Genomic DNA, 120,408 nt, shown 5'->3' with positions numbered 1-120,408 from the left:
AAAGAATAACTCCATGTTGTTGGACATGTACAATGTTTTTCTATATGTGTTGAAGTATGTAGATTCATTATTTATAAATGTGAATGAATTTTTCCATATTCTCAATATGCTCAAGTCAAAGCTATCAATTTACAATACCAACTCAAGAAACTTCTTGGTCCTTGAGATTGCGATTAATATATGTATCTTGGCATTGTCTGTAATAATTTTGTTTAGTGCTCTAATATGACATATAATTAATGTTGGACACGGAGGATTCATAATTAATTTGGAATATAGATAAGTTTGACATTTTTACTTAATGAATAATCAAACCTATTATTTATTTTTTGGATTAATAAACTTTGATTGACGTTGAGGTTTACATGCACTCAAAGCTTTAAAGAAAACACACCAATCCCATCTATGGCTGAATGTAGAGCTTCCAATTTTTTTCATTTAATCATTTTAGTTCCTTTGGTGTATACACAAATGCATCATTGTGAAGACAAATACCTTAAATAGAAAAGACCCAGAGGTTTGTAATCCTAAATAGAAAACCAAGCCTAGAAGTATGATTTGAAGAGGTGACTAGATGTTCAAAGAAACAACACACTATGATTAAATGCAGACATGCATCCAAAATGTCGGAGCACATGACAAACGCAAGAAATTATCTTAACATTGCAACTTGTGTGAAGATGCTCAATTCTCCTAAATGCTTGCATATTTAAAATAAATGTTTTAATACTCTTCTCACAATTAGGTTTTATCATCACACAATTACCATATTGCTAGGATCGGAGGTAGAAAAAATAATTTTTAGTGAGAATGAATTAATTTTTTAAAAAAATTAGCTTTGAAATTCCTCGTATCTCTTCTTTAATGACATAATTACACTCAATGCATTGTATTCTTAAAGATTTTGGTTTTTTTTCACTTGGATTAGTGTTTGGATTATTCCTTAGGAACCCTCTACAAAGAGATATTAATTATTTTGGTATAGTTCAAATCTTGATCTAATGTGTCTTCTCTTGCTCTCTCATCCTGATGATGGATCACATAGTGTGATTCGAAATGTTGATGGCAAAAATCTTTACACAATCATCATAACTATTTTACAATTATACAATAATTGTGTCATAGTACAATAAATTGTGTCCTAATTGTTCAGAAAATAGAAATATTTAGAATTTAATAATTCCCACACAAGTACAAAAATAAACTGAATATAGCTTAACTCAAACAATAAATGGTTCTCTCCACAAGGCTCTAAGGCTTTGGCTGTAGTTCTCTTGTTCTCTTAGTCAAAATTTTAATAAAAATTGTCATTTGGAAGATGACCTATTATGGCATGGAGGGTTACATTTAAATCAATGGCAACCTCAAACTTTCATGCACCATTGTAATTCTCACCATTTAATTTTATTTTTTCATATATAGTCAATCTCAAGCTTTTAAGAAACATTATAATTCTGACCATTTTTATTTTTTATCTGGTTTATCTTACTTCTAACCATTTATCTTTTATTGATTTCTCTTATTTGAAATAATTTTGGACATGGTGGATGTGATAATATTTCAAGGCATGACAGTCTTTATGCCAGTTCTTTTGTTTTTTATAATTACATTATAAATTTATTAAAACAAGAGAATTTTATTAGGAAATTATTATAAAAAAAAATATTAATGAAACATTGAATAACAATGAAGTGCTTTGATCATTTTTTTTGAATTGTTCACTATTCTACCTACGTAAAAGTTCATATCATTTTAATTTTTATTTATCAACTGCTCATGCTTTCAGACTCTCCCTTAGATAAAATCAAATATACATTATATCCTTATTTTACAATAGGCAGGACTCTGGTTGGAAGATCATAGCTCTTATTTTTATCATAAAGACGTGTGTGATTCATGCATCATTTGTAAAAAGAAAATTTTAACTTCATCAAATAAAAGGTTATACCAACCACTTCTTATATCAAATAGACCTTGAAATTGCTAAGCATGGACTATGTAGTTTTGTTGGCTAAGATGAAACATAGACTCGATAGTGTATATGTGATAGTTGACAGATTTAGCAAAAGGGCTCACTTTGTGACATGAAAAAACCAAGGAAGTTTTACATTCCCTTAATTCACAAGAAAAAATAAGTACACCTCTTATGACATAGATTTATATGCATTAGTCCAATCCTTATGAAAATGGACCATTTTCATAAGGAATTTGTGTTATATCCTAACAAGGAAGCTTTACATTTCCTTAATTCACAAGACAAACTAAGTCACAAGCACATGAAATGGATTGAATACATACAAACCTATACTTTTATTATAAAACAAAACAAGGGGTAGAATAATAAAGTAGCAGATGCCTTAATTAGAAGGTTTCTAACATTATAGAAAATTTAGTTAAGGAGCATTGAGACAGATAGCTTTAGGGATCTATATGTTAAAGATGAAGACTTTTCTACACACTACCAACTATGTTTGGAATTTCAAAATCACTTTCTTTATGAATATGCTGATTATAATTTACAAAATGGTTTACTATTTGAAGGAGGGCATTGTTTTGTTTCAAGAGACTCTATGAGAGAGAAATTGATAAAAGGAAAATACTATGGGTCATTGAGTGGTCATTTAGAAATTCATATGACACTAGATTTTTCTCATAGATTCTAATATTGGCCAATAATGAGAAGAGATATAATTTGTAAAAAGAAAAATGTAACTTCATCAAATACAAGGTTATACCAGCCACTTCTTATACAAATAGACCTTGAAATGGCTAAGCATGGACTATGTAGTTTGGTTAGCCAAGACCAAACATAAACTCGATAGTGTATATGTGATAGTTGACAGATTTAGCAGAAGGGCTCACTTTGTGACCTGAAAAAATCTCATGATGTGTTCAATATAGTAAATATTTTCTACAAGGACCTAGCGAGGATCTACTATTTTCCAATCAACACTATTTCAGATAGAAATTCAAAATTCATGAGTCATTTCTTGAAGATTATATAGAAAAAACTAGGCACCAACCTTTCCTTATGGTATGCTTATCACCTATAAATAGATGGGTTGATTGAAGTGGTTAATAGAAGCCTTGGAAACTTTCTTATATTTCTCATGAAGGAATATTTGTCAAACATGGGATCATATTCTTCCTCAAGCAAAATATGCATACAACGATACTGAAAATAGATCTAGTTGCAAGAGTCCTTTTGAAATAGTTTATGGGATATTTCCAAGCGGCATATTGGAGCTTAGAGACTTGGGAAAGACTGTAGATAAGAGTGGTTATGCTGAAGATTTTTCCATGTATACAAAGGAGATTCATGATGCAGTAAATAAACCTTGATTGATAACACCCATTAAATGAACCAAAGATTTGATGAGAAAAAAAATGACTTACAATTAATAGAATGAGACATGGTTAAGGTACATCTCAATATATAAAGACAATAATAGGGAGAACCTCATAAGATATAGATGTTGATCCCATTTTGATATTGACAAGGAAGTTACAAAACACTTAAGTCATTATTTAATAGAACTGAGTGCATGTTGAGTAAGTAGTACATGCTGAGTATAAGTTATCAATAAGTCACTCAAGTGTCAAGAAAGTTGATACATGCCAAGTGATTCAGGTGTACACCAAGTCATTTAGGAGCCAAGTTACAACATTAAGGATAAAGTGGATTCTGAGCATGAGATCTTTGAAGTCTTGAGTAAAAATTTTTTGTCATAGTTTTTTGTAATGGCACAAACTCCCACATAAACCATATTTGTGTTGACTTGAGGATTTTTTTACATTTTATGGAGATTAATTATGTGGAAAAATTGATGAATCACAATCATTGATTCCTACCTAACCCTTGTCTACCAATGTTTTTATAAGAAGAGGAAACCCTAAAATTTTTGACAACTTGGTATGTGTATGTGAGAGGAGAAGGATGGATGTTAAGATTAGAGAAAGAGCATTCATGGTGACTATGGAGGTTATGAAAAAGATATGAATTGCACAATCAATTAGAGAGAACAAAGCAAAGAAATTAGAGGATAGAGAAGACATATCTAATTAGAAGGATCAAGTGTACATAATGAAAGAGAGGATTTGTTATCTAGTAGAGTGGTTTTAATTGAAGAATCAATGCTGAATTATTCTAATAGGTGAATCAATGAAAATATCTTAATAGAGTAGTCTTAATAGGATTTTGCAAAGCCTTTCACATGGTCATTTCCTTTAAAAAAAATTGATAGAGAAACATTAGACATAGATAAGTACATATATACAAATAGATATGAAGTAAGAAAGATAAAGATATATGTCCATCTAAATGGGGGAGATATATTGGGATAGAAAGATATGGAAAGGGAACAAAATAAATATAAATAGATAGGGGGATATGGTGGGATAAAAATATATAGATGTAGAGTTTTAGAGGTATATGAAAGGGAGTGGTGGAAAGCGATAGATGGATAGAGAAGGAGATTTTTCTAGATATGGAGGAGAGCGAGGAAGATATGGATAGAGATAAAACTATCTGTGTGTGTGTGTGTGTGTGTGTGTGTGTGTGTGTGTGTGTGTGTGTGTGTGTGTGTGTGTGTGTGTGTGAGAGAGAGAGAGAGAGAGAGAGAGAGAGAGAGAGAGAGATAAATGGTGAAATATATTAGCAAAAAAAAAAAGGAGATCCAAAGAGGATGAGAGGAAGAGCCTAATAAAAGGATAAATACTTAAATTACCTTTCATACATCTATGGCATACCACTTTATATTTATAACCAAGGAATGACTACTTTATATGGTTGAAATATCTTATGATTAAAGCTAAGGGTATCACATATGCAACCAATGAAGTTTGTGACCATATAAGACACTATATTTCTTGTATCTTTATGTTATGTTGGCTCTTAATAAAATGAGATAATTTCAATTTGGGAGAATATAGTGCACTCTTTTTTTATTATCTTCAATTCAAATTGACATTAAAAATACTTTAGAAATTTATTTGGATATGTTTATTTTATATTAAATTTGTTGATATTTAAAATATCACATGTTTATATTTTGAAATTTAATTATTTAAGTTTAAATAATATTAAAATTTATTTTATGATACTATTATAAATGTGAATATAAATTATACTTGATTATTTCAAATGGGGAATCAATATGATGTTTTGGACAATTTCATTTTGAATCAAATTAAATCTACTATACTATCAAATTCTATAGGAATCTTGTAATGAGGATAAAAGAATACAACATCAATTATTTTCATAACAAAAGATAAAGTTGGATTGTATGTAGTCTTTTGAACCTCAAATTTCAAATGACCACTTTGTAAAAATGTGGATCTTGAAATATTTCTATTAGAAGCATACCATGGAGTATATATTTAAAATAGAGGATGTCCAAATGTCAAATTATTATGAATATGAGAAATCAATTTGTGAAATTCATCAAAGATATAAACAACATCGATTAGAAGCACTGGTCAACTAGCATATTATCAAACTCATCATTCTCCTACACTCATTAATTTGTGTCAATATATATAACACATATACCAAAACAATAAAATTATATTTTTTAGACATATGCTATAGTTTTAATATTTAATGGTTAAATTTTGACTATCAATAATGTTGGATGAGGCTATTATTAACTAGTTTGGGATTTCTTACAAGGGTTGGGCTTGGTCTTGTTCTGTATCAAACAAAGAACTCACAAGCTTCTAGATTCCATCTCAACTACCAATAAAACTAAAGAATAATGCAAGCCCAAAGTGAAATAAAATATTTAATTCCTCCATAAATAGGAATATTAAGTTCCATCAAATTACAATCTAACAAATATTATAGAAAAACTAAAATCCAAGTCTGGTTCCAATAGTACTGAAACTCCAATCTTGTAGAAGTTTTAAAGGCTATTATTTGAACTCATAACTATAATCAACTTAAAAAGAAAACAAAATAATATTTCATTTATGAATATTCTTCTATGGAGTGCTATTATGCTCCATGGAGTAGAATTTCTTACCTTGCACCACACAACAGTGATCCTCTCCTTGGGCACCCATCTCTTTTGATTTCTCCCCATTGCGAGGTGGTTTGAATACCAGCAGTGAGTATTTTGCATAGAAATATTCTAATCTATACTATTTAAACCAACTTTCAAGAGCAAGTTGCTCCTATCATCACAAAACTACAATAAATGATGGCAGACTAAAAACATAGACAAGGCAATAAAAAAGAAGTTATAACATAAGAGGTGATCGATGACCAACAACACACCTAAACTTTGGCATAGGTAATTTCACATATCTTTCTCATAGTTTTTCTAGAGTCCAAACATCTCCAGGGTTTTATATGAAATGCCTCGTAGAACCTCCATGTGGCTTAATTCAATGTAAAATTCACAAATGCGTAAGCAAGGTTCACACCATTTCTACACAAAAGGAAGAAAAGCACTTCAACATTCTTGAAAACTAATAAATCAAAGATGGCCTAAAACCTAATAAGTTAAAGATTCTATACATATTAAGAAGTTTGAATGGTGTCATACTTAATATTAATTGGAAGGCTGAAAGTCATAGGACGATAGTGGCTCATCAACATTTATGCTCTTTTCTTTACACTTTTTGATACACTACATCCAGTGCCTATCTTGGATTCCAAGAATCAGCTGGAAACAGTGTATAGCACAAAAGAGCATTTGAAGAAATGACCATACTAAAAATATTCTTTGAAGAAATTTTTACATTTTTATAAAATTGGAACACTTGGCCTCCAAGTTCATATAATGAGTAGTGGGAATACCTATATGCATTGGGAATATGTTTTATGATTAGAGTTGTTCTTATTAAAAAGAAGAAGTTCACACAAACAAATTCTATTGCAACCTGCTAATCAATGCATGAATCAAAATACACTTTGATATTAGAATGTATTTTGATGGTTGTGATATGGTTTCTTGCTCTGATATATGGCTATATCAGAGCATCTATGATTAATAGGTTGCAGTAGAATTTGTTTGTGTGAAGTTCTATTTTTTAATAAGAACAACCCTAATCATAAAACATATTCCAATGCATACAGGTATGCCCATTACTCATTATACAAACTTGAAGACCAACTGTTTCAATTTAATAAAAATGTAAAATGTTCTTCAAAGAATATTTTTAGTGTTGTGATTTATTCTAATGTGATTTGCTATACACCATTTCTAGTCAAGACATGTTTCTTGGAATCCTAGAGAAGCATTGGATGTAGTGTATCAAAAAGTGTAAAGAAAAGAGCATAGATGTTGATGAGCCACTATAATCCTATGACTTTTTCTACCTTCCAATTGATTTTAAGTATGACACCATCAGAACTTCTTAATATGTATAGACATCATTAACATATTAGGTTTTAAGCCATATTTGATTGATTAGGTTTCAAGAATGTGAAGTGTTTTTCTTCTTTTTGTGCATAAATAGTGTGAACCTTGCTTAGGCATTTATGCATTTTACATCAACTAAAGCTACATGGATGTTCTACAAGGCATTTCATATGAATTCATGGAGATGTTTGGACTCACGAAGAAGTATGGGAAAGATATTTGAAATTGCCTATTCCAAAGTTTAGGTATGTTATGTTGTTGGTTATCGATCACTTCATATGCTATAACTCCATTTTTTATCGCCCTCATCTATGTTTCTAGTCCACCATCATTGATTGTAGCTTTGTGATGATAGGGAGGAGTTTTTCTTGACCACCTCACAATGGGGAGAAATCAAAAAAGATGAGTGCCAAATCTAGGATTACTACGCATAAAGTCGAGCCCAAGGAGAGGATCACTACTGTGTGGCACAAGGTTAACAAAGTCTCGTCCAAGAAGAGTAACAGTGCTCTATAGCAGAATGTCCGTCAATGAAATGTTATATTTTTTCGTATTCAAATTGATTATAATTATGGCTACAGATAATAGCCTTTAAATTTCTGAAACCTTAGAATTTCATAAGCAATGGCAACAAGACTTTGAATTTTAGTTTTCATTAAAATTTGTTAGTTTGTAACTCGATGGAATTGTATATTCTTTTTTACGGAGGAATTCAATGTTTCATTTTGCTCTGGGCTTGCATTGTTCACTAGATTGATTTGTACAGAGCAAGCCCTCACCCTTGTAAAAAATCCGCACAGTCACCCCACCTATCAGCCAGATCACACAGTGAAAACATGGAAAAACCTTTCCAACAGCGCCACCAAGCTCAGAAATTTGAAATGCATCTAGAATATTTCATTGCGCTCTCAGGGTTACGTGTGCGCCACGAATCTAGTTCTGAATTATATATTTTTTGTGGGTTTTCGGCTTGCATAGAACTAGGGTTTCTGTAAACCCTCGATCAAGCGGAAGAATGAAATCAATGCTGGTTTCATTTGATGGTTATACACATTTAGAACTAGGATTTGTATAACTCACTCTACAGATTGACAGAGATACGATTTAGTGAGTAACTAAAGAGAGAAAGAAGAACGAAAACAAACATTAAACCCTACTATCTCTAAGAACCCTACAAGAATTCTGAGGAAGAAAAGGAAAAATACTAGGGTTTGTATAACTCACTCTACAATCTAATTAACGATTTGCAGAGATACGATTTATTAGTAACTAAAGAGAGAGAAAAGAACGAAAACAAACATTAAACCCTACTATTCTGAGGGAAAAAAAGGAAAAATAAATTGTCGCTGTCCCTCTTGAGCGCCGCTGGGTCTCGGTTGTTGAGGACGACGGGCGAAGTAGTAAGAGGGATAGAACTCCCTGGCATACGGATTCAGCTGTTTCATTTTCTTTAAAGTACTACTAACAAGTTAACAAGCGAAAGTGGAGCCTCAAGGAAGCCCAAGCAAATAGAAAATAATGACTTGAAACCACGATGGCGGCAGTTTTTATAGCAGCTTCCCATACAAGACACCGACCAAAACACACCTGATTTCAAATGGACTCCGTGGCTTGGCTTTTCCATATAAATTGGGGCGTTTATGTTTTTTTAATTAAAAATAGAGAGGTTCTAAACCCATGTGATACCATTATAGCAAACTATAGCATAAAAATTAATATACTTAAATAAATCATGGAAGGGGTTATGCTTTCTTAGTTGACATTCTTATAAATAATTCACATTATTAAAAGAAAACTTCAATAAAAAGTAAAATATTTTAAGCTACATTTATGTAGAATCAAATAATTTTTATTCACTTTTTTCATATGATTTTTATTTATTTTTTATTTAATTAATAGAAAAGGGACTATTTATCAAAAAAATATGGTTTATATCTCATAATCTAGTACACATTAAAAACCAATTCAAAGTGTACCAGAAGACACAAAGTTTAACAAGATCATCACATTAAAATATCTATGTAAATAAAATATTCAAACATAGTTAAATTTATCTAACAATAGACAAAAATTAAAGAAAAGGTTAAAGGTTGTAACTCGAAAATGTATAGTAACAAATATATTACATCATATTCTCCCTCTTATAATTTAAACCATGAAATTTAATAATGGTCATAGGTGTCAAGTTCTACAGTATATTTTTTTAATGTATAGAGAAAATAATATCAAATATGCCAAATACAACTTACTTAACATTTAAAAATATTTTATTAGGTTGAATAACTCAAAAACATTATTTCAAAAGAGGGATTATGTGCACCCAATGAAACATATTAAACATTTTTGAAGTAGTTGATAACAACAAAAAGAAACCACAAAATGTTGAGAGCCGAATTCTTTTTAACCACAGTCCTTAAACTTCTATGCATAAGAAACTAAATGATAAACTAGTATCATTTAAAAACATCATTGCTATTGATTGAAATAAATGACATAGTGCAAAAAACCCTATGGGTTGTAAAGTTTAGAGACATAAATATAAAAATAAAAATAAAAAATAGCATACCCCGGTCTGCTCCTCATGTGCTTCCTTAGGATGGATGATATTGTTCCTCAGTATCATTTATTTTTGACTCCATCTTTTGAGCATGTGTGACATGTTGATGATTATCATGGTAGTATATATTTAGACACATTTGTGACATTGACTACTACTTAGGTATGATATATATACACATGGTTTTATAGTTTATAAAAATGTAGTGTAAATCATGTAATTTTTAGTTTATGTACTTTGTAGTCCTTAAACTTCTATGCATAAGAAACTAAATGATAAACTAGTATCATTTAAAAACATCATTGCTATTGATTGAAATAAATGACATAGTGCAAAAAACCCTATGGGTTGTAAAGTTTAGAGACATAAATATAAAAATAAAAATAAAAAATAGCATACCCCGGTCTGCTCCTCATGTGCTTCCTTAGGATGGATGATATTGTTCCTCAGTATCATTTATTTTTGACTCCATCTTTTGAGCATGTGTGACATGTTGATGATTATCATGGTAGTATATATTTAGACACATTTGTGACATTGACTACTACTTAGGTATGATATATATACACATGGTTTTATAGTTTATAAAAATGTAGTGTAAATCATGTAATTTTTAGTTTATGTACTTTGTAATTAATGTATATATAATTTTGACTCAACATATATGTATCCACAATTTTAGGACTATGTCACCATGACTGTTGAGTATGAGACTAAGCTAGATGAATGCACCTACATCATCCTTCGAGATTATTGTTGCGATTTATGTACATACATAGTTCATTATGCTCTTTATCAAATTTTTAAAATGTATGTATTTTAAATTAGAGGACCTCATCACTACCACATTTGGTAGCTTTCAAAGTGCACCTCCTCCCATTATAGAGGGACACCCATCTCATGTGGTATTATTTTTATTATGTAGTGAATATTCAATTTATTTGCAAGCTAGATTTTGAAACCCATTTCAATTAAGCATGTACATGATGAGGCACCTCATGTTACATAGGATGATCCATCTGCCTCGCGGGGTGTCCTACATGATGATACAACTCATGTTACACAAGATGATCCATCCGAGTTCTCTTCACGTGGACTAAAGAGGACTTTAGATTAGATAGATTAGGTCTCTTTGGCACCTTTATATTGTGTTTTTATGATGTACATATTGTTTATTTTGATGCACTTTGTATTAGGACAGTTAACTTTATTATATGTTTTTTTGACTTCATAGATCATGTTGTGACATGTTAGACGATGTACTATTTTTTTACGACTTCTTGTCATGCTAGTGTATGTAGTATAGATTATTATATTACCATGTTGTAAGTATGAACTATTTTCTTTACTGTGGAATATTTTATTCATGTTATGACACATTTACTATATCAGAGTCTTCTAATGCAAAAGCAACATTCTGGCCTTCATTTACTATATCATCTTGAAAATGTGTGTCAGTAGGTGCTCATGATTTTTGTTTCGAAATTTTAACCCAATTTATATTCTCACATTCTTCCCATTCACCTACAAGAAAGAACTAACAAAAAACAAGCAAGCTCCCTAGTCCATATAGTCCAATTGTTAGAATTTGAACTCCTAAATGATTGCCATTTAGCTAAACTGCTAATTGTATCACAGTCACATCTTGAAAGGATATTCTTCACTTTAACTAGGTAGACGAAACATTCGATTGTAGAGTTCTGAATTGATCACGAGTATAAATATTTGTTACACCATTCAACAATCTCATGTCCATTTTTGAATTTGGCTTTTTCCTCAAATTCTAATTGCTCGCTAGAAAGGGCTTTCTTCATGCATGCACCAACACCGTCATGTTCTCCTTTACCATGTCCAGCCTCAAAAAAAATCCACACGTATTAGATATTAGTTTACCTATGTGTCCTACTCAACCAATAGAATATTCTAGCATTCTTGAATTGTCCTGTACAATTATATGATTATATCCAATGTTGTGTCATTTGAAATTTTCTATCTTTTAAATTATCATAAAAGACCTTGAAACAAATTTGGACAAACTCAGATGAATGAAGTTTATTATCACTCATATAGAAATGGTACTCTCTCAATATTTTTTGATCCTCATCTATACTATCAGTTCATGCTTATAAACTATATGAACATAAATTGTTACTTGCATTGATTTGTAATATTGTGATTGTACCTCATCTTGTGGTGCAAGTGTGTAGTTCTCTACAAAGGAAACAATTGAAAGTATAGTACCATTTGAAAATGTATTCTTACATATGCAAAAATTTCCACCAAGCCATCTAGCATATTGAGAGTGTTTAACATATTTTTGTATGATCCCACTCTTAAACTCGTCCATAAATGCATGACAACTAACTTTATATGTAACTAGATCACACCTTCTTCCAATCTTCCCATCCTTCAATGGATATTCAATAGTTTTGAATCTTTTTACATCAACTAATTGTTGTCCAAAAGTATTCAAAGAATTTTCATGTAAACATTCATCTAACAAAGAAAGATTGCCACACATATCACATGTAGAAGAAATACATGCATTGAAAAGAAAGTATTAATCATTAGGTGGCTTACAAAACAAACCCGATATGAAATTCTGTATAGTTTGAGATGGTACTTTTATACCACATTCCTAACACATTTCTTTACTATGCATGACACCATATATAGATCGAAATACATTATAATGGTAACAAAATTGAACATGAGTTTTACAACATCATGTGATTCTTTCCTTGTTATTCCTTACATACCATGGTTTACACTTTTCAAAAGATCTTTGACTAATGGTAATAGTTAGCACTTTACCATCTACAAATTTTCTAAACAATTAAATTTGAGTCATGTCCAAAAGGTGTTTAGGATGTGGATAGCATATTTTTGAGCCAACTCTCAATTTAAAAAAATCTCTTGAATTAGGTGTTACTCCTATATTATCATGCTAAAAAAGTTCAACCAAACTTTTGACTTCACTAGTAAGTTTCATATCACATCTCGGGAGTCTATGACTACAAGTCCACAAAATATTTTCTAAATCTCATTCAAAGTTAACCTTTCTCTTTACAACTCTTTCTAAAGTCTTACAATTCACATTAGGATATCCACTTATGTTACTAATAAATCTTTTGTTAGTTGTTGATTTGTTAACTAAAGTTGTTGCTATTGCTCATCATGTTACATTCTTATCTTTACACTGACTTCTCCTTTCGATAACATCAAAGACACTAGCAAAAATGGATACAACTTTTTAACGACTCATTTTTATTCTTGGAATTTTAGACATTTAATTAGTTGCAACATCAACTGACACTAAAAATTAGATTACTTATTATAAAAAATGTCTATATAATATATTAGCATGTGTCCTAATTTGTCTTCATGAAACCAATTCCTCAAGATTATCTAGCACATCATTAGGAAAATAAAAATTATGGTCAGACACTTTATTATCATTCTAACATATTCCTTTAGTAATTGGTGTTTCTATGTCTACATTCATACAATTGTTATTTTCAATTGGCATTTCATTTTTACTATTATTTGGAAATTGAATCTCATTTTATTTTTTTCTTGGTATTTCTATCAAGGCACACATTTCTATTGGAGTTTTTTGTGTAGGATCATTTGGCAATCTATTCTCATGAAAAAAATCTAAATCATTTAAATCATAACCTACTTCTAAAAAATCACCAATTTCATCATGAGAAAAAAACATTGAGAGTTTGCAAACACACCTATATTGAATGTTTGATTAGAATGTGCACCTGAATCTCCTTGTATTGGGTCCTTTTCTTCAACCTCTTCATCCATCATGGTATCCTCAATGTCTTTCTCCTTTGAAACATTGCTCAACTATCTAATTCTTTGGCTTCTCTCTTGTTGATGGTGTGCTTCATTTTCTTTATTTGTTGAAATCTCCTAATTTGTTAGAACTTTTATTTTTGTCTTTCTTCATTTTTTTGATCCCATGTTTGCACCAGTTTTGAATTCAAATCAATAGCTTGCAAATTGTAGAAGATAAGAAAATAAAATAATTATGACTGAAATTCACTATTGTAGTTTGATACTATCAATAAATCATTGCAATCATTAAAAATTGGTCTATGGAGAATCTTTTTAGGCCCAATGGTAGATTAAAAATAGGTACCTGATTGTTTAAATATCAGATACCTGATTATAAATCGAGCCCTTGATTTGGTTAATGATGAAATCCAAATTAGGCACCTAATTTTTGAATTACAAATCGGGTGCCTGATTGTAGTGACATGGGCAAGAATTTGACATGGGTATGAATTTGCATGGGGTTTTTACTTGGAGAAAGGCATGGCATAGGCTTGATCCACAAATCTTATGCCTTTATGAACCAATTTTTTACTAAGGCATTGAATCAACAATTTCAAGAAATGTCATAATTTTTATATGGTCATACCCATTGAATTTTTTGACAAAACAAAAATCCATTATAGGTTTTACTATTTTGATTTTAAAAATATACATTTTATAGTGTTATGAGTTCATTTGCTATTTTTCCATTATTTATTAATCAAAAGTATCTCTTAAACGTTAAATAGTGACATTTTCTAAAACTTTAATATCTTTTTAAATTTTTATTATTTTGTAAATTAATTTACATGTCATCAATCCTCACACAATTATTTTAAAGTTTAAAATAAAAAAATAGAAAAAAATAAATTTTCATTAAATTATGGTGTCCATACAAGAGAGGTTTTAGAAATTAGCCAAATTTGTTAATTAAAAATTAATAATAAAAAATATTAATTAAAAATTCAAGAAGAATATTCTCAGAAATCTTTGGTGTGTCAAGTATCTTCATTTAAAGGGATCCACAAAAAAATATTTATTGTGTCAAATTATGGTGTTTGTACATGGGTGTGGTATGATCCTGAAATAGGCATTTTAAAAAAGTGGTTTTTGAAGATCGATACCAAAAAAATTTATCATATGGGTATAAAAATAAATTACATATTCAGAAAGCAGATCCTAGGCACTACAATTTGTATTTCCAAAGTTTTTAATATTTAATCTCTAAATGGCTCAAATTTTGGTATTAATTGACAATATATTTCAAAAATAGGAAAAACACTTCCACATTTTGGCCAAAAGTGAGACTCGACTTCTTGCACTGACCAAAATATTTGGTACAAGATATCAATGATTGTATCATTTGAACTGGTAGCTATACTACTATAATTTTTGATATTTTTCCTACACATGTTCTTAGAGATTCATCTTCCATCATTTTAGCATCTTGAAATGCACAAATCAAACTTTGTAGCTTCAATTTCTTAGAATGTTCATCACCTTGTAAACTAATTTGCAGAGCTTTCCAAATCAAATGAGAAGTAACAAGTGAATTTACCTAGTTGTATTCAATTTTAGGAAGAGAAAACAATATTTCTTCTCTATCTCTCATGTTGCACATGAAAAGATCTCTTTCTTCCTTGCTATAAGTTTCCAAATTTTTTCAGTGATGATTGTCTTTAATGATTTTGTCAAAATCTAATATCCTCGACCCATACACAAAAGATGGGTCTTCATATTTTCCTTCCTTGTTATAAGATTCCAACCCTATTAGGAGTTGTGCCAACCCTATTAGGAGTTGTAGAAGATAGAAGGACCCACTATCCAAAAAACTTTTCGGTCAAGACCATTGAACTCACTGTCCAACTAATCTATCAACTATTCATTACTGAATATTTGTATGTATTATACTTTGAATTATTTTCTCTGTCCTGTCAACCAGACCAATCACTATCAAACCTTGTAGACTAGGTCATGAACCTTGAATCCAAATATCAAACTTTAGATCACACAATAAAACATCGGCAATGAAGTTTTCATCACTTTCGCTGTGCTCTACTTATCTTCACATTCTATACCTTGTACTATTGATAATCATTTATATTCATCCATACATCTATCATACATGATAACGAAAAATGTCCATGCTTTATACTAAATCCATAAAATAATTCCCTGTATTGGCTATTGCACCTTCTCAATTACTTATTATAGGATTACATTAAGAATATGTTATACTTAGCAATAACATTTATCTTCAATCTTGCAACTTGAATATGTTTCTATAAACGTATCATTAAGATGAGTGATATTACCATGTCATCACCAACATGTCATCTTCATATCTTTAACTTTGGCTACTTAGAATAACAAATCTGCTAAGAGATATAAAAAGTTTACCAGATCATGCCTCTGTAAAGTTTATCCAAATTTAATATGTTATGCTTCCATGGTTAGCTACCTATATTAGACACTTAGTAGTATCTCCCTTTAACCTTGCTTCTAAAAATACTCAATGATCATCCCGTACCAACTTGATCTTTCTGCTATTCTTTTGTAAGATACCGAAAAAAGCTACTATGTTGACATCAATGACAAACATAGTCATGAATGTAAAATATCATCATGATAATGAACTAATCATATTTATAAAATACACCCCCATAGAAATATCATCACCATTCATTCTTCCAACAAGAGGCTCTATGAGAGAGAAATTGATACAAGGAAAATACAATGAGTCATTGACTGGTCATTTTGCGATCCATAAGACATTAGATTTTGCTCATAGATTCTACTATTGGCCAATAATTATAAGAGATATAAAGATGTGTGTGGATTCATGCATCATTTTGTTAGCTTAAAGAATAAATTTGACAACTGAGTGTCAATACACTTAACCAAGATCAAGAATAGGTGTCGAGTGCAATAGATGCCGAGTAATCTTCAGGTGCTGAGTAAAGTGTAGGTGTCGAGTAAAGTTTAGATGCCGAGTAACACAGTTTTGTGTAAGTGCTGAGTGACTTAGTAGAACAACATGTTCCGAGCAACAAAAATATTTTAGGAGCTAACTAATCTAGGATATCAGCATAACATTTTGGAATCGCACAAACTATGATGAAAATAGTCTTTACAGCCGACATAAGGAAATCTCGAAGGATTTAATGATCAGATTGAATCTTTTATATTTCCTATGTAATTTGCATGCAACCAATAAGAAAAATGATAAAGGTGTCCAACCAATAAGCAAAAGATAAGTATTAAGCAAAAATGAAGATTGAATATGGATCGTAGATCCAGACCTAACCCTAAATCCTCAAATGTCTTTATAAGGAAGATGATATATCATAGAGAAGATATGATAGAGAAGGAGATGATGAAGATGATGATATAGAGGAGAAGATATAGAGTGGTTGATATACTATTTTCAGAAGTGAAAGATATCAGATCACAAAGGATCAAGATCAGGCAAATCAGAACAGAGCCAACATTCAGCAATCAAGGATTGTAAACTATTAGGTTCATTTTACCTAATACTTTCTAGCCATTGTATTAGCATGGAAATCCTATGATGATAGGTTAGCTTAACAGCTATTTCATTGATCCTAGAGATAGGTGATTAAATCCTTTAACAGGGTGACACTTCATGTTGAGTGTTTGTAAATCCTCTAACCAGGTCACTATTGACACAGTGTAAATCCTTTAATAGGGCAGGCCTTTAACAGGGCAAACCATCAGAAGTGGTTAAACAATATTGCTGCAGTAATTTTTGTGGGTATCATCCCCACCCCAATTTTACCTTCTTATTCCTGGAGGATTTTTGGGTTACCAATTTCAGGTGTTATGTGTTATTGATGCATGTGTTAGTTTCATGTTTCCTTAATGTATTTACATGCATGCAATTTATTTCCACATAAAAGTTTTATAGGATAAATTTTAGTACTTCTGATTCACCCCCCCCCCCCCCCCCCCCCTCTCATAAGTACTCTTTCCACATTTGAATATTCCAATAATTGGTATCAGAGCGTTACTAGGTTCTCATAAGGAAAAGTTTAACAGCTTGGAGGAAAAGATCTAGAGATGGAAGCTTTCAAACTTGGAAAGATCATTGAAAATCAGGTGATAGATGTGCAACTTGCTCTGCATAGGTTGGAGGAATTTAGAATCAATTTGAGAAACTCATTAAAAAAAAGGAAAGATCTGCCCATAGCTGAGAATGATATACACTACAAGGAAATTGATACCACCAACATATTTTCCAACGGAGATACCAAAGAGTTTGATGCAGCAATAGCAGAACTGATGGAGAAAAACAAAATTCAAGCAGAAGAGATTAGATCTCTCAAGATGGAACATGAATCATAGGCCATAATGATATGTGAAATTACAGAACAAAAGAAAAGAGCAGTTGATGATAAGGTCATGATGGAAAATGACAAAAGGAATCTTACAAACATACTTGAAGAAAAATGTACTGAACTGACAAGGATCTCAAACATGCAGATGGATACACTTGCTCAAATGATGAACCTTCATCATGAACTCAATGTGAAGGACATTGAGATCTCTACTCTGAAGATGCAGAATGAACAAATGTAGAATGAATTGAACAGAGAAAAAAAGGTAGCAGAAAATCTCAACAAGTCAAGTCAAGCCATCAAGTATTTTGAATAGTTGCTGAAAACTCCAAGATCTTCCCATGATACATCATGACTTGGTTACAGTAGCACTGAAGTTGGAGAATCGTCAAAAGTGCTGAACAAAGAAGTGACAAGTTAAGAATACTAAACCCACTTGTCATTATTGTAATAAGAAGGGACATACTACTAATGTGTGCAGGAGTAGAAGATTCAATCAATCAAACACACCCAAGAGTAAGAGTTTCTGTCACAAGTGCAACATGCAAGGACATATGACACAAGATTTCAGATCCAATTTCACAAGGACTCAGAGATTTGATGGACATTGTTATAATTACAATAAGTATGGACATAGGGCATTTGAATGCAGATCAAAACCTATGTGGACATCAAATCAACCAACAAAAATAGAAGGAAAAGAAAGTCATCGTCATTGGGATTACAATACTAGGTACAGTTGTCATTATTGTCACGAATATGGACATACACCACAGAACTACATAAGAACACATTTCAGAGGGAACTACAAAAGATGGTTGAACCAAACCACATGTTTCAGTTGTCTGAAAACTGGTCATATCAGCAAAAACTATCCTACAAGATCAAAGGCACCCAAGTCTGAAGAGAATAAAGGCAAAGAAAAGATTGATATTGAAAAGATAAGGGGGCAAATGAACAAGACTTGGAAAAAGAGAGATGAGTGCAATACATCAAGTGAAGGGATCACTTCACCCAATGGGTCAAGTGATCACACTTCATCAAACTAAGCATGAGAAGTGTATGGGACTGATATACAAAGTTATATCAGACATTAGTCCCAAGAAAAAGAAGCAATTCAAAGTATAAATCTACATGAAACAAGATGTCAAGACAAAAACTAAATGTTGATGTCGAGCTACCTTTGGATATCGAGTCAAAACTCAAAACAGATGCCGAGCTCCCAACAGTGACTGAGCTGATAACCGATGCTGAGTTGAAAAACTCCAATGGAAGCCGAGTAGAAAGGAAATTTAGTAGATGCCGAGTTAGGTTGAAATTTCTTCAGAAGCTGAGTTGGCAGTTGAGCATTTAATGCGATGAAATCAGGGTGTATTATTGCGATTTCAATCAATTTTTTGCATCGCGATCAAGAAGCAAAGCCGAAAAAGGAGCGGAGAAGATCAAGAAAAGTTTAGAAGCAATTCGTGAAAGATTCCAACAACGATCTCGTCAATTCAAAGTATTTCTCTTAAGTGCCGAGCTACGTAGGTCTCACAAACTTGTTTGAATTATGAAACCCTAGTTTGGAAAACAATGGCATCCGGGTCAGGAATCACCAAGGGATTAGAAAGCCATGAAGTTCAGTTGGTCAGCAATGAAGTAAAACCACCTAAATTTAAGCCCATACCTGAAGTAGCATACAAGAATGATCCTGCAGGTGCATTATCAGTTATTCCGGATAAAGTTGTTATGGTAGAAGATGTTCGTAGATGCTACAATTGTAAAATTGGTGCCATAGGAGACTTAGAAATTCATAATGCATATGATAAATTATGTGAAAACAAAGTACTGAAAAATGAGTTTTCCATTGTAGAAAGAAAAGGATTAACCAAAACCCTAGCATTTCCGACTGTCTTCAAAATAGAATGGGTACGGATAGTTTTGAGCTGAATACATAACGAAGCTTTTTGGTTAGACTCAGGGCCAGTAAAATTCACCAAGAAAATCATTCATAGGGTTACTGGTATTCCAACCCTAGATCGGCCAAAGACCCTGCGAAGTGACAAAAGGGAAGTAATTGAGAGAAATATAGGTGCAAAATGGAACAATAGAGGGATGACTATCGACACAGTCACTGATCCTCTACTAGACTTTGCTGTAAGAATTATTTCACACAAATTCTATCAATCAAGCAGATTAAATAGTGTACCTTGTATAGCAGTTGATGTTGCATAGAAGATAATAAAAAGGGATCACACTTATGATCTGCCAGAGCTCATGTTTCAACAGATTAATGAAAATCTGGGAGCTATAAGGAAGAGCAAAGGAGCTCAATGTAAATTTGGATCAGTTTTGATATGTATGTTTTTCTATCTGATGAAAGAATTTCCTTCTATAGGGAAAGTTAAATGGAATCCAGACAAAACAATTGTTGAACAAATTAATGGATACATTGAACAGATGGGTGAAAATTTTGATGCCCAAATGACTGGTTATTTTGAGGACTTCAAAAAGTCCATGAAACAAAGAATGTGAATTCTAGTTTCAATGACTGAGAAATATGAAAAAGATATTTGTTTTCTTGTAGATATAGATTATACTTATGTGCAAGTAGTTATACCTAGAATAAGATGGCTTAGGCCACTAGGATATGAACTTGATGTTGATCAAGCCTCTGCAGCAATAACAACCTTACTTGTAGAAGAAGTAGACAAAAATGCAAAAATCTTTGGAACTTATGATGTTGTCAAATCAAAGATAATAACAGAGTTGAAGACTGCTTCAACAGTAAAGAAGAAAGAGAAAATGGTAAGACAAATCAAAAGAAAGTTTGGTATAGAAGAAGAAGGGACAACAGAAGAAGAAGGAGATGACATTAAAAAGGAAGAAGAATTCATTGAAGTAGAAGACGACAAACTTCAGGATCAGACTCAAGGGTCAAAAGGAGACAAAGATGAAAGTGCTGAGGTTGAAGTAGCCAAGGAAGCACCAGTCAGGAAAAAGACCACAACTCCATCTTCTCCTAAATCCAAGGGGAGGAAAGTAGCTGCCCCAACACCAAAAAGACCATCCACAAGGGCCATAACTCAAAAAGCAAAAGAAGAGGCTAAAGGGAAGAAGAAAGACTCAAAGAAGACTGCTGCTGAGTCAAAGAAGAGGAAGTTCATTCCCCAGTCTGAAATAGATGAGGAGGAAACAAAGTCAGAAGACAACAGTCAATCTCAAGAGGTAAGACAAATACCCCAGATTGATGTTGATAAATTATGTATAGAAATTAGAAATAATGATTTGAAAGGATTAAAGAATCTGAATTTTTCTAAGCTCAACAAAAGGAGAGCAAAATAACTTAGAGGAGTCTATGTATGCTATGATGACTGAATATAAGCACACACCTCTAGAATTAGATGACTCTATGCTGAGAGAACTGTATACAATCATAGAGGATAAATGGCATTTTTGTTTACAAATGGAAAAAGAAATAAGGGAGTCAACATTGGCAAGATTGTTGCCTGATTTGACTAGAGATCAAATAATAAATGCCATAAAAAGGCATGATAACAGATTCACTCCCAAGTATAGAGCATTCAGTATTCTACAGAATAAAATTGAAGAGGTAGTTACCAAATCCACAAGATTGTGGAAATTAGTTTACAAGAAGATTGAAGATGTATATAATGAGGAATATAAGGCAGAAGCAATTGCCAAGATAAAAGAAAAGGGAGCATCAGAAATAAAAGAGAAGAAACTAGTGGAGAAGGAATGTAAAGGAGAAAAGGAAGGAGAGGCACTTAATGAGGAGAAAGAGGAAGAGAAAGATACATCTGAGCCACAAGATCAAAGTATGCAAGACATACAGGTATCTCCTCCTAGTCCTCTTCATGCCACCATCACACCTACAGATTTCATAAAAATAAAGGATGTTACAAAAATTTCAGTTCAAAACATCAATCCATTAACTGCAGAGGATTTGGAAATCCTTGACCAATAATCTTTAATAGCAAAATTAAGTTCAAATCCTATATTGGTCAGTGTTGATGAATTACAAAATCCAGAAGTCAAAGCAAAAGCAAGGGTAAAAGCACAAATGCCACCTTTGATCACACAAACTACTGGTATTCTATTCCTTCCACCACCACCTTCACCAAGTATAAGTACTGATACACTCCAAGTGCCAAGTACAGTAGCAGGGGAAACAAAAGAAAAATCTGAATAGCCACCAAGTTCAACCCCATCTAGCATTCAAAAAGGGGATACTCAAGCTAAAGAAAAAGAGACACAGAAAAAGGAGGAGACTGCAATACAAACACTGGTTGCATTACCCAAATCTGGGACTCCAACACAAACTCTTCAACAGCCGAGCACAGATGGATTACAGCTGAAAATCAGAACACCAGGCTCGAGCTCATCAAAAGCAGTCAGGAGACTTCACTATGGAGTTCCTGATCTTGATGAAGAAATTAAAATCCCATATTATGAATCTAGTACTATTACTGAAGAAAAGATTAACGAAATTCAGAGTGCACTAGACAAAAGAAGGAGACAAGAAGCACTAAGAAAGGAATACAAGCATAAGCATACATTGAATGAAATTAAGGAGATATTCACAGAAGCTTTTTTCTTACAATCTCCAGATGAGTCAAGACCAATCATGGAACAACTTTCTGATATAGTTGACTAGGTGACTAATGAAGACTAGGAAACAAATGTAAAATTACTTGAATGGTCAGAAAAGAAGTTCCAAGGAAAAGTAAACAGTAAAATATCCAGTGATATAGCACTAGAACAAGAAGAACTGGCAAAGAAAGTTACAATAGTTAAAATTGTACTAGGAAACATCTTTTCCCTGTACAACAAGTTGTGTGATTTTTCAACATTCACACAAGACACTAGCCAGAAAATACTGAGTTTGGAAAGCAATCTGAAAACTTCTAGTATGCAAGTCCCTACAGATCTAGCTCAGAGTGAGAAGCATTTTGTCCAATCGCTTCACACACAAAGAGAGCTAGCCATTTTGACAGCAGAGGAGGCGACTACAAAAGCCAAATTGATACAAATGCAATCATCAATTACTCCTCATTTGGGATTACTTCATAAGGAGAAAATAAATGCAAAGACAATCGTCAGGAAAGACCCCAATATTTCTTCATTTGATGGACTTGTACACCTAGCAGCAGAGATTGCCATCCAACATAAGACATTAGATGTCGCATTAGCAAATTGGGATGCAGCTCTGAAGATACTCCTTGAAGTAAATAGCACATTTTTGGCCAAATATGGCATTTCATTGTAAAGACCCTTGACATAAGTATCAAAAAAGGGGGAGAATAAGTAATTAAAGAAAGAAGTTGAGTACAGGAATGAAATGATAAGTATAATAAAAGGGGGAGTAAGTATAATAAAAGGGGGAGATAGCAGAGATAGCCAATTTTGAAATTTTGACAGGGAGATAGCAGAGATAAGCAAATTTTGGAACTTTGGGGGAGAAAGCAAATTTTGGGAAGCAAAGTTTGAATGAAGGATTAATTACTGAGTCACATGGGTTAAGTGTTTTTGCCACTCATGTCAAAGGGGGAGATTGTTAGCTTAAACAATAAATTTGACAACTGAGTGTCAATACACTTAACCAAGATCAAGAATAGGTGCCGAGTGGAATAGATGCCGAGTAATCTTCAGGTGCCGAGTAAAGTGTAGGTGCCGAGTAAAGTTTAGATGCCGAGTAAAGTGTAGGTGCCGAGTAAAGTGTAAATGCCGAGTGAAGATCAGGTGCCGAGTAAAGTTTAGATGCCGAGTAACACAGTTTTGTGTAAGTGCCGAGTAACTAAGTAGAACAACATGTGCCGAGCAACAAAAATATTTTAGGAGCCGACTAATCTAGCATATCAGCATAAGAGTTTGGAATCGCACAAACTATGATGAAAACAGTCTTTACAGCCGACATAAGGAAATCTCGAAGGATTTAATGATTAGATCAAATATTTTATATTTCCTATGTAATTTACATGCAGCCAATAAGAAAAATGATAAAGGCATGCAACCAATCAGCAAAAGATAAGTATTAAGCAGAAATGAAGATTGAATATGGATCGTAGATCCATACCTAACCCTAAATCCTCGAATGTCTTTATAAGGAAGACGATATCTCATAGAGAAGATATGATAGAGAAGGAGATGATGAAGATGATGATATAGAGGAGAAGATATAGAGTGGTTGATATACTATTTTCAGAAGCGAAAGATATCAGATCACAAAGGATCAAGATCAGAGGAAGCAGAACAGAGCCAGCATTCAGCAATCAAGGATTGTAAACTATCAGGTTCATTTTACCTAATACTTTCTAGCCATTGTATTAGCATGGAAATCCTATGGTGATAGGTTATCTTAACAGCTATTTCATTGATCCTAGAGATAGGTGATTAAATCCTTTAACAGGGTGACACTTCGTGTTAAGTTTTTGTAAATCCTCTAACTAGGTCACTATTGACACAGTGTAAAGCCTTTAATAGGGCAAACCATCAGAAGTGGTTAAACAATATTGCTGCAGTAATTTTTGTGGGTATCATCCCCACCCCAGTTTTACCTTCTTATTCTTGGAGGGTTTCTGGGTTACCAATTTCAGGTGTTATGTGTTATTGATGCATGTGTTAGTTTCATGTTTACTTAATGTATTTAAATGCATGCAATTTATTTCCACATAAAAGTTTTATAGGACAAATTTTAGTACTTATGATTCACCCCCCCACCCTCATAAGTAATCTTTCCACATTTGAATATTCGAACACATTTATATAAATAAAATTGTAACTTCATCAAATAGAAGGTTATAGTAGAGCTTTCTTATACCAAATGCACCTTGGAATGGCTAAGAATGGCCTATGTAGTTTGGTTTGCTAAGATCAATCATAGACTTGATAGTGTATATGTGATAGTTGATAGGTTTAGAAAAATGGCTCACATTATGCCATGAAAAAATATCATGATGTGTGCCACATAGCCAATATTTTCTTCAAGGAGCTAGTGAGGATCCATTATTTTTTAGTCAGCATTGTGTGGATTCATGCATCATTTGTCAAAAGAAAAACATAATTTCATCAAATGAAAGGTTATAGAAACCACTTCTTATACCAAATAGACCTTGAAATGGCTAAGCATGGATTATGTAGTTTGGTTGGCTAAGACAAAACATAGACTTGATAGTGTATAGGTGATAGGTGATAGGTTTATCAAAATGGCTCACTTTGTGCAATGAAAAAATCTCATGATGTGTACCACATAGCTAGTATTTTCTTGAAGGAGCTAGTGAGGATCCATTTTTTTCCAATCAACATTGTTTTAGATAGAGATTCAAAATTCATGAGTCATTTCTCGAAGACTCTTTGGAAAAGACTAGGCACTAACCTTTCTTTATGGTATACTTATCACATGCAAATAGATGGGTAGGCTAAAGTGGTTAATAGAAGCCTTCAAAAATTGCTTAGACTTTTCTTGAAGGAATATTGTCAAACATGGGATCATATTCTTTCTCAAGCTAAATATGAATACAATGATACTCAAAATATATCTAATTGCAAGAGTCCTTTTGAAATAGTTTATGGGATATGCCCAAGGGGCATATTGGAGCTTAGAGACTTGGGAAAGACTACAAATAAGAGTGGTAATGTTGAAGAGTTTTCCATATCTATGAAGGAGATTTGTGATGCAATAAACAAACCTTGACTGATAACACCCATAAAATGAAGCAAAGAGTTGATGAGAAGCCAAGTGACTTACAATTAATGGAAAGAGATGTCATTATGGTATGTACATCTCAATAAATAAAAACCACAATAGGGAGAACCTCATAAGATATAGATGTTGATCCCATTTTTATATTGACAAGGTAGTGACAAAAAACTTAGGTCACTACTTAATAGAACTTAGTTCATGTCGAGTAAGTAGTACATGTTGAGCATAATTTTTCAATAATACATGTTGAATAAGATACTTAGTGCCCAACACTAGTTTTTTCCAAGAAGATAGTTAGTGCCAAGTCATTCAATTGTCGAGAAAGTAAATATATGCTTGGTGATATAGATGCTAAGTAAAAAAATGTATGTAGAGTCATTCAGGAGTTGAGTTACAACATTAAGGATATAGTGGATGTCAAGCATCAAAGCTTTCAAGTGCTGAAAAAATAGTTTTTTCATAGTTGTCTGTAATGACACAATTTTATATGTAAACCATTTTTTGGTCAACTTAAGTATTTTTTTATAGATTTAGAAGATAAGGATGGATGTATATTTGCGAATCCTAATGCATTGCATGAAACCAATTAGAAAAAGGGATGAATTAAGTAGCGAAATTGATGAATCTCAATAATTGATTCCTACCTAACCCTAGTCTACCAATGTTTTTAATAGGATAGAAAACCCTAAAAAATTTGAGAGGCCGGTATGTGTATGTGAGAGGAGAAGGAAGAATGCTAAGAGAATTCATGGTGACTATGGAGGTTATGCTAGAGATATGAATTGTAGAATTAGTTAGAAACACAGAAAAATAATTAGACGATAGAGAAGACATATCAAATCAGAAGGATCAAGTGTACATAAGGAAAGAGAGGATTTGATATCTAGCAGAGTAGCGCTAAGTGAAGGATCAATGTTAAAACATTCTAATAGGTGAATCAATGATAATCTCTTAACAAAGTAGGCTTAACAAGCTTTTGAAAATCCTTTAACAGAGTGCATACTTTATTTTGAGTTAAAGTCCTCTAACAAGGTACACTTTTAGCATGGCATTGAAATCCTTTAATAGGGTAATATTTAAAAGTATTTTAAAGCCTTCAATAGGGTAGACTTTTCATAGGGTCATAGCCTTTAAACATAGTTCCACAGAGAGACATTAGACATAGATAAGTACATATATACAAATATATATGAAGTGAGAAAGATAAAGATATATGTCCATCTAAATGGGGAGATATATTGGGATAGAAAGATATGGACAGAGAACAAAATTGATATAAATAGCTAGGGAAATATGGTGGGACAAAAATATAGATGTAGAATTTTACAAGTATATGAAAGGGAGTGGTGGAAAGTGATAGATGGATAGAGAAGGAGATTTTTCTAGATATGGACGGGAGAGAGGAAGATATGGATAGAGATCAAACTCTGAGTGTGTGTGTGTGTTAGAGAGAGAGAGAGAGAGAGAGAGAGAGAGAGAGAGAGAGAGAGAGAGAGAGAGAGAGAGAGAGAGAGAGAGAGAGTTTGTTTGTGAGAGAGCAAGGATACAATAGAAAGAGATATAGATGGAGAAATAAATTAGTAAAAAAAAAGGAGATCCAAAGAGGATGAGAGTGAGAGCTTAAAAAATGGATAAATACTTAAATTATCTTTCATACATTTGTGGCACACTCTTTTATATTTATAACCAAGAAATGAGTACTATATATGGTTGAAATAACCTATGAGTAAATCTAAGGGTATTATATATGCAACCAATGATGTTTGTGGCCATATAAGACATTATATTGCTTGTATCTTTATGTTATGTTGCATCTTAGTACAATGAGATAAGTTTAATTTGGGAGAAATTGATACACTCTTTTTTTAGTATCTTACATTCGAATTGACATTAAAATTACTTTAGAAATTTATTTGGATAATGCTTGCCCCCAGTGTAGTGTGCAAGTGGGAGAGGAAAAGTGAATGGATGGATAAGTGGAATTGGAAGACACTAGATACATGGTAAGAAAAAAAGGGAGGACTCAAGAATCTAGATACATGGATTGATCCATTGATATTTATTTCTCTCTCTTTGTTATTTTGAAGGAATTTTTACTATTTTTGCATAGATGCTTGTATGATAATGAAAGGAAGAATGAAATGGGTTTGAAAATGGAGGTGAAGGACTTATGACAAAGATTGGTTAAAGGAGTTGGAGTGGTTGGGAGGAAGACATGGTTGATGGATGCTAGATTGAAAGACTTGTGGATGAGCAAATGATAGAGCTGTAAAGATCATCATTGGCACATACCTTGAAGGGTGATGCATAGGAAGAAATTTTGGGCGATATATAGAAAAAAGTTTGAAGTTTGGGATATAGGGACCCAAAATGGATGAAGGAGATGATGGATTTTGGGGTATACGGACACAAAATGGAGTTGGTAAATGGAATTTTTTATGATTTTTGGATGAAGGAAGCCTTTGGATTAGTGAAATTCGATGCCATTTTTAAATTTTCCTTTAGATTTATTGCTTAATTAAGTAGCTTTGGAATCCACATAATTTTTGTAGTTTTATTTTCAGCCTTTGTGCCCTTTGGACTTTTTTCTTTCTTTTTGATCACATTTTTCTTTTCTTGAACATGTGTTTTAGAGGTGACATTTTCATCCTTAGATTTCTATGCATATTTGGCTTGATTCACTTTATCTTTGGCATCCAAGTTACTTTTATTGGCCATGGTATAGGTGTATGAGGATAAATGGAATGGAGAGATTATAGATTAAATTATGGATTGTAAAATTTGGAAGAGATTCAAGGATCTGTGCCTTTGTTGTTCTTTATTAGGAGCTTGAGTAGATGAAGTGGAAGAATTAGATATGGTGGATGGATGTATGTAAGGACACAAAATGGATGGAAGGGATGAAGGGTTTGGATTTGGAAAATAGTGATCCAAAATGGATAGAAATGATAAAGGAAGTGGAGTATGGATATGAGGTCCCAAAATCAACTTGAACTATGGATCAGGGGAAGATTTAGTTTTCGATTGAGGAATTTTTGAATTGGAAGGAGTGGAAGGTATACCAACATCTTGACTCATAAGGAATTTTTTAGTGGCTAATATTCGCCAATTGGTTAATTTTAAGAAATTTTGGCTAATAATTTAGTTCTTAAAAATATTTAAAATTGCCACATTTTTATTAAATTTAGTTATAAAAATATTTAAATAGTTAAATATTTGCCAATTAATAATAGAAATTATTTTAATCTTCCAAAATAATGTAAGATTGACCAATATTTTTATATCTCATTTTCAAGGGAGGTTGCTTAAAGTTTACCTTGAGATTCTTGAGACATTATTTCTTCAATAGGATACTTATTATTTTCAATACAAGATACAAGTTCATGTATATGGGGTTCATGAGTGGAATGGATAGGTGTGACAAGATCTCATGGAGGATTAGGATCACAAGGGGGATTATTAGGGATAATAGGATTATGAAATGAAAATAAAGGGGTACTTTGATCTTGATTTTTAAGCTTGAGGGGATGAAGTGGAAGAATTAGATATGGTGGATGGATGTATGTAAGGACACAAAATGGATGGAAGGGATGAAGGGTTTGGATTTGGCACATAACGACCCAAAATGGACAGAAATGATGATGAAAGTGGAGTATGGATTTAAGGTCCCAAAATCAACTTGGAATATGGATGATGGGAACATTTAGTTTTGGATGGGGGAATTTTGGAATTGCAAGGAGTGGAAGGTATACCAACATCTTGACTCTGATTCTTGAGACATTATTTCTTCAATAGGATACATATTATTTTCAATACAAGATACAAGTTCATGTATATGGGGTTCATGAGTGGATTGGATAGGTGCAACAAGATCTCATGGAGGATTAGGATCACAAGAGGGATTATGAGGGATAATAGGATCATGAAATAAAAATAAAGGGGTACTTTGATCTTGATTTATAAGAGGATCATGTATTGGGATGGAAGGAATGATTGGATCATATAGCAGAATAGAATCATATGATGGAATAGAATAACATAATGAAGTGGATGGAATGGAACCATGAGATGGAGTGATTTGATCTTGAGATGGATGAGTATTAGTGGTTGGAGTGGAAGGAATGTCTTCATGAAGTGGAGGATTTGTGGATGCTAGCTCTTGAGATGGAATGGAATCATAAATGGGTGCCATAGAGGGAATGTCTTGATCATGATTAGGAAAGGGATCATGAAATTGATTATGAGGGATAAATGTATTTTGAGGAATAAGGGATTTATGGGATGGGGAATTTCTTGGATCTAAAGGAGAGGAAGAATCCATTATGGCATGCTTTGGAACAAGTTCTCGACATGGCATTAGGTGTATAACTTTGAGTGATTGGATCATTTTATTTTTATATTTGAGAAAAATGGGATGCAGATGATGGCAAATTTGGAGGATTAGGATTGTGTGAAGGTTGAAATATAGGTAGGGGATTGAGATGATGGCTTTGGACATTAAGATGAAAGTATGGGGAACTACATGGAGGATTCGAGTTGGATGGGACATGGGGATTATGGATTTGGAAACATGGGGGAAGAGGACATACATTTTGAAAGATAGATGTTGTCTTTTGACCACCATTTTGTAGGTTAAGGGAATAATTCTTGAGTTCTTTAATTTCTTTCGCAATGAAATTTATGTTTGAGGAATTATCAAATTGATGTCGATGGCGTATGATTTACCGATTGCTCAAAAATGTTTTTCTATTTTTGCATTTTTTGACAGTCGAGAAAAAGGTTTTGACATTGAGAACATGGAAATTCTTGTTGCCTTGACCACCTAATTTGAGATGAAATGATTAATTTCAACGAATTTTGATTATCATAATTGAATTTTCTCAAATTTGAGGTGTTTTTCCATTAAATTTCCCATTAAATATTGGAATTGCAATAGTTATTAATTGTAGTCAAAAGATTATTGGAAATTGTTTTCGCTTGGGGAGGAGCATGGAGATTGATCAAGTATTGTGCAAAATTTTCCCATAAGACTTAATTTTATATGTCCTTGTTGATATGTTGTCATTAAAAAAATTAAATGACAATGGACCAGTCATCTCTTTGGGGAATAAATATATGTGTTTCTATTATCTCAAATTTTATTAGAATTAACATTACAGGAAATCCCAGTTATTAGGGTTTTCTTTTATTCATTTTTAATTGAACTTATTGCTAATGAATTCTATATCAGCTTTTCTAGGCTGATTTCCTTGTGTTTTTAAGTCTTGTTTGCTTTACTTTGCAGTTCTTAAAGTCATTTCTTTAAGGAGATTTTGGATTTCCTTGCTTTGAAGAATGAAAGAGGTTACATTGTTTTGGATGGATTGCTTAAATTTGTGGGTGAGCGAGAAAATAGAAAATTTACATATATGATGGTAAAGATAGGCCTTTCTGTCAGCTTGTTTGTTGCAGTTTATGTATTGATTCAGCTCAGAAGCAAGAAGTAACTTCATGTTCTTCTTTTTATTGCTACCTCTTCCTTCCAACTTGTTGTTGGAATATTAATTATGGTTGTTTGTTTCTCGCTGGAGCCAAATGCCCACCTACCTCCCTGATGACTTGTAGAATGATCAAATAAAATTTTTTGAATTCAAAAATGAGGGGGAAAATATTTTTGGAAAAAGACAAAAGGAATATTCTATTCCATTTGACCAGACAGAGAGTTAGAAGAAGAGAAAATCAAAAGTTGTAGAGAAGGAAGAAGAGAGAAGTGATTAGCAGATCTAGGCATTAGAGTGCAGAGAAAAGGAAGTTCATTTCATGCCAGTAGTTGCATGTGTTTCTTCTATGATCATTCTATAAGTTTAATGTTTTATTGTTTCATTTTTCCTGTTGAAGCAATGATTGCTCCAGGTGTTACTGTATGTAGCCATTAGAGCTGCAAGTTTAAAGTTTCTAAGTATTGAAGTTGTTCAAGTTTTACCAGTTTAAGGTTTTTTGGTTGAAGTTGAATGCTCCTAGTTTTTGTAATAGTTTGAATCTAAGTTGAATAGTAAGCAAGCAGGCATACATGATTCCATTTCTTCTTGTTCATTGCATTTGTGAAATTTATTGTTGAGTATTTCAAGCTTTGGGTCTCTGGTCTTAATGGCGAAAATATTCATGTCATAAGTCTACACTCGATATTGTCTTAGGTAGAAGTCATCTGCAGTGGCTACCGAGTTCACTCAGTGCCTTCCTCTACCAAACTTCACCCTCCTATGGCTACCGAGTTCACTCAGCATCCATACTACCGAGCTCACTTGATATCCAATGTCTACCGAGTTCTTCATTTATCGAGTTTTTTCTTCATCTATTGAGTTGCTCTTCTACTGAGTTCACTCAACATCCTTTGTCTACCAAGTTGCTTGCTCTTCATTTATTGAGCTCACTTAGTAACCTCTCTTGCCACTTAGTTTCTTAACTGACGAGCAAATTTTTGGCACTCGGTAATAGTTTGTGCCATGCAAATTTTTTGGGTTGTGAGTTTTAGATTTTGTTTTAATATTTCTCACATGGTATCAGAGCTTTGAGGCCCCACATCCACAATGAGTTAGGTCATTTTTTTTCTTGGGATATTTATTATGGCAAGAGATGCAGGAAAGATATGGTAGCAGTCACCATCCTTTAATGGACAAAATTATGATACATGGGCAAAGAAGATGAAAACCATTATTTTTGCAAATGATTTGTGAGATTTTTTGTTTAATGGATTCAATGATGTGATAGACCCAGCTTAGTATGCTGCTCTCACAAATGCACAAAAGACTCATTTGAAAGAGTCAAGGATGAAGGATGCTAAGGCATTAAGTTTGATTGAAGCAGAAATGACAAAAACTATTTTTCCCAAGATTGTAGCAACAAATTATGCAAAGGAAGCTTGGGATATCCTTGAGACAAACTTCAAGTGGACTGATAAAGTTTGCACAATAAAGCTACAAAATATAAGGAGGGAGTTTGAGAACTTTCAGATGAAGGAGAATGAATCAGTTGTAGACATTGGTATGAAGCACAATTTGATGAACATTGGTCAGCTCATTCAAAATAGATACAAAGTGCTGATGGAGAATGATAGTTGTATCATTCATCAAAAGGATAGGAGCAAGAATTTACTTGCAGCAGTTCAAATGACAAAGAACAGAATGTTTCCCTTGAGGATAGAGAAATGTTTCTCATCTCAAGTTCGTGCTGCACCTCCCACACAATCAGCTATAAGGAGTGCGATTGAAGACCCCTTATGGCTATGGCACCTCAAGTATGGTCATCTTGGCTATGCTGGTTTAAATTTGTTGTCAAATAAAAGAATGGTAGAAGGTTTTCCACAAATAGAAAATTCATGTGACAAGTGTGAGGCTTGTATTTTGGGTAAGCAACATAGGCTTCCCTTTAATTCTGCAAATTCTACAAGGGCTCGATATCCATTAGAGTTAGTGCATACTGACCTAGTCAGTCCTATGCAATTTACTTCCACTGGGGGGAGTACTTATTTCATGACATTTATAGATGATTTCAGTCATAGGACATGGGTGTATTTCTTAAAGAAAAAATTTGAAGCATTTGATAAATTTGTAGAATTTAAAGCCCAGGCTGAAACAGAATGTGGACATTATATCAATGTCCTAAGATCAGATAGAGAAGGGGAGTATACCTCCAATTATTTTGTAAATTTTTGTATGAAACATGGCATAAAGAAAGAGCTCACAACTAGCTATACACCACAACATAATGGAGTGGCTGAAAGAAAGAACAGGACCATTGTTGAAATGGCAAGGAGCATGATGAAAGAGAAAGGTCTCCCAACTAAATTTTGGGAAGAGGTTGTGACAACAATACTTTACATAATTAATAGGTGTCCTACAAAGGTTGTTCATGACAGAATTCCAATGGAAGCATGGTCACAAAGAAGATGGACAGTTGAACATCTAAGGGTGTTTAGATGTGTTGCATATGCACATGTGCCTGAAGAGCAAAGGCAAAAATTGGATGATAAAGGTATGAATTGCATCTTCACAAGGTACAACCCAATATCAAAGGCATACAGATTGTATGATCCATTGAATAACAAGATGACTCTTTCAAGAGATGTGGAATTTCTTGAAAATTAGTCTTGGTATGGTCTAACTGATGAGTCACCGAGCACTTAAAGCAAAGTGCCAATTATGAATAAATAGGATGTTGATGAATAGCAAGAAGAAGGAGCAGATAGAAGAAAAGGCAACTAGCCTCAGCCATTATCGAGCTCCTCTAGGCATGATCGATTGTTAGTGCCAAGTAGTAGCAGTGAAGATTCTGATCCCACACTCTCCTCCCTACTAAGAAGAAAGACCAAGAGTCTTAGGGAGATATACCAAGATGAAAGGTATGAAGATTATGATGAGAGTGTTAATTTTGCATTATTTTTGCATAGTGATCCAATATATTTTGAAGAAGCTATTAAGGAGAAGAAATAGTGTAAGGCCATGGATGAGGAAATAGATGCTATAGAAAGAAATGAGACATGGGAGGTAACTGATTTTCCTCCCAGGAAGCGAGTGATTGGAGTGAAATGGGTCTATAAGACCAAATGCAATGCTGAAGGCAAGATTGATAGGCATAAGGCAAGGCTAGTAGTCAAGGGCTACAAATAGAAATATGGAAAAGATTATGATGAGACCTATGCCCCAGTTGCAAGAATCGAAACCATGCATGCTGTCATAGCAATTGTAGCTCAACACAAATGGAAGGTATTTCAAATGGATGTGAAGTCCACCTTCCTAAATTGTATATTGAAAGAAGAAGTATATGTGGAGTAGCCACCTAGTTATCAAGTTGCAGGTGGAGAACACAAAGTATATAGATTGAAGAGACCTCTTTATGGACTCAAGCAAGCTCCAAGAGCATGGTGCAGTAGGATTGACTCATATTTAATGAGCAATGGATTTAGCAAAAGCAATGGTGAGCCTACTGTCTACATCGAGGCAACAAATGGTAATGTGTTGATTTTTGTCTTGTATGTAGATGATTTAATTTTTACTGGAAATGACAAGGCTCTAATTGGTGAGTTTAAAGAGGCCATGAAAAATGAGTTTGAAATGACAGACCTATGTCTCTTGAAATACTTTCTAGGCATAGAAGTAAAATAAATGCATGATGGCATCTTCATCTCTCAAGAAAAGTATGTAAGGTAGATCTTGGAGAGATTGAAAATGCAGAATAGTAACGCAGCCCCAACACAAATAACAGTAGGTCTAAATTTAAGCAAGGAAGACTCTAGCAAGAGAGTGGATCCAACACTATACAAGAGTATGTTTGGAAGTTTAATGTATTTGACTGCAACTCGGCCAGACCTAATGCATGCAGTAAGTTTAATTTCTAGATTTATGGAAACACCAAAGGATTCCCATTGGCAAGGGAGAAAAAGGATCCTAAGGTATGTGAAAGGTACCAAGGGATTTGGAATTCTGTATACTGCATCAAATGATTTCAAGTTCGTGGGTTATACTGATCGTGATTGGGCTAGAAGTATAGATGATAGGAGGAGCGCTTCCAGATATATGTTTCATATGGGATCGGGTGCAATGTCATGGGCATCCAAGAAGCAACCTATTGTTGCTCAATCTATAGCAAAGGTTGAATACATAGCAGCAAATGCAATAGCATGTCAAGCTATTTGGTTAAGGAGGATCCTGACAAATTTAAATGAAAGGCAAGAGGTTGGAATTACAATTTATTATGACAACATCTCATCTATTGCATTGTCCAAGAATCCAATCTTCCATGGGAGAAGCAAGCATATAGAGATCAGATATCACTTCATCAGAGAGTTAGTGGAGAATGGGGATATCAAAATTGAATATTGGATGTATGAGCAGCAGTTAGCAGACATTTTTACCAAGCCATTAGGCATTGGGACATTTTTACACCTATGAGAGTGTCTTGGTGTAGTTGATTTGGATCAGTAGTGATCCTTGTTTGTTTGGCTCAGGATAAAGGGGGAGTGTTGGAATATTAATTGTGGTTGGTCATTTCTCCCTAGAGCCAAATGCCCACCTACCTCCTTGACGGCTTACAGAATGATCAAATGAATTTATTGCATGGTAGGTGAAAATTTTTTGAATTAAAAAATGAGGGGGAAAATTTTTTTGGCATAAGACAAAAGGAATGTTCTATTCCATTTGACCAAACATAGAGTTAGAAGAAGAGAAGATTAGAAGTTGCAGAGAAGGAAGAAGAGAGAAGTGATTAGTAGATCTAGACGTCAGAGTGCAGAGAAAAGGAAGTTCATTTTGTGCTTGTAGTTGCACGTGTTTCTTCTCTGATCATTCTATAAGTTGAATGTTTTATTGTTTCATTTGTCTTGTTGAAGCAGTGATTTCTCTAGGCATTACTGTATGCAGCCATTAGAGCTGCAAGTTTAAAGTTTATAAGTATTGAAGTTGTTCAAGTTCTACCAGTTTAGGGTTTTTTGGTTGAAGCCGAATGCTCCTAGATTTTGTAATAGTTTGAATCTAAGTTGAATAGTAAGCAAACAGGCATATGTGATTCTATTGCTTCTTGTTAATTGCATTTGTGAAATTTATTGTTGAGTATTTCAAGCTTTGGGTCTCTGGTTTTAATGGCAAAAATATTCATGTCATAAGTCTGCACTTGGTATTATCTTTAGGAGAAGTCATCTACAATGGTTATTGAGTTCACTCAGTGCCTTCCTCTACTAAACTTCACCCTCATGTGGCTACCAAGTTCACTCGACATTCACACTACCAAGCTCACTCAGTATCCATTGTCTATCGAGTTCTTCATTTATCAAGTTGTTTCTTCATCTATGAGCTCACTCAGCATCCTTTGGCTACTGAGTTGCTTACTCTTCATTTGCTAAGCTCACTCGGTAACCTCTCCCGCCACTCGATTTCTTAAGTGCCAAGAAATTTTTTGGCACTCGGTAATAGTTTGTGTCATGCAAATTTTTAGGGTTGTGAGTTTTAAATTTAAATTTATATTTCTCACACTTTTCACATAATGATTTTTAATGATTAGTAACTTCTGATCCTTTTTGGTTTTTGTACACTTTGTATAATTAGTCAATAAGAATTTCCAAGGTTTGATGTACTTCTTAACTTTTTCTTGATGTTTAAATGTAATTAGGTACAAATACCATGCATAAGTTAAAGAGAAAAGTCTTATCATTAGTACAAGATGAGTCACAAATGCCTATTTAGGATATTAGCTAGTCCTTATTAAGCCACCTAGAAGAGGCACAAATTGTAATATGATTATTGAAGCATGGTAACCTATATGATACCTTGGTGAATATGAAGGAATAGAAGTTTAAGTTTGAACCCCTTAAACAAATAAATAATCATGTTATGATTTGGTGAGATTTGTAGTAGGAGGAGGATGTTAAAAGAGTTGACTGCCATAGTCCATCATCGAGTAGCAAGAACTTGCCTGATGATGAATAGCTTCTCCTGCCAAAATTAAGAGATATTGTATTGGAGGAGTTTCGGTTTTTACCCTGAGACTTGTCTTCTAAAGCTGTACAATATGGTGATAAGGATAAATAGTCTATGGAGATAGATTATAATGTAATGCCTAAGCATGATAGGCATATGCACGAGGAGGCAATGAGAAATATGAGTGCAAAAATTGAAAGATTGAGGGTCTGAGGGAAGAAATTTATGAAAATGAATTGCTTGAGTATTATCATTGTTGAATTGCAGAGGTGACTAAAGTTTAATGTAGTTGAGATTAAAATTCTTAATATAAAAATAAATGCTTTGGAAGCCAGAAGAAGAAACTTGAAGAGGAATTAGTAGAAGCTTCTTTAGTTAACAAAGAGCTTAAATGTTCATCGAGGATCTACAAAGACAGATACAAATGGATGATAAAGAGTGAAATGAACAACTTCATATGCTTCAAGAAAGAATCACAATTCTTGAAGACAAGGAGAAAGAAAATTACATCAGTTGAAAGAATTAGAATGGAAGTAGTTGAATTAAGAAGGGCCAAAAAAAGTTGCAACATGAAAAGCAGGAGTTGATAGTGAAACTAGACTATGTAGAAGCAAAAGTCACGCCCCTTTCTAAAATTATCGAGGTAAAATTTTCCATCTATATTTCTCTAGGTCTATTCGGATTGCATCTAAGTCATAAGTTTTTTCCAATTTACAGCTGTGTGTTTGAATTGTTCTCTATGGATCTAATGTGGTTCTTCAGTTCAAAAAAAGGTTATTGATTTTTTTCTTAAAGTACAGGCAGAGGTTATTGAGAAGGAAAGAGAGGAGGTCAATTTATTGAGGCATGAGAATAAAGATTTGTCGAAGTAAATAGAAGGACTACAAAATAATCAGTTTAGTAAAGTTGAGAAATTAGTTTATTTGAGATGGGTTAATGCATGCCTACGCTATGAGTTGAGGAACAACAAAGCTCCACTAGGGAAAGTGACTGCACTATGAAATATTAAATCATAACTTTAATAATTTTGATCGGCACTAACTATTACCAATTGCTAGTTTTTCTCAGCACGTGAAGGTGTTGAGTGGCAGTTTTGCTCAGCATCAAAAGATGCCAAGTGACAGGAGATAGTGCCAAGCTAGTTTGGCACAAGAAGATACGAAGTGAACTCAGCACTCAAAGGGTAAATCAACTCAAATGGATGTCGAGTAAGCTTGACTTCAATTGAAAAATTATAATTTAGATAAAGACCAAATTTTCAACATGAATAACCAGAGAGCCAAAGCTTGGAGCTTTCAATAATGAACTTCTTAAATGCAATAAATAAGGAAGAACAATGCATTCACATATGCCTACTTGCTTTATATTCAACTTTGATTCAAACTATTTAAAAATATGGGAGCATTTGGCTTCAACCAAAAAACCCTAAAATAACCCTAAAACTTTAAACTGGTGAAACTTTAAACTTGTAGCTCTAATGGCTACATACATGAATGCCTAGAGCAATCACTACTTCAACAGGTCAAAAGAAATGAGCTATGAACTTGTAGAATGATAGGAGATCCAACATGTATTGAAGCTCTTCTGCCTTCTAGACACTTCACACTGATCTACTGATCGATTTCCTTTTTTTTCTTTCTTTTTTGCTCTCTCTAATCTATTGAACTCACTAAATGAATGAATCAAACATTCCTTTTTGTCTCTATGGAAAACATTTTTCCCCCTCTTTTTCGATTAAATATTTGAACACTCCCCCTTTTTTCGAAGCCAAAAAAACAAGGATAATTTTTTATCCAAGTCAATTACACCAAGACACTCTCTTACGTGTACAAAACTTCCAATGCCTAATGGCTTAGTAAAAATATCTCCTAGCTGCTGCTCAAACTTACAAAATTCCATCTTGATATCTCCATTCTCCACCAACTCTCTGATGAAGTGATATTTGATGTCTATATGCTTGCTTCTACCATGGAAAATTGGATTCTTGGACAATGCAATTGATGGGATGTTGCCACAATAAATTGTGGTTCCATCCTCTTGCCTTTCATTCAAATCTGTCAAGATCCTTCTTAACCAAATAGCTTGACATGTTGTTGAATTTTTTGCTATCTATTCAACCTCTACTATAGATTGAGAAACAATAGGTTACTTCTTGGATGCCCATGAAATTGCACTGGGTCCCATATGAAATACATATCTAGAAGTGCTCTTCCTCTCATCTATACTTCCAACCCAATCACTATCTATATATTCTACCAACTTGAATTCATTTTCTGTAGTATACAAAATTCCAAATCCCTTGGCACCTTTTACATACCTTAGGATCCTCTTTCCCGCTTGCCAATGGGAATCCTTTGGTGTTTCCATAAATCTGGGAATCAAACTTACTGCATGCATCAATTCTAGCCAAGTTGTAGTCAAATACATTAAACTTCCAACCATACTCTTGTATAGTGTTGGATCCACTCTCTTGCTAGAGTCTTCCTTGCTCAACTTTAGGCCTATTATTGTTGGCATGGGGGCTAGCTTACTATTCTACATTTTGAATCTCTCCAACATCTACCTTGGATATTTTTCTTGAGAGATGAATATTTCATCATGCATTTGTTTTACTTCTATGCCTAGAAAATACTTCAAGAAACCAAGTGCTATTATCTCAAATTCATTTTTTATGACCTTTTTGAACTCACCAATTAGAGCCTTTTCATTACCAACAAAAATCAAATCATCTACATACAAGACAACGATCAATACATTTTCATTTGTTGCCTTGATTTAGAGAGTAGACTCACCAGTGCTTTTGCAAAAACTATTGCTCATCAAGTATGAGGTAATCCTACTGTACCATGCCCTTGGAGCTTGCTTGAGCCCATAAAGAGCTCTCTTCAATCTATATACTTTGCATTCTTTACCTACAACTTCATAACTAGGTGGCTGCTCCACATAGAATTCTTCCTTCAATACACCATTCAAGAAAGAGGACTTCACATCCATTTGAAATACCTTTCATTTGTGATGAGTTACAATTGCTATGACAACATTCTTGCAACTGGGACATATGTGTCATTATAATCTCTATCGTACTATTCTTTGTAGCCCTTGATTACTAGCATTGCCTTATGCCAATCAAGCTTGCCTTTAGCATTGCATTTGATCTTGTAGACCCATTTCACTCCAATCACTTGCTTTTTGGGAGGCAATTCAGTTAGCTCCCATGTCTCATTCCTTTCTATAGCATCTATCTCCTCATCCATGGCCTTACACCATTTCTTCTCCTTAATAGCTTCTTCAAAATATATTGGATCACTATGAGAAAATAATGGAAAATTAACACTCTCATCATAATCTTCATACCTTTCATCTTGGTATATCTCCCTAAGACTCTTGGTCTTTTTTGGTATCAGGGAGGAGAGTGTGGGATCAAAATCTTCACTTCTGTTGCTTTGGCAACTAGCTCAGTTGCACTATTACTTGACACTAACAGTCGGCCATGCCTAGAGGAGCTCAAAAATGACTGAGGCTACTTGCCTTTTCTTCTATTTGATCATTATTATTGCTGTTCATTAGATTCCTCTTCACTCATAATTGGCACTTTACTTGAGGTGCTTGGTGATTCATCAATCGGTCCATACTATGACTAATTTTCAAGAAATTTCACATCTCTTGAGACAATCATCTTGTTGTTCAATGGGTCATACAATTTGTATCCCTTTGATTTCGAGTTGTACCCTATGAAGATGCACTTCACACCTTTTTCATCCAATTTTTTCCTTTGCTCTTTAGGCACATGTGCATATGCAACACATCCAAACACCCTTAGGTGTTCAACTATCCATCTTTCTTGTGACCATGCTTCCATTAGAATTTTATCATAGACTGCTTTTGTAGGACACCTATTAATTAGGTAAATTACGGTTTCCACAGCCTCTCCCCAAAATTTGGTTGGGAGACCTTTCTCTTTCATCATGCTCCTTGCCATTTCAACAATGGTCCTATTCTTTCTTTCAGCCATTCCATTCTACTGTGGTGTATAGCTGGCTGTGAGCTCTTTCTTTATGTCATGTTTCCTGCAAAAAAAAACAAAATAATTGGAGGTATACTCCCCTCCTCTATCTAATATTAGGACCTTGATATAGTGTCCACATTCTCTTTTATCCTAGGGTTTGAACTCAAGAAACTTATCAAATGCTTCAGATTTAGATTTCAAAAAATAAACCCATGTCCCACGACTGAAATCATCAATAAATGTCATGAAATAAGTACTCCCCCTAATGGAAGTAACATGCATAAGACCGACTAGGTTAGTATGCACTAAATCTAATGTATATCTAGCCCCCATAGAATTTCTAGAATTAAAGGGAAGCCTCTATTTCTTACACAAAATACAAGCCTCACACTCGTCACATGAATTTCTTATTTCTAGTAAACCTTCTACCATTATTTTGTTTGACAAAAAATTTAAACCAACATAGCCAAGATGACCATACCTAAGGTTCCATAGCCATGAAGGGTCTTCAATCATAGTCCTTAGAGCTGATTGTGTGGGAGGTGCAACACTAACTTGAAATGAGAAACATGTCTCTATCCTCAAGGGAAGCATTCTCTTCTTTGTCATTTGAACTATTGCAAGTAAGTTCTTGCTCCCATCCTTTTCATAAACAACACACCTTTCATTCTCCATCAACACTTTGTATCCATTTTGAATGAATTGACCAATGCTCATTGGATTATGCTCCATACCAGGGGAAAAATACACATTTTGTATTTCCTTCTTCTCATCTTGCTTGGTATGGACCATAATAGCTCCTTTGCCCAGTACCGGTAGGGTTCCATTGTTACCCATTTTAATCTTAGATTTGAAACTCTTGTTAATAAATGAAAATAAAGTTTCATTACAAATCATGTGGTTGCTACATCCACTGTTGAGGTACCAAACTTTAGGGCTTCCTTCTTCACCAACATTACATATGATGAAGGTAGTGGCATTGTTTCCACTTCCCATGTTCACATCAGCCACATTTTCTTGTCCTAACTGATGATTTTTCTTCTTCCAACACTCACTTTCATAATACCCATATTAATGATAGTAGTATCATTCTAAATTACTCCTATTTGAGTTATATTTTTTCTTATCTCCTCTTGAAGTGTTCTGAGAAGTGCTTGCTCCCTCTACTCTACCTGTGGTTTTTGCTATAGCATTTCTTTGTCCTCCATTACCTCAGCCTCTACCTTTGGAGTTTTTCCCTAAGCCATTTCTTCCTCTCCCCCTTCCTCTTGGGTTTGACTAAGCCTTGAATGCATTCTCTTGGGAAGAAGAAGATGCAGATTTGTTGATCCTATGCTCATGGGTTTGAAGGATGCCCATCAATTCATCCATTGTCAAAGTAGTGAGGTCTTTTTCCTCTTTTATGATCATGACCAAATTGTCATATTTATGAGGTAAACTCCTCAATATTTTTTCCACTATCCTCTACTCTTGATAGTCTTCTCCATTTGACTTTAGTTGGTTAATCATATTGGAAGTTCTTGAACTGAAATCTACAACTGATTCATTTTCCTTCATCTGAAGGTTCTCAAAATCCCTCCTTATATTCGGTAGCTTTATTGTAGGGACTTTATTAGTCCCCTTGAAGTTTGTCTCAAGGATATCCCATGCGTACTTTACATAATTTGCTACTGTAATTTTGGGAAAAACTATCTTTGTCATTGCTGCCTCAATCAAACTTAATGCTTTAACATCCTTTCTCCTTGACTCTTTCAACTATGTCTTTTGTCCATTTGTGAGAGTAGCATACTAAGTCAGGTCTATCACAACATCAAACCCACTAATCACAAACTTCCATAAATCATTCGCAATTATTATGGTCTTCATCTTCTTTGGCCATGTATCATAATTTTGTCCATTGAAGGGTGGTGGTTGCTGCCATATCTTTCCTGCATCTCCTGCCATGTTAAATATCCCAAATTTTTTTTCCCTAACTCACTATGGATGTGGGGCTTCAAAGCTCTGATACCATGTGAAATATTAAATCACAACTTTAATAATTTTTCTTGGCACTAACTATTGCCAAGTGCCAATTTTGCTTGGCACATGAAGGTACCAAGTTGCTTGGCACCAATAGATGCCGAGTGACAAGAGAATGTGTTGAGCTAGCTCAAGACAAGAAGATGCCAAGTGAACTCAACACTCAAAGGGTAACTTAGCTCAAATGGATGTCGAATAAGCTTCGCTTCAACTAAAAAAATATAATTTAGATAAAGACTAGATTTTTAATGTGAATAAACTAGAGAGCCAAAGCTTGGAGCTTTCAACAATGAACTTCTTAAATGTAATAAATAAGGAAGAATAATGCATTCACGTATGCTTGCTTACTTGATATTCAACTTTGATTCAAACTATTAAAAAATTTGAGAGCATTTGGCTTCAACTAGAAAACCCTAAAATAACTCTAAAACTTTAAACTTTTGAAACTTTAAACTTTAAACTTTAAACTTGCAACTCTAATGGTTGTATACATGAATGCCTGGAGAAATCACTGCTTCAACAGGTCAAAAACAATAAACTACAAACTTATAGAATGATAGGAGATCTAACACGTACTGAAACTCTTCTACCTTGTGAACACTTCATGCTAATTTGCGGATTGATTTCCTTTTTTTCTTTTCTTTTTTCTTTTCTGCTCTCTCTGATTTGTTGAACTCACTGAATGAATGAATCAAAAATTCCTTTTTGTCTCTGTGGAAAAATGTTTTCCCCCTCTTTTCAGATTTCAAAAACTCACCTACCACATTCATTATTTCTAACTATTACGGGGATGGTATGTGGCCATTTGGCTCCAGAGGAAAATGTTAAAATGCATTAAATATTTCAACATGCACATGATCTCAACAAAATCTTGAGCCCAAGATCCTAGGATAAGGACAAAAAGCTTATGTTAGAATATGTTGGCCTAGATGTTTTTACATTGCATAGTTCATAGATAATGACTTTGAGAATGCATCATCTAGGACATCCACACCTTTTGAGAATGTTGATTTTGATGATTTTTCATTGGATAGTGCATCTAGTAGACAAACTAGATTAAAAAAGTCTAGCTTGATCCACAAACTTAAAAGATGGGGAAGAAGTATGGATGACTCTCTAGCATTTCTAGGTGGATCAGTAGGGGAAAAAAGAGGAAATGGTTCTATCAACTAGGAAAAGAACCCATGACACAAGTGTTCCATTGATTTCTTTAGAAGGGAAGTTGATTCTGACACAAGGACGTAGTTGATTCTAATACATTACTTGATGCCCATGATATAGAAATGAAATTTCTTGTGGCACATGGTGTATAAATGCCATAAGTTAGTTCATCTACTTTTTTTTCAAAAAATCTTCAAAATTGAAGGATTCATCAATCAGTGTGGCAATTTCCCTTGGACCTGTGTCAAAGCCTGGCTCAAAATATAGGCACTGGTTAGCATTGCAATGAGAGAATGCTAATAAAAGAAAAACATAACAAGACCCAATGAGAAAAAATTTGGAAAAATTTAGAACTGTATCACTTAGCGAAGATGTGAGACCAAAGAATTTAATAGGAAAGAAGATACTAGAAGCTCTTGAATTTGGAGATTGTCAAACTAACTCCCCATGTGACAATCCAAGTCAAGAACCAAAAATTAGGAAAATGTAACTTGCTGAAGTACAAAAGAGGCCCACAAAGGTTGCAAAGGCACCCCCAAGCCTTCCATGGGTCTCCAACACACAATGGTATTCCATTTAAAGCTTCAAGTGACATTCACATGCCAACTCCTCCACCCATACCCCCATCTACAACTATTTTTGGTACCCCTGTTCATAGAGTGCCACAAGTAGTTGATTTTTACCTATCTTTGGCAAAAAAGAGAAGCCCAAAAGGAGGTCATTGATGTGAGATCTGCCACATCTGGTGATGCTATAGATGCTCATAATATCTTAATTGGAGAGCTTGAGATCCGATTTGAATATCAATTAGTTGTAAGTTTCACATTTGTAGTGATAGTTCAAATATTATGGATTTTAATTTTTGTGGTATAGCTACACAGTTCTAGAGATTATTTTCTCCATGAAAGAAAATGGAATGGTTTGTTCTAATGTCCTTCACAATGACAGGTCAAAGCTGATGTAGAAACTCAAGGTGACTTTGTTTAATCTCTAGCTAATGAAGTTTGTCTAGCCATCTATACAAACATTAAAGATGTTAACTTTGTACACTAGGTGGATGAAAAACTTTAATTTTTGGTATATTTTGTCTCCCCAAATGTTAACAAATAAATAACAATGTACTTACTTTGTGCACTAGTTAGATGTGGAACATTTTCATCTTTAGTTTTTTCCTATTTTAAATAAGATGTTTATTTTGTATTCCAAAATAGGAAGGACTAACAATTAATTTTACTAACCCAGCAAACAATTCTTAATCATTTCATTTCCTAGTAAAGATGTTGCCCAATAGTGATTATTTTTCCAATCAATTGAGATGTATGTGGAATTATGTATTTTCCTTGTAGAAAATATAGTATAGAGTTGCAATTACTATATTAACTCTATCATCTCATTGTTTCAATGATCAAGGGCTTGGTTTTTTTGATAGCAATATGGTTTGAACTACCAACTAATTCTCATGGCCATAATATTTATCAACCAATTTTGAAGCCATCACAATTATATCATAACATTGCATGGATACATTTTATCAAACATTTTTCTTGTGTTGAGGGATTGGACATAATAAGTACACTATTGCAAACCATCTACAATTAGCTAACCATTCCATTTTTCATTTAATAAACTTTAACTAAATGCAACTTATAATCTAGTTCTTTAATTAGTCATTTATATAATATCCAATGCGAATTCTCCTCTCTACAATATGTAAATTGATTAACAAAAAAAAATTGTATATAAGTGATCTAACAATCATTTTTCTATAACTATCCTTGAGCTTAGGAAACCTCCTATATCTATAGCTTCAAGATCTATAGCACCAAGATCACTAAGTAGGAATCTATAAAATCTAGCTATTCAAAATAAAAATTATCTAAATTTTCACAAGTAAATAAAAAAGAATTTCTCTATCCCAATATTCCTTCCATAGATAAATGTAGAAATATTTACTATAAGTTAGTATTCTCTATTACCTATGATATTCTCATACAAATGTGCTAACCTAGATTTGTCATCTTTAACTAGATTTAATCACCAAATGTTTAGAACATGTCATTTACATCAACTAGTATGCAATGGAAAACACAACATTTTATGATGCTAGCAACCAAAAAATCTATTGATGTGTGTTTTATGGCTCACCAAATAGTAGAACAAAATATCGAAATATCTTATCCTCTCTTGAATAAAGTCTTGTGTATGGTAAGATTGCTAAAAGATCATTCAATGATTTCAAGGTTCCTCTAATGCCAGGGCTTGACTGTGTATAAGATTGGTGGTTGATGTGATTTTCTGATGATCAAAAGGGGCCTTATGTGTATATTTAGATTCATTTCAAGCCATACTAGATGTGGGAGCTATACTAAGGTTTTGCAATGAAGTTCTTTTTTTGGAGTTTTCACAATATATGCAAAAATTAAATAAGATGGGGTTCAGGAATTCTATTCTAATCCTAAGGGTAGTGATAACAAAAAATAGTATTCTAGTGGAAAAATTCCTCAATTTACTGAATTTTTCTTCGCCAAGTTATACTACAACTATGCGTGAATTGGTGCAATCTTTAAGGGTTATGCCAGTGATTTTCATATCACCACATACACCATCATAAAGAACAATGTATACGAATGATAGAAGTTGAGCATATGCATGAAAGGGGTCCAGGCTAACTTTACACAATGAGTTAGAATCACTAAAACATCAAAAGTATGAACCAAGGGAACTCATCAATACACCATCATATTCTTTATTGTAATCACCACATATTGACTATGCCTAACTTAATCTAATTGAAGAAATTTAGGAGAACAAGCAAGCACTAAGACATGTCAAGTATTCACCAAGCTCCAATGAAAACTTTCTTATCTCAGCAGCTCATAGCAACAATATCCTAAAAGTCCCCTTTACAAATGAGAAATGAGGCCTTTATATAGGTCCTCAATTACAATAGGTGGCTTGGATGGTCACAGTAGCCGATGGCCAAGACTGTGCCACATCATCCCTAATTAGGGTTAGGGAAAAGGAAATGAATCTACATTAATGTAACAAGGAATGCATTACTATAGTGGGTAATAAATGCCCACTATGCATGCTTTTTTAGGAAGGATTTGGGTGCAATAAATATCCACCATGCATGTCCATTACTCAATAAATGCTTAGTCTTCCTTGAATAAATTATTCTTGATTCCATTCTCTGAATGCATAGAAGTTTGACTTGGAGACCTCAGTTCTTCATTAAAGATAATTGGATGCCATGAAATGATGATGGCGTCCATGTAAGCTCGAGTCTTTTCCAATTGCATCATTTTACCTAAGATCCAACTTTGACTAACTTTTCTAAAAATCTCTCTTTGAACATTCTCGTCTTCCATGTACTTGCTTGAAAATTTATCTCCCTAAAATGGATTGGAATCCCTTGTTGATGATAATGTTACACTAGAATTTCTTCATATTGAACTTCCTTCGCCATGTTCTTGGATTTTTGGATTTGAACTTTGATCTTTGAACCTTGAATGTTTGGGACCGGATCACTTAGTACTTTGATCTTGGTACTAGAATTTTTGATTTGAGCAGCGTTCTTGAATTTCTAGAACTAGAGCTTTCTCCTCCTTTTTCTTCAAATATTTTCAATTCACTGTTATGCATTTTCTTACATTTTGAAGAATTTCCCCTTTTTTAACCATCATCAATCATTATTTCAATCTTGGGTACACACTTGAAGAGGGTGAAATTCAAGATCTGGAGGAGAAATTTCCAGCACTTAATCCTTTTTCATTTTCCCATGAAGGAGAAAGTTTCCAACACTTAGCCATTTATTCTTCCGTGAAGGAGGAATTGCCAACAGTTAGCTAGATTTTCTTCTATGAAGGAGAAACTTCCAACACTAGCATTTTTTCTTCCATGAAGGAGGAATTTCTAATACTTCCCCATTTTTTGCTTCTACGAAGGACAAATCTCCAACACTTAGCCATTTTTGCTTCCATGAAGGAAAAATTTCCAACACGTACCCATTTTTTTCTTCCATGATTTCTAATTCTCTTGCTCATGGAAATTTTGAGTGGTCATGGATTTTGTCCATGATGGAAGAATTCTGCAACAACCATTTTTCTCCAAGGCTGGACTTTTTGAGAGATCATGGATTTTGTCCATGATGGAAGAATTCTGCAACAACCATTTTTCTCGAAGGCTAGATTTTTTGAGTGATCATGGATTTTGTCCATGATGGAAGAATTTCACAACAACCATTTTTCTCTAAGATAGGATTTTTGAGTGATCTTGGATTTTGTCCATGATGGAAGAATTCCATGAAAACCATTTTTCCTATTATTTTCATGCCTTTCTACTTTTGGATATTTCATGGGTGATTCCAGACTTAACCATTTTTTCTTTATTGACTATCATGCTTGCTCATTCTTTTGGATATAGACACATTTACCCTTTTGGCTCTTTATGAACAATAGCTCACTTGTTGCAGAAATAGACCTGCCAAAACTATACATTCTAAAAATAGTAAGTTTTCCCAAAGTCAAAATAGGGCCAATCTAAGAGGCAGTGAAATTTAATAAAAATAGACTTACTAAAAATAGACTTTCTAAAAATAGTAAGTTGTCCCAAAGTCAAAATAAGGCTAATGTGAGAGGCAGTGAAATTTACTAAAAATAGACTTACTAAAAATAGACTTTCTAAAAATAGTAAGTTGTCCCAAAGTCAAAATAAGGCCAATCTAAGAGGTAGTGAAATTTACTAAAAATAGACTTACTAAAAATAGACTTTCTAAAAATAGTAAGTGAAGACATTCAATTATCAAAAAAGAAAATAATTTCCATTCTCAGAGCCACATGGACAACACTTTCCACATCTGGCCAAGTTTACCAATTCTCATTTGAAAGATGGAACTTTAGAAGATTGAGCCCAATACTACCAAGAACTAAATCCAAAAGGATGAGACCAAGAGACAAAAGGGGGGCCCCCATTTGCAATGGGGCGATGGTGTGAAAAGCCCACAAAAAAATCCACTTCTTACCACATAACACTTTGAAGAAATCTGAAACAAACCCGCAAACATTTCACAAGGGGTAAGTCTATCAGCTTAAATGTCCACACTAAATGTCATGTCAAATTAATACAATATCAGATATCTTTGTTGTTTCTTTTTCCAATGCCTACAATATGTTTTTACTAGATCTATAATAACCACATATTTGAGTCCTCAAAACGAACATACGAGTGCTTTAAAAAATTAGTCTAATGCATGATTGTATGAAAATGGCTTTAACAACTAATTTTGAGCTGAAATTGTTGCATATATAACTTTGGCAATGGCACTGATGGAGATATAAAGTCCTCATACTTGCTTCAGCATTTTAGAAAAAGGAGAGAAATAATTTTCTGAAATAATAAGAAATGCATGTAAAGGCACAAAAACTCCATGCAAAATGACATGTGTAAAGTGTGCTGATTGAAAGGATTGTGCAATGGACAATTTTGAGTAGAGTATAGTTGTACAAGAATAACATACTAAGAGCATATTTTTTCATGAAAAATTCCATGCAAGATGAAATGAGACTAGAATGATGTACACAAAGGAATCTTGTAAAACATTAAACTAGAACAATACTAATAACCTCTATAAATATTTATGTAGGTTTATGTTTTGACCCTTCTGTTACATTATTAATAGAAAATGTACCATATAACCTCAATATTTATATCTTATCTAATGTGATGCATATCATAATAAAGATTAATCAAACCATTAAAAAAATTATAAAACATTTGAGCCAAGATTAATGAATTGGACGAGAAAGAGATAAGATGTGGTCATTTTGTCCACTACAAAGGCAGAGTATATGGAAGCTACTTATGCCTACAGTATTGAATATAGAAGATATATCTATATGATTAGGTAACTCAACTTCATAAGCATTACCACTATCAAACTTCTATCTTACAAGGTCCAAACTTCATCATCTTTAGCTTATATTATATTACAATAGGAAATCTTCCTTTTTTTAAATAAACCGTCACCTCACCACCAACTTCAAAATTATGATGTCTTCTAGACTTATCATCGTTCTCCTTATACTTTTGATTACTTTGTTCCAATCTCAACTTCACTTCATTAAGTAAAGACTCCATAAAATAAGAAAATTCTTCCCCTACAAAACTTCTCTTTTCTTCACCAGCAACATCTCTCAAATCTGATATACCTCTAGGCTACATTCCAGTAACAATCTCAAATGTGTCTTCCCTATAGTCATATTCATAGGATTATTATATACAAATTGAGCTTGTGTCAATACCATCTTCCAATTATTTGTCTTATCTCCAAATAAACATCTCAACAAATTACCCAAGCTTCTATTCACAACTTTTGTCTATCCATCTATCTATGGATGGAATGTAGAACTAAACTTTAACTCAGTACCCATATTAATGTCTTCCAAAGTAACCAACAAATTTATTGTATCTGTCAGAAATAATACTTCTTGGAAATCCATGCAATCTTACAATCTATTTAAGGAAAAGTTCAACAACATGCTCAGCATTTGATGTCTTCTTACATGGTATGAAAAGAGCCATCTTAGAAAATCTATCCACAACAACAAATATAAAATCATACCCCTTCTCTATTTTAGGCAATCTAAGAACAAAATCCATACTGATGTCACTCAAAGGTTTCCCGAGAACATTAATAGGTGTGTATAGACCAGTATTCTAACTTACTCCTTTTGCAACTTGACAAACTCCACAAGTCTTTATAAACTTTTGAACATCCTTATACATGTGTGGCAATAATACTTATCCTTCAACAAACTCAATGTTTTATCAATTCCAAAGTGTCTAGCCAACTCACCACTATGCATCTCCTTAATCAAATTAAACCTCATAGAACTTCTAAGAATACACAATTGAATACATTTGAATAACATACCTTCTTGAATAAAATACTCATCATACTTACTTATGTGATCTATTAGATTTGGTTCCCTACACTCTCTCCACGCCTCAAAAAAATCAGGGTCGGTATTATATAACTCTTTCGTGTCATCAAAGTGAAGAACTTCTTAGTCAATAAAAAAAATCTTCTGCCAAATGCATCAACAACTTTGTTTCCATCTATACTCTTATGCTTAGTGAAAAATGTGAAACTTTGCAAGTACTCAACCCACTTCATATGTCTCTGGTTCAATTTATGTTGACTTTCCAAGTCCTATATAGTTTTATGATCAGTATACAATAGAAACTCCCTAGGAATCAAATAATGTCTCAACTTCTTTAAGGCTTGAACAATAGCATAAAATTCTTGATCATACACAAAATAATTACTTTTAGCATCATTCAACTTTTCACTAAAGAAAGTAATAGGTTTTCCTTCTTGACTTGGTAAAACTCCTATTTCACTACCATTTGCATCACATTCAACTTGAAATACATTATTGAAATCAAGGAAAGCCAATATAGGTAATTTATCAACCTTTTGTTTCAAATTCTCAAAACTCTTGTAAGCTCCATGTGTCAACTTGAATTTCTTTTTATCTCCTCTCATTGTCTCAATCATATAATTATAAACATAACTAAAATTTCTTATAAACTTCTAGTAGAAACCAGCCAAACCATAAAATGATCTTACTTCACCCACATTCTTAGGTACAAGTCATTCTAAAATTATTTTAACCTTCTCAGGATCCATTCTCAAATCATCAGGTCAAATTACAAATCCCAAATACACAGTCTTCTCTTGCATAAAAGAAGACTTCTTCAAGTTAATCACCAGCTTCCCCTTCTTCAATCTCTACAATACATATCTAACATGCTCAAGATATTCTTCCTTAGTTTTATTGAGTATCAGAATATCATCCAAATAAATAATCACAAACTTACCCAAAAATCTTTTCACAACTTCATTCGTCAACCTCATCAAAGCACTAGGTGCATTAGACAAACAAAAAGGCATAACCAACCATTCATACAAACCATCTTTTTTCTTGAAAGCAGTCTTCAATTCATCACCTTCTTTAATTCTGATTTGATGATAACCACTATTCAAATCAATCTTTGTAAAATACTTTTCTCCACTCAAACAATCCATTATGCCATCCATCCTCAACATAGGAAACCTATATTTCACTGTGATCTTACTAATAGCTCCAAAATCAATACACTTTCTCCATTCACCATTCTTTTTAGGTTGTAATAAAATATGTAGAATAGATGGACCTAAGCTTTCTTTGATAATAACTTTTTGCAACAACTCATGCACTAGTCTATTAAGTTCTTCATTCTCTATTGGTGTCAATCTATATGGTGCTTTATTCAAAAAACTAGCTCCATGAATCAAATCCATACAATGACTTATACTTCTCATCATAGGTAAACCATTAGGTATATCATTTGCAACAATATCATTATACTTATTGAGAAACTCTACAATTTTAGGAGGTATAAATAGTTCAAACCAAAGTCAAAGTCAGCAGGCAAAAAGAGTTCAAGCCAAGTCATGCAAGAGGAGACTATAAGGAATTTGGTGGATTAGAGGCAAAGAGCCATAGTGGAATGCTCTATTAAAAGGAAGTGAAGATAATATCCTGGAATATAAGGGGGCTAAATGGGGCCCATAAATAGGAGGTAGTTTAGAATATGATTCGAGACCAAAGACCTAATTTTATGTTGATTCAAGAAATAAAAATGAAGAAGGAACTGCTGGGTAAGATTTCCTTTAGCAACACCATGGCAGGTGGAGCCTCTAATTCTAAGGTTGTATTAGGATACCAGCTTACTCTCTTTAACAATAAACATTTTAAAGTCACTTATATGTATAATGAAGGTAATATTCTATTGTGTAAAGTGTTCTATATAAATAACAATGATTCTTGGTTTCTTTTGAATGTCTATGCCCCTAATTCTAAGAGGGAGAGGAAGGATTATTGGACTAATCTTTGCTCTATTATTTAGAATAGTAATCTTTAAAAATGTATTATAGTGGGATATTTCAATAATCTCCTTACTGATGAGGAAAAATGAAGAGGTTTTGCCCCGAATTTGGATATCAAGTTGGATCTTTCAAATTTCATTAATAGTTTGGCTCTTCTAGATTTTGATCTTTGGGGTGGTGTTTTCACATGGTCCAACAAATGATTAGGGAGTAAGTCCATCCAAGTTCATTTGGATCAAGCTCTCATCTCTCCAAATTGGTTGAACTCTTTTTCTTGTAGGCTCTCCCTTCTCCCAAGAGTTGGGTTTGATCATTCTCCCATTTCCCTCTCAATTGCATATCTTAGTGCCAAGAAGAATTATCCATTTTAGTTTGAAAAGATGCGGATATCCCATCTAGCCCTTTTGGAAAGGATCTCCTTTTGGTGGAATATTAAGGTGGAAGGGACTACAATGTTTAGGGTTTCCAAGAAATTGAGTAATGTTAAATGTAATATTAAAGTTTGAAATAAGACAAATTTTGGACATATCTTTTAGGAAAAAGAGGAGATTTTAGATAAGCTTAGTAGTATTCAGGATATTATCTAGAAGGAAGGATATAATGATTAGAATAGGAATATAAAGATGTCAATTCTCACTGATTTGCATAATATCTAAGTAGAGAAGAAAACTTTTGGAAACAAAGATCCTGTATTAATTGGCTTAAAAAGGGAGATCAAAACACCAATTTTTCCACCTTTCCACCCTTAAGCATAGAGCTGATAATAGGATCATAGGGAGTAACAAGAGCTAGGTTCTTTTGACATAAGAAAATGATATTGCTTCTAAAGTTGTTTCTTTTTTCTCTTATCTTCTTTCTTGGGATCCCATGTTATATGTGGTGGATCAGAATGAAATTGTTTCATCTCTTCCCCAGTTAATTCAACCGCACCACAATTAGATGTTGTAGGCAATTCCTAAGGGTTAGGAAATCAAATAAGATTTGTTCTCTTCTAGTAAGTAAAGCCCTAGGGAAAAATAGTTTTCCTACATTCTTCTTTTAGGTATATTAAGAGATGGTTATGAAGTATGTTTTGAAGGTGGTGCAAGAATTTTTTGGGGCCAAGAATCTTCTTAATGAACTCAAATCTACTTTTTTGGTTCTTATTCTTAAAGTTATAAGGGAATATTTAATGGATCAATTTATGCCCATCAGTCTTTGGAATTCATTCTACAAGATCATTTCAAAGGTGTTGGTGTATAGAATCCTTAATGTTCTTCCATTGATCATATCTCAACAGCAAATGGGTTTTGTTCTTGGAAGAAAAATCTTGGATTCTATCATGATGGTTCATGAAGTCATTAATTCTCTTGAAGCAAGCAATAGAGAAGGAATTCTACTCAAGTTGGACCTCTCCAAAGCTTATGATTCTGTGGACTAGACTTTCCTTGGTGCTATTTTCTAGGCTTTTGGTTTTGATCTTGAGGTGCATAAACTCATTTCTTAAGATATTTTTTCTTCTTTGCTTGCCATACTGATCAATGGAGCTCCTTTTGATTTCTTCAAACCTTTGCGAGGCTTATGATAGAGGGATCCCCTATCGCCTATCCTATTCATTATCATGGCTGAGTATATTGGTAGGTTGATTCAGATAAAAAGATAGGATGGGATATTAGGAGGTATCAGGCCTTCTTTAGGACATGCTTCTTTTACCCATCAATAGTTTATGGATGACACTATCATAGGAGGGGAAGCTTCAATTTAGGAGGCGGGAATTAGGCCATCTCATTAATTAGGTAAAAAGCTCAGTTTTCTTTATTAATACTCCTATTGAAAGACAAAGGAAGATTGTTGGGATTCTTGGGGGTAGGGTTGGCAACCTTCCAACTAGCTATCTTGGTCTCCCATTGGGAACTAAGCTGCCAAATCATTTTTGGAATGGGATTCTTGATAGGTTGAGTAAGAAGTTGGTAGGATGGAAAGGTACCACTTTAAGCCAAGCTAGAAAATGTCTTGTGGTAAAATCCTCTCTTAAAAAATCTTCCAATCTATGCCCCAAGTCTCTTTGAGATACCAGCTAAATATGCTGAAAAAATGGAAAAGATCTAGAGATATATTCTTTGGTCTGGTCTTGAGGAATAGAAAAGATACCCTCTTGTGGCTTCGAATAATATTTTCCTCCGCAAGAGTTATGGAGGTCTTTGAATTAGGAAACTAAAACATCTTAATAAGGCTCTTCTAGATAAGAAGATCTAGCACATTTTCAATAGTTCAAGGAAATGGAGAGATGTTTTAGTGGAGAATTATATTAGAAGGCCTTCTCTACATTTCTTCTCAATGATCCTAACATCCTAAATGGTTCGTTCATTTGGAATGGTATTCTTAAGGAAAGAGACGTGGCTAATTCTAAGACCAAATGGAAAGTGGGAAATGGTGAAGATATCCTCTTCTAGCATGATAACTAGTTTATTCAAGGTCCTCTCACTAACAGTTCTATTTATGACATCTGGGAAAATATTTGTATTAGAAAATTTGGATTGAAAGTTAGAGACTATAGAATAGACCAGGGATGGAGAGACCTATCTCTCATTTCGAATGATCTCAAGCCAATAAGTGTGATGATGAATTCAATGATCTTGAAGAATAAGAGGGATGAATTAATATCTGAGGATAATCCTAATAGTTGCTACTCAGTGGCATCGGGGTATAATTCCCTATAGAGCCAAAAAGAGAAATCTCCATGGGTTAAGGCCTAGTTGCTTAGCCTTACCCCTAAGATTAATATGTTCTTCTAGATGATGTTATAAGATAAAATTCTTGCTTTGGATAATCGAGCAAAGAAATGTCAGTATATCCCAAATAGATGTATTCTTTGCAAGCATCAATTAGAGTTGGTTAATCATATTCTTATCCATTGTCCATACTTCATGTAGGTTTTGGATTTTCTCACAAAGAAATATGGGGTTACTTGGTGCAAGCCAGGTAATATTTTGAATTTCTTTTGTCAATGCGATAGTATGTATAAAGGAACAAATTTTTATGCTATAAGCTCCTAGACTTTGCCTCACTTCTGCTGGGGAGTTTAGAATGAGAGAAATAATCAAAATTTTAGAGATTGGGAGGAACCTTCTTATGTGTATGTAGAAACAATCAATATTAATATGAAGGAAAGCTTACAGATAAGAAAGGGGGAGATATTGAAGATGGAGGTAGGAATAAGGAAAAGGAAAAGGACATGAGAACTAAAAGACAAGAGGTGAAATCAAAACTCCCACTTGAGCATTGTAATAAAGCCAAATTTGATGGAGTGGTTAAAGGGAATCCTAGTCTTTCAAGATGTAAAGGAGTAATTAGAAACTATCATGGTGGAGGAGTTGCTCCTCTCTCTTACCCCTTGGGAATCCAGAAAAATTATTATCCTAAAGCCATTGTTGCTCTTTACACTATTAAATTAGCCCTGGATGTGGGAGTCAAAAAAGTATGGTTGGAGGGGGACTCAAATAATATTATTAGATGTATCAAATTGGTTCTTCATCCCACCTAGATTGAAGAAATCTATAAAACACTTGGTGAATTTGAATGCATTTCTGTAAGCCATGAGTACAAGGAGGCTAAATTGGTGACTAATTGGTTCTCCAATGAAGCAATAAAGAAAGAAATGGTGATGATATGGAATATGGGTAGGAATATTCTGGAAGACACAAAAAGCCTAATCGACCGAGAGAGGATCTAGGGAGGTACAGGTGAAATCCTAAGTTAATGATGGAAATTAAAACAATTATAGTAAATAGGGAAGGAACAGATGGGTGACATTTAGCATGTCAAATTGACATGCTTTATGGGGCATCTATTTTCCTTACCATTTTTATGATATCAAAAGGTAAAGTGGTAAAAGAAAAAGTAGTTTTAAATAGAATATATAGTAGATTGAGAAAGAGAAATAGAGGATGTAATTTATGAGAATTGTAAATATTTAGGCTATAGAGATGGTGGGTGAAAGGGGTGTGAAAGAGCTAGTAGGTGAGGGAGACAAATGGAAGCAAAGAACCAAAGTTCGGGAGAAGCTTGAAAAGGGTGGAATTGCAAATCATATCACCAAGCTTCATGGATATGACATAGTGATAACCAATATTATGGTCAATTTGTGGAAGGATTGTAGGGTTAAAGTGGATGGGGTATCATATCAAAATACTGTGGAGGTCATCACCCATGTCACTGAAATTCTAGAGGAGGGGTTAAAGTTCTATAGAGATAAAAAGATGTTTGTGAATGCAATTAAGGATTTTGCCAATAATACAAAAGAGAAAAAGGAACTAGTGAAATGCAAGACCTACTATGAGATGGAATTATTTAAGAAACTTTGGAGGTATGTGATAAGGGCCATTATTGAGTATATATCTCTAGATACTAGATTTTATAGGGTTAGAACCCATCATTTAATTTATCTTAATCATTTTTGTTATGGGGTTAAGGTTTCCTTTCCATTTTATTTGTATTCTTCCATGAACAAGAGCATTTCTTGGAAAAAGAAAAAACCTACTTCTAACCCAGCCCTACATGACGGTTTACTTCTCTTGATCTATGAGCATTTTAAGGCTCAATCTAGGAGTAAAACCATGGCTCATGAGGGGGCTACTTTAGAGAAGACAAGGTGTTCTAACTTCTCCTTAGATTTGGAAGAGGTTTAGAGTATAAGCTCAGAGGAGGAGGAAGATTATGTCTCATCTAGAAAGAAGGAAAGTGGAAAAGATAAGGAAATTCCTACTTCAACTAAAGTTTTGTGTAGGAAAAGCCTCAGGGTCCTTTGGCCCAAAATTGCTAGTCAGGTGGAAGAAGAGTAGAATGAAGAAGGTGAAGATATGGATACAGATGAGGAGAATAAGGATGAGGAAGATGAATATATAGAGGATCCAGTTGATAACCCTAGAAAGAAGCAGAGGAGGATGAAAGAGGGGGACACACTTTTAGAGGGGAAAACTATTTCTGGTCTAGAGATTTCTATGCTTCCTCCCTCTCCAAGTCCAAGCATGAAAAGGGGGAAATAAAGGAAGGAAGTGGTGAGGTGGTTATAAAAGATAGGTGTATGGCATAGAAAAAATTTCAATGTCAGAACTTCAAAGATGGGGATTATGAGAGAAGTCACTAAATCCCCAAATTCTTGAAGAAAAAAAGATGGAAAGGTCTAGATGGAGGAACTTATTGATCTGATGTTGGTGGCCATCACTGACAATGTGAGAGAAGGGGGAATGAACCTACTTAACAAGGCAATACATAGCATAATAGACAATTTTAGATCAATTAAATGGTTGTTTCATGAATTGGAGGATGTTAAAGAAATAATTGGATAGCTGGAAAGCTAGGGGAAGAAATTTGAGAAAGTGAATTTGACTAATCAGGTTGGTGAAGAAAAGGATGAGAAATTTGGAGACTTACAACCATAAAATAGGTAACCACATGATCTCTATTGTGAACTCTCTCAATGAAAACATTGTTACTCTTGCTAGAAAGCTAAAAGCTAGAGGTCTTCTAGAGGATAATGAGGGATAGGACAAAGCCAAAGATAGGATGGATGAGGAAACCATCATGGACACAACCCATAGCAAGCTAGATCGGACCTTCTTGAAGAATTAGGAACAAATGGTTGAGGAGTGTCAGAAAGCCTATGAAGCGGAAAAAACTATACAAGACCTTGAAAGGAAGGTAGAGGAGTAAGTAAAGGATTATCAATTTATGTCTTTTGGCTTTTTGGTTTGGCTTTTTGCCTGTCTTTTGATTTGGCCTCTTTTTTGGCCATAGTTTTGTTTCTAGGATTTTTTTGTTCTATTTACAACCCTCTAATATGTAACAAATTTTGGCTTTCAGGATCCCTATAAAACCTATTTTTCTTATCAAAAGCTTTGCAATTTCTAATGACTCTCATTCAATACTACCAGTTTTTGTTGTCAATCAATCACCTCTAACTAGTACTTAGTTAACACTATTTTCTAGCTCTCAACTGCTATTGGAACAACTCAGTCTTCTTGGGATTATGGTAAAATAGACTTGATTCTTCTCTATTTGCTTTTCAAATTATTTCCTATTGACCATGCAGATTCTTACAGTAGTACACTCATCGTTATCTAGATTTTCAATTAGAGGAAACAATATTTTTTTCTTTCCATTCACCTAAAGAGTATATTGATTCAATCTTCCATCATGTACAACATATCTTTCATATTGCTAAGGTCTACGCAACAAAATATGACAACAATCCATAGGCATAATATCACACAAAAATTCATCAATGTAATGTCCAATCTTGAACTTCACAAGGCATTGTTCATGTACCACTATCTTATGCTCATCTTTTATACATGAAACATGATAGGGTTTATGGTGCTTCAAGGTCTACAACTATAAATTTTTTACCAACTCTTTTGATGCCAAATTTGTAGAACTTTCACTATCAATGTTCACTTTACAACATTTTCTAGCCATCTTACATCTTGTCTAGAAAAGACTTCTCCTAAGGATAGGTTCCTCATCACTTCCCTTATTACATAAGGTTATGCTCACATTAGATTTTCTCTAGCATCAGGTCCACCTGGTGAACCCTCATCATCTCCTTGAATCACAACATCTCTATTACCATGTCTACTTTAAGAGGATCTACAATTAAAGGATCTCTATCCCTTTTTACCACATTTGAAATAGTTACCATAGAAACTATTACTAGAATAATAATTACCTCTTCCATGGTAAGAACTAGTACCTCCCTAGTAAGAATTACCAGCTCTCCATTCAATCTTTTTTTTATCATCATTCTTCCATTTAGACTTTCCCTTATCTTGCACACAACTATCAGATCTATCACCTTTTTCATAAGATCTACCTTTGCCTCTTTGGAATCTACCACCTCTACCTCTTTTTCTTTGTTCATGCCTATTTTTCAAGATATCATATGCTTTGAAGACATATTAATAAGCTTCCTCTACACTTTCCAATTTCACAAAACTTATCTCATCTCGAACTCCAAATCTTAATCTAGTTAGGTACCTTGCAATTTTATAAACATCATCATCCACATGTCCAAATCTAATGTACAATCTATAATATTCCGCAGTATACTCCTTCACACTCATCTCTCTTTGTCTCAAATTTTACACCTTTTTCAACAAGCTAACTTGATAATTTCAATGGGAAGTAATTTTTTGTTTAACTTTTTCACCATTTTCACCCATGTTCTAAACTTTTCCTTTTCTCTCCTTTGTCTATCAGTATATAAATTCTCCCACCATAGTGAGGAATGTCCTTTTAGCATGGTGACTACAATTTTCACCATCCTATTATCATGAGTGTTTTCATACTCAAATAACTTTTCCATATCAGAGATTCATTCTAACACAAAATTTGTATCCAATTTTTCATCACAAGGAACAACTTCTACAATAGGCTTTGAATATGCCCTAGTCAATAATTTTATCAATCTTTCTTCATCTTGATCATTCTTAGGTTTTGGATTTTGTTTTGGTGCTACTAATTCATCATCACCGACAGCATCAAGATGTGCTCCTCTCCTCTAGGTTGTTTCTACAATATCTAATGTAGTTTCAATTGTCTCAATGTATCTAATATTGCATTACCAACATTTCCTCTACCTTGAACCATCTTTGACAATCAAGCTCCTACAAGATTGTAACCCTCTTCATGCTATACATCATATCCATAGATTTGTAACCCTACAACCAAATTCACTTAGGGTTATACATGATTCAAACAACACAAGGATGAACCTTAGCTCAGATACCACATGACATAGGGAGATAGTAGAAAACTAGGGCCAAAGGTACACCCAACTATCCAAACCATCCACAAGAGTTAACATAGTGGAAAATAACACAAACAACAACCACCAAAGGAGGTAGGAGAACACAATGTTTTATAGATTCATCAAATAATCAATATACATGCCTAGTTGTTGGCCTTCTAGGTTGCAGCCAAATAAAAATACATCCAAGCTCCGCAATCCAATTTTGAAACTCATATTTCTAGACACATGCTTCCCTCTTCCCAGAATCATCTCTCTCTTCTTGATAACTCAATCCTAGACCTCCTTAAATACTTGTGTGGCCATAGGGTGTCCTATCACAAACCTAAACCTTCCAATAAATGCATGCATAGCCACAAGTTGTCTTACATCAAATATTAACTACCTATCACAATATTAAATGCAAAGGTTGTTCAAATAGGAAACCACACAGACAACTTCATCAAAGATGGACCAAGAAAATTTTGTCAGTCGATAATTCTTGACAACCACCCAAACTTAGAAAATACATGAACTTGGTAACAACACAAACTTGATACCCATGTCAACTTCAAAAACCACTCAAACTCAGCATCCAAATAATAACTTGGTAAACAAATAGCACTTGGCAATAAAGGATGATGTGGCAACAAAAGAACACTTGACAACAAAAGGCAGTCGATAGCCACTGCAAACTCGACATCAACTAGGAAGCTCACCATCTACTAATTGCTCAACAATAATTGAGAACTCAGTAATGTAATACATTGCAACTCAACAAAAACTAAGAAAACTAAAAAATGTGTAGGATAATAGTGCATCCCAGGATGCTCTTGCATCATTATTCAAGTAACATAAGTCCACCATGGGGGGAGGGGTAAATTGTAGAACCTGAGAATAGAAGATTAAATAATTGGGATAAATTCTTTGGGGTCCAATTGTTGACTTATGGAGGTATAAATAGGATTAAAAAGATACTAGAAGGGTGGGGTGAATTATAATCTTAAACACTTTAAACTTTTCACCAGTTCATTAACATCTATTAGTAAACATACATAGTGTAAATTTATTGTAACATGTAAGTCTGATCTATCACATGCATGAAAAGAAATACATAACACAATAGTTTTTATATAGAAACCCTCTAAGATAAAGGTAAAACTAGGGTGGGGTTGACACCCTCAAATTTTCACTATTGCAATAATAAAATTAACTTGTTATGGTTACAATGTTTGATCATAATATATCATCTACCCTATGAGGGGTCTGCCCTATTAAAAGATTAAGAGAGTTCTAGGTATCACATTGTTAGAGGATTTAACACTTACAAAAAAGTAGAATTTGTTATGATATGTACAAAGTTTTATTTAGAAAACTCTATTAAGAGATTTACCCTATTTCAAGTTGATAAGAACTGCTTCAGTACTTGACTCTTAGATTACTCTGTATGTTGGTTTCTTTTCTTCTCCTTACTAATTGATCCTCTCTTGTGATATGATAAACTTTTCTTCCCTTTTTAATTCACTTCTTTGAATAGGTCTTTTGCTAAGTGATAAGAAAACCCTTTCACTAACTTTTGATCTAATCTTGATCCATCACTCACATATTAATTCTTGTTCACATGCATACACTTATCCATTATTTTTCTTTCTCTCTTTTTCTCTATCACACATGAAGTGATCTAGGTCAAAATCTCTATTTAAAGAGTTTAACAAAAGAGTTTTCTAGATTCTTCCATAACAACCTCTTCATCTGAGCCATTGGTCACACAACATAAAGATATGTAAGCCACATCATTAAAGTGTAAAATATCTATAACAACCTTTACAAATATTAAATATTTTTTAACAACCTTTTCATTTATTAAATTTTCTTTCCAAGTTGGTTTGGAAATTTTTTTGCCTCATAATCTATTCAATTTCTAACCTTTATTTAACGCTACATTGCTTGGTCTTTATTATTTTCTATAGGCCAACATTTCTTTCACTAGATTTGTATTGTGCTTGGCACACACTATCTAACTTGACACATGTATGCTTGAAACATGCTTGGTGACTATTGAGATTAGCTCATATAGAAAATATTTACTAACAATAAACTTACTTAGCTCCTATAGAGTTTGGTACATACTTTCTTATGTAAATGACTCAACCTATAAAGAGTAGATTGGTTGTAGTGATGACTTTTTGACTCTACTTTGTAAATGAATAAGTGTTCAACACTTATAGATAGCAATGGTTAGAGATACCATCACCAATTAGTTTCAGTGGAAGAGAATCCTTTCTCCAAGTCCTCCAAAATACCCACACTTCCATAGTTGTTATCAAGGAGCTCATCCTTTTTGTTCTTGGCTTTATAAGGAGGTAGCATCCTAACCCCTAGATTAGAAGAATTCTTGGGAGTAGTAAGATTTTGGGATTGAATAAAAACTTTTTTATCTCAAGAAAATGATGAGGGGAGGAGTACAGGGGTAAATTCTAGTGGAACCCATAGATTCTAAATAAAATCCTTTTATGATTTTCAAGGGAGCCTTTTGCTTTACATTTTTGAATAGACAGAGAAAGGGAGGATTAAATCCAAAAAGAAAAATAGAACAAATCCTTCATGTGGAAATGATTCAACATAGGGAAAATATGGGAGTGAATCCTTTTGTGCCTTCTTTTGTAGACAATAAATTGGACGAGAACCTTGACCAAGGCCTTCCAACCCCTTCCATTGCCTCTTTCTTAAATACATGATGCAATTTAGGGAATTTTTCATCTAACTCCCTAAATACCTCTAGAGATTTCTTTGAAGACATTTCAGTATATGTTGGAATCTTGACCCCTTTCATGCTTATCCCACCAATGGTAGAGATGGACTTCTGAGTTATGAAAAATATAACATATCCCACCATGACCTTACCACCATCCCATGACTCCAAAATTTTTTTGAAATTTTTGGATTGTATCTCTTAATGCCCATGATATAATTTTTCAACCATTCTTCTTAAGAATCTCATAGTGCTTCATATCATTTTGGTACTCTACCCATTCATCAGGCTCAATCTAATATGAGTCTCTTCCCATCCTTCTACTATGATGAATAAAGTAAAAAAACATGGATTCATGAACTAAAAATTCCATAGATGCCAAGACTAAAAAGAAACTCAATCTTTTCTTTGTAGTGACATTAAGCAAAAAAATCAAAATGGCACTCTAGCTTATAAAAATTATGTGGCAAATGGAAGGTCTATAAATAGTAATAATGACAACATAAATAATGCACAATTTGAGTGAGATCATGAAAAATCACTTTGTACACCTTACAGGGATAGATAGAGGGTTATCCAAAATTTTGAATCTATCTATAAATTTCTCCACACTCACTAACCTATCTACAACATGATTTCCCTCTCAATATGTGTGTCTAAATGAAAAATTGTCAAAGTTTCTTAAGATGTGTTTAATTAAAAAAATTAAATCCTAACCATTCCACCTTGTCAATGCCACATCCTCTTAAAAATTAATGATTTTTAAATAATTCACTTCAATGATAAACTTTCTTATATTTTGCCTAGTCAACAATAGGACCCCATGGTTATTCTTTTGAGTAGTTTTTGACAATGACTTTCAAATTGGTTAAATTGAATTGTCATTACTAACCGCTAAATATTTCTTAAATTTTTTCCCATCTCTGTTATATTCACTCATTTTATTCACAATTAGCATTTAAAAAGTTACATTGCTAATTTGAGGAAGGGTACTCCCCTTAATACCATAAACACATAATAGAAACAAAGAAACAAAAACAATAATGAGAAAAAAATAGGGGCTTCTTATTATCATTGAAAATGTGGAATTATAGAATTCACAATTAGAATATTCTAATTCACATGGACACTTTTCATTATAGTAATCTACAACAAAGTTGTGAACTATCACCTAGAGTTGCCCTACACGATGTTTAGGCTTTTCCTAAATAGACAGATTTATGTCACCTAGAAAGGTTCCAAACACTCCAATTTAATACCTAGGGTTGATAGACCCTAAAAATACACATAGATTACACCAAATATACTTTTGACATTTATTTTTTAAATTTTGGGTAGCTCAAATTCGGAAGGCCACAACTCTCAAACCATTGCACTGATTGGCTATTATAACAACTTTTCAAAAATCTAGGCTCCTGATCTACAAGATCAAATGAATGAAAGTGCCCATGCATCAAATTTTTTGACCTCATCTAGGGCCCCTAGGGCCTTCAAAATAGAGTAATCAACCTTTGTGTAGAAAATTAGCACATTCTAAGCTCATATAAAAAACTTACTAAAAATAGTAAGTTCCAAAAAATAATAACCCCCTCATCTACTAGTCCTAGTTAAAGTAGAAAAGGCAAAAAATAAAAATATTTTAGGTTGATGGAATATTTCCTTACACCCAAGATGGTCCTACATCATACACTCAGGGTAATTTGAGAAATGAGTTTGTCATATCTCAAGTGTTTAGAGGAAAACCAAAATGGTTAACCTCCACCCTTCCTATCCATGATGAATCCTCTACCAGCCTCCCTTTCCATTTGACTAGGTTTCTTCATAAATTTTCTTCCTTGTAATTTTTCCAACATGACTATCAAGTATCTCCTCAATTTCCTTTGTAGCTAAACTGGATACTGGAATACTCCAATGTGCTTCCACCACTTTATCTCCATCACCTCCTTCATAATACTCTATCAAATCTTAAATGTTAAATACTAGTAAAATATTCAATTCAGTAGGTAACTCAACTTCATAGCCATCTCTAGAATCATGTCTTTTCACTATATTACTCGGTCAAAACTTCTTCATCTTTAGCTTATCATATATACCCAATAGAAGATTCTCTTTTCTCAAATGTTTTGTGACTTCATCCCCAATGTCAAATTCCTTATACCTCATTTTCACATCATCCTTAGCTTTATACTATGTATATATCTTTAGAATGTTCTTCCTCACATCCTCATGGATATTCTTCAAATGTTCAACAAAATCTTTTGTTTCAACACTACCTGTCTCTCCTTTACCAAACTATCTCAATTCACAACCATTTCTAGGACTGGCCCCATATACAATTTGCAATGATGATTTACTAGTATTCTTGTTGACATAATTATTATATGAAAAGTGTGCATGTGGTAAAATAATATCCCATCCTTTTGGCTTGTCTCTAACCAAACAATTTAGCAAATTTCCCAAAATCTAGTTCACAACTTCCATCTAGTCATCGATCTATGGATGATGTGATGAACTAAACTTTGAATCCATCTTCATTTTCTTCCATAATGTATGCTAGAAAAGCCCAATGAATTTGGTATCTTGATCTAAAACTACACTCTTTGGTAGATCATGTAGTCTCTATTGGAAATCTGATTGAAAAGATCACTAATGAAGAAGATTGATTGAAAGAGGGAGATTGGTGTTAAGAGAGTGTTTTCAATCATTGTTTTATCATTGATGTCAAACCTACTATTTGTAGGAATGGAAATTTCTTACAAGATCCAAGTACTATTACTTAGTTGATTGATGAAGAGGATTTAATCAACAAGATGTAACAAGAGCACCTAAGGGAAAAGTTGAGTTATGATATTGTAATGAAGTACAAGGATTAGTTAAGACAATGGTTAAATGATGTATTGATAACATACTTTAAGATGCTAAGGTTGACTACACTTAGAAACATTGGAGGAAGAAGTTGTAATGAGGTTTACTGCAAAGATTAAACCAAGTTCATTAGTGGGTGGCAAGCAAGCTAGTTAAAGCTAAGAAAATTCTCAGTTGAAGCTAAGCAAATTTTCAGTTGGAGCCAAGCAAAAGGAAAATCTAGTGTGTGCCAAGTGATCTTCAGGTGCCAAGTGAAGTTCAAGTGTCAAGAAAGGTATCAAGTGTCGAGCATCAAAAAATCTTAGTTGGTGTTAAGTGAACTTTAGGTGCCAATCATCAATAAAAATGTATTTGATGTTGAGTAACTTAGTATATGCCAAGGACCACGATTTCAATAATGCCGAGTTGCTACATTATTGAAAAAGTCTAAGGTTTGCCAAATCTAAGTTGACATAGTTGCTACCTTAAATTTTGTGAACTAGTTGGAGGATAAGATGATGATCTGGTGGCACAAAATTCTATGTAAACCATTTTTAGATAAATTCAAAAGGATTATTCAAGAAGTTTCTAGAGGAAACACAATATGGGTTAGATACAATGAATCCTACCTAATACATATGAATTAAAATCAAAGGAAGAAAGAATAGAGTGGGAAAAGGGAGTTCCAAACTACTATTTAAGGAGTCATAGACCAAGAAGCAAATGATGCTACTACTAAAGGGCCAAATTGTGAAGTGATTAGAAGGGTGTCAAGGAGAAGGCATCTAGGAGAATGAAGAGCATAGAGGGTTTTCTTCGACAAGTGGTTAGAGAAAGATGATTGTATTGGTACATTGAGCATGGAGACTCAAGGAGACTAAGGTTGAAAGGAGGGAAAGCTAACAGAGTTGTAGAGATTGAAGGCTAGGCAATCTGAAGAGCTGAAGAGTGATCTGAGATCTACAAATAAAGTTGTATGTTATAATTAGGTCAAATATTTTCTAATACTCTCTAGAAATTGTATTAGATATGAAAATCCCATGGACATAGGTTGTTTTAATAGCCATTTGTAAATGTTTTAATAGCATGGCATTCCAAATGAATTTTCTAAAGTCCTCTAACTAGGCCCCCTTCTAACATGGTGGATAAATTCTCTGATAAGGTCACATTTAATAGTGTGTTCTAAGCCTTTAACAGGGCAGGCCTTTCAATGGGCATCACTTCAGAAGAGTGATAATTGAGTAGTATTTTACTGGTATTTTTCCCCAAATTGGGTTTCCATGTAAATCACAATGTTATCTTTTGATCCTTTTATGTGTTATGCTTGCATCTTGATTTACAGTAACCTACTAAATAGGAAAGCTAAAGCGTCAATGAATGAATGGTTGAATGGGCTCACCACACTTAGTGAAAAAGTTTGAATTGGACATTTGGACCATGAATAACTAATTCACCCCCCCCTCTCTCAATTATTTTAAAGCATTTCTAACAATTGGTATTATAGCTATCTGCTGATTTAGTTTCAAGGTACTAGAGGCAAGAAGATCAAGATGTCCAAGAGAGAATTTCCCAAGCTCAACAAAGATAAATTTTTTGCATGGAAGAGTCTAATGAAATTGCACCATGGATCAATAGGTGACTATGTACAAATCTCAATTGGAACTAAACATGTAAATTCAGCTAGACCGCTTACTGCAGATGATTTGAACTAAAGGAAAGAACACAATCAAGCAATGCTAGAGATTGTCTCTATACTCAACTATGTAGAATATGATGACATCAAATATTGTGACACTGCATTCAAGATGTGGAAAGTCCTAACAAATATCTATAGAGGAGATTAGAATGTCTAGAGAGCAAAAAGAGAAAGCTTTAGAGGAAAATTTGGTGACATGAAAATGAAGGAAGGTAAAAATGTTGCTCAATATGCTGCTAGAATGAAAGAAGTGGTAAGTGCAATAAGAAGTCTAGGTGGTCAATTGGAAGAAGAAACTGTCAACAAAAAATACGTAAGAACTCTGCTCCCTATCTATGCTATTAGAGTTTTAACCATCCAAGAGCTAAGGTGTGTACAAGGAAACACACTTACCTTTGAAGGTATAGTGGGAAGACTTACTGCATTTGAATTGTCCAACTTTGAAAACTATAGACCTAAGAACCTTGAATCTAATTTCAACGCTAAGATGAAAAAAAAAGAAATTGAGGAGGAGACATCAAACAAGAAGAGAAGAAAAGGAAAACATGCATCCATTGATAGTAGCACATATGAGGAAGATGTGAAACAATTAGAAGCACTACTAGCTAGGAGATTCCATAGATGCAAAGGTAAATTCAAAGGTAAGTTCCCTATCATATGTTTCAATTGTAATGAAGTGGGTCATATTGCTATAATATGTACACAAAAGAAGAACTACAAAGAATGAAACAAGTACATGAACAAGAGAGAAGATGATAGAAAAGACTACAAGGATAAATGAAAAAGATGCTACATTGTTGAAGAAGATTATGATGAAAATGATGATGAAGTAGTCTACATGGCCATGATGGATGAATTAGATAAAGATGAAGATGAAGTCACAACATTGGTTACTTGTGTAAACAAGAATGACAAGTTGATCATAGATAGTGGATCCTCACATCACATGATAGGAGATAGAACTAAGTTTATTACCTTTACTCAATATAATGGAAATAGTGTTAGATTTGGAAATGGTGCTCCATGTTAGATCAAAGGGAAAGGTTCCATTAAAATTACTGAGAAAATTTCATGTGATAATGCATACTATGTTGAAGGATTGAAGTACAACTTGTTGAGTATATCGTAATTAGACAATGTAGGTTGCGAACTAGAATTTGGAAAAATATCTTCCAAGATCTATGATACTAATGGAAATCTAATAAGAAAAGGTGAACAAACTAGGAGTAACTTGTTTTACCTAGTTATGGAAGATGCAACTTGTCTTGTTGTTAGACTTGATGATGTGTGGTTATGGGATAAAAGATTGTGTCATGTTAACTTTGACAATCTAATTAGCATTAGAAAAAAGAAAAAGGTCAGAGGGTTGCCTAAACTAAAGAAACCTGAAAACACAATGTGCAAACAATGTCAACTAGGAAGATGACTAAGTCTAGTTTCAAAAGAAAAACATACACTTCCAAGGAAGTACTAGATCTAGTTTATAAGGACTTATGTGGTCCAATAGAAGTGCAAAGCTACCTAGGAGACAAATACATAATGCTATTTGTAGATGAATATTCAAGGGTGATAAATACTATGTTTTAGAAGCAAAAATTTGATGCATTTCAAATGTTCAAGTGGTATTTGGCCAGAGTTGAGAAGGAAATAGGAAAGAGTCTAAAGTGCCTAAGATTAGATAGAGGAGGTGAGTTTACATCAAAATAATTTGAGATGTTCTACAATGACAAAGGTATCAAAAGGAAAACATCAGCACCAAGAACTCCAGCCTAGAATGACATTGCTAAAAGAAGGAATAGATCAGTGATAGACTGTGCAAGAATTTTGATGATGGATAAAAATATTGCTCTAAAGTATTGGAGAAAAGCTATAAGCGCTATTGTTTACACCCTAAATAGAGTAGAAGTCAAGAAAGGCATGAATGCAACAAATTTTTAATTATGGTATGGTCACTCACCTAATGTAAAAAATTTCAAAGTATTTGGTTGTAAATGTTACATTCTAAATATTACTAGAAATGGCTAGTTTGATGCAAAGAGTGATGAAGGCATATTCCTTGGATACTCCACTAGAAGCAAAACATATAAGTGTTTGAATACTAACATTGATAAGATTGTGGAGAGAACGAATGTAAATTTTGATGAGCATGCAGAAGTACAAGTTGGTGAATCCAAGCAATGAGAAGATTATAGATCTTTTGTATACTCTTATCATTTTTTTTCACTCGCCAAAGATTCAAATTTCAAATGTTTGGCTCATCCAACAGCTAATTCCCAAAGATAATACAATTTTAATGCCAAGCCTTATGATATATTTTTTGGCCCACAAGTTTGTAATTGTAAAATCTGATGAAGATATACGGTTGGCGCTATCTCGCCATCGAAAGCTGCGCAAGATTTACGTTCATGACATGGCGCCCTAATGCCACATGTCCGGTGGGTCCAAACATGTTTTGACGGGTCAAAAAAGTTCCATGGTACTGTGGGTGCTATGTCGCTATCATGTGTTGGCTAGAAAATCTTCATAGCGACATAGCACCCGATGGAGAAATTTTCACAGCGGGCAGGTTACATCATCGAAAAATGTTTGCGGCAGGTCGGACAAATATGTGGTTCACAGGCCAATAGGGAGGTGCAAAGTGTATGAGTTAGAACATATGTGGTTCACAAGCCTAATGATTTTTAGAGGGAAGTATGTGTAGAGTACGAGGTGGTTCTGATTTTCAGATCAAAATTGATCTACGATGGGCGCCATCGCGCTATGGAAAAGTTGTGGGAGATTTACAACAGTGACATAACGCCTGAGCACCATGTGTCCCTCAGTAGGGTCAAAGTAGTATAGACCCTCTAGGTTGGTTCCTTGTCATACCAAGGTGGTTCTTCATTACTCCAATGGGGAACAACTACGTATGGCAGGTCAGAATACAGTCAGCGCATGGAACCAGATCTTCAACGTTGCCAGTGCAAGAAAAGGTTAACTTTTCCACTGTCAGATCTGCAGAAATCAATGGCAGGTCCCATCGCACTATGGATAAGCTGCATTTGTTTTGTGTTAGCAACATGGTGCTTGCAAGACATGTGTCCTCCTGGGTCCAGGGTCAGAGGCACAGGAAATACAGACAGCAATACGTGGCCGATTTCTATTGATCGATGCATTGAGGAGCAGTATCTATTGCTTGTTGTCAGATAAAGGAAAATTGATGGAAGGCACCATGTCACCATGATGAAGTTGCATGATCTTTACCATGGTGACATAGTTCCCTTTCGCCACATGGATTAGTGAGGCTAGGTCTCGCTAGGGTACATCAGTTACGTACTACCAGGTGTCATTCGAGTGTGGTGCAATTGCTGAGGTGGCACTAGATATGATGGGCCCAGGGTAAAGAAAGCACAAAGCATGATGAGTCTTCACGATCGTCAGATCAGGGCAGATCAACAAGAGGCATCATCTCGCTATGATAAAGTTGTGTGACCTTTACCATAGTGACATAGCATCTTGCTGACGCATGTCTCACTGGTAGACCAGGGTTGACGGTTAGCAGCTGGCAGTTAGTGTGATTGCTACAGTTAACAATAACAGTTTGAAGGATGGCACGGTTAGTTCAATAAAAGGAGGTCAACCATAGAGGACTTCCCATATGGTAGAATGAAAAGAAGCGATTGGCTCGCATGGCCCAGTTGGCTTGTGAAACTAGGTTGACCCTCTGACGCCCCGCTAATTCATGAACCAAAAAATGAAGGTGATCTATTTTGTTGTGCGATCTGATCTTCATGATCAATCCAAAACCACCAGAAATGAATACAAAATATAGGAAGAACACTCCACTATCTTAGTCGATCCATCTACCAGGTCAAAGCGCAATTATGGTACCATTTTCAGTCCTCTCAGACACTTTTTGCAACAAAGATTAGATTTTCCTTAGATTTCCATGATTGTCCTCCACAAGACTTAATGGATGGTAGTTGCAGGGTCACTTCAGCAGAAAAAGATCTCAGTTATGCCTGAACTATAAAGGCAGATTTTGTAGTTTTTGTAAAGGACTTCTCTCTCTGATTTTTCCTCAGGTTTTTCTCTGCAATTCTTGTGTGAATTCCCCTATGCCTCTGAACTGTCTGATTCTCCATTTATCTCCTTTAGCCATTGGTATTAAAGTGCAAGAATTATTTTCCTGTGCCATTGTTTTGTGGAAATCTGTAACTCACATGACTGTATCTCTACTAGCCTATGAATGATATATAAGTGAATTTCTTCCTTGTGTCATTCATCTTGGTTTTCTGATCTGTATGTGGTTATTTGATGAAAGCAAGTCTAGATGTGTATATCCTTAGTTTCATTCTGGTTTAGTAGCACATGTATGGGTAGAGAATTGATCCGAACACTCTATTTTGGTGCATCACCTCCTTAGATTAGAACTAGGTAGATTTTCTTTCGTGCTCTCTTTCTCCCTTTTCCTCTCCAAGAGTAGTTAGGTGCACCCTGATAGTAAGAGTAAGCCGGCCTTCTCCAGAGACTCAACCTCATAGTTCAAGTCCCACAGCTTGGAGGTTGTTTCCATGTTTCACTAGGTTGTCCTCACACATAGGCCTTGGACAAGGGTGCAAACCTTAGTGACAACAATTTTTGGCACGCCTGTGGGACTCATCCTTTAACAAATTTAAAGTCTACTAGTGTCAAGAAGAAAGAGTTTCAGAGATTAATGCAGAAGAGGTAGTTTTGGCTTCAGTATCCAAGCCTTCAAGAGGCTGATTCTTCAAAGTACTTGGTGACTCTGAACATCAATATCTAGTTCCAGGCCAAAGTTGCAGAAATTCATGCCTAGAGCTGAAACAAGGGCATCTTCTAGAGGTAAATTTCAATATCAAGAGCTTTCTCTTTCAAATCCTAGAAGAAGGAGGACTAGAACTTCATTATCACTGGTTAGGGGTGTATTAATAGTTAATATACCTATGAGATCTATCTCTACTCCTCTTGTTGCTCAAACTCATCCTAGATTGCCATCAACACTCATCAATAGAACACTTGTTTACATGGCACAGCCAAGAGTGCATGCTTTTTCCACCTTTAATGGTGGAAGTCCTCTATTTTTAGCTCAAAGACATGATATACCATTATCTGCACTCAAGAGTATACCTTATTTTTTTGGCAAAACTTCCATCTCCCCTTTAGAGCATATTCAAGAAGTAGCAAATGTCTATAATATTCATGGTATCACAGAGGATGATGTTGTTGTCAAAATTCTAGCCTCATTTTTAAAAGGGAAAGCATTATAGTGGTATAGAGGCTTAGCTAATGGTTCTATAACTGATTGGGATGGACTAGGAGCAGGATTCTGCAAACATTTTGAGGATAGAAGTGACCATCTGTCACTATTAGAGTAGATGACTACTATAAAAAGGCCCCCCCATGAATGTATGACTGATTTTAATTATAGATTTCAAAAGACATGGGATAGAATACCTACTTTGGTGAAACCTACCCCTAGTAATGCCTTCTTGCATTACCTTAGAGCCTTTAATAGTGATATTGCCACTACAATCCAAACTATGGGAGGAGATACCTTGCCTAATGCTTATGAGATAGCCATAAAAGCTGAGAACATCCTGATACAAGGAGGAAAGTTGGCTCCAAGGCCCCCTATGTCTTTCTTTCCTGATGTTCCCAACCACCAACTAGCAATAGCCCCTCTTCCTACAACTTCTACATCACAAGCCCTTACTCCGGTCCCTCAAGCTTCCACATCCTCAAATGGGATAGATGAACTCAAAGAAATGCTCCAAGGTCTAGTGCTAAATAAAGATAAAAGAGAGAAGACCCTTGATAAAAAATTGCAAGAGCAGGGGAGGGAGTTGAAGGACCAAGGAAAGAGATTAGTAAATAGTTTCTCCATGATACAAAAAATGAGTAACAATGTGGTGGCCTTGGAAAGGCAGCAAGCTCAAGGTGGCAGGCCTCCGCAACTGCAATATCAAACTCCAAATGGTGGTAGGCCTCCTAATCAGTGGAATAGCTCTTTTGATCAGGGTAGGCAAAATAGTCATGCTTCTTCTTCAAGCTCAAATCAGAATAGAGCTATAGTCCTTCAAAATAACTTGGCCAAAGATCAAGATTTCTATCCTTCCTGCAACTATTCTTATACCTATTACATGTGCCAAAAGGTAGAATCTTATTTGGCCTTGACTGACCAAGAACCTACAACAAAGAAGTCATACAAGGAGGATCATCCCAATGAGGCCTCATATATTCAAGGACGTGATGATTGCTCTTTCATGAATCATCAGATTGGGGAGAATTGTAATGTAAACCATGATTCTGTTGCTCATAACACAAGAAGTAAGAAGAGAGCTATGGAACATGATGCCCCTCCTTCTCCTAGGAAATCCTCAACTTCAACTGCTACACCTCATATACATGCAGCAAATGAACAAACAAGTACTTTACAACAGCAAAAACAAGATTCTAGAAAGAAAGATTCAAGTGATCCTTATGTTGCCCCATCTCAACCTCTTATAAGTGCAGCTCCCAAAGTTTCTACCAAAGTTTCCAATACACCATTCAATTTGGTAGAGAAAATGAAGAAGACAAATGTGAATATTTCTATGTGGGATGCTATTGCTACCATACCAATACAGAAGAGGATGTTGTAGCAAGAATTAGAGAAGATTGAACCCAAGGATCAATCATCTACCATGGAGAGTGCCACAAGCCTAGTACAACCAGTAGGGGATGTGGAGACAAATAAAAAGGTTAGACCTCCTCCATTCTATGTTTCTCTGATTATAGGAGGCAAATTAGTCCACAATTGCATTATAGATTCACAGGCTAACAACTCAGTAATGCCTAGGTGTGTTGCTGATGCTTTAGGAATGAAATATGAGCCCATTGTTAGCGATGTCTTACAATTACATGGTAGTACTATCAAAACTGTAGGTATCCTTAGGAATGTGGAGATGGCCCTACATGCATGCCCTAGTTGCATTGTGATTCAAGACATATGTGTTGCTGAAGTCAAGCCCTATTTTTCTATTTGTGTTTCAAGAGACCTCACTGCTCAAATTGGTGGATTCATATCTTTTGATTGGTCATATATGTCATTTAAGACCAGATATGGAGCCAATGCCTCAATTAGAGCAGAACCTCAAGCCCTTCATCATACTGAATCTTACAACCCCAACCCCATCAACATGAATTGCCCTATTCTAGAGATGGATGAAAATGACATAGTAAATGAGCTTGCCACTTCCATAGCAGAGATTTCTGATTTCTTCTTGGATGAGTGGGCAAATGCATATCAGTTTGAGCCTATGATAGAGAATCTTGAGATAGGCCTTAGTACATATTGCATAATAGAGAAAAATGCTCAAGTTCCTAATCTTATTAGGACTAATGATGATATGAATGGAACATGGAGTATGTAATTTGATGGCTCAAGGAATAGAAATGGATCAGGGGTTGGTGATATGTTGATCTCTCCTACATAAATAAGATACTACTTCTCCTTTAGCCTGCAATTCAATTGAACCAATAATGTGGCCAAGTATGAATCATTGATTCAGGGTCTCTTACTTGCCCAAAAGAGAGGAATTCAAGCCTTGAGAGTATATGGGTATAGTGAGTTGGTAGTTAACCAAGTGAGAAACCAAAATATCACCAAAAATGGCCTGCTCAAATCTTACAAACACAGAGTTTGGGATTTGCTTGAGGGCTTCAATGCATTTAATATATAGAGCATTCCTAGGAAAGAAAATAAACATGTTGATAGACTTGCAACAGTGGGTGCATCTTATGATGTACCAGGGAATCTTGAGAAGAAGAAGAAGAAGCAACAAATAAGGGTAGTAGTGAGGCTTGCCATCCCTAAAAACAACACTCATTGGCAGGTGTTTGATTGTAATGAGAAAATTGCGAGTTTCTTACAGAATGCGGCAAAATTTTCAGATAGGAACTCGTCAAGAATGCAAGATTAGTATGGTGATCAGATCATTCATCTCAGTTCTAAAAAGTTTCCCAAGGGTCTCATTACCTTGGAGAGTGTCTTTAATCTTGATGATCAAACAAGAGGCAAAGGAATGAATCTAGCTGCAGAAAAGGATGATCATGCCCCAGTTACAATTGCTAATGGAAAATCTTTGAATATGGGGAAGGTATGTTCTGAAACTGAGCAAAAAAACTTCATTCAATTATGTCAAGAATTTAATGATGTATTTTCTTGGACATATGATGATTTAAAAGGGTTTTACCCTAGTTTGTTTCAGCATACCATAGATTTAATCGATAGGGCCAAACTAGTAAGGCAAAAATAGAGGCCAGTGAATCCTAAGATTGAACCTCTAATGATAAAAGAACTATCCAAGTTGATAGAGGCTAATATAATATTTCCTATCAAACACTCATCATGGATAGCTAACCTAGTCCCTATAAGGAAGAAAAATTGAGAAATTAGAATGTGTGTGAACTTTAGAGACCTTAACTAGGCTTCCCTTAAAGATCACCATCCTCTCCCTTCCATGGAGCAGATTCTATCCAGAGTCAGTGGGTCAAGGAGATTCTCTTTTCTTGATGGCTTTTCTGGTTATAACCAAGTGTTGGTTAAAGACTCTGACAGATATAAGATAGTATTTACTACTAAATGGGGCACCTATGCTTATTGCAAGATGCCATTTGGACTAACAAATGTAGGTGCCACATTTCAAAAGGCAATGGAAACGGCCTTTAAAAATTTAATTGACAAATTTTTCTTAGTATACCTTGGTGATATAACTGTATATTCAAAAAATGTAGAAGATCATTTTGATCATCTAAGATAGGTATTTCTAAGATGTAGAGAGTTTGGGGTTTCCCTTAACCCAGCCAAGTGTGTCTTTGCTACAAACCAAGGAAAATTATTACGACACATTGTATCTAAGGATGGGTTGACCATTGATCCAGAAAGAACAAAGGAAATACTTGCCCTTCCTCTTCCTAAACACAAGAAGGGGATGCAAAGTTTCCTTGGTAGAATAAATTTTGTAAGAAGGTTTATTCCTAATCTTGCTACCATGGTGAATCCTCTTATAGCTATGTTGAAGAAAGGTATGGTCTTCTCATGGACCAGGGAAGGGAAGGAGAGTTTTGAAGAGATCAAGGCAGCCATAGCCTCAGCCCCTACTCTCATAAACCCAAATTTTGAGAAAGATTTCATCCTCTACACTTTAGGTGGTGAGCCAAGTATCTCTTCCATCTTGACTCTAACAAATGACAAGGATGAGGAGCAGCCCATAGCCTTCTTTAGTGAAGGGCTCAAGTAATATGAAGATAAGTACAACTTTATTGAGAAGCAGGCCCTTGCGGTCATCAAAGCCTTGAAGAAATTCAAGCACCTCTTATCTCACAATAGGATCCATTTGTTGGTGCCCCATGCTAGTGTAAGAGAATTCTTGTTAAGCAAAGATATTAGTGAAAAGAGAGCTGGATGGATCACTAAGGTAATGGAGTATGATGTTGACATTTAGATTACCAAGCTGGTAAGAGGGAAAGGATTGTTAAAGGAAATGCTGTCAAGCCAAGATTCTGATGAAGAGGCTGCTATGGTAATAATAGAGCAGCAAGAGGTAAGAAATGCTAATGGTCCAAGGAGCTGGATAAATGATATGAAGAGCTTCCTATCAGGGAATGGATACCCTCAAGGATTGGAAAGAGCTAAAAGAAGACAATATAGACTATAGTCCATTCCCTATGTTGTGATTGATGGTATCCTATTCAGGAGGGATTTTAATGGGACCCTATTGAGATGCATTGAAGAGGATCAGGCTGAGAGGATGATAAAGGAATTTCATGATGGCCCTGATGGTGGCCATTTCTCTGCAAGAACAACTGCTATGAAGATCGTGAGGGCTGGTTATTATTGGCCATCTCTGTTCCATGATTGTCATGGATATGTGAAAAAATGTGAGAAATGTGCTTTCTTCTCAGGAAAATAGAGGCTTGTAGCTCTCCCCCTTCGTCATATTTAGGTGGATCAACCCTTTACCCAGTGAGGATTGGATTTTATAGGCCCCATTAATCCTCCATGTAGTGTAGGTCATAAATGGATTTTGGCTACTACTGATTATTTCACTAGATGGACAGAGGTAGTTGCCTTGAAGGATGCCACAGAACCATTAGTTGTTGAATTCCTTGATGGAATTGTATCTAGATTTTGTGCTCCTTCTACTATCATCTCGGACAATGCTAAGTCTTTTGTTGGAACCTAGATTTGTGCATGGGCAATGAATCACAATATCTACCTGAGCAGCACATAAAATTACTATCCCTAGGGTAATGGTTTGGCTAAGTCTTCCAACAAGAATCTAATCAGAATCATGAAGAGGACAATAGAAGATAATTAGAGGGTTTGGCATAAGAAATTAATAACTACTCTATGAGCTGATAGGATAACACCCAAGAGATTGGTTGTGAATTCACCTTTTGTACTGGTATATGGTAGGGAGGCCAGACTCCCAATTTCATTGGAATTCCCATCATTGGAGTTGGCTCATCAGCTGGAATTGATTGAAGATAATGCCATGTTAGTAAGAATGACAAACCTGATTGAATTAGAAGAAAAGAGAAATAAGGCTATGCAAACCCTGGAGACACATCAACAGTAGATGAAGAGGAATTTTGACAAGAGATCTAGGGTCAGAACCTTCAAAGAAGGAGATTTATTTCTAAAGTGGGATGCAGATATGGAAAAATGAGGAAGACATTCCAAATTTGAGCCACTATGGGGTGGTCCCTACCTGATTGCCAGTTTCAAACAGGCTAATGCATTCCAGCTAAGCCAGCCCAATGGAGAGATTTTGCCCATTCCAGTCAATGAGATCTATCTGAAGCCCTGTTTCTAAAAATTTGTGGATCCATGTACATAAGTAGTTTAGTTTTTTTTCTGTTGTTTCTTGCCTTTAAGAAGTGTACAAGCACAGTCGCATCCCTGTGAGGTAGTGGATTTTGAGGTGTCTCAAGTTGCAGAGGAAGTTTTGTTTCCAGTTATAGTTGCAGAGCTAAGGTTTTCAACATTTGATCTCCTCATAGAGGGGTTAGTATTTTGCAGTTCTCAGATTCATACTTTTTTGACTCCATGGCTGAATGGATTGTTTACAGGCACTGGTCATGCATCGAGTAGGCTCATGCCCCCTGTGAGTCGCCAAAAATGTTATCATTTTTTTTCACTCGCCAAAGATTCAAATTTCAAATGTTCGGCTCATCCAACGACTAATTCAGAAAGATAATACTATTTTAATGCCAAGCCTTATGATATATTTTGTGGCCTGCAAGTTCATAATTGTTAGATTTGATGAAGATCTACGGTTGGCGCTATCTCGCCATCGGAAGCTACGTGAGATTTACGTTTGTGACATGGCACCCTGATGCCACATGTCTAGTGGTTCCAAACATGTTTCGGCTGGTCAAAAAAGTTCCATAGTATCGTGGGTGCTATGTCACTATCGTGTGTTGGCTAGAAAATCTTCATAGTGACATAGTACCCGACGGAGACAGTTTCATGGCAGGAAGGTTATGTCACCAGAAAATATTTGTGGCAGGCTGGGCGAATATGTGGTTCATAGGCCAATAGGGAGGTGCCAAGTGTATGAGTTGGAACATATGTGGTTCATGGGCCCAGCAATTTTTAGAGGGAAGGATTTGTAGAGTACGAGGTGATTCTGATCATCAAATCAAAATTGATCTATGATGGGCGCCATCGCGCTATGGAAAAGCTACGTGAGATTTACAATAGCGACATAGCACCTGAGTGCCATGTGTCCCTCAGTAGGGTCAAAGCAGTACGGACCCTCCAGGTTGGTGCCTTGTTAGACCAAGGTGGTGCTTCATTAGTCCAATGGGGAACAACCATGTATGCCAGGTCAGAATATAGTCAGCGCATGGGACCAAATCTTCAACATCGCCAGTGCAAGAAAAGGTTAACTTCTCCACTGTGAGATCTACGAAAATCAATGGCAGGAGCCATCGCACTATGGATAAGCTACACGAGTTTTATGTTAGTGACATGGCACTTGGAGGACACATGTCCTCCTGGGTCCAGGGTTGGAGGCGCAGGAAATATAGACAGCGATATGTGGCCAGTTTCTATTAATCGATGCACTGAGGAGCAGTATCTATTGCTTTCCATTAGATCAAAAAAAATTGACAGAAGGTGCCATGTCACCATGATGAAGTTGCATGATCTTTACCATGGCGATATAGCACCCTTTCACCACGTGGATTAGTGGGGCTAGGTCTCACTAGGGTACGTCAGTCAGGTGCTGCCAGGTGTCATTTGAGTGTGGTGTGATTGCTGAGGTGGTGCTAGATATGATGGGCCTAGGGTAAAGCAAGCACGAAACATGACGAGTCTTCACGATCGTCAGATCAGGGCAAATCAACGGGAGGTGTCATCTCGCTATGATAAAGTTGTGCAACCTTTACCATAGCGACATAACATCTTGTTGACACATGTCTCACTGGTAGACCAGGATTGACAATTAACGACTGGCAGTTAGTGTGATTGCTATAGTTAACGATAATAGTTTGAAGGGTGGCACGGTTAGTTCAATAAAAGGAGGTCAACCAAAGAGAACTTTCGAGGCGGCAGAATGAAAAGAAGTGATTGGCCCATGTGGCCCAGTTGGCTTGTGAAGCTAGGTTGAAACTCTGACCCACCGCTGATTCATGAACCAAAAAATGAAGGTGATCTATTTTGTTGTGTGATCTGATCTTCATGACTGATCCAAAACCACCAAAAATGAATGCGAAATATAGGAAGAACACTCCACCATCTCAGTCGATTGATCTACCAGGTCAGAGTGCAGTTATGGCACCATTTTCAGTCCTCTCAGACACCTGTTGCAATAGAGATCAGATTTTCCTCACATTTCCATGATTGTCCACCACAGGACTTAATGGCAGGTAGCTGCAAGGTCACTTCAGCAGCAAAAGATCTCAGTTATGCTTTAACTATAAAGGCAGATTTTGTAGTTTTTGTAAAGGATTTTTCTATTTGATTTTTCCTCGGGTTTTGCTCTGCAATTCTTGTGTGAATTCCCCTGTGCCTTTGAACTGTCTGATTCTCCATTTATCTCCTTCAGCCATTAGTATTAAAGTGCAAGAATTCTTTGCCTGTGCCATTATTTTGTGGAAATATGTAACTCACATGACTGTATCTCTACTGGCCTGTGAATGATATATAAGTGAATTTCTTCCTTGTTTCATTCATCTTGGTTTTCTGATCTATATGTGGTTATTTGATGAAAGCAAGTCTGGATGTGTATATCCTTAGTTTCATTCTGATTCAATAGCGCATGTATGGGTAGAGAATTGGTCTGAACACTCTATTTTGGTGCATCACCTCCTTAGATTAGAACTAGGTAGATTTTCTTTCATTCTCTCTTTGTCCCTTTTCCTCTCCAAGAGCATTTAGGTGCACCCTGATAGTAAGAGGAATCCGGCCTTCTCTGGAGAGTCAACCTCACAGTTCAAGTCCCACAGCTTGGAGGTTGTTTCCATGTTTCACTAGGTTGTCCTCGCGCATAGGCCTTGGACAAGGGTGCAAACCTTAGTGACAACATATACTTCTATGAAGGAATGAGTATTGAAGACAATGTTTCCAGTCAAGTTGGAAATCAACAAAAAATCTTAGTATCAGCCAAGTTACAGCCAGTGCATGCTGAGCTACATTCAGAAGCCAATCTACAAAATGTAGGAAATGCACATTCTAATTTTGAATATAGTATGCATGAAAGAGATGATTAAGTACTACATGGAGAAGAGAAAAATGACTCTAAAGCTAAAGGATCAAACATGGAAAGAAGGACAAAACCAAGATGAGCCAAATATGTAAGAAGAAATCACCCTACAGATCAAATCATTAGTGACAAGGATGCCAGACCAATGACAAGGAATAGACTAAGGAATGAATCATGTCTATTGAGAAAAGTTAAACCTAAAATAGTGAAAGATGCACTACAAGATGATGATTGGTATAGGGCTATGGAAGAGGAGATCCTAGACTAGCTAACAAGAATGTAATGTGTACCAAATGGGTGTTTTGGAACAAACATGATGAGAATGGTCAGATAACAAGAAACAAGGCCATACTAGTTTGCAAGAGGAAGTCTACATAGAATAACTAGAGGGATTTGTTGATGACAACAAAAAAGATATGGTCTGCAAACTACATAAGGAACTTTATGGTTTGAAGCAAGTACCTAGAGCATGGTATGAAAGACTGCACAAATATCTTGTGAAGATAGGATTTGAGAAAATGGATGACAATAAAAACTTGTATATCAAGGTAGAAAAAGGTAAAGATATTTTGATATCTAAAATCTTTGTTGATGATATAATATTTGGAGGAAAAGATGCTCTATGCAAAGATTTTGATGATCAAATGAAACATGAGTTTGGGATGTCAAAGTTTGGAGAAATCAAATTCTTTTTTGGTTTACAAGTATATCAATTGAAGCATGGAATCTTTGTGACCCATTCAAAATACATCAAGGAGATACTCAAGACATTTGGACTAGAAGAGTCAAAACCAGTCAGCACACCAATGGCAATAGGACATAAGTTATCCAAGAATGATGAGTTTGCTAAAGTGAATCAGACAATGTATAGATCAATTATTGGAAACTTGAAATATGTTGTACATAGTAGACTAGAAATTGCATTAGCTATTGGAAGAGAAAATCATCTAATGGCAGTAAAAGGAATACTAAGGTACCTAAAAGGAATTGATGACTTTGGTTTGCACGACAAGAGGAGTGAAATGTTTGAGCTAAGAATCTACACTAATGTAGATTGGGGAGGTAATATTGATGAAAAAAAAAGAACAAGTGGAGGAGCACTTTTCTTATGCAAAAGATTGATTAAATGGACCAACAAAAAGAAAAGTTGTACCTCACAGTCTATTACAGAAGCTGAATATGTTGTAGATGCTATCGATTGCACCAATATTGTATGGATTAAACATTTGTTGCAAGGTATGAAGGAAGAGGTAAATGAGCTTGTGATACTTTATTGTAATAATACAAGTGCTATCAAAATATCAAAGAACCCAATAATGAAAGCTAAAACCAAGCATATTGCAATCAAGTATCACTATGTGAGAGAATTGGTGGAAGATAAACAAGTGAAGATGGAGTATGTTAGCTGGAAGGAACAAATTGCTAACGTTTTCACAAAAGTATTACCTAAAGATGCTTTTGAGTATCTTAGAGGTAAGTTACGGGTGATACCCATGGAAAATGCTACTTAAGAATGAGTAAGACTACTCTACATCAAATGAGCTGATTGTTTAAGATTTTACATATTGATGCAAAGGATGTTTACTTTAGGATTCACACCTAATGTAATCAAAGTGAAAAAGTTACAAATTAGTCACAAGCAAGTTCACATAGGGAGAAATTGAATGAACTTACACTTGCATGATAAGATTCTAATATATCTTTGGCATTGCTATCAAAGAGGGAGATTTAAATGTCAAAGAAACTGATCAACAACTATTGAGAAGATAAAGAATGAAGAAAGAGGGAGAAAATGTAGAAACTAATCAAATGAAGATAAAGGGTGAAGTAGACAAAAATGATCAACAGTTGAAAGAAAAGATGAAGAAGCTGATCAAAACAAATAGAAAATAACATAAGATGAGCAATACATACAGAGAGAGAATGTGAGAAAGGATATAATAGCTAAGAGGGAGAAATAGAAGTAAAACAATTAAGATAGTAGATCATAAGAGGGAGATGTCAAAACTGATGGTTACACAATTACTTTTTGGCATTTGACTTATTGTTCTAACCTAGTATTTCACTTTGATAACATGGTTGAATAGTTTATTTTGATGGTTGATTAGTTTGATTTTCCATTAGTTCCAAAGAGGGAGATTGTTGGAAAGCTGATTAAAAAGATCACTGATGAAGAAGATTGATTGAAAGAGGGAGATTTTTGTTAAAAGAATGTTATCAATCATTTTTTTGTGATTGATGTCAAACTTACTATTTGTAGTAATGATAATTGCTTAAAAGATTCAAGTATTATCACTTGATTGATGAAGAGGATTTAATCAACAAGATGTAACAAGAGCACCTAAGGGAAAGGTTGAATTATGATATTGTAATGAAGTGTAAGAATGAGTTAAGACAATGGTTAAAAGATGTATTGGTAACATAATTGAAGATATAGAGGTTGGATACACTTAAAAAAATTGGAGGAAGAAGTTGTAATAGGGTTGAATGCAAAGCTTAAACTAAGTTCATTAGTGGGTGTTGAGTAAGTTAGTTGAAGCTAAGAAAATTCTTAGTTGAAGCCAAGAAAATTTTTAGTAGGAGCTAAGAAAAAGGAAAATCTAGTGTGTGCCAAGTCAAGTTCAAGTGCTGAGAAAAGTATCAGGTTTCGAACATTAGAAAATCTTAGTTGGTACCGAGTGAACTTCAGGTGCCGAGCATTAGTAAAAATGTAGTTGATGCCAAGTAACACAATATGTGTCGAGTATCAAGATTTCAATAGTGTCGAGCTACTGCATTATTGGAAAAGTCAAAGATTCACCAAATCTGAGCTGACATAGTTGTTACCTTGAACTTTGTGAACTAATTAGAGGATAAGGATGATGAGCTAGAGGCATAGAATTTTATGTAAACTATTTTTTAATGAATTCAAAAGGATTATTCATAAAGTTTCTAAAGGAAACAAAATATGGGTTGGATATAATGAATCCTACCTAATCCATATGAATTGAAATCAATTGAGGAAAGAATTGTTAGGAACCTGTGTGTTCCTTCTGTTTATTTTGTTAGAGTAGTGTTGTTGGACGCATATGCTTTGTAAGTCGTCCCGTGAGTATATTTTATTATCCCACATGCATAGGTAGTATTACCTTTCTAGATCGTACTCAGTATATAAGAATAGGTTGAGGCCCTTGATGGGTACGGACGAATTTATTGTATTGAGCTTGCTCAAAGGAGGTTACCCCCTCGAAGTGGCCTGCGATCAGTAGATTCATTCTGAGTTCTGCTATCACTTTGTATTCTGTTATTTCGAGCATTCTCACAATATTGCTATAAGGAGGTTCTTCACATCTGGTATCAGAGCACTCTCTTGGGCTCGCTGGGTGGAAATTACATCAAATTTTTTTTTTCTGTCGTGGCCTTCAGGTTCCTCTCACTTCTAATATCTCTTGTTATTGCAATAACTCTTTTCAGTTGTTCTGTCTGTGAGTGAATTTTTCTAAGTCGACTGTTCAAAAAAAAAAAAAAAAAAAAGAGTAAAATTTTTTCTGTTTTTTAGTCGTAGCTTCCTTGTTTGCTTTCTGTTTCTGCTCATACTTCCGCAGAACGTCTGCAATATCATTTCGCATACTTCCTTCCTTGGCGACCCAACCCCAAATTTTCCATATCAAAGCCCTAAATCCCTCATTTATCTAATTTTAGGGTTTCCCCTATCTTTTTCACCTCTCATCCAATCGCCACCAAACTGAGCCACAAGGTTCAATTCCTCATTTTGCTCCCTTATCCCTCTTGGACTGTTCGCCTCATTTCGCCTCCCTACCCTTGAAACCCTCATTTTTCTTTTTCCCTTGTCCCTAGATAGTCTCCCACCACCCGTCGAACATCCATTTCCTATATGAGTTTTACCCAAATCCAAGTTTGCCGTAACTAAAAAAGTTTTTGTTTCTCATCTTCTACCCATTCCAAAAAAAAAAAAAAAAAAAAAAAAAAAAAAAAAAAAAAAAAAAAAAAACCTTGCTTTATGGTTGTTACGCGTACAGGAGCAAAAATCATGGAAGAGGAAATTGCATCCCTCAAAACCAAACTTCAAGATCTGGATGACAAAATTCTGGGTCTTAACTTTCAGCAGTCAGCCATGAGCCGAAACCATTCAGGAGATACTGGGTCCTCTTCTGGCAATTTCCGTGGACCAAAGCTTGATTTTCCACACTTCGATGGTTCTGATCCGACTGGATGGATCTATAGGGCAGAGCAGTATTTCAGCTTACATAATACTTTGGATAACCACAAAGTCCCCCTTGCATCTTTTCATTTGGAACATGAAGCTCTTCAATGGTTCCGTTGGTACATCAAGGCTAATGTAGGCCCAACGTGGAGAGAATTGTGCACCCTCATTTTGGAGCGCTTTGGCCCTAGTTCCTTTGATGATTTCACAGGAGCACTCACTAAACTACATCAAACAGGCACTGTAAGAGAATACCAGACAGAGTTTAAAAAATTAGCTAATTACACAAAGGGCTTGTCTGATGAATTCTTCCGTAGTTGTTTTGTCAGTGGTCTGGAGGATGCACTTCGCTCAGAAGTCAAAATGTTTTGACCTACTACAATGATGGAAGCCCTTGGGTTGGCTAAGTTAGTGGAAGACAAGATTAGTGCTCTACAACGCTCCAGATCTAATTTTGTTCCATTCAGAAATACAGGTTCTCACAACCCTCCAGTCATACCAGCTCCCAGAACTACTCCGATCAAGCACTTGTCTGAAACAGAGATGCGAGTCAGGCGAGACAAAGGGCTTTGTTATAATTGTGATGAGAAATGGTCTCGGGGCCATAGATGTGTTCAGAAAAAGCTCTATCTCTTGGATGTGGATTCTCCACCGGAACTGGAAGAGTATGTAGATGCTCAGGAAACAGTGGATGATGAGGTTGAGCCTCACCAGCCTGAACCTCCTTCACCAGAAGCTCCACCAGAGATATCTGTCCATGCTTTGGCAGGAGTCACTACTCCACAAACCATGCGGGTCCAGGGTTTCTTCAAGAAGATCCCTCTTACTATACTCATTGATTCTGGTAGCACTCATAACTTCATTGGTCCACGAATAGCCAAACAGGCTGATTGCTTTATCCATCCCTGCTCTAGCTTTGAAGTCATGATTGCCAATGGGGGCACTTTACCTTGTAAAGGGAAATGTCGCAATGTGCGTCTCTCTATTGGAGATTATAACATGCGCTCTGACATGTTTGCCTTACCCTTAGGTGGCTGTGATGTGGTTTTGGGTGCCCAATGGTTACGCACTCTTGGCCCCATTCTCTGGGATTTTGCTGAACTTTGGATGCAGTTTTCAGCTGAGGGGCACCAACACACTTTGAAAGGCTTACAACCAGGGTCTCTCAGCATCATCAGTTCACACCGTATGGAAAAACTTCTTAAGAAGAATTCACATGGTGTCATCGCTCAGCTCCATTCCATTCAGATGCAGCCATCAGCAGTCTCTAGCACTCTTGCCGATCTCCAACACATTTTGGACAAGTATTCTGGTGTATTTGCTGAACCTATGGGATTACCTCCTTCTCATCCAGAGGACCACCGTATTCAGCTCCTTCCTGGCAGTGTTCTGCCCAACATCAGGCCCTACCGCTACCCATTTCATCAGAAGACCGAAATCGAGATACTTGTCCGTGACTTACTGAAGCAAGGTATTATTCGCCCTAGTACCAGTTCCTTTTCTTCTCCAGTTCTGCTTGTTCGCAAAAAAGATGGGTCATGGCGACTCTGCATTGATTTTCGAGCACTTAATCATCTCACTATAAAGGACAAGTTTCCCATTCCAGTTGTTGATGAACTTCTTGATGAACTTCATGGGGCTCATTTTTTCTCCAAGTTAGATCTTCGTTCTGGGTATCATCAAATTCGGGTTAATGAGGAGGATATACCTAAAACTGCCTTCCGCACACATGATGGTCACTATGAATTTTTAGTCATGCCCTTTGGCCTCACGAATGCTCCTTCAACATTTCAGGCAGTGATGAATAACATATTTTGACCATACCTCCGGAAATTCATTCTGGTCTTCTTTGATGATATCCTCATATATAGCAAAACTTGGGCTGAGCATCTCCATCATCTGGAGCTTGTCTTGCAACTTCTCTCTGATCATCAACTCTGTGCAAAACTATCTAAATGTGTGTTTGGCCAGGAGGAAGTGGAGTATCTCGGGCATATTGTTGCACACCATGGAGTGCGGGTGGATCCTACAAAAATAGATGCCATGAAAACTTGGCCGCATCCTAAAACTCTCAAGAGCCTTCGGGGTTTTTTGGGGTTGACTGGCTACTACCGCAAGTTTGTCAAAGATTATGGGAAAATTGCAGCACCATTGACAGCTCTGTTAAAAAAGGATGCCTTCTCCTGGACCCCTGTTGCTGAGACTGCATTTGAACAACTGAAACAGGCTATGTGCAGTACACCTGTTCTCGCGATGCCATATTTTTCTAAACCCTTCACTATTGAGAGTGATGCTTGCGGCAATGGATTGGGTGCTGTTCTCCTGCAAGATGACCATCCTATTGCATTCACTAGCAAATCCCTCTCTGGTAAGAATCTAGCCCTCTCTACTTATGAAAAAGAAATGATGGCTATTTTGCATGCTGTACAGAAGTGGCGGCCATACCTCTTAGGGAGTCATTTTTGCATCAGAACCGATCACCAAAGTCTGAAATACTTCCTGGAACAACGGGTATCCTCTCCTACACAATAGAAATGGGTCAGCAAACTCATGGGGTATGATTATGAGATCACCTACAAGAAGGGTAAGGAGAATATTGTGGCAGATGCTCTTTCTCGCACATTTGATAATCAAGCTTCCCTTTCCGCTATTTCTATGCCCATTCCCAATTGGTTAGCATCTGTTCAGCAGTGCTATGACAGTGACTCTTCTTTATCTCAAATCATTCACCAGCTAGCCAATAATCCTTCTGCTATACCACATTACTCTTGGGATGGTACTTCTCTTCGATACAAGGGTCGGCTAGTGCTTCCTCAGAACCCAGCTCTACATCAGGCTATTTTTTATGAACTCCATGCTTCTCCTTCAGTAGGGCACTCAGGCTTCCTCAAAACTTATGAGCGAGCAAGGAGAAACTTCTTTTGGAAAGGGATGAAACAGACGATTCAACAGATGGTGGCTGAATGTGATACTTGCCAACGCCACAAGGGTGAAACGACCCTCCTTCCTGGCTTGCTCGAACCATTGCCCATCCCTACATGGATTTGGACTGATATTTCTATGGATTTCATTGAAGGGCTTCCTAAATCCGGTGGAAAGACAGTGATCTTGGTTGTGGTTGATCGTCTCTTGAAATATAGTCATTTTTGTGCCCTCAGCCACCCCTATACTGCCTCCTCTGTTGCACAAATCTTCATGGACCAGATATTTCGTCTTCATGGACTCCCTTCTTCCATTGTCTCTGATCGTGATGCAACTTTTACCAGTCATTTTTGGACTGAACTGTTTCAGAAAACTGGCACCAAACTGAAGATGAGTTCGGGCTATCACCCACAAACTGATGGTCAAACTGAAATTGTCAATAAATGCTTGGAAACTTATCTTCGTTGCTTCACTTCCGAACAGCAACATCAGTGGGCCAAGTGGCTCCCTTTAGCTGAATGGTGGTACAATACCTCTTACCACACTGCCTCTAAAATGACTCCATATGAAGCAGTCTATGGTCAGGCACCTCCAGTGCTCCTTCCCTACACTCCCAACAGCTCACCAGTCCAGGCAGTTGACATAGTTCTCCGCAGCAGGGATCAGATTCTTCGTACCTTATAGGATAATCTTCACATGGCCCGTAATCGGATGAAACAGCAAGCAGATCAACACCGTTCTGAGCGCTCATTTCAAGTTGGGGATATGGTTTTTCTTCGTCTACAGCCATACAAACAATCCTCCCTAAAGCTGAAAGGGCGTCATAAGCTGGCCCCAAAATTTTATGGGCCTTATAAGGTTCTGCAGAAGATTGGTTCAGTTGCTTATAAACTGGAACTTCCTCCTTCTTCCCGCATTCATCCAGTCTTTCATGTTTCTTGTCTAAAGAAAGTTCTGGGTACCACTGTCAGAGCACAAACTACTCTCCCTGAAATGGATACGGAAGGATCCATTATCCTGGAGCCGGTGGCAATCATTGACCAGCGCACTCGCCAGCTTCGCTCTCGCTCCATCTCTGAGGTCTTGATTCAGTGGCATGGCATGCAACCAGAGGATGCTACCTGGGAACCCCTTCTTCAGATTCAACAACAATTTCCACACCTTAAGCTTTGAGGACAAAGCTTTTTTCTAAGGGAGAGGGGATGTTAGGAACCTGTGTGTTCCTTCTGTTTATTTTGTTAGAGTAGTGTTGTTGGACGCATATGCTTTGTAAGTCGTCCCGTGAGTATATTTTATTATCCCACATGCATAGGTAGTATTACCTTTCTAGATCGTACTCAGTATATAAGAATAGGTTGAGGCCCTTGATGGGCACGGACGAATTTATTGTATTGAGCTTGCTCAAAGGAGGTTACCCCCTCGAAGTGGCCTGCGATCAGTAGATTCATTCTGAGTTCTGCTATCACTTTGTATTCTGTTATTTCGAGCATTCTCACGATATTGCTATAAGGAGGTTCTTCACAAGAATCGAGTGGGAAAGGGGAATTCTAGACTTCTATTTAAGGAGTCACAAACCAAGAAGAAAATGTTATTAATGTTGAAGTGCTAAATTGAAAAGTGATTAGAAGGGTGTCAAGGAGAAGGAATCTAGGGGAAAAAAGAGCATAGAAGGTCTACTTCAACAAGTGGTCAGAGAAAGATGATTGCACTAGTATATTGAGTATGGAGACTCAAAGAGACTAAGCTTGAAAGGAGAGCAAGCTAACAGAGTTGCAGAGATTGAAGGTCAGGCAATGTGAAGAACTAAAGAGTGATATGAGATCTAAAAATTAAGTTGTATATTGCAATTAGGTCAAAGATTTTCTAAAAAACTCTAGAAATTTTATTAGATATGAAAATCCTATGGACTTAGGTTGGTTTAATAGCCATTTCTGAATCCTTTAATAGGGTGGTATTCCAAGTGAATGTTCTAAAGTCCTCTAACAAGGCTCACTTCTAAGAGAGTGGATAAATCCTCTAACAAGGTCACATTTAACAATGTTTTGTAATCCTTTAATAGGGTAGGCCTTTGATAGGGCATCACTTTAGAAGAGTGAGAATTTAATAGCATGTTACTGGTGGTTTTCCCCAAATTAGGTTTCCACGTAAATTATTGTGTTATGTGTTATGCTTACATGTTGATTTATAGTAAGTTGCTAAATAGAAAAGCTAAAGCTTGGATAAATGAATGGTTAATTGGGCTAACCAAACTTAGTGAAAAAGTTTGAATTGGAAATTTGGACCTTGAATAACTAATTGAAGCCCCCTAAGTTATTCTAAAGTATTTCTAATAGCCTCACCACTTCTTTGAAAAAAAACTCTACCACATTAACATCATCACTAATCTTCTTGTAGGGAATGAAATGTGTCATCTTTGTAAACCTGTCAACCAACACAAAAATAGAATCATGTCCTCACTAATTCCTTGGTAATCCAAGAACAAAATTGATGGTGACATCCTCCCATGGCTTATTTGGTACACATAATGGCTAATACAACTGGTATTCTACTTCACTCCTTTTTCCATCTAACATACTCATCAACTATGTACAAATTTCTTCACATCCTTCTGCAACTATGGCCAATAATAGTTCTCAATAAGTAAAGTAATGGTTTTATCTCTACCAATGTGTTCAACCAATCCTCCATTATTTTTCTCCTTGATGAGACTCTATTCCATTAAACTTCTTAGAATGCACAACTAGATTCCTTTGAACAATATATTATCCTAAATCATGAAATTGAACATCTTTATCCTGTCAAGTGTAACATATGGTGTAAAAGCCTTCCACACTTCACCAAAAAAGGATCATTTAAATACAAATTCTTGAGTTCTTGAACTCAACTACCTCAATCTAAATTTTTGTTAGAAAAAGTTGTCTTCTCCTAAGAGCATCAGCAACTCTATTAGACTTCCCACCCCTATGTTTAAAAAAAAATGTATAACTTTACAAAAACTCAACCCACTTAAAATTCCTTTGGTTCAGTTTTCCTTGACTATTGAAATATTGCAAAGGTTGATGAATAGTATACAAAACAATCTCTTTAGGAAAAAGATAGTGTCTCCACTTCTTGAATGCTTTAACTATATCATAAAATTTCTTATCATAAACAAGATATTTTCTTTTTGCATCATTCAACTTCTCACTAAAATAAGAAATAGCTCTACCTTCTTGGCTAAAAAAACTCCCATTGTAGTGCCACTAGCATCATAGTCTACTAGAAATACCTTGATAAAATTAGGAAGTGCCCAAACAGGCTTCTCTATAAATTTATATTTCAATATTTTAAAACTCTTATCTTCTCCTTTAGTACACTTAAATTGTTTCCTATCCCCTCTGATCACTTTGGTCAAGGATCCACTAATACTACTAAAAACTCTTATGTACTTTCTATAAAAACTAGCTAATCCATTAAAAGATCTTACCTCTGTAGCACATTTTGGAGTATGCCATTCAAGGGTATCCTTCTCGGGTAAGTGCACCAAATTGTGGTGCCAAAATGGGGGGTATAAGTGGACACCTGTTCCATGAAATAAGCAACTTCTGAACTTCAACAAGAATTTGAAGATAGTTATGCTCAAACTTTTAAGATATGACAAAAAAAAAGTAGTAGTCCTTTGAATCTAGTTTCTAAACTACTAATTTTTTTTCAAAATGGTTTAATTTTAAGTCATCAAAAAAGGGGGCCATAGAGAGTGGTACTCTTTATTCATAAAAACATAACATAGTACAAAGTGTGCCCCCCCTGAAATTTTAACTTTTTTTTTGAAATTCTTTAATCATTCTAGTCAAAAGTTACCTAACACTATGTAGTTTATCCCAAAATTTTTGAATAATTTTATAATGTGTTTTTTTAATAAATTTTTTAATTAGACACATCCCAAAAACATGAAATATATATGTGCTTCCCCTATAAATGATTTAAGAAACTCTAAAATCAATACTAATTTTTTTCAAAGTGTGTAGAATGGAGTCTAGTTTCTAAAAAACTAAGTTGTTGCAAAATTTGATGAACAAGATAAAATAGATAGCCCAATTAGTACATGTTGGTTTTTGACAAAAAATGGACATACATTTAAAAAAAAATTATAGATGAAAGGCTTGAAATAGTTCAAATAAAAAATAAATTATATGGTTATATAGATAACACAAAGGCCTACAATGCTATGTAACCTAATTTTATCAATGCTAAAGCATGAGGAAACTTGAAGGAGAGCACACAAGAAAAATCAATCATTTTTTGTATTTTTTTAGTAAAACACGTCTCAAACTAGTTTACAAACTCCTTACCTTTGGGTTGGATCCCCAAGTCAAAACCAAGCCTTAGGCTTGGTAGAATGGAAAGCTTTGAATAGTGCATGTGCACTATAGTGTACACATGCTATTTAAAGCTTTTTAAATTTTGTTCTTAATAGCGTGTGCACTCTTTAGTGCACACGCACTATTGAGACCTAAATAGTGCATAGAGAGGGAAGGAGAGATGGAGAGAGAGAGAGAGAGAGAGAGAGAGAGAGAGAGAGAGAGAGAGAGAGAGATTACATGGGGGATGGGTGTGTGTGTGAGTGTGAGAGAGAGAGAAAGTAGGGGATGGGAGAGGGGGGAGAGAGAGTAGGGGATGGGAGAGGGAGGAAGTGAGAGAGAGTATGATATGGGAGGGTGAGGAAGTTTGTGAGAGAGAGTGGGGTTGGCAGAGAAAGTACAAGATGGGAGAGAGAGTAGGGGTGACAAAGAGAGAGTATAGGATGGGAGAGAGAGATTTGGAGTAGGGGATGATAGAGAGGGAGTAGGTAGTGGGAGAGAGAGCAAGAGAGGGGGAGATAGGAGGATGAGAGTGTGGGTGAGAGTGAGTAGGGCATGGGAGATAGTGTGAGAGTCTGAGAGAGTAGGAGTGGTAGAGAGAGAAAGTAGGGGATGAGATATGGGAGAGAGAGTAGGGGATGGGAGAGAGAGGAAGTGAGAGAGAGAGTAGGGGTGGTAGATAGAGATTATAGGATGGGAGAGAGATTGAGAATAGGGGATGGGGGAGAGAGAGAGAGAAAGAGGAGGAAGGGAGTGTGTGTGTGTGTGTGTGTGAGAGAGAGAGAGAGAGAGGGGGACGGGAGTGTGTGTGTGTGTGTGTGAAATAGAGAGTAGGGCATGAGAGAGTGTGAGGAAGAATATGGATGACAAAGAGAGAGTAGGGGGTTGGAGAGAGAGTAGGTGGTGAGAGAGGGAGTGTGAGAGGGAGAGATAGGGGGATAGGAGTGTGTGTGAGAGATATGTAGAGTAGGGGACAGAGAGAGAGAGAGAGACATAGAGAGAGAGAGAGAGAGAGAGAGAGAGAGAGAGAGAGAGAGAGAGAGAGAGAGGGAGGATGGGGGGATGGGAGTGTGTGTCTATGAAAGAGACCTCAGGTAGGGGATAGGAGAGGGGGGAGAGAGAGTGGGAGATGAGAAAGAGTGAGAGAGAGTAGGTTTTGGGAGAGCGAGTGGGAGAGGGTGAGAGGGGGAGATGGGAGTGTGTGTAAGAGAGGGAGTAGGGGATGGGAGAGGGAGTAGGGGGTAGTAGAGAGAGAGTACAAGATGGGAGAGTGAGAGTGAGAGTAGGAGATGGGAGAGAGTGTGAGAGTTAGAGAGAGTAAGGGGTGATAGAGAGAGAGAGTAGGGGATGGGAGAGAGAGAGTAGGTGGTGGGAGAGGAAGAGTGAGAGAGAGAGAGAGGAGGATGAGACTGTGTGAGTGAGAGAGAGAGAGAGAGGGAGGGGGAGAGAGAGAGAGAGAGAGAGAGAGAGAGAGAGAGAGAGAGAGAGAGAAGGGGATGTTAGAGGGGAGAAAGAGTAGGGGATGGAAGAGGAGAGAGAGGGGGGATGGGAGTGTGTGTGTGTGTGTGAAAGAGAGAGTAGGGAATGGGAGAGGGACTGGGAGAGAGATGGGGGGATTGGAATGTGTGTAAGAGAGAGTAGGGGATGGGAGAGAATGTGAGAATGTGATAGAGAGTAGGGGGTGGCAGAGAGAGAGTACAGAGGGAAAGTGAAAGTGAGAGAGAGAGTGAGAGTGTTTGAGATAGTATATAGTGGGAGAGGGAGTGGGAGAGGGAGAGTGAGTGAGAAAAAGTAGGGGATAGGAGAGGATAGAGAAAAAGAGTGGGGATGGGTGTGTGTGTAAAAGAGAGAGTAGGGGATGGGAGAGGGAAGAGAGAGTAGGTGGTGGGAGAGGGGGAGAGAGAGGGGGGATGGAAGTGTGTATAAGAGAGAGATTAGTGGATGTGCGAGAGCATGAGAGTGTGAGAGAGTAGGGTTGGTAGAGAGAGACTAGGGGTTGGGAGTGAGAATGAGAGTATGGGATGGGAAAGAGAGAGAGTAGAAAGGAAGAAAGGGAGAGAGGGGGGATGAGGGTGTGTGAGATATCTAGAGAGTAGGTGATGAAAGAGGAGAGAGAGAGGGGGATGGGATTATGTGGGTGTGTGAAAGAGAGAGAGTAAGGGATGAGAGAGGGGAGAGAGAGAAAGAGAGAGAGAGAGAGAGAGTAGGTAGTGGGAGAGCGAGTGAGAGAGGGAGAGAGAGAGGGTGATGGGAGTGTGTGTAAGAGAGAGAGTAGGGGTGATAGAGAGAGAGTGAGATTAGGGGATAGGAGAGAGTGTGAGAGAGAAGGAGATGAGAGAAGGAGAGTGAGAGTAGAGGATTGGAGAGAGAGAGAGAGAGAGAGAGAGAGAGAGAGTAGAGAGGGAGAGAGTGAGAGAGAGATAGTAGGCAGTGGGAGAGGGAGTGGGAGAAGGAGAGAAATAGGGGGCTATGGGAGTGTGTGTGAGAGATCTAGAGAGTAGGGGATGGGAGAGGAGAGAGGGGGGGATGGGATTGTGTGTATTTTTGTGAAAGAGAGAGTAGGGAATTGGAGAGGAGAGAGAGAGTAGAAAATGGGAGATAGAGAGTAGGAAGTGGGAGAGAGAGTGGGAGAGGAAGAGAGAGGGGGATGAGAGTTTTAGTAAGAGAGATAGTATGGGATGGGAGAGAGTGTGAGAGTGAGAGAGAGAGTAGGGGTTGGCACAGAATGAGGACAAGATGGGAGAGAGAGTGAGAGTAGGGGATGTGAGAGAGAGTAGGTGTTGGGAGAGGAAAACTGAGAGAGAGAGGAGGATGAGAGTGTGTGAGTGAGTGAGAGAGAGTAGGGGATGCGAGAGGGATGAGAGACACTAGCCCAAGAGAGAGAGAGTAGGGGATGGGAGAGGAGAGAGTAGCTAGTGGGAGAGGGAGAGAAAGTGAGAGTGGGGGGTGGGAGAGGGGTGAGAGTACGGGGAGAGAGAGAGTAGGGGATGGTAGAGGGGAGAGAGAGGGAATAGAATACAGGAGAGAGAGAGAGAGTAGGCTATGGGAGAGAGAGAGAGGGGGGATGGGAGTGAAAGTGAGAGAGAGAGAAAGGGATGAGAGAGGAGAGAGGGTGAGAGAGAGTAGGGAATGGGAGAGAGAGTAGGAAGTTGGAGAGGGAGAGGGAGAGGGAGAGAGAGAGAGAGAGAGAGAGAGAGAGAATAGGGGATGGGAGGAGAGAGATAAGGAGAGAGAGGAGGGGATGGTAGAGGAGAGAGAGAGAGTGAGAGAGTAGGGAATGGGGGAGAGAGAGTGAGAGAGAGTAGGTGATGGGAAAGGGAGTAGTAGAGAGAGAGAGAGAGAGAGAGAGAGAAAGTAGGGGATGAGTGAGGAGAGAGAGTAGCGGATGGGGATGGTGGGCTAGGGAGAGATTTATTTTCACATAGTGCATATGCACTATAGTGTGTACATGCTTGATAGTGCATACACACTATGTGTAATCACCAAAAAGAGGTCATAAAGCAAGTTTGGTTCAGAAAACATGGGTTTCAAGATGTTGGAAGTTAGCAAACACTATTTGAAATTTTTTTAAATCTAGAAAACACCAAATTCAATCATTGGATATGCTATTTGAAGGCTTTTTGAATACTCTTTCCATAGAAAAGGTTAGTGCAGTCCTTTTAAAATATTATTTTTTGATATATTGAGACAAATTTGATTATAATTTGACATGTTGTTTAATAAATATTGAATTCATTGAAATTTGTATGTTTGAATGAATTTTTATTTGGAAATGATTAGAAATTTGGAAAAAAAATTAATATATATTGTGTATTCATTGAAATAATTATAATTTTTACATGTATTTGAATGATTTGTAATTTTCAAGTTGTAAGTAATTCAGATGTTTGAATAATTTGACATATAGAAATCATCATCATGCCAAGGAAGAAACCAAAAACTCAAACGAAGGAAGAGAGGGAGACAGATTTGATAGTTAAAAGAGATAAAATGAAACTATTATGTGCACCAAGAAAATTGCAAAGCAATAATGAAGAATTGACTTTCAAAGAGGAACACGAACCATTGATACAAAGAAACAAAGAGGAAGACTTGGAAAGACAAAGAGAACAAGTGATATTTATGCTCAAGAAGACAATTGAATTATGAAGCTACACCATCATCCAATATTGGAGTCATATCATCCTCTCATGTTGAAGAGATGCTAATTTGCAGATCCGACAATGTACACACTCCATCATGTCATGTTGAAGGCACAACATCAACATATCAAGTAGGTGATATTCCATCTTTTGCATCATATTTCAAAGGTACACCATCTTCCCTTCAAGGTATGTAAAGCACTAAACCTTATGTTGATGTTCAAAATATTGTGGGAATGGGAGAGATTATAACACCTTCTATAATTTTTTTTAGAAGACCAAAATATATGATTGATATTGATACTAATATTTTGAAATCAATGCTTGGCAAGATAAGCAAGCATACTTGTCAAAGAAAAGTTAATATTATGTGGAGATTATTCTTTGAAGAATTAAATATTATAGTTCAATGCCAATTATTTGTTGAAATGATGAGGAATTTGAAATTTAGGCCTATCATGTAGATTTTTGGGCTAAGAATGATGGATGATTCAAATGAAAAAATATTTTAAAGAATCTAATGAGTGCTTATGAAAAAGTGGGTTGTAAATCATGCACTAAAGATAGTAATATCACAAGATGAATACTTATGTTGACAATAGTAAGTACCTAAATGAAGAAAGCTTGACTCATGAGAAAGACAAGCAAAACATTGAAAATTGGTAGAGGTACTCTAAGGAGAGCCATGGTAAGGCAAGAGATACTGGAAGATCCAACAAAAAATGAGTTATGGATATTTAGAGGTAGACTACCACGAAAGGTTAATAAAATTAGTGAAGCTTTGAAATTATTGATTGAAGATTTTTGAAAAAATAACACGTGTTTCCCCTAATCAAAGAGATGTTGTAAGAAGGAGGATTGGTAGCCAAAATTGTGACCCACATGTGAAATTTTTTTGGCCTCAACTCAAACACAATTTTTTGCCAAATTTATTGGTATATATCCTCAATTTCGAATAAGTCAAAGATTTTTTGACATGGTAAACCTTTTTATGTAAAGATAAATCACACATGCACAACTTCCTATTGTAGGATAGACATTTAATTTTCTAACCATTTTGATGTTTTTAGGCACATATGTGTGTTTTTGCATTCTAAGTTTGTTTTGTAGGATTGTGACATGAATGAGCCACTAAAATCTTCAAGGAAATTTATATCCAACATTTTATGTGAAGTAGGAGATGACCAAAAAATTTACAAGACATCATGCTTTCATGGTACATGCTTATTTTGTGATTCTTTGTAATTTTTATCAACTTGTGAACATATGGATAGTACACATACAATTGAAATGAAATAGTAGATTACAAAGAATTTAAGATAGTGACATATGCTTTAAAAGATGGGAAATAGGGTAAAAGATAAGATTTAGTCATTGAAAAGATTCTAGTGTATGAGTTCATGAAGATTATTTGTGAAAATATTATTTACAAGTATGCAAGGCATACACACAAAACTCAATGGTTATATTTGCAATTCAAGTTGTACAAGGATACATTTCCACTAGATACCATTGTTTTGGTTATAGATTTTGTAGAGAACTACACACTACAACCATAAAATAAGGTGCAAGAAAAGTATTATAATTTTCAAAAAAATTCCATATTTATTCACATAACATTCATGCATTCACCTACAAGTATAGAGGATTATAGGAAAAATTTAGGGGAGTACCATTTTTATATTAGCGATGATCGATCACATTCTATGAAGTTTGTAAATGGTTGCTTTCAACTATTTTATGAAGATTTGGTTAACAAGGGCATACCTTATCATTAGCACATTATGTGGTCAAACAATTACACATCTCAATTCAAAAATGCATGGATATTTTGTTGCTTGAGCAAGATGCACAAGTTGTGTAGAATTCAATATATGTGGAATTTCACATAGGTTGGTCATGGAAAAGGAGAGCACGATGGTGCACAAACATGCATCAAAAGAGCCTTAGCTCATGAAGAACTAAAGTATAAAGATGGAAAAATATTTACAGATGAAAAATCCATCGTCGAGTGCTGTAACACTACAATGGGTCTAGGTAAGGGAGGTGAATCTACAGTTCATAGATTTTTTTGGTTGATAGATAATACTAACATTGCACCATATGAGGCTTGTTGCACACCAACAAGATCAAGTGAGTTGCACTCTTTTAGAAGCTCAGATGTAGGTTCATGGAGTATCCACACTTAAAAATGGCATGTTATTGTCCATCATGTGTAGAGGAAAATTTGGATAACTAAGTTGATTGAATGGGTGGACAAATGGGATATACATGTTTTGGACCCAATTAACACCTATCATCACCCATAAGCACTAGAAATGGTAGAGATGGATTTATCTATTTAGTTTGACCACTTGTCTAATCTAGTGAAACTTGGTAGTATATATTTATATATCTTTGTAATTTCAATATGTAATTTTATAATTTTTACCTAAGTATTTTTTGAATTAATGACTGTATTTTGTACATTTATCACTACAGGTCATGTTTTTACTATTATTGCACCTATAGACAATGAATAAGGGACATATTATTTTTTTTTTTTTTGTGTCCAAGCCAAACCAAAATTGGATCACTTAGTTATAACTAGTGAAGGTTTAGGGTACCATATCGATACAGTGATTGTAACGGGCACATGGCTGAGATGATATTCTATGCAGAACCCTAACTTACGGTAATTCAAGGATTGGCAAATAGAGAGGAATATTCTTCACTATTCAAACCTTTTTGTCACATAAAATGTCCACTTGATAAAATATGGTGGAAAATCACATAATAAGACTCTTTGGAAAGTTCATGAGTTCGACCATGAGGCAATACTTGAGAAATTAAAATGTAGAGCAAATCCAGTTGGTTCATTATGTTGAATAGGAAGAGAGGGAGAGAGAGAGAGATATAGACTTATCAATTAGATCCTTGGTGTCATTATAAGCTAGGATACCAAATTGAACGCTTGATCCTTTGGAGTCTTCAAAAACTAGGTAAAAGGTATTTGAAAAGGTGATAAGTTGACCTTGTCTTTTGGAAAGTTTGGAAGTTTTCCAAGGAAAACTAAATTTTGACCTACTAGGTTTTCTAGGCCTAATCTAGGGATGTTGATCCTTTGAAGTTTTTGGGGCCATGAAAGTGCATGAATCATAGTGTTTTAGTCCTATAAATGTAGAATCAAGTCTAAATTTTAAGTCTTGAGACCTTTTTACTTGTTTTGCCTTAATTGGCCTAGTTGAGGACAAGTGTCCTATTAGTAACCAATATAAGCATGGTTTTAAAAGTTGGAGTTTGTGTTTTTGAACCACTTTGAACCTTAGTTCAAAGTAGTTCAAAATGGTTTTGATAACCCATTCTACAGGTTCAATACAATCGAAGTAAAACTTCAAATTTAGAGTCTTTGAACCACTTCAAACTAAAGTTCAAAGTAGTTCAAAGTGGTTCAATGGTTCAGAGGTCCAAGGTGGTTTGTTAGTTCAACATGAAGATTCAAGTTTAGGCTCAAAGTTTTCAAGTTCAATGATCTATTTTGAGAAGCTCCACTATAGTTAGTACATGAAATGTCGACAAGGGACATCGATAAAAATCAAGACTTTCAGTTATGACTGAACTCCACAAGAAGGCTTTCAATAGTTGCTCGTGCTCTTGGTGAAGAGATGACAAGGAAGGAATTAATATCATTTTTGAGTAAAAAAAATTACGTTGATGATGATGTTTTTCTTATCATGATTGAAGAATCAAGAATTTTTATACCATATATCGGTGGAGTCTACCATGCTCATGTTTGGCTACTTCCTTTGGAAAGTCTTTGTACAGTAAAGGAAACATATGTTAGGAACAAATCTATTGAACCACTATTACGAATTAGTTCTCAGATGAAGGAGGTTGATTTGATCGATTGGTTTATTCCACCTATGAAGAGGCTTGCTACTGGTGAATAATTCATGGATGATGAAGCAGAAGTGCATATTGTGGTTGCAAGAAAGTTGACAAAGTTTTGTAGAATTTTAGATCCTCAGCATGCTATTCAACACATCCTTCCCTATGTGAAGAACCTGATAGCCAATTCTTCTCAATGCACTAGCTTCTATAATTAATGGAAATGAAAAAAAATTATTAGATGGAATGTGCATCAAAGCCTATGTCTGCAAGCATTAATAAAACAAGCATTGGTGCTCCCATGACAACAAACCTGAAACACCATGCAAGATATAACTTGCAAACACAGATTCTCTGATAACAAAACAAATAGTCATATTTCAAAGGTCATATCTCATAATTCAACTATTGGATCGAGCTCAATCTTTGATATGTGTTTTCAATCCTATTTTTCTATCTTTTGACTGGAGAGATTTCAAAAATGTGTCCAAAATCATGAGATATACATCACTGTTTGCACCTTTATTGGCTCAGCCATAGTAATTATAGAATGCAGACAACCAAATTTGGTCTCAATGCAAGGGCCATAACTTCCAAATAAACTATTGGATCAAGTTAAATCTTGGATATGTTTTTTAGAGGCAAGTTATGCATGACTTGACTAAAGTGATCTTCAAAATTATTCCTGGTTAATGAGTTACAGCCAATTGAGTAGGGCGCTATCAAAACTGTCAATGGCAGTTTAAAGATCATGTCAAAACATCATCACCAGCAAATGCCACCTATCAACATGAGTATATCATAGAGGCCACAAGGTGAATGGCTGAGAAATATAGATGTGAGCTTCATCAATTTTAAATAAGAAAATGGAGTGAAACATATCAAAGACGCATATATATGTGGAGCTTTAATTTATGATTTTCTTGCAATACATATTTTTAAAACATAAGTGTAGAAAATAATAAAGGCCTACTTTAAGGGATACCATATAGAAAGTAGTTATAGACTTTAAAGAAATTCCTTTATTTAAGAATCAAGAAGGATAAAAACACATCATACCTTGTTATCTAAAAGATGGTGCAGATAGAAGAGTGAAATATTAAAAAAGAGGAAGGGAGAATTCAAAAGTCTTTTCAAGATTCAATTATGTAACTAAAAGGTCATGAAGGCAATCAAAAAATAAATAAGCCAGCAATAGAAGTGCAGAGGGTTCCAATTTTTAGAGTTTTGGCTGGGAGAGTTTGGGCTATAGCAGAACAAATGTTGTGAATATAGTGATAGGAGGGAAGACTGGATTTCTCTGAGACTTTGTGCTATAGGAGGTCCCATTCTTTTTCCTATTCCATTCTTCCTGCTTTCGATAGTAGACTTTTTACTCGAGAAGGGAAGGAGATTTTACAAATTATTCCATTTTTCTTGAGAGGCTGTGAGAGGTAGAACATGGGTTATTTCTCTTTTCAAGAACTGTCTGTCTGATTTAGAGATAGGACTTTAATGGTTGATGTAACATTGTGAAAGGAGTTTCTATCTTTCTTAAAATAGTGTTTTGATTGTAATGTGTAGAAGATATTTCATGATCTTTTATAGTCAAGGAAGGGAGACTGAAGGTTAATTATATCAATACTTTGATTATGGTGTATTTTCCTTCCACTGATCATGAAATTTGCATCATTCCCAGTCTTCTCTGAATTACATTTCAATACCGTTGTTTTCTTGTTACATCATCAGTTCAAACATCTTTAAAGGCTCTAAGTTTTATTTCTCTCAAGAGAATGGAAGATATATTTTATTTCATTACACAATGCAGTTTTCAGCAAATGAACTTTGTGTCACTTGTTGTTCTTTGCTTTCTTTCTATATAGTAATATAAGTTTACACATCTACGTTGTATTTATAGGTAAATGTTTGATATCGTTTTATGCTTTCTGGTAAAAGCATTCACATTTGATTCATTGAATATTTCATACGGGGAGCTATACCTAGTAAAATTCAAAGGAAGGCTATCAACCCCGTAATAACCTATCCAACTGTTGGTATTAGTTTGTCCTCTCACTTGGGCATTCAGGGTCAGATTTACATGTATTTTCTCAAGGGACAATCTGTTCACTAACAAATTTTTGGCGACTCTGCTGGGGAATTGAAGCAAAGATTTAAGTGCCTATCTTTATTTCCTCAATTTTATGATTATCTCTATGTGCAGGAGATTTGGCGACTCTATACAAAGACCATGCTAGATATAGGAGCCATGAAAAGATCAAGGCCAAATCCTTCTCTTCTGGAACTTTTTCATATTGATGATAAAGTGTTGCGTAACTTTGTAGACCATTTCAGGGAAAGTATATATGAAGGCATGAAGAAAATGTTAAGCTTTGAAGATGATGGTACATCTAGCCTAATTTAGAGAGGCCTTTGCTGAAGATTTCATAAGCTAAAACACTTGCAAAACCTTGAAGAGGAAGTGGCTCGATTGAAGGAGCATTTGAGGGAAGATGATGATGATAAGCCTCGCATTATCACAGTTTCACCCAAGTATCTCAATCTATTTTTCATGAGTGACCAAGAAGTGCAGCTAGAAGTACTCCAACCTCCAGTTAATCCGGCTTCAGTAGATGAAAATATTCATACCAATAATGGAGAAAAGGTATGCAATAATGGTGAAATATTGTCTCAAGATCTTTCTCCATCTCACACTGAAATTTGTACAGTAGAAGGTTATGGTGATTGTTCTTTCCTTGAAGATTCTATTGAAATACTTTCTCTGGGTGCCTTGTCTAAAAATGAATCTTTAAATACCACAAAAGATTGTTAGGTTATTAATCCTTTGAAGGAGAATGTAGAAAAAGAGTCTCTACTTTAATCTTTTCATCTTGAATATGTTGCAATAGCAAACCTTGTAGATGATATTGCTTTTAATGGAGGTGTATTCAAATCTTTTTCTCCTCATCTTAAGAGTTTTAGTTTTAACTATGTTGATAGTCTCCCTATTTTAGAAGTTCCTATTGATGAGAAAGTTGACAACTTGCCTTCGAATTTTCAATCTTTCACTTTTGATGTTGATCATTTTTCTTCGGAAAACTTTCTTGATGAAAAGATTCAGGATAGTATGTAGCTTGAGACTGAGCTTCTTATTTCTATGAAGAAAGAAGATGATTCCTTATGTTTGCAAACCAATAACTAGCATGTGCAAATATGGTCTAAATTTGATGATGAAATCTGCAACTATGACAAGGTGAAAGTGCATGAAGAAGAGTTTCTTTTTCATTTTGAAAATGTTGAAATCATCACTCAACTTGTAAACTATCTAGCTGAAGCATGGAAAGAAATATCATTTGATCAACAAGAAAGGGTTGTTGCTGAATTTTCTCTATGTTTTCAGCCTGAAAATGTCTCTCAAACAAGTCCTTCTGATGGTAAATCAATTCTTCTTAGAGATGAGACAAATACACTTCTAGACAAAGACACCCCTGCTGAATTCCTAGTTGAGACAAAGAATCAACTGGTATGCTTTAGAATGCAATTTTTGATGAAGGAGAGGAAGTCATAAACACATTTTTGGCATCACTCAATCTGGGAGACTTCTTCAATAATATCTCAGATACTTGTTTATATTTGTTTCAGAATGAAGCATCTCTTGATATTTTTCCTCTTCATCCATCTATGCATAGTGTTACCAATTGGGATTGTGGAACAAATGTTGAAAAGTGTGATGATATTCTAAGAAGAGAATGGAATGGAATTAATGGTATATTTGATGACAGCTGGTTCATTGACAAAAATGAAGAAGACATCTATTCAAGGTTTGATCCTATGCTAAAGGAGGCATCATCATGGCTACAAACTAATCATGACCATGCACAAGAGTTGAATCTACATGACAATATTTCTGAGGGGTACACATCATCTTTTGCTAAGGCTTTTTGATTTCATATTTTTCAATTTGAAGCGGAGTCTAACACTGATAGTGTGAAGGATCAATTCTTAAGTAGATATGAATATTATGATGAGTTATGGTTTTTTGGAAAAGAATGTTGGATCAACTTATGCATGCATACTGTCAATCTAAAGTTTGATATTGAAGGAATCATCATCGAGCAATGGTTTGATGTTCTTCCATTGAGGTACACTTTACTAATTCAAAAAGGCTCCTATTTCTCTCAGTCGGTAAATGGTTTCACTTGATTCTTTTTTCTTCTGGTCTTTATGGTAGGTTCTTTCCTACCTTTGTAAATATTGTAAATAAGTTTTTGTTGTGCATAGTAGTAGTTTGAATATGTTCAAGCCTCGTGCTTGCTAGTAGTTTAGGTGTTGTTTGTTTTGTTTTCTAGTTTTTCCCTATTCCCCTCCACCCTCTCTACAAGTAGCTCCCGGTCTTCTTTTCTTAGTTGACTCTATTGCCCAATGGTAAAGCACTATTCTTTTCCCAGAGATTGCTAGAGTTCTCTGATTTTGTATCAAAATTAGTCCCACAGTTAGAGCCCCTATTAGTAACCAATATGAGCATGGTTTTAAAACTTGGAGTTTGTGTTTTTGAACCACTTTGAACCTTAGTTCAAAGTAGTTCGAAATGGTTCTGATAACCCATTCTACAAGTTCAATACAATTGAAGTAAAACTTCAAATTTAGTCTTTGAACCACTTTGAAATGAAGTTCGAAGTAGTTCAAAGTGGTTTGATGGTTCAGAGGTTGAAGGTGGTTCGTTGATTCAACATGCAGATTCAAGTCTAGGCTCAAAGTTGCCAAGTTCAAGATCTATTTTCAGAAGCTCCACTATAGTTAGTACATGAAATGTTGGCAAGGGACATCGATAAAAATCAAGACTTTCAGTTATGATTGAACTCCACAAGAAGGCTTTCAATGATTGCTCGTGCTCTTGGTGAAGAAAGGAAAAGGAAGGAATTAATATCATTTTTGAGTAAACAAAATGACGTTGATGATGATGTTTTTTCTTATCATGGTTGAAGAATCAAGAATTTTTATACCATTTATCCGTGGATTTTAGCATGCTCATGTTTGGTTCCCTCCTTTCGAAAGTCTTTGTATAGTAAAGGAAACATATGTTAGAAACAAACCTATTGAACCATTGTTCCAAATTAGTTCTTAGATGAAGGAGAGTGATTTGATTGATTGGTTTATTCCACCTATGAAGAGGCTTGCTACTGGTGAATAATTCATGGATGATGAAGCAGAAGTGCGTATTGTGGTTGCAAGAGAGGTGATAAAGTTTTGTAGAATTTTAGATCCTCAGCATGCTATTCAACGCATCCTTCCTTGTGTGAAGAACCCAATAGCTAATTCTTCTCAATGCACTGGCTTCTGTAATCAATGGAAATGAGAAAAAGCTATTAGATGGAATGTGCATCAAAGCCTATGTCTGCAAGCATTAATAAAGACAAGCATTGGTGCTCCCATGACAACAAACCTGAAACACCATGCAGGATATAACCTAAAAACACAGATTCTCTGATGACAAAAAAAATAGTCATATTTAAAAGGTAATATCTCATAATTCAATTGTTGGATCGAGCTCAATCTTGGATATGTGTTTTCAATCCTAGTTTTCTATCTTCTGACCAGAGTGATTTCCAAAATGTGTCCAGAATCATGAGCTATACATCACTATTTGCACCTCTATTGGCTCATTCATAGTAATTATAGAATGCAGACAACAAAATTGGGTCTCAATGCAGGGGCCATAACTTCCCATTGAACCGTTGGATCAAGCTTAATCTTGGATATGTTGTTTAGAGGCAAGTTACTCATGGCCTGACCAAAGGGATCGTCAAAATTATTCCCAGTTAATGAGTTACAACCAATTGAGTAAGGTGCTATCAAAACTATCAATGGCAGTTAAAAAGTCATGTTAGAACATCATCGCCAGCAAATGCCACCTAGCAACACGAGTATATCATAGAGGCCACATGGTGACTGCCTGAGAAATATAGATGTGAGCTTCATCGAGTGTAAATAAGAAAATGGAGTGAAACAAATCAAAGATGCATATATATGTGGAGCTTTAATTTATATTTTTCTTGCAACACATATTTTTAAAACATAAGTGCAGAAAATAATAAAGGCCTACTTTAAGGGATACCATATAGAAAGTAGTTATAGACTTTAAAGAAATGTCTTTATTTGAGAATCAAGAAGGATAAAAACACATCATACCTTGATATCTAAAAGATGGTGCAGATAGAAGAGTGAAATATTAAAAAAGAGGAAGGGAGAATTCAAAAGTATTTTCAAGATTCAGTTATGTAACTAAAAGGTCATGAAGGAAATCAAACAATAAATAAGCCAGCAATAGAGGTGTAGAGGGTTCTAGTCTTTGGAGTTTTGGCTAGGAGACTTTGGGCTATAGCAAAACAGAGGTTGTGAATATAGTGATAGGATGGAAGACTGGATTTCTCTGAGACTTTGTGCTACAAGAGGTCCCATTCTTTTTCCTATTCCATTCTTCTTGCTTTCGACAGTAGACTTTGTGCTCCAAAAGGGAAGGAGATTTTACAAATTATTCCATTTTTCTTGAGAGGCTATGAGAGGTAAAACATGGGTTATTTCTCTTTTATAGAACTATGTGTCTGATTTAGAGATAGGATTTTAATGGTTGATGTAACATTGTCAAAGGAGTTTCTGTCTTTCTTGAAATAGTGTTTTGATTGTAATGTGTAGAAGATATTGCATGATCTTTTACTGTCAGAGAAGGGAGACTGAAGGTTAATTATATCAAAACTTTGATTATGGTGTATTTTCCTTCCACTAATCATGAACTTTGCATCATCCTCAGGTTTCTTTGAATTACATTTCAGTACCATTGTTTACTTGTTACATCATCAGTTCAAACATCTTTAAAGGCTCTGAGTTTTATTTCCCTCAAGAGAATGGAAGATATATTTTATTTCATTACACAATGCAATGTTTAGCAAATGAACTTTGTGTCACTTGTTGTTCTTTGCTTTCTTTCTATATAGTAATATAAGTTTACACATGTACGCTGTATTTATGGGTAGATGTTTGATATCCTTTTATGCTTTTTGGTAAAAGCATTCACATTTGATTCCTTGAATATTTCATACGGGGAGCTGTACCCGATAAAATTCAGAGGAAGGTTATAAACCCTGTAATAACCTATCCAACTACTGGCGTTAGTTTTTCCTCTCACCTGGGCATTCAGGGTCAGATTTACATGTATTTTCTCAAGGGACAGTCTATTCACTAAGATGTCCCTAAAGCCATATTTTAATCCAAGTTTGCCAAGAGCCCTAGTAAAAGGGAAGGACTTTAGGAGAGTGGATTCCACTTGGATAAGTAAAGGTCATTATTTAGCAAGGGCTGGTAACCAAGACATCATTCTAAAGTGGGTTTGGGTACCGTAGGTGTGAAAGCTAGGGTGTGGGAAGTCCTAATTTATTTCAATGAATCCCTAATTAGCCTAAAAGTCAAGGCATACATTAACATATGAAAATCAAAAACTTAAGGGATAAGTCTCTAGCTTAGGGAAGGGTCCCTAGCATGGAATTGCCAAGGAATAGCCCATTTAATAAGTTGGAAGTGTTAGAAAGTATATTGCATATAGTAGAAGTTTGAATTATATAGGCAGGGATAGAAAAGAGTAAAGAAAATATGAAGCAAGTCAATTGAATAATGCACATATTGTTTCATCTTAAATAATGAAATATATTGAGCTGTGACATTCTTTAAAAGTGTTCAAAGGTATATTGATGGTCATCATTAACATATTTTTTGTTTAACATTACCCTTCAATATGTTGCTCTTGATTTTTTCTTAGTAATAATTAAGTATAAATCTACACAAAAATCCATTTTAATTGTGACTCATGTCTCTTAGGCCCTTTTTTAATGTCTTTGAATGCCATTGTGTTATCCTCATAGTTACTAGTATATATGTCGATATCTAAATCTCAACATGTGAATAGTTTGTCTTAGTTGTCATATGTAGTCAAGGTCCTTGACATCAATTAAAAATCATAAGTTACATGCACTAACAAAATGCAATTCGGTCTCACAAACTTGATTCTAATTTTTCTCATGCCTAAGTGGTTTGTAGGCCTTAAGACCCAACCAATAAGTCATCCTTCTATGTTGATAGGCACATATTGTAATAAAGTCTCTAGGAATTGATTACAAGCTCTTTAAGCATCTTCATATGTCATTGGGTTAAGTCTTGCATCCCTAAAATATACCCTCTTAACACAATCATAGTTAAGTATTTGAGACTTGACTGCATATCAACATGTATTGAACTTACAACTTGTAATGTAGCTCTAGGAACCAATTACATATTGTATCTCTTCTACACTTGCAATCAAGTCTTTAGGGTATGATTACATATCTTCTTTAGAGATGCTTGTAGGAAAAGTAATATAGAACAAGATGGTCCCTTCAAAGTTCTATGAGAAAATACTCTGAACAATGTGTTTTCCCAAAGGTTTCCAAAAATACTCCAATCATCCCAATCTACTAGGCCTACAAGCCCTAATTAGCCTTCAAGTGTTGTCCTCTTGCATTTTTCTCCAAATTTTCCCATGAAATCAAGAAAATTAAATAAATATTAGGATACCCATTTGGCTTCTCTATAACATATCAAAAGGTGAGGTGTTTTTGTTTTGGACCAAGTCTCTATTATTACATGATGGGCTATTTTTTAGGCATAAAAATCCCTCCATTTATGAAGGAACTACATAGAATAATTATCTTTCAACCATAAAAATTGGTAAAGTATCTTAATATGATCCCAAAGGGAGGATTCTTCAATTTGATTGAACCCATCAACTCTCTATATGTGCTTCTTATAAAACCCTCACCAACTAAGGCAAAAAACTAGAGCCTCTTCAAATCTAACCAATAAATCACTTCCAAGACCTACTAGTTGATCCTATACCATGTTTATGATGATTGATTTGACTATTTCACATAAAACCATGGCATCCTTTAGTCAGATCTCCAGCCGCTATACCCATGGCATCAAATTTAATGCATTTTCATGCACCCAACCACTCCAAACTTGTCTAGTTGGATGATTATCTACATCCTCTAACTATTCCTTGCATTAGTATGCATAATTATACATGATACATGTTAATAATCCATCCCAAAGTCATAGTTAGAAGAAAAAGGGGATGGTTACATCATTTTTCTTGAAGGAAATTGGCATAGGGCACCAAGGCAAATGGATAGTGGTCCTACTTTGAGATTTGGAACATTAATAAGAATGTTGTAATAAGACCAAAATGTAAGGTCAATTGGGCTCTAGGTACCATTACAAGCAAGAGTGCCAAATTGTACTAGAATGGGTCAAAAATAAGCAATTTTGGTGGTATTTAAATGAAAATAGGATTTTTGTGATCCTTAGAAGGTTTTAATTGTCCTTAGGGTCATTTGGTCAAGTCCTAGGTGTATAGGAAGTTAGTTGTCAAAAATTGTCAAGCAAAATTGCAAAAATGCTGACAACTTTGCAATATGGTTGCAAAAATGGTTGTGTGTTGGCATAACCATTTGAAATATGGTTGTGACCATTGATGACAAAAAGGACATGTTTAAATATATTTTATAGTGAGAAGACAACATGATGATATGTTCTGGTGAACATTTGCATGAATAAAACTATGATTTTCTACCATTTTCACTATTTTTTTGTGTTGTATGGAATTGTACAAATTGGGAGAAGGGATCGGTTGACATGGTTGGATAGCCCAATGAACTAGGCTTTATTTTCTCTTTTCTTGAAATATTTATCTTTCTATTTATTTAAGTTATTACATTTTTTGTTTAAGTTGCTTGTTTGGGGCTAAATTCAAGTGTCTTGGCAAAGATGTGCCTCTAACTTGCAATCCCATAATTGGAATTTGATGCCACTTGGAGGGATGCAAGTTAGGGGAGTCTACTTTGATATAGTAGAGTTTTGGGCTTGGAGGAGAAGGTTTCATATTTTTACCATCTGGCCCTAGGCTGAACATCCCTATGTGTCTAGCCCAGATTTGTAGGAGAAGTGGTGATTAAGCTTCCAAACCAACTAATCTAACCCAGGAAAAGGGTGAAATGGAGATTTGGCATGGGGAGGAAGTTTTCCATGTAGTTTTTCTAGTTCTATGAACCCATGTCCTAACACTTTCTTTGGAAAGCTAGCCTAATTAGGACTATTAGGTCTATGAACCAAGTGGGATTTAGGAAATGCTCGAGTAGGTTCAACCCAAGATATTTTGGAGTCCTCAAGAACCTAGTAAAGGTTATTTAAAAAGGTAATTTATTTGATACCTTATTTGGAAAGTTTGGAAGTTAGCCAAAGAAAACTGAAAATTGACCTACTAGGATTTCTAAGCCTAATTTTGGGAGTTTGGTCTTTTGGGGGTGTTAGAAGCCTAAAAGTGCATGAATATTTGTGGTATGAGCCTAGGGATGTTGATCCTAGCCTAAGTTTTGAGTTTGGAAACTAGATTTCACATTTTTTCTGATTTTTCCTACTTGAGGTCTATTGTCTGTAAAACCTATAATTAACCCAAGTTTGCTAACAACCCTAGAGAAGGGAAAAGACCTTAAAAAATTAGAGTCCACTTGGAGAGATAGTGTTTAACCTTGGGTAAAGGCTGGTAAGCCCGATTGGCATCTTGTGGTGGGTTATTTGCTACTAGACACTTAGGAAGCTTTTGGTGAAAGAAGGTTGTAAGCTTTGCATCAGAAACAATGTGAAAATGACTATCTACAACACTTCATCTAAATAAATTAAGAATTCAAATTGGACATAGGTGTGGTAGTATGGGTATTTGATGCCATTTATTTCAAACTTACAAACATGAAGAGTTTTATTGCTGCTTTTCACCAATCTCACCATGTCCATGGTCAGTGTTCTCTTTTCATTCATGCTAGGGGGTATGTTCCTAGTGTAGAGCACCAAGGAACTTGGTTTATATTTTTATTTTCATGTTTTTTTAAACTACTTAGCCTAGAATAAGAAACTCTTGGATGAGAAGTCCATGGTTTTCGAAGAACAACACCATTTTGTATGATTAAGGAACTTTATGCAATTTATAAGCAAAAGTTGCTCATTAGGAAAATTTGAGATTTTTAATGTTTTTGGTAAAGAAATCCTAGGAATAAGTTTTTAAATTATTTTTAGGTATGTTGGATCCTTTTCCAAGTCCTAGAAGTGGAATCAAGTGAAAAGTGTAAAAGTTGCACTTTTTGTGCAATTTTGCATTGTTGAAAGTTGCAAAAGTTGTTCAAATTTTCAACTTACTGGGAAAAGGGTTATAACTATTAATTTTTTTTTTTTATAATGATTAAAATATACATAGGAGATATATATACCTCATTTTTGAGGTTTGGAGGGCATTAATATACAGATTGGAAGAAGTTGCAAAGAATGAAATTCAATTTTCCAGTCATTTTTATTGTTGTTTACATGCTGCACAAAATGTATAGAGATTCAGACTAGATGTGATGGATTTTTGAGATAGAGCTTTGAATCAGCTTTCTTTTTCTTCTTGTCTCATAATTCTATGCATTTTTTAACTCAAGTTATTGCATTTTTAGTGATACTAGGTTTTTAGGACAACATTTTGGTGAACACAGCAATAATTGGCCTCTAACTGCAATTTCCTTGATTGAAATTTCATGGCCACTTGGGAAATGGTAGTTAGTAGGGTCCTTTTTAAGATTCCAAGGTTTCTAGACTGGAGGATGTGTTTTGTGATTTTTAAAATCAAGCCCTAGGTCAAGTACCATGAAGGATTTGACCTCTTGTAGCATGTTGATTTGTGAATGGCAGGAGTTTGGGAATTGGTGAAGGGCTAAGCATTTGAAGATATGTTATTTTAGTATTTCTAGATCATACTGAGAATTGAGTTGATTTCCATAACCCTATTTCCTATTCGTTGCTTTGTAAACCAGTCATCTACTTGATTGGGACATGTTTGGGAACTGGCAATCTCCATTTAAACTAAAGTCTCCATTTAAAGGTGGAAATGAGATTTTTAATGTTCTATTAATATCAATAATATATTTTGATTATAATTTTTATAAATCATGCCCAACTCGAGTATCCTGGCTTCCCAAGTCATGTATATGCAAAGTTGCAATGTTGCTCAAAAAGTTGCCTGAGCAACTTTTGCAATTTTTGCAAAACTGTTACAAATGGAAGTTTGGTAAGTTGTAACTATCCATGCTTAGGTATATAAGCATTAAAAACATTTTTTTGAAGGTTAGAAGGTTTCTAGTCAGATTTTTATTTTTAAACAACTTCTACAACTTTTGCAATTTTGCACAAAAAGTGCAACTGATGCAAAGTTTACTAGATTTCACTTCTGGGAATTGGAAAAGGTTCCAAACTATAAATAAACAACTAAAAACACCTAATCCTAGGCTATCTTGACCAATAACTCAAAAAGACTCAATTTGGCCTAATTAGCAACTTTTTGCTCATATCTTGCACAAAGTGGCCTAGGAAAACATATCTTGCTCATATCTCTCTCACCATTCATCAAGGGATCAAACTATCTATTCTATTAGCTTTGAGTGGTTAGGTAAACCCTAGCCCCAAGCTTGTCCCATCCTGTTGAGTTCTCAAACAATCTTGGGCATGCCAAACCAAAATTTTCCTAAGGGTCACTAAATGCCATAGGGCAATGATCTTTGATGGGGCATATCTCAAAGCTCCTGTGAGGTATGGATGTGATTCCAAGTCCTATAGGACTGTGTTGTGGAGACCTACAATAAACTATCTCTCTTGTTGGAGATCTTACTATGTTTTCATTTAATGATACCATCTTGGATGATGTTGAAACTCGTAGTGTTAGTCAGTACAAAGTTGCCAACTGCCAAATCTCCCTCACTATTTGTTGTGGGATCTAATTGTCTATTTCATTAGATCTAGATGGTTAGGTAAACCCTAGCTCCAAGATTTTCCTATCCTGTTGAACAATTGAATATTCTTAGGCACATTGAACTGAAACTTCCCTAAGGGTCACTAAATGCCATAGGGAAATGATCTTTGATGGGGCATATCTTAGATCTTGTGTGAGGTATGGATGCAATTCTAGGTCCTATAAGCCATGTTGTAGGGACCTAAAATAACCTCTCTTTCTTTCTAAAGATCTTACTCCATTTTGATTTGCCATCTCGGGTGATGTTGAAACTCATAGTGTTGGCCAATACAAAGTTGCCAACTGCAAAATCTTCCTCACCATTCATCGTGGGATCAGATTGTCTATTCTGTTAGCTCTGAGTGGGTGGGTAAACCCTAGTACTAAGTTCATCCAATCTTATTGAGTACTCAAACGTTCTCGGGCACACCAAACTGAAATGTTCCTAAGGCTCAGTAAATGCCATAGGGCAGCAATCTTTGATAGGGTATATCTTAGAGCTCATGTGAGGCATGGATGTAATTCTAGGTCCTATAGGACCATGTTATGGAGAAATACAATAACCTCTTTCACTTTTTGGAGATCTTACTTTATTTTGATTTTGTGACACCATCTTGGGTGATGCTAAAACTCATAGTGTTGGCTAGTACGAAGTTGCCAACTACCAAATCTTCCTCACCATTCATCATGGGATTGAACTATCTATTACATTAGCTCTGTGTGGCTGAGTAAACCATAGCCCCAAGCTCATCTCATCCCATTGAGCACTGAAATATTCTTGAGCGTGCTAAACTAAAATGTCACTAAGGGTCACTAAATGCCATAGGGCAACGATCTTTGATGGACCATATCTCAGAGCTTGTGTGAGGTATGAATGTGGTTTTAGGTGCTATAGAATCATGTTGCAAAGATGTAAAATAACTTCTCTCACTTTTTGGTGATCTTACTCTATTTTGATTGAACCATCTATTGCATTAGCTCAAGATACTTAAAATGTAAACAATAAAAAAAGATATATATTATGATGTTTGTACCAAATATAGACATAGTTTTAAAAAAAAAATTTATGGTTTCAAACTGCTTTGAACTAAGGTTCAAATCAGTTTGAAGTGGTTCAAAGAGGCATCTTGCAAGTTCAGTTCAAGGAAAGTTTAGAATCCACATTTGATTTAACACTAGAATTTAGTGGTTGTCAAGATTAATGTTTAGCCTCTAGTTTTAGTCTGAATTCAAAAGGCATAAGAGTCAATGTTCAAAAGATCAAATACACAATTTTCCTTAATTCCACATGAAATATTTTTGAGGGAGTTTCAGGCTAAGTGTTAAGAAGAAGAAAGACATTGAATCTTTATATACAACACAATGACAATTATAGTTGTCTATCATGAGATGATCAAACAATGATAATTTATAGAGACTAAAATTAGAATCTCAATATCTTTTCTTAAGATTCATGGTACTAATTGTGAAGACCAAATTCATGAGGTATACTAGGAAAATGGACTTAAAGAATATGTAGAACTATCACAGTTTGGGAGAAGAGAATAAAGTGCATGGGCTACTATTAATATCATGAGAGACACCAAAAGCATTTATACATTCACTCAACAAGTAGCATAGTTTAAAATACAATGTAGATGTATCTAAAAGTGTGAGGAATGGTGATGTTAGGTTTCAAAAAGAGACACTCATTATTCTAGGATGTATTGATTATTCCCCATTTTTTATTCCCATGGCTATATACAACAATGCAGATACACTCTTTCTTCATCATAACTTATTTGTTTGAATATTGGTGGAGATTCAATAGAATGAATAAAGAGACTTGGGTATATTATCTCATGGATGGAATCACTTTAGGGTGATTAGCATCCGAATCTCCATCAAGCCATTCACAACATAGATGTGGGTTAGTTTCCCTACCAAGTATGGGAAGATATAATACAATGCAAATCCATTCTATAATGACTAATCAAGACCCCCGATCCCCTTTAAGAGGCACACTTTGGTTTAGTCTTTAATAACATCCAAATGAAAATTATAGTTTATAGTTTAACATTAAATGGTGAGAGTCAATTCCATCATCTCCATGTTAAAAAAACTCACAAGTATAAATAAAAGTGTGAAGAATTGTAAATTCATATTCACCATTTGGTTAGCACATTCCAAGTTGAGAAGTTGGACTTAACATGAAGCCTCAGCAAGGAGGAGTCTTAGATTTCAATAAAAGAAAGAAGACTGATGCTCATCTTCTAGCTTGAAGAGGCAAAATTTTCTAGGGGAATTCATAAATCTCAACATAGAATCATCCCTCCTTGCTCTACACTAGTCTAGCCATGGGTTCAAAAGAAAAAGCTAGTGACCCGAGTGTAGAATAAGATCATTAGATCGAACTTATTATGATGAATCTTCTTTAAAATACCAACAATGTACACTCTCCATTAATGGGATTGGATCAAGCCTTGCATAGAAAAATTAGAGTTTAACCTACATCCATCAAGTGTTGGTTAAAATACCTATGTACTTGCATTGAACATGATCTAACCTTAGAAGAACCCACAGGCAAAGTAAAAAGAACATGTGTTGGATTTCATGGAAGGTTCTCCAAACCATAGAAGAAAACCATTATACAAGCAAGAGAGCACTTGTGATCTTGAGGGAGATACAAGTGTACAAGAAATTTTGAAATAACATCAACTAATGTGTTTTCCTTTGTCTCAATTTGGACTGGTAGTGAAAATGGTTTAGTCATTAATAGAAATTTGGGAGGAGGAATATTTGAGAATAGACATAGACATGGCTATAGAGAAGGTTGACAATCAAAAGCCATCTTCATAAAGAATATTGAAAAACTTCACATGGACAATAACCCATCTATTTCATGTTTATGAGTAGATGTTTATAAACCTTTTGTTCTTTTTGGTTAAAAGCATCCATATTTAATTCATTGTAAATCATGTATGGGAAGCTGTACCCAATAAAATTTATAGGAAGGATATCAATTCAATGATAACCTATCCAACTATTAGTGTTGATTCAATCTTCCTATCTGGACATTTAGATATAATTTGTATTTATTTATTTGGAGGATAATCTATTCAATAACATATGATAACCAATAATGTCATATATGACCAAACAAATAATATAAAAGGTTGCATGGGGACAGGGGTACGTGGGGTACTTAGGGTATACATATAGGTACAAGTACAAGTACAACTATTTTTAATAATAGGGGATGGGGGTACTTGGGTATGTCAAACTTTATTTTTTATTATACTTTTATATTTATAGAAAGCCTAAATTTATGTGTCATGCCAATGATTTTTCAAATCAAGAACAATGATAAAGTTTGTAAATGTAATGTATTGTTTTCAGTTTTAGATTTGTTATATGTTTGTAATAACAATTTATGATAAATGTTTAGATCCATAACATAGAAGAAAACTTTGAACATGAATAAGAAGATCATAAATCATATGACAATGACATATTGCAAATGATAAATTTATGACTTTAACAATAATAAAGTTTATTGTTGATCAATATTGTATCAAAGCTTCAAACTAATTAGGTATTGAATTAAGCATGATAAACAAATAACATAGAAGGAAAAATTTAAACATGAATAAAATCATAAATAATATGATGATGACATATTGGAAATGATAAAATTATGCTTGAATAGAGATAAAGTTTATTTTTAATGAATATTCTATCAAAGTTTCAAACTGATTAGGTGTTGAATTAAGCTTGATAAACAATGAGCTGATACACAAACAAAAAATTGAAACAAAGAAATCAAAATCCTCAATCAAGGTCCTTAGTTATGATTCTCTCCACTGAGTACCTAGTACTTGGGATATGTGCATTCAGTACTTGGGTATGTGGGTACGAGTACCAAGGGTGTCGGTACAGGTACCCATGCAACTTCATAATATATTATGATAACCAATAATGTCATACATGAATGAACATATAATATATTATGATAACCAATAATGTCATACATCAATGAACATATAATATATTGTGACAACCAATCACGTCATACATGAACAAACATATAATATAAAATTATAACCAATAATGTCATATGTCTAATAATATCATGTACCAAATATATGTCATACATCAAATGTATATCAAATATGTGCACTGACATAAAATCCAACATATATTTCCACTAATGCCTATACATCTGTGTCTATCAACTAGATCTTCTTCTTCCCATGAGGGTTAGGAAATAAATCTCTAGAGGTCTTTGGTCATTATGTGGAGGGAGATGATGGGGATGATGGGGTCTTCCTCACATGCTCACTCATCCTCTTGTTTAGGCTCTTCTCTAACTTGAGCTGATACAAATAAAGTAGATATGAATCAATAATTATTATACATTGAAATGAAATATATGTACACACAAAATTAATTATTTTCTACCTTCATCAAATAGTCACTTTGCATGTCCACCTCAAAGGCTCGCAGATGATCAGGTGTAACAAGGCCCTACAAAAATTCAATCAATATAATCACTTATAAATAACATTAGAAATTTTGATACTAACTATTACAAAAAACTAAAACTAATAAAATTATTTCATACCTTAGTCAATAGCTCTTAACTAGCCATTGCTACAACAACTCCATGATCGATGGACTGCCAAAGATGAAGAGGAGTCTCAAATGTCAAAACCTACATGTCATAGAATACAAGTTACATGTAACATGGAATATGAAAAAAATATAATCAAATGAATTAAATTAACATGAAAAAAATTTACCTCTACAAAGCTCGTACCACACCTAGGCTCAGTGTCCCTAGTGCATGTCGATGGTAGTACATTAATAAATATATGTATTAATTTAAATTATTAAATTGATACATACCTCTAGAATCATCAATAGGATAAAAAATTGGGTAGGGGGATCCCTACTAGGGCTACCAACACTCTAACCTTGAATTTTGAACAATGTTAATACATGCTAATTAATTAGTCATTCACTATACATATGAAATGTGATCAAATTAGTTTATTATAATTATAATTTACCTTTGTGTCAATGTGAAATGTCTCATTTAGGAGTTGTTTAGTGACTAGTCCATCATCCATGCTATCTCCAGAATGACTACCAAATGTGCATAAGGATCTGCATGATGTGCACATGTGACTATGACACACAAAAGGCTGCTTCTCAATTAATGGACTTATGCAATGGATAAGGGTCTATGTCAAAGCATTAATAGTCCCTAGAATGTTGGTCTCTACACGTTCCTTCACAACTGAAGGAATAATCACATTAGGCTCATGAAATGCCCCAACCTCTCAAATGATGACCCCCCAACTCTACCTTGAGATTCTAATATATCAAAATAATTGGGGATCTTCCCAAAGAAAAATTCACAATACAATTTCATTAATAAATACATTGGGACCTTGTGATTATTGTAGGGAGGGGCATTAAAAACCATCCACCATCTATCCCAAAAATAATTTTAATACCATTATGTATGCACCAATGGATGGGGAACCATTTAGTTGTTTCTCTAACAATATCTTGTTCACTAGACTTTTTAAACAATGCACAAATGCTACCTTTTGGTATTTATTTATCTTTAACATTTTGATATGATAATTTGTTTGCATAATATATTTTTTGTTCATCCCTCTTAACATGCCAAATATCCAACTAACCACTAACAAAAGCTGCGTGGATCATAATGGACTCAGAGGAGGATGCCAATTGTGTTATCATTGGATTGGTTTGTCCACAAGATTTCAACCTACCAATAAGTGCTTCTAATTCATTTTTTCCTCTTTCTATTTAATTTATTATGTTGTCTTGTGTACCAAGAGGAGG

The 120,408-nt window shown here is 35.2% G+C and overlaps 1 pseudogene; it reads left to right on the top strand.

Annotated features, from left to right (window-relative positions):
* Positions 1-25,826: 25,826 nt before the first annotated feature.
* Positions 25,827-105,596, top strand: LOC149528683 (protein CHUP1, chloroplastic-like; annotated as a pseudogene).
* The last annotated feature ends 14,812 nt before the right edge of the window (positions 105,597-120,408 follow it).

Source organism: Cupressus sempervirens, chromosome 11, assembly GCF_028749045.1.
Source record: "Cupressus sempervirens isolate cs-2001-9-10 chromosome 11, ASM2874904v1, whole genome shotgun sequence".
NCBI classification, from domain to species: Eukaryota; Viridiplantae; Streptophyta; class Pinopsida; order Cupressales; family Cupressaceae; genus Cupressus; species Cupressus sempervirens.
Note: the sequence above shows the minus strand (reverse complement) of the source record. Positions and strands in the feature narration are given on the sequence as shown.